The 122,606-nt window shown below is 51.6% G+C and overlaps 5 protein-coding genes and 1 non-coding gene across 32 annotated transcripts; 1 reads left to right on the forward strand and 5 right to left on the reverse strand.

Annotated features, from left to right (window-relative positions):
* Positions 1–947: 947 nt before the first annotated feature.
* MIR192 (microRNA mir-192) lies at positions 948–1,056 on the reverse strand. The gene has a single exon (NR_035698.1). It is a non-coding gene; the product is annotated as a microRNA mir-192 (primary transcript).
* Positions 1,057–4,354: 3,298 nt separating this feature from the next.
* On the reverse strand, positions 4,355–26,989 carry ATG2A (autophagy related 2A). 10 transcript variants are annotated; one of them, XM_054662444.2, is made up of 41 exons: positions 26,697–26,989; positions 24,098–24,260; positions 23,841–23,993; positions 23,581–23,683; positions 23,026–23,161; positions 22,798–22,896; positions 22,087–22,183; positions 21,845–22,009; positions 21,602–21,742; positions 20,798–21,035; positions 20,567–20,714; positions 20,376–20,468; positions 19,800–19,955; positions 19,442–19,685; positions 19,034–19,130; positions 18,754–18,913; positions 17,520–17,662; positions 17,297–17,436; positions 17,027–17,187; positions 16,437–16,587; positions 16,106–16,305; positions 15,885–15,965; positions 15,514–15,620; positions 15,335–15,427; positions 13,356–13,426; positions 13,054–13,130; positions 12,285–12,449; positions 12,029–12,155; positions 11,731–11,945; positions 10,654–10,862; positions 10,264–10,399; positions 8,415–8,621; positions 8,040–8,141; positions 7,865–7,949; positions 7,618–7,753; positions 7,450–7,522; positions 7,191–7,273; positions 6,531–6,652; positions 6,245–6,399; positions 5,099–5,251; positions 4,355–5,018 (listed from the first exon to the last, which is right to left on the reverse strand). In XM_054662444.2, the coding sequence occupies exons 1-41, from the start codon at positions 26,865–26,867 to the stop codon at positions 4,782–4,784; spliced, it is 5,793 nt and encodes a 1,930-aa protein (XP_054518419.2). In that variant the 5' UTR covers positions 26,868–26,989; the 3' UTR covers positions 4,355–4,781. The 10 variants fall into 10 exon arrangements, with proteins under 10 accessions (XP_054518419.2, XP_054518418.2, XP_508535.4 ...); XM_054662443.2 differs by having other exon boundaries at positions 12,279–12,449; positions 26,697–26,978; XM_508535.7 differs by having other exon boundaries at positions 17,027–17,211; positions 26,697–26,978.
* A 215-nt stretch (positions 26,990–27,204) lies between these two features.
* Positions 27,205–44,057, forward strand: PPP2R5B (protein phosphatase 2 regulatory subunit B'beta). Of its 4 annotated transcripts, XM_063783028.1 has the most exons (18): positions 27,205–27,372; positions 27,999–28,080; positions 30,083–30,281; positions 32,754–32,867; positions 33,954–34,793; positions 35,236–35,700; positions 36,479–36,675; positions 37,569–37,670; positions 37,833–37,925; positions 38,056–38,186; positions 39,902–39,961; positions 40,061–40,169; positions 41,019–41,072; positions 41,146–41,196; positions 41,336–41,455; positions 42,351–42,478; positions 42,731–42,832; positions 43,279–44,057. In XM_063783028.1, exons 6-18 carry the CDS (start codon positions 35,502–35,504, stop codon positions 43,424–43,426), a joined length of 1,494 nt encoding a protein of 497 aa, XP_063639098.1. In that variant the 5' UTR covers positions 27,205–27,372; positions 27,999–28,080; positions 30,083–30,281; positions 32,754–32,867; positions 33,954–34,793; positions 35,236–35,501; the 3' UTR covers positions 43,427–44,057. The 4 variants fall into 4 exon arrangements, with proteins under 4 accessions (XP_063639098.1, XP_063639099.1, XP_016776678.1 ...); XM_063783029.1 differs by lacking the exon at positions 30,083–30,281 and having other exon boundaries at positions 27,279–27,372; positions 33,951–34,793; XM_016921189.4 differs by lacking the exons at positions 27,205–27,372; positions 27,999–28,080; positions 30,083–30,281; positions 32,754–32,867 and having other exon boundaries at positions 33,858–34,793.
* On the reverse strand, positions 38,129–47,679 carry GPHA2 (glycoprotein hormone subunit alpha 2). Of its 3 annotated transcripts, XM_001167465.5 has the most exons (6): positions 47,091–47,679; positions 46,816–46,991; positions 45,419–45,809; positions 44,944–45,046; positions 44,573–44,757; positions 44,053–44,456 (listed from the first exon to the last, which is right to left on the reverse strand). In XM_001167465.5, the coding sequence occupies exons 3-6, from the start codon at positions 45,515–45,517 to the stop codon at positions 44,355–44,357; spliced, it is 489 nt and encodes a 162-aa protein (XP_001167465.2). In that variant the 5' UTR covers positions 45,518–45,809; positions 46,816–46,991; positions 47,091–47,679; the 3' UTR covers positions 44,053–44,354. The 3 variants fall into 3 exon arrangements, with proteins under 3 accessions (XP_063639108.1, XP_001167465.2, XP_016776686.1); XM_016921197.2 differs by lacking the exon at positions 45,419–45,809 and having other exon boundaries at positions 47,091–47,253; XM_063783038.1 differs by lacking the exons at positions 44,053–44,456; positions 46,816–46,991; positions 47,091–47,679 and adding an exon at positions 38,129–38,216 and having other exon boundaries at positions 45,419–45,648.
* A 133-nt stretch (positions 47,680–47,812) lies between these two features.
* On the reverse strand, positions 47,813–81,742 carry MAJIN (membrane anchored junction protein). Of its 12 annotated transcripts, none has more exons than XM_016921191.3 (12): positions 81,478–81,701; positions 69,667–69,713; positions 68,883–69,000; positions 64,301–64,346; positions 59,903–59,978; positions 59,286–59,411; positions 57,345–57,376; positions 56,931–57,022; positions 55,647–55,710; positions 50,159–50,231; positions 49,247–49,352; positions 47,813–48,157 (listed from the first exon to the last, which is right to left on the reverse strand). In XM_016921191.3, exons 3-12 carry the CDS (start codon positions 68,981–68,983, stop codon positions 48,109–48,111), a joined length of 765 nt encoding a protein of 254 aa, XP_016776680.1. In that variant the 5' UTR covers positions 68,984–69,000; positions 69,667–69,713; positions 81,478–81,701; the 3' UTR covers positions 47,813–48,108. The 12 variants fall into 12 exon arrangements, with proteins under 12 accessions (XP_016776680.1, XP_016776681.1, XP_063639101.1 ...); XM_016921192.3 differs by having other exon boundaries at positions 81,611–81,699; XM_063783031.1 differs by having other exon boundaries at positions 81,577–81,690.
* Positions 81,743–97,485: 15,743 nt separating this feature from the next.
* Positions 97,486–106,641, reverse strand: BATF2 (basic leucine zipper ATF-like transcription factor 2). Of its 2 annotated transcripts, XM_508537.7 has the most exons (3): positions 106,478–106,641; positions 103,988–104,089; positions 97,486–99,353 (listed from the first exon to the last, which is right to left on the reverse strand). In XM_508537.7, the coding sequence occupies exons 1-3, from the start codon at positions 106,514–106,516 to the stop codon at positions 98,670–98,672; spliced, it is 825 nt and encodes a 274-aa protein (XP_508537.2). In that variant the 5' UTR covers positions 106,517–106,641; the 3' UTR covers positions 97,486–98,669. The 2 variants fall into 2 exon arrangements, with proteins under 2 accessions (XP_508537.2, XP_009421720.1); XM_009423445.3 differs by lacking the exons at positions 103,988–104,089; positions 106,478–106,641 and adding an exon at positions 99,615–99,818.
* Between the last annotated feature and the right edge of the window lie 15,965 nt (positions 106,642–122,606).

The raw sequence follows: 122,606 nt of genomic DNA on the forward strand, positions 1-122,606 counted from the left end.
TTTGGGAGGCTGAGGCAGGAGAATCGCTTGAACCCAGGAGGCAGAGGTTGCAGTGAGCTGAGATTATGCCAGGAGGGGAGGCTTCCTCCTGGGAGGAAGCCTGTTGCATTCCAGCCTGGGCAACAGAGTAAGACTCTGTCTCAAAACAAACAAACAAACACCACAAAGAAATAGGTGGAAATGAGGCTGTTGTGGGAGGCGGGACAGGGGTGGGGTCAGCTGTCCTGTCCTGGGTTGGCTGCTCTTCCTCTACCAGCAGCCAGGGTCCTGGGCCCTCTTAGGAATCCTAGGGGCTGGAGAAGCTGCTCCACCAACCACAGGGCTGATGAGACTGGCAAAGGAGGGGAGAGTAGGAAGCAGATGGGGAGGCTGGCTCAGGGCCCCATCCTGGGTGGGGGGGCTCCAGCACAAACACTGGGCCTAGAGCACTCAGCCCCCCTTGGCCACACTGCATGTCGGTGGGTGCTTCCTCAGGGTGCAAGACAGAGGCTCAGGATTGGTTCAGCAAACATTTATTGGGCACGCGCCTGGGCTGGGAACTGAGCTCACAGATGGGGAGAGGAGCGAGACATAAGCAGAAACCAGCACCAGGGCTCCGAGAGGGCAGTGCTCTGCGGCAGCACTGTGTGGGGGTGCCCAGGTGGGGACTTAGAAGCTTCAAGAAGGCCTTCTGGAGGCAGCAAATGCTTGGACAGAGCTTGAAAGGGTTAGGAAGAGTGAGCCTGGCAAATAAGCTAGGAAGAGTATTGCAGCCCAAAGGAACAGCATGGGCAAAGCATAGAGGTGCCACAGGGCAGGCAGGGCAGGGGCAGGACTGAAGCTGTTCAGGCTCATCACAGGGAATGAGACAGAGGGAGGTGGGACCATGAGTGCTGCACTGGGGTCGCAGGATCTCTGCTGACTGCTGGACACCCCCGGCCCTCCCCTATCCCTGCAGGTCCTGGTGGCTGGCATTGAGGCGAACATACCTGTGACCTATGGAATTGGCAGCCAGAGGGGAGACGAGAGCACTGGCTGTCAATTCATAGGTCAGAGCCCTGTGCACTCGGTCTCGGCAGCCCACCGACAGCCCTCCACTACCCGCCACCATCTGGCCTGGGAGCGTCGCCACGGTAGTCCTGGCTGGTCTGCTGGCCAGCACCTGCCTCTCCTTCTTCGTGGGTACAGGCCCTCGCCCCAGATAACAGCAGCCCCACTGGAACCAGTGGGCACTTCCACATGGAGTTGCTGTTACAGGGGGCGGGAACCAATTGGAGACCGGGGCCCTGCCTGGCGTCCGCCTTCGGCAGGGCTCTGGAGAGTGTCCCATGCCCGCTCACCTGGGCTCCCCAGTCTTCGTGGCCCCAGGTCCATGCATGGTCTTTTCACCAAGGCTTCTTATCATCCGGGGCCCACACCTGGCGCCCCGTGTGCTGCCAGCACTCCTTCCTGGGCAAAGTCCAGGCTCAACCCCAAATCGGCCTCATAAAGCCGGGAGCGGCTCCGATTTACAACTCCTGGGCAGCCTTTGCCCGCTCTGATGACCCCACGCCCTCTGTCCCCAAGTTATTTTGTTTCCTTGTTTCTTTCCCAACCAGAGCTGGGCCTCAGTTTCAGGTTTGGCCACTGTCACCTCTGCCCTTTGCCCACCCTCCCTGCTGCAGCCATGGGGCAGAGGGACAGCAAGGGACAGCTGGCACTTGTCAGTCCCCAGGGACCTCCCAGTGCCTGATTTCATAAGGATGGCCTCGTATGGGAAGCTGAAGATGAGACTAAGAAGAAGTGTGGGGGGCTGTGTGGGGGAGGGCACAGAAAGAGGGATAGTGAGGCAGAGGGGCTGAGAGAGGAAGTGAAGAGTAAGGCCGAGGATGGCGGTGCACACCTGGCATCCCAGCACTTTGGGAGACCAAGGTGGGAGGATCTCTTGAGCCCAGGAGTGCAAGACCAGCCTGGGCAACACAGTGAGACCCCATCTCTACAAAAAATAAAAAATTAGCCTGGTGTGGTGATGCATGCCTGTGGTCCCAGCTACTCAAGAAGCTGAGGCGGGGGATCACTTGAGCCTGGGAGGTCGAGGCTCCAGTGAGCTGGGATTGTGCCACTGCACTCCAGCCTCAGTGACAAAGAAAGACCCTGTCTCAAATAAAAATAAGAGGAACAGGTAGAGAACTAGAAAGGAACAGAGAAAACAAACAGGGACAGTGGATGACGAGGTGTAGGAAGGGGGACGACAGGGAACTGGAAAAGATGTAGATACACAAACCTGCCGCAGAACATGAGGAACAGGCTGTGAGCAGTGGCTCGCCTGGAAGGACGCTTAGGACCTCAGTGGCCTGGAAGACAGCAGGGGCCTCGGAGCTGGGTGACCTTCAGCAAGTAGCATAACCTCTCTGAACCACTGTCCATATGTCAATCAGGACTTACGAGGCCACCCTGCACGCTGGGCTGGCCTGGTGGGAAGCATCCGCCCTGGGACCCTTGGGTCTCTCTCCGCTGTGGGGAGAGGAAGCAGCTGCTGGCCAGGGTCCCTGAATGAGCCCAGGGCTCTGTGAGGCAGAGCTTCCTCTTGCAAAGCGTGTTCTCGTCCCTCCCAGACAGGTTCCGGTGACAGGTGCCAGTCCTGCAGAGACCCAGCAGGCATTTTGGGAGACTCCAAAGCTTCTGGAGAGAAAGGGGAGCTTTTAGAGACTTGGGCCCTGCCCCCTTTGCCAGTGGTGGATACAGGCCTAGAGAGACAGAGGGGGCCGCCCAAGGTCACAGAGCAGGGCCCCAGGGCCTGTGCTGCCCCAACAACCTTCCCGAAGTGGCGTCCCCCCTTCTCAGGATGCAGTCAGGGTGGGATGGGGGATCCCTGGGCTGGAATCCTTCTGCCTGGGGGGACAGACCTGCGAAGGAAGACACCGTAGCTGGTGGCTGGCCCTCCACTCAGCCTGGTGGCCCTTCCCACAGAGGCCTGGGCAAGACCAGCCTCCTGCAGCGTGGTGTCCAAGTGCCCTGGCCTGGCAGAGGCAGCGCCCGATCAGGAATCCTGGCTCCACAGCTCTGAGCGCTGATGCTAAGGCCCCCTTATCCCACAGTGGAAACCAAGGCACAGAGAGGAAGGGGCTCATCCCGGCCACCCCATGGCTGTCCAGGTCCCTTTCTTCCTCAGGATTGGCCACCCTTCAGAGAGGTGCCTGGGTTCAGGAGCCTCCTAGGACAGGGAGGGCGGCAGGGGTCCTACCACTCAGGAAGCCTTACCTGAGTGCCGGGCTGGCCTTCGGGGCACAAGGAGGAAGTGGGGACACCCTGGGCCCAGGGCCTTTTGAGCCGTTGACCCAGCCCCTGGTGGTGGTTAATGATTATCCCACCACCGTCAATACTGATCACAAGTGCGGTTCGAAGGGCAGGAAGCCCTGGACTGTGCCCGGGCAGGGTGGGGCGGGTCCAGGAAGCATCAGGCTGGGCCCCATCTGCCTCTCCGGGTGGCATCAGCACCGAGTCTCCACAGCCCTGTCTCCTCCAGGGCCTCGCCCTCCTGATCTCTTACCAGCTTGCTGCCCCAGGTGTCCGTGGGCAGCCAGGACCCCAGGGTCCCTCGGGACAAAGCTTCTGCTCTGTTCCCAGTACCCAGATCTCCCCCACTCAGAAGGGGCCACAGAGCAGGGCTGGGGGACCTTTGCTAACCCCAGAGGCCTGCGGAACCTAGCAAGGTGAGGGTCCCCTGATTCCCAACCCGAGCCTCGGTTTCCCCATGGACCCACCCACCTCTGTGCAGCGCCACTGGGAAGCAGGGCAGGGAGGAGCACGATGGGAGTAGCTCACAAGAAACAAGATGTGTGGGGGGCAATGGGCGCTCCCTGGTCCTGTGTAAAGCTTTGTGCAGTGAGGGTTGGGATTCCGGCTGCAGCGCTGCTCCAGCACCCCTCCCCCCTCCAAGTGCTGGAGCTGGGACCCCAGAGCACAGTGGAAACCAAGGGGCCAAGGCCTGGGCCACCCCAAAAGCCCCCACTAGGGATGGTGAGAGCAACATCTAGAATGCCTCAGGCTCAGCCTTCCCCGAGTGGCCTCAAGTGACAACCAGGCAGGGTCAGCTGGGCTCCAAGGACCATCCCTCCCTCCCCTGGCAGCCCCACATAGCTCCTGCCACATCAGGAGTGGGGCTGGAGTGGCAGCCTCCTGGGAGGGGAAAGGCAGAGCCCAGAGCCAGGGGAAGGCGTGCAGGGCTGGGTGCCTCTGGGTCCGCCTGTGCCCTGATCTGCTGGGCAAGGCCAGGAGGCGTGGCGACCCCTGGTGGTGACATGGGAGGTGCTGGGTGCAGAGGTGGGATCTGGGGCGGAGCCAAGGTCAAGGCTGAGGCCAGGGTTCACAGGGACAGAGGATCTGAGAGGGGGGCTGGCGGTGGGCAGTTTATTCCACTTCATGCAGACACTGACCCACGCGCTCACGGAGCTTAAAAATAATACATCGAACCACACGGATATCATCCCCTCCTCCCCCCAGACACAGAAAGACACTTGGCTGAGTGGGATGGGGTCCGAGGGTCCAAAAGCCTCTGTCCTGGGAGAAGGCAGCAGTGTGGGCCCAGGTGGGGGGAGGGGCAGTGTCCTTTCTCCCCGGAGGAAAAGTGCAGAGCCAGGGCTAAGGCCCCAAGGCAGGGAGGCCCCCCTCTCACAGCAGATTGGCAACGGGCAGGCCGGGAAGGCGTCCTTCACAGTGGCCATCCCCTGAAGGGCCAGGCCGGGCCGGGCCCGTGGGCTGCAGCTCTTGGGAGGCTCAGGAGCACGGTGGGCAGCACCCTCTGGGTGCCGGGCACCCCAGGCTCAGTCTTGGGCACTGTCTGAGCGCCACTTGAGGGCGTGGTCCTTGTGGGCGTCGGGGACAATCTGGTTGCGCATGCCCCCGAGCAGGCTGGACGTGGCCTCCGTGGCCAGGATGAGCGGCTTCACCACAGTCGGGGGCAGCTGGCGGATCACGCCCCCAACGGCGCCCGTCAGCCCCTTCTGCTCATGGCCCCGCGATGCCACGTCACAGATGGTCTGAGCTGTATCCAAGATGCCCTGTGGAAGCCAGAGGTCAGGGCGGGGTCTGTGTGAGGAGATGGGCATGGGGGACTGGGGCAGGGCGGGGGCCTGGTCACCTCTCGCACTGTGTCGTAGGCCTTGGCCACACCCTCCCGCAGGTCGGCAGGCTGCTGGCCCCTGCGCAGCCTCCGCGCAGAGCGCTTGTCCTGCAGGGAGCGGGAGACGGGGGCTGCCGGGGACAGGATGTCATACACGGTCTCAGCTGTGGCCTGGGGGACATGGGAGCACTGGATGAGGACAGCTGGCTGGGGCACACGTCAGCCCCAGGCCCCCAGGACAGTCTGAGACCCCACCAGCCCTCAGCCTCCCTGCCTGTTACTGTGCTGGCCTAGGGGGTCCTGCTCAGCCTCACTCCCCACTTCCTCCCACTCTTCCTCCCCTTCCTAGGCACCTGCCACTCTGCTGAGGGAACCTAGGAAAGTCTTCTCAACCCAAACCTCTCTTCCTGCTGACCACCACATTCAGCAGGTTCCACATGGCTGCCGCAGCTGCACGCCTGAGACTGACCGCTCCTTGTCTGGCCCCCCAGACGCCCCTGCCAGACGGTCAGGGGCCCATCCTTCCTTCTGTCTGCCAGATCCTCTGCCCAGCATCTCACCTGGCATCACTCTTTCCCACCTGACTGAACACTCCCGGGGGCTCCCTGGTGCCCATGCATCCCTCCCACCTCCCCTGGAGCCCTGCCCTCTGTCCTGTTGGGGTCTGAGCTTGCAGGTTCCAGAATGCACCATGCACCTGCACTCACCCCTTAGCCGCCTAGGACCATCGATCCCCTACAGAATTCATCTGACAACTGCCTATGAGACTGGTTCCCCAGCTTCCCTGGGGTCCTTCTGGCCTAGCGAAGTGTATGGCCTGAATGAACCAGGGCAGCCTCTGCGCCTCAGATTCTTAGTCTGCAAACACAGCCATCCTCCACCCCCCTTTACAAGACATGCCATGAGCAGGAGACACAGTGGGCTCTGAAGGCCTGGGGGGCACTCCCGCTCCTGCATGGGAGCCCCTGTGGGCCTCGGGAGACCTGGCTTGGAGGTCCCAGGCAAGTCACTTAGCCTCTCCGTGGCTGTTTCTCTATAAAGTAGGGCTGTCATACCCAGACTGCCCACTCTCAGAGGAGCTTTGAGGACAGAACCAGGGAGCTGTGGTGCAGAGGGCTCCAGCTGCTCTGTCCTGCACAGCCCAGATACAGGGCACCCACTCACCTGGATAGCCTGTACCAACCGGTTGCTGAGTTCCAGGGCGGCAGAGGCTGTGGATGAGCCAAAGGAGGCAGCCCCTCGCTGCAGCCCCCGCATGAGGCGGCCATCCTTCCTGTACTGCTCAATGGGCAGCCACAGCAGGTCCCGGAACCCTTGGACTAGGGGGAAGGAGCGCTCAGAGACACCCGAGGCTGCCCTGCCCCCACCTCCTCCTCTTATTCCCAATGGCAGCTTCTAGGTCGCCCAAGGGTAAAAGCAGTTTCGAGGGCTTCCAAACCTAGACACTCACAGAGCTGGACAACCGAGTGCATGGGGCCCACGCCTCCCAGCAGGCCGGGCAGCTGGTTCTTGCGGATGTCCTGCAGCCACTCGTTGAGGGCATAGCCCAGCACCTTGTCCACACCCAGGAGCCTGGCAGGGCAGGGAGGTGAGGAGGCAGAAGGTGAGGCAGAGCCACACATGGAGGGATTGTGGGGCCAGGAGGACTCAGTACCCCTGTGGCAAGTACTGTGGGCACTCTGCCCTCCCTGTGGTCCCACCCAGTCATGTGCAGAGGGACTGTGTCCTTTTTTTTTTTTTTAGATGGAGTCTTGCTCCGTTGCCCAGGCTGGAGTGCAGTGGTGCGATCTTGGCTCACTGCAACCGCCTCCCGGGTTCAAGCAGTTCTCCTGCCTCAGCCTCCTGAGTAGCTGGGATTACAGGTGTATGCCACCACGCCTGGCTAATTTTTGTATTTTTAGTAGAGACGGGGTTTCACCATGTTGGTCAGGCTGGTCTCGAATGCCTGAATGTGTGAGCCATCATGCCCAGCCAACTGCGTCCTTTTTACAGAGGAGAAACTGAGGCCCTGAGAAGGGTGATGACTTGGCCAAGGCCACACAACCAGTCAGGACCAGAACAGAGGGAAGATCAGGGACCCTGGAGAGAGGCTGGGGTGCTGGGGACTCACCCGTGCCTGCAACAGAGCCGCTTTAGCTTCAGCTCGGAGCAGTTGAGTTGGGCCAGGCCGATGAGGAGGCCAGCGAAAGTGCCCTGGGAGAGGGAGGGGGTCCAGGTTTACCCGATGGGACTCAGGGAGCTAGCCAGCCCATGGGAGCCACTGGAGAGCGCCCTGGCTGCTAACAGTGCCTGGATGCAAGACCTGGCCCCCAGAGGGACTCAGCCACAGCTGACCCCACATGGCCACCCCATCCGACCGCCCCACTTACCACCTGGTCCATCGTGACGTGCTTGCCATGGTAATCCAGCCAGATGGGGACCTCAGACGTGAAGCGGAACTCTCTGGGTAGGGGAGCAGGAAGAGGGGGTTCTTTGCTCACTGGCCTGGCCCCCAGCAATCTGGCCCAGGGCCCCCCACCCGCAGTCCAGCAGCCTACCTGAAGTAGATGGGCTGCTGGTCAGGAGGGGAGGGGCTGTGTCCACCGCCTGGGGCCTCCTGCGAACCAGTGGTCTCTACGCCCTCGGCCTGCCCTTCCAGGGGGCTGCTGGGCTGGGCTCGAGTCTCGGGGCGAGCTAGGGGAGGGGAGGTCACAGACTGGGGATGGGGCCAGGGATGACTGGGAACCTGGGCTGTCCTGGGAGGCAGAAGGCCCAGACGCTCCCCTCCCTGGCCCAGCCTCTCACCCTCAGCGGAGGTCTCCCCTGGGACCACGGGGTTGATGCCGGCCACCAGACTAGTGAAGAAGTCCTTGAGGAAGAAGAGGGCATCCTGCAAGGGAGAGGTCCGGATGTGGATCAGACTCAGAGGCCTGGAGACAGTGGGGTCACCCTAGGCTCTGCCCTCACGTAGACCACTCACCTGGTCCACATTGAGCCGCAGGGGCATCAGCGAGACGCGGAGACAGCACTCAGGCCCACCCAGGTTGGTAGTGGGGGCCACATGCAGCGCTTTGATGGTGAGCTGGGAGCAGAGGGTGAGTTCTGGACACCTGCTGGGCCTCTGGGGCAGCAGCTCACCCAGCTGTTCCCTGACAGCTCACCCAGCCACCCTGCCTCTGAACACGCTGTTCCCTTCGATAACACAGCCCCTAGCTCTGCCCTTCTCCCAGGCTCACAAACAACCTGGGTGTTTGTGTGGGAATGCGTGTATGTGTGTGAATCCATGCATGCGTGAAGATGTGTCCCCGACGGTCTGGTGCCCTGCCCCAGGATGGATGGTGCAGGTCGCTCATACCATGTTAGAGTGGGCACGTCGCGGCATCCGCTCACTCGTGTGTAGGTACAGGAACTTGTTGATCTGGGAGGAGGCGAGCCGGTCTCGGACCTCCAGCTCCTGCACGATGAACACCTGACGGGACAGCGGTCGCTCCTCCAGCTCCTGGCTGGGGGCCGCAGGGCCTGTGGCTGGCTCCGCTGGGTACACCTCATGCTGGAAGCTTACCTGTGGGGTGGACAGAGGCCTGGCCAGGTAAGCAGGGCCCCAAGAGGGAGGGAAGGGCTGGCCCCAGACCCCTTCTCTATTCTTTTTTTGAGACAGTCTCACTCTGTCGCCCAGGTTGGAGTGCAGTGGCGTGATCTCGGCTCACTGCAACCTCTGCCTCTCGGGTTCAAGCGATTCTCCTGCCTCAGCTTCCCCAGTAGCTGGGATTGCAGGCATGTGCCACCACACCCAGCTAATTTTAGTAGAGACAGGGTTTCACAATGTTGGCCAGGCTGGTCTCGAACTCCTGGCCTCAAGTGATCTGCCTGCCTCGTCCTCCCAAAGTGCTGGGACTACAGGCGTGAGCCACCATGCCCGGCCCCAACCCCTTCTCTATTCTATGCCCAGCAGGGACCTGCCTCTCCCTCCAGACCTGACCCTGCTCTTGCTTCCCATGCCAGCTGCACTGGTCTCTGCCCCTCAAGGAGTCCAGGCCTGTTTTGCCTTCAGGACTTTGCTCTTGTAGCCCCTCTCCGTGGAGAGCCTTCCTTCCCCCTCTTCCTGCACACCCGCTGGCTGGCCATCAGGTCTCAGAGAGGCCCCTGGCCCCCTGCTCTGACACCCATCTCCCGCAGGTTCTTGCAGCACAGCCCACCAATCCGAGCAGCCTGAGGCCCCTCTGCCCTTTGCCTCTAGCGGCTCCTTGGGAAGCCCAGCACTGGCCTGGCTCACTCTCAGCAAGTGGGACCCCCCTGCCCCGGGCAATTTCCCAGGCCCAAACCTTGAACCCTCTGTACCACTCTCTGTATCTCACACACCCCATCCGCAGCTGAACCTGTGGCCAGCCCCCATCTAGGCTCTCCTGAACCTGCTCACTAGCCCTCCCTGATTGCTGCAGAGCCCCACCCCACAGAGGCCTCTCCTCAAAAGCCCTGAGGGGTTCGTCTCTTGTAAGACTCAAAAGGAACATTCTGGATCGCTGGTTATGCACAGGCTCTGCTGTTCCTGGAAATGCCAGGATGCTTCCAGCTTCCAGCTTTTTTTTTTTTTTGAAACAGAGTCTTACTCTGTTGCCCAGGCTGGAATGCAATAGGGCGATCTCAACTCACTGCAACCTCTGCCTCTTGGGCTCAAACAACTCTCCTGCCTCAGCCTCCTGAGTAGCTGGGACTATAGGCACACACCACTGCAAATGGTTAAATTTTTTTTTTTTTTGGTAGAAATGGGGTTTCGCCATGTTGCCCAGGCTGGTCTCAAACTCCTGAGCTCAGGTGATCTGCTCTCTTCGGCCTTCCAAAGTGCTGGGATTACAGGCATAAGCCACCATGCCTGGCCCCAATTTGCGGCTTTCACACTGTCCTCTCTGCCTGAAAACTCTTCCTGGCTCACATCCCCACTTGTTCAGGTCTTTGTTCAAATGGTGCCTTCAGAAGAGGACTTTCCAGACCCTCCCCAGCACACCTGTCTCCTCCACCCCTGCAGACTCTCCCCTGAGCGCTCTTCACCATCGGACACACTCGATACATCTTGGTCCCTGCCTGGCTTCCTCCACTACAAAGGCAGGGGTTTTCCTCTGCGTTAGTCATTGCTACACGTGACATCGAGAACAAGGCCCGTTGTTCTATGACACACACGTGTAGTAGGCACTCGCCACCCCACTCACCTTGCTCAGCTGGATCTCCATGAGGACATGGTGCTGCCGCCCGCTGCCCCCCTGCGTGCGCCATGAGTTCTGGGGCCGGTTGGGGCCAGAGCAGCGGGAAGGGGAGCTCCTGGGACCTGAGAGGCCAGTTCTTGCCCTGGGAAGAGGGACAGGGGCCAAGCTGACTCAGAGGAACCCCATTCCCTCCCCGTCCTCAGCGGGCCTTTTAGCCTGGGACAAGAGACCCCCGCTAGCCCCAGTCCTGGAAAGCAGGCGGGATAAGGAAGGATGAGGAAACTGAGGCCCACCTGGGGTGGATGGGGCTCAAGGTCTCCAGCTGCTGAAAGTCAGACCTGGACCAGCCTGAGCCCCAACCTTCACCAGCTGCCACCTGCACCCGCTCGTCCTCACCTGTGGCCGGGGTGGGGGCCAAAGTCTCGGCCCCCATAGAGGTGCCAGACGAGGGAGACCTCACGTAGCACCACCCGAGTGCTGGGCACTGGGAAATGGGCAGGTGCCCGCAGCAAGTCCGTGCTGCCGATCGGCCGTGAGAAGTAACCGTCCCGCACAACGATGGGGCCGGGATGCAGCTGTGTCACCACAGGCTCCCCATCTCGAGGCTGCAGGGAGGCCAGGTAGACGTGTGACACAGATGTTCGATCCAGCCCAGCTGCCCCCAGCCCCAGCTCCCTGGCCTCACTTCTTTTTCCTTTTTTTTTTTTTTATAGACAGGGTCGGGTCATGTTCGGTCACCCAGGCTGGAGTGCAGTGGCACAATCACAGTTCACTGCAACCTCTGCCTCCTAGGCTCAAGCGATCCTCCATTCTCAGCCTCCTGAGTAGCAGGGACTGCAGACATGTGCCACCATATCAGGCTAATTTTATTTTTTTTTTGTAGAGACGGGGTCTCACTATGTTGCTCAGGCTAATCTCTCATTGCTGGACTCAAGCAATTCTCCCACCTTGACCTCCCAAATTGCTGGGATTACAGGCGTGACCTACCATGCTTGGCCTCCTCCCTGTTTTTGATGAAAGATGACACTCCTGGGTTGCTATCACCCGAGTCTATGCCTGAGTGGTCTGTCCAACAGGAGCCTGGGAAGCCCAGGCTCCTGCCAGCCCTGCCTCCTAAGACCTGGGTGAGTTCAGACATTCCCACCGGCCCTTGCAGCCACATGGTTCTCCATCCCTCTTGCTAACTGCCCTCTCCTCTTCCTCCATCCCTTGAATTTCCCAGTCCCTCTGCCCAGAACACCAGGTCTCCTCTTCCTCTGGAAATCCCCCTACTCCATCAAAGCCCAGCATCAGGGCTGCCTCCCTAGGGTGGCACAGACCTAGCACCACCCCCCAGGTGATGGCAACCACCTCCTGCCTGCTTCTCTCACCACGGGAGCTCCAGATGGCCAGGCAACCACCCCTGAGTGTTCCGTCCCCACCCCAAACACACCTGCCTGGACGGCAAACTGGTCCACCCCTCCCACCACGCACCGGGATGCCCAGGCCGGGAGCATCAAGGATGCAGAACTCATCACTGTCCAGGGTGTCTCCATCGCCCTCCTCTTCCCTTTCATCTTCCTTCTCCTCTGAGCATGACCCTAAGCTGCCAGCAGGGCCCCCGACAGGTGGTGAAGGGGGTGGGGCCCCACTCCGTTCACCTGGGAATAGGTAGACGGAGATGGGCGACGCCTGAGGGAGGTGGCCACCTATAGGAGAGAGGCCAGTTTGGAGAGGCGCCCACAGTGGGTGCCTGACTGTGTCTGCTGTCCCCACAGCACCCCCACTTCACCTGAAGGCTGGGCCAGCTCCCGTAGGCTGCGCTCGGTGTCCAGGAGGGCGTCGGCCAGGTCACGCTGGTTGATGAGGGCCGTCTCCACTCGGGGACACGAGGGCAGAGAGGCAGGACTCTCCGAGAGCTGGGCCAGGCAGGGGAGGAGCAATGAGTGAGACAGGACAGGGCTCCCCCAACCCCAGGCCCGAGGGCCATGGCAGGGGAGGGGCCTGGCCGAGCTCTGGTAGCCTGTGTGGCCAGGCCTCACCTGTACCTTCTGGCCGGCGATCTCCGTGGGGCTGGGGGGCCGGGGTGGGGGGTGCAGATCGCCTGTGCTCATTACGTACTGGAGCAGGTTGACTAGCAGGGCACAGGAGTCGGCACAGCTGTGCACGTGTACCACGTTGTTGGAGCAGCGCAGCTCGAATAGTGGCTGGCTCTGCGGGGGTGGGGGGGAGCAGCTATGTGAACACAGGGGCCACTGCCTGCTGGCCCCACCCGCTCGCTGGGAGGGCACCGCAGTTCTGACCCTGCCACAGGCAGAACAGGGATGGTCTCTCCTGGAGTGGATGACCTGCCCAGTAACTCCACTGAACAGATGAGCAAACTGTTCACCCAGAGGGTGAAAGGGGCTTGGCCCAGGGCCATCCAAGGAAGCAGGAGTGTGCCCACCCACCCTACCCCACTCCCCGTGAAGGGCTCTGCATGCCTAGCGAGGCAGGGCAGGTTATCTCCATCTTACAGGAGATGAATCCGGGGACCTACAAAGGTGGCTGATTCCCAGGGCCTCGCTGGTGCCCTGGCTGCCGTGTCCTCTGGTGGCAGGGCTGAAACCCATTCATTCATTCAGCCAGCATCAAGGGACCCCCCCCACCAGGGCTGTACTATGGCCCTTTGCAGGAGGGGCGCTAACTGCAGCCCAGGAAGGGCAGGTATAAACTGTGTCCGGAGCCCGGGCACGTGAGGGAGCAGCAGCCCCTGAAGACTCCCTTGGCCCCTGCACCTGCTGTGGCTCCAGGAGCCAGAGTGACAGCCTCACTCACCAGTTTGCCCTCGGTGCTCCCTTTCCAGGTTTTAATCACAAGTTCCAAGAGGTCAACATCCAAAACACAGACATAATCTGCAGCAGAGGCGAGAGAAAGGTCCTGTGGCCCCCTTCCACCCGGCCCCGGCCCCAGCACCTGGGGGAAGGATCCGGTTGATCCAGGTGTAGTCCCTGCTGTGCGGGCTACGTGTGGGAGCTAAGGACCCGGCCAGCAGCTGCGGGGAGACACCTGGCTGCTCTGGGTGTGGCCGGGGCGGTGGTCCCTCAGAGGGGAGGGAGCCCAGTCCCGGCCCTGCCCACCTCGCCGCAGGTCCAGGGTCTCCACCTCACACTTGTCGGACAGGTACAAGGCGGAGTCATCGAGGATGAACCTGGGGGGGAACAGGGCTGAGAAGGGCCCGGGCACCGCTGCAGGTGGCAGCTCCACGGGAGCCGAGCAGAGGGGTCCCAAGCCCACAGGAGGTGGTATGGACAGGCCCCTCCAGCCTCAGCGTTCCTGCCTGCACAATGGGGAGAAGGCCCAGACAGCAGGCAGTGGGAGGCGGGCAGCACTTGCAGCTCTCAAAGTGCCTGCAGTTCCGACACCTCGATGGGGCCTCATGACAGTCCTGGGAAGGGGTGTCCATTTTTCTCCCTGCTGCATTTGTGGTTCTTCTAAAATAAGTCCTTATTTTTGGCTGGTGCGGTGGCTCACGCCTGTAATCCCAGCACTTGGAGAGGCTGAGGCAGGCGGATCACCTGATATCAGGAGTTTGAGACCAGCGTGGCCAACGTGGTGAAACCCCGTGTCTACTAAAAATACAAATATTAGCCGAGCATGGTGGCGGGTGCCTGTAATCCCAGCTACTTGGAAGGCTGAGGCAGGAGAATCTCTTGAACTAGGGAGGCAGGGGTTGCAGCGAGCCTAGATCACACCACTGCACTCTAGCCTGGGCGACAGAGTGAGACTCCATCTCAAAAAGAAATAATAATAAGGGCTGGGCATGGTGGCTCATGCCTATAATCCCAGCACTTTTGGAGGCCAAGGCAGGCGGATCACGAGGTCAGGAGTTCGAGACCAGCCTAACCAACAAGGTGAAACCCTGTCTCTACTAAAAATACAAAACTTAGCTGGGTGTGGTGGTGGGTGCCTGTTGTCCCAGCTACTTGGGAGGCTGAGGCAGGAGAATCGCTTGAACCCAGGAGGCAGAGGTTGCAGTCAGCTGAGATTGCACCACTGCACTCCAGCCTGCCGACAGAGCGAGACTCTGTCTCAAAATAAATAAATAAATAAATAAGTCTTTATTTTAAGGGTAACATAATGAAAACTCCTTTAAGATATTTTAGAATAAAGAAAATAAAAATCATTCATCATTCCTAATCCCTAATTCTGAGAAAACCACCACACACATCTCCTTCCAAACTTTCTCTGCAGCTGCACGCCGAGACATATATAAACACCCCTTCATAAACTGATTTTAAAACATACACAGTCCTGTATCCAATGTTATTTGAGTAAACACTGTACTGTGGCATCTTTCTATATTTTTTATTTTATCTATCTATCTATCTATCTATCTATCTATCTATCTATCTATCTATGTATTTATTTGAGACGGAGTCTCGCTCTGTCACCCAGGCTGGAGTGCAGTGGCGCAATCTTCGCTCACCGTAACCTCCGCCTCCCAGATTCAAGTGATTCTCCTGCCTCAGCCTCCCAAGTAGCTGGGACTACAGGCGCCTGCCACCACCCCCGGCTCATTTTTGTATTTTTAGTAGAGACGGGGTTTCACCATATTGGCCAGGCTGGTCTCGAACTCCTGACCTTGTGATCCGCCTGCCTCAGCCTCCCAAAGTGCTGGGATTACAGGTGTGAGCCACCGCACCCTCCATCTTCTTATATTTTGAAGGGATTCTTCAGCTTCACCTTAATCCCTGCATGGTTTTCTACCTACTAGGTGGGCCATGCTTATTTGCTCAGGTTGTGAGGGTTGTGATTTAACTGATACGTTTTGGCTGTTTTAACTTATACTCCGTAAGCATTAAATCCCACCTCTCTTATTTGCATATCCTAGGACAACCCTCAGACATGAGATTACAGGTCAGAGAGCACAAATGCTTACAAGGGTCTCATCAGGAGGCTCCAACTGCCCTCTAGAAAGGCGGAAACAATCCACATTCCTGAGAATGAGACTATCACCCGGGTGTACATTAAGACCGGGAGCACCAGAGGACACACAGCGGCAGGCAGCTTCGGCCCGGCGAGGGTGGGATGGCCCGGTGCGGGGCGGCCTGCATACCTGAGCAGGAAGGTGGAGGTGTCCATGATGATGTTGCTGGAGAGAGTGAAGGTCTCTGCGGTGATGAGGACACGCACTGGGAGGTAGAGTGGCCTGGGGGTGATACTCGGGCTGGGGCCGGCTCCTTACACCTGAGAGCCCATCCCCGTCCCCAGCCCCTGGCCCACCCAGCCTGGTACCTATAGTCCACAGAGCAGGAGAACAGGTGTGTGTGCAGGATGGTGATGACCGTCGGGGGCAGGTAGCCCAGCACAGGGTCATCCAGCACGTCTAGGAACTCCAACAACTTCAGAGGCCAGGGCAGGAGGAAGCAGTGAGGATCAGGTGGTGTCCTCCCTCCTCTAACCCCTCCCTGTCCTGGCCCCTGCCTGGCACCTCACCTTCTGCCCGCTAGCTGTCTGCCACACCCCTTGCCCAGGAGCTCCGGACAAGGTCAGCTGTGGCCCAGTCCATGTTCCTCCCACCGGCCTCCTCCCACCTAGAGACCTGCTTGCCCAAAACAGAAGTCCAGAGTCACTGGGCCATGTGGCTTCCCACCACCCACGCTCACCTGGGAATGCCAGCTCTGCTCGGGCAGGGCCATGTAGTGGCGCAAGGTGGCTTTGTGCAACCGCAGTGTCACCAGGAACTCCTGAGGGTGGGGGCGCAGTCAGGGCAGTGGGGAGGCCAGCCCCACCGTGCACTGGGGCCTCACCGCGCACTGGGGTCCCACCGCACACCGGGGCTGCAGCCCAGGCTAGCAGGAGGGGTAGATGGTAGGCAAGCCCATACCTTCACATTCTTGTGGGGGTCCAGGTGGATGCGCACAGCAGTGGACAACATGTGGGGTCCCCGGCCCTGGCCCTTGCGGCCCGAGGCTCCCCGCTCGGTCACCCCTTCCTCCGATGGGTAGATGGTTGGGGCCAGCTGAGCCGGGGGAGCGAAACTGGGAAGGTCCAGGTGACTGGGCAGCGGGTAGTCATCCACGGCCGCTGGGGAGGGGTCTCATGAGCCCCCTGCCAAGCCAACTGGCTACCCACTCCACCCAGGGCCCACATCCGTCCTGAAAGCCCTCCACCCCCAACCCTGGACCCCAGTGGTGACCTGCCCCCAGGCCTCACACCTCGGTGGTAGAGTGTTGCCTTTTCAGCTTCCAGACAGAAGTAGCCAAGTCCTGGCTGGCCACAGTACTGGGAGACGCTGAAGAGGGTACCGTGCTCCATGTCCAGCACCAGCTCCCCGTGCACAGCCTCCAGCCGCTTCCCACCCTCATCCTGCAGAAGGAGCACACGGCCTGGCTTCCCCAGCTGCACTCAGCAACCCTCAAGCCCTCTGGGGGTTGGCGGCTCCTGGAGCCCTGGCCTAAGGGGGTCAGCTCCAGTTTCCACCATGGACGCTGCTGGAGGCCCTGGATGGCACTTGCCTCTTCTGCCAGGAGAAAAATAATCTCTGCCGGGTCTGCCCGCTCAGAGTGGGAACGGTGGGTGCTCCATGCCCATCCCGACCCCTAGCATGGTGCTTTACATACAGCAGGGGGTCAGAAGGAGCTGATGGGCTGTGATAGGGTGGGCAGGCTGGCGTGGGTGGGCTGGCGCTGCCCACTCAGGCCTCCTGCTCTCCACATTCTTGACCTGGAGCTGCTCGCGCTGGTCTTGCTCTGCCGCCAATGGGAGCTCTGAAGTTTGGGGCCCGCCTGCCCGGGGCTGCACTTACCTTGGTCTCACAGAGGGCTGTGATCCGCCCCTTCAGCACTGTCACCAGTGTAGAGAAGGTGCTCTGCAAGTGAAGACTTGGGGCCTCAGGGGCAGCGGCCTGTGGGCCACCTGATGCCCCCACTGAGAAGAAGTGGGCATCCTCGTCATCCGAGTCCGAGTCTGGGGTGAGATCAAAGCAGTTGGCTGGGAAGGAGACCGCGAAGGGCTAGCCTGGCCCTTCCCAGACCTGGGGGTCCTCCCTCTAGCCCAGCGTTAGCACCTCTCATACCCAGCTTGAAGGCTGACTTGCACATCTTAAAGCTGTCGTGCCAGAAGCCTGAGGGGCCGGGGAAGCCCGAGGGCTGGGCGGCGGGGTCGGGGGTGGGAAGCAGATCTGCAGGCTCCCACATGAGCAGGTCGTTGTTGATCCTGAGATAGGCGGGTGGACAGCAGGTAAGGGAGGCCAGGCCCACCCAGTGTCCAGTCCCGCCCTGCTGGCCCCGCGTCTCCACCTGTTGTAGATGCTCTCGTAGACCTCCTTGCTGGGCAGAAAGATGTGGACACTGGGCAGGATCACTTCCAGGCTGCAGCGGGACAGTGCCAGGGTCCGGCTCTGGAACGTCCTCATCTCCTCAGGGTCTCCAGGGATCACCATCTGGACAGGGTGAGGTGGAAAGAGCAGGAGAGTCATCTTAGAGACGCTGGCTGGGGCCTGTCTCTGGTCTCAGTCCTGCCCTCCTGTCGTTCATCATTCATTCATAGGAGCCCTTCTCTACTGGGGATGCATGATAGCCGTACAGATACAGTGCTGATGGCACACCTGTGCTGTTCTAAGGGCTTCAGGTATGTTAACTTCTTTCATACTCACAACAGGCCTGTGACACAGGTCATGGTTAGGCTGGGCGCGGTGGCTCACGCCTGTAATCCTAGCACTTTGGGAGAGTGAGGAGGGCAGATCACTTGAGGTCAGGAGTTCGAGACCAGCCTGGCCAACACGGTGAAACCCTGTCTCTACTAAAAATACAAAATTAGGCCAGGTGCGGTGGCTCATGCCTATAATCCCAGCACTTTGGGAGGCTGAGGTGGGTGATCATTTGAGGTCAGGAGTTAGAGGCCAGTCTGGCCAACATGATGAAACCCCGTCTCTACTAAAAATATAAAAATTAGCCGGGCGTGGTGGCACGCGCCTGTAATCCCGGCTACTCAGGAGGCTGAGGCAGGAGAATCGCTTGAGCCTGGGAGGCGGAGGTTGCGGTGAGCCGAGATCATGCCACTGCACTCCAGCCTCGGCGACACAGCAAAACTCTATCTCAAAAAAAAAAGAAAAAAAAGAGAGAAAGACAGGTCATGGTGCCCATTTTCCAGGGGAAGAAACTCATCTATAGGTAACTCTTCAAGGTCAGATAACTCCCCAGGGTGATGACACAGTCACCAAGTGGCAGAGCCTGGCCCTTAACTGCCTCTCTAAGTGTACAGTGCTGATCCACCGGTCAGGTGGGGCAGGACCTGATCTTTCCAATCGAGGACCCATGCTCCCCAGGGGCCTGCCCTCACCAGTGCCGTTTCAGAAAGACTCTCTGACTGGAAAGAATGGAAGAGCCGAAATCCTCACTGGTGTTGGGTCAGCTCATGCCCACCCCAGGTGGTCGTGCTGCCCTGGCCCACAGCCACACAGGTGGCTCCTACGGCAGGAACCCGGGCGGTGGGCGGGAGGGGGTCCTGGGAAGAGGTGGGGCCAAGTCTCACCTCCTCTGTCTCATACATGGTCCTCTTAGAGGAGAAGGGCGAGGGCTCAGGTTCCCGCAGCTCACAGGGACTCTCCACTGACAGCTCCAGCTCCTCTCCCTTCTCCGGGGCCACCTCCCACTGTGTGCTGCTGGACTGGGGGTTCACAGTCACCACTACCCTGCCAGGGCACAGGCCTGTTACTGGCCTGCAGGGCCCCCGGCACCCAGTTCCAAGCTGGCCCCCTGCCACCCCCAGCAGAACCCTCCTCTCCTGGGCCCAGTCCAGAGCCCCTACTTACTGGGGCAGGAAGTACTTGCGCCCAGTGCTCTTGGGGTCCAGGGCTTTGGAGACACGCAGGCAAGGGACAGGTGGCTTCCCTCCATCTTCATAGATACCTGGAGGGGGATGGGGAATTAGGGGGTTCATCACTGCTGCCTTTTCCTATTTCTTCCCCAATGCCCAGGTCGGCTCAGAGCTGTGCCCCCGACTCCACACACCTTGGTGGGCAGAGAAAGCCAGAGACAAAGGGTCCACCCTACTTGTCGGCGAGGAGGCCGGGGACAGGCAGTGCTGGGACCCCAAGAGCTGGTAAAGGCCTGGGCCAGGGACTGCTTGGGTTGTGACTGGGCCCCTTCCATAGCCCCAAGCCCATCTCTCCCAGAAGCCAGGCCTCTTGCCCCAAGTTCTGTCACTCGGGGGCTCTCACCATGTAGGTCGGAGCAGGTGAGTTCCAGGTGGGTGGGGACTGGGGGACCAGGCCCACTGCTAAGCTCTGACCGGAACTGGGGCTCACTCAGCTCCAGCCGAAGCTGCTCAGCCCGCACGGCCTGGCCCGCCCAGGGGTCCCGCTCAGGCCGCAGGTCGGCAATGGGGAAGCGCAGCCGCAGCGTGGCCCGGGGTGCAGAGAGCCAAAATACCGTCTGCTGCTCCATCGCCGGCAGGGGCTCTGTCTGCAGGAGGATTGGGGGTCAGAGCCGCCGTCGGAGCCCCTCCCACTGTGACCAAGAGCCGAGGACCCAGGCCCTGCACCCACCCCCGGCCTGGCCCTGGCAGGGGCCTCTCACCAGCAGGCCAGCTGGAGGCTCAGCAGGTACGGTGGCCAGGCGCAGTAGGGCGGCCAGCCGGTCCAGGGCCCCCAGCTCCACGTCCGCCTGGAAGTTGGCCAGGTCCAGGGCCAGTTCTGAGTGGCAATGGCAGGCAACTGAGCGCCGGGGTCGGCTCTGAGGGCGAGGGCGTTCAGGTCAGTGAGGGCTGAGTGGTACTCAGGGGGTGGGACAGGAAGGCCCTCTCTGGTAGTGGGAGAAGAGCTGGGGCAGGGGCCACGAGAGCACTAAGGAGGCCTGTCCCACCTTTGCCCGACGCGCACAATGTGCTTGTTTACTTATAAAAGCCACCCGACATGCGCCACTCTTAGCAACAGAGGCCAGCCAGGGGGCCATATTGAGATAGGGCAAGGGCATGACCAGGCTCAGAGACTGGCATAGGAAGGGCCAGGCAGGTATTTGAGGGCCCCAGCATGGTGAGATGTGGAGCACAGGGGAAGAGGGACAGGGCTGGGCAGCAGAGGAGGCCCTGGCAGAGGCCAGGGTGGGGTCAACACGCCATGGGGACAGCCTGGTGGCCTGGAGCGGGTGGGTTACCTTAGGCACACGGCGCAGGATCTGTGTGTGGCGCAGATGGGCGCAGGGCCGAGCTGAGGCCTGGGAGCCCAGCGTACCAGGAAAGGTCAGGATCTGGGATGGGACCCGGGAGGCACACAGGGTCAGGCCTGGCCCCACAGCCACCCAAACCTCCAGACCCCGCCTCGTACACATTCTGCCTCTGCCCTCACCTCCGTGTACTCAGGCTCGGAGGTGCCCCGGGGCCACAGACACTCCAGCACCTCCAGCTGCCCGAAGTGCACTTCCATGCTGGTTGTCCGCCGGCCCCGACTGCCCGTCCGCAGCTCCCAGGACAGCTGCACGGCTGTGCCCGTTAGCCTGCGGGGAAGAGGACAGGCGTCAGAAGGTGCACTTAGGGGGCTCTGATGGTCTCTCCTCAGGCCCTGGCCTCGGGCTTATACCGAACATGGCTACAGGGACAGGCCCTCTGGAAGCGTGGTCGAAGGTGATGGAAGTCTCGGGAACCGAAGGGCCCATCCTTGGTGGCATCAAACTCGGTGAAAAAGTGCGTGGCGAGGTCAGGTGGTCCGGAAGATGGGGCAGACGTCTGAAGCAAGGTCAGGGTCACACCCCCCAAGGTCATCTTCAGCAGCGAGTCAGGGCGCATGGTGTCCAGGAGGGGGTTGGGGGCCATCTTGCCTAAGGGTACAGAGGCTTCAGCAGGGGCTCCCAACAGATTCCGGGTACCCCAGGTGGAGCAATAGTTCGCCACCAGGCTGGGGGTTGGGAGGCCAGGTCTGCCCCACCATGTGGCTCTGGGAGAAGGCTTGGTCAGGCAGGGGTGACACTGGTGCCTCCAGTAGGCCAGGCCCTCTGCCCAGGCTCAACTGAACCCTCCTCAGGGTGCTGGAAGGACAGGATGTGATAAAGCACCCAGCCTAGCACCCACAGACAATAAGCTCTCAATAAACATGAACTCAGATATACAGCCTGGCAAAGGCTGATCTCACCCTTCTCTTCCTATGGAAGAGGAAGCTGAGTCTCAGAGAGTTTAAGTGCTTGACTAAGATCAATGACTGAAAAACCTAGGCTCTGTCCACTCTATCACCAGCTCCCACCTTGTTTGGTCCCCAGGGAACCAAGTCACAGATGGTAGATATCCAGGCATCGCTGGGGATTTCCTGTGTGCCTCTGACATCCCACAGCACTAAGGCCTCTTCCAGTCCTTCCTGTCCCTGGAGTACCCCCAGGGTGCTCCAACTCACCAGCTGGGTGGGCCTGGGCAGAGAGCCGGCGGGAGGCCATGTCGCTGTGCACAGAGGAGGCCAGGTCTACATCGGAGAGGGAGAGCTCAGAGAGGGCTGAGGCCACACTGCTTGTGAGGCCAGCCATGGAGAAGAAGAGGTCTGTGGGTGAAGTGAGGAGTGTCAGGGACAGCCGACCCCAGCCCCTAGGCTCCTGCACCCACACTAGCTGCCCCTCCAACCATGGTCTGACCCCACACCCACCAGTGTTATCCAGGTTGAGAAGGGGGTTGGTAAGGGGGTCTGGACTGAGGGGCTCAGCCACTGCCCCTGCCTGCAGCTGCTGGTTCAGGTCCTGCTCAATCAGCCACAGGTCTTCAGCACCTAGCGGGCGGCTCTTGTTCAGCTTGTCAGCCAGGCCCTCGTGGTCTGCAGGGGAGGAGACTTCAGTCTGGGCTGGCTGGCCCTCCCAGCCACCCCACCCCCATGCCACCCAGGGGCCTCACCTGTAAGGCTCACGGCGCTGAGCAGTTCTTGAAGTTGCTGGAGCTGCCTTGGGGTCAGGAGCAGGTGCAGGGAGCCCAGCTGTCCCGCCACCTCCAACTGGGGGCCAAGGAGGCAGCCATGGAGCCTAGGCCCACCACCCAGCTCCTCTAAGAGCTACCACCCGCCTGCCCTCGCCCTGGGAAAGCAGGATGCTGGCTACCAAACTAAACTCTGTTACCAACTAGCTCTATGAACCAGGCCACAACTTGACCTCTCAGCCTCAGTTTCTTTTTTTCTTCTTTTTGAGATGGAGTTTCGCTCTTGTTGCCCAGGCTGCAGTGCAGTGGTGCAATCTTGGCTCACTGCAACCTCTGCCTCCTGGGTTCAAGCGATTCTCCCGCCTCAGCCTCCCAAGAAGCTGGGATTACAGGCATGTGCCACCACGCCTGGCTAATTTTGTATTTTTAGTAGAGACGGGGTTTCACCATGTTGGCCAGGCTGGTCTCGAACTCCTGACCTCAGATGATCCACCCACCTTGGCCTCCCAAAGTGCTGGGATTACAGGTGTGAACCCTGTGCCTGGCCTACAGCCTCAGTTTCTTTAGCTGCCAAGAAGGAAGTAAATCCCCCACTTGACATCCCCACTGTGGGCTGTAGATAATCAGCCTTGCTGAGGAGGAGGAGTCTTGAGATGGGGTACTCACCCCCTCCCCAGGGGCCTGGGGACCCACCTTGGGGCCAGGGAAGGCCTCATTTTGCTTCAACTTCACCATCAGCTCCATGTACCCTGAGCAGCTGCCGATCTGCAAGGGGGGCTCTGGAGGCTCTTCCTGGGAGGCGGGAGGATACAAGAGGGGAAGGTTGAGAAAATGGAGTCAGAGATGGTCAGAAAGGATGGGAGGGGCTCAGTGGGCTCAAGGGAGAGGAGACAGGGGCTGTGGGAATCAGAGCCTGCTCACCTGTGCCGGGAGCTCCTCGTAGTGCAGGCGGACCCCTGCCAGCTGCAGCAGCTTGTGCAGGAAGGCAGGCGGCTGATGCACGTCCACCGGCGGCGCCTGGCTTGGGTCCCGCACTGCCTCGTCACAGTACTCCAGTCTGGAGAGTGTAGGGTCAGCCCGTGCCCTGGCCACCCCAGGCCTGGAGCCCCTCTCTCCACACAGTGCTCTGTTCTAGGGGCACGGGGTCAGGGAGCCTAGCCTGCAGAGCTGCCCCATCACACCTAGGCCGTCCTGAATCACCATGTCCAGCCCGGAGGCTCAGGCCAGCCCTTGCTCCTCAGACCCTCAGCATCTAACTTGGTTCTTGGGGCCTCGGCCACTCTGGGCCTGTATCACCTGGCCTCTGGACACCAGTCCGGGCTCACGATGCAGCCCACCTCCCCAACCCTACCACCACCGAGGCCCATCCAGATCCACCCTGCCTCTTCCCAGGAACCTAGGCTGCGGGTGGGGACCATCCAGCAGCCCCCACTCCCCATCTTCACACCAGTCCACCCCAGATCGGCCTGCCCTTACCTCTGCACACGGACCTCGACGGCCACACCACGTTCCCCATCACCCGGAGAGTGCTCCACCCTCACGACAGTGTCCAGGAAGGTCACTTTGATCCTCCGAAGCACTGAGGAGTTGGGGAGGGGTCTCAGGTCAGGTGGAGCAGCAAAGGGGAGGCAGAATTTCCCATCTGGGCACCAGGGTGGCCGTGCCGTTGTCTGGAGCCCCTGTTCTGTGTGCCACTGAAGGGCAGGAGACAGGGCGGCCGGGAGGGGCCTGCTCACCAGTCTCAATGGTCTGGGCAAACATCTCCAGCCCCTCCAGGGGCTGTGGAGGCTCAGAGGGCTCCGGTAGCCCGTCCCGCAGACACTCCTGGGCCAGCTGCAGGCTTGTGGTCATGCATGAGGCCCAGCTCTGTGAGTCGGCAGCCCCTGGCGCTGTAGGGAGAAACAGGGTCTCAAGGCAGGCAGGCCCAGTCAGGTCCTGGACGCCCCGGCCCACTCTCCCCACTTGCCCGCCCCCAGCCTCGCCCTGCCCTCACCTGGACCCCGGCGGGGCTGCAAGGTGAGCTGGAGGCCGGACACGCGCACTGTGCAGTGGTCGGTGAGCAGAGCAGCCCAGGGCACGGCCACCTCGATGGAGCCCACGAAGCCTTCCACCAGCTCCAGCGGTGACTCCATCGACTCCAGCACCTCGTTCACAGACTGGGAGCAAGCAAGAGACAAAACCAGCTCAGGGAAACCCCAAATCCCACAGGCTGGCACAGCCTTATCTGGCTATAGTGCCTTGGAGAGCACCCTTGGCTTGCCCTGTCCCTCCACGTGTTATCTACAAGGTCCCACCTATGCTCATGCTGTCCCCTACTACAGGCCAGCCCCCCTACCCCGTCACCCAAAGGTGCCTAATCCTTCAAGCCAGAGCAGATGTTTCCCCTCACTACTTAATTCAAGATAATATTTACCGAGCACTTTCTACATGCTGACACTGAGACTAGATGGGTAAATAAAATGTCTTCATTCCCCAGCCAAGCTAGGCTCCAGCCAGGGGCTCAGAGCAACTAGGATGAAACTCAGAGGTGAGCAGGTGCTTGGGGGTGGTGAGGGGGCTGGTGGGGGGGCCGTGGGGAAGACGCCTAACCCAGCCTGGGCCGTCAGAGGAGGGGCAAGCTGAAGAATAAAGGGAGGGGGGATAGGCGCTGGTAGAAGGTGGTGTGTTGCAGGCACAGGACAACATGGGCACATGTATGGCAGAGTCCGGAATACCCATGTTCACCCTGGATAAGCAGAGTTCAAAGGGACAGTGTCCAAGAGAGGGGCTGACCTAATGCCAGATGGGACCCCCCCTCCACCAACCCCAAACACCTAGTGTAGCTGTGCCTCTCTGTGAGGCACAAGGCTGAGCCCCTGGCTAAAATGTCCACGCTGGAGTTGTACCCCTGCCAACCTGGAAGCTCCTGGAGGGCTGTACCCCACCTGCCTCCCCCGTGACCCCAGGTGCCACCCAGAAAGGGCCTCAGTAAACTGGTTGGATCCAAGAATAAAAAAGCACATGGCAGAGCAGATGGGAGTCCAAATTCCTCACCCAGAGACCCACAGCTCGGGAAACTGAGGCCTAGAGACAGGACTAATCTAGTCACCCAGTATACAACAGGGACTGAGACTGGGATGCGGGCCTCTCTCTCTTCATGCCACTTCAGAGGCCCCAGATACTCAGTTTCTTTGGGGGCCTTCAAGGCGGGGCCTGCAGGCTGAGCTGGGAGGGAGGAGAGGCTGGTTATCAAGAAAGCGTCTGCATTCCACCAGGGCCCTAGAGAAGCCAATTCAGTCCCCAACAAGAGGGCAGGGAACAGGAGTAGGGGCGTTTTCTGGAGCTGAAAGTAAAAAGGGGAAGCCTAGGGCTGGGTATGGTGGTTCATGCCTATAATCTCAGCACTTTGGGAGGCTGAGGTGGGAGGATCCCTTCAGGGGTTCAAGACTAGCCTGGGCAACATAGCGAAATCCTGTCTCTATAAAAATAAAAAAGGGGCAGCCTAGAGACGGCCTTAGAGGCTGAGGCTAAGGTTAGAGGTCAGAGAGGGCTTCCTACACCAGAATTCACAGACAGCAGGCCACTGGGGGGTGCCCCCAGTTCAGGGCCCACGGTTATCCTACCCCACATTTGCTCACCAGGGCCTGGCCTACCCCCAAAGCCTAGCTCTTCTGCCCAGATTAGCAGCCCCCTGAGTCCAGCCACAAAACTGAGAAGTCCCTGCCTCCATGCCCACCCCTGCTGTTCTGGACCTGGTGGATCGACCAGGACGCGCCTCTAATTGGTGGCTCCTTCAAAGCTCCCCAGGTCAGCTGAGCTGTGAGTCAGGGCTCCTCACCGTTCCCAGCCTCAAGCCTCTGACCTTACACCTCTTGGCCTCCCTAGCATCTCCCTTGGCCTCCTCCCGGCTTGAAGCCAGATCTCCCCACCTTTCCTCCAGGGCCTCCCTCCAGGCAGGGACACTGAGCCGGGGGGGTCGGTGGGAGATGTGGGTGGGGGCCATCCAGTCCCTCCCTAGACACCCACTTGGCCCATCCCACTCTCCCAAAAGCAGGAAGTAGGCAGCGACCCAGGCACACGAGGTGTTGATCAACACTGGTACTGACGCGGTTGTTGACATACACATCCGGTGGTTTGTTGATCCCACCTACGGGCTCAGGAGTCAGGGCACATGATCCACAGGTGTCCTCGCCAGGGCTCCGGACCCCTACCAGCTTCCCCCACCAGCTGCGCAGGCCCAGGTCTGTCACTGCCCTGGCCCAGCTCAGTTCCTACGCTCCCTCCCCAGCCCCTCCTCAGCCCGAGAGCCACCCTCCTTAACTCAGCCCCCAAACTCGACGAGTTTGTCTTGCATTCTCCAGACAGGTGATCTTGCCCTCTCCAGCCTCAGTTTCTCCTCCCGTGGAGACAGAAACCCCTTCCCGCTCAGTTTCTGGCTCTGGTAAGGAACTGAAGAGGCCAGCCGGGGTGCCTCTGACGCCTGGAGAGGGCAAGATTCCCCTGGCCTCTCTACGCCCGGTGCCTGATCCCCCAGCCCGATCCTGCCGCAGGGAGCCTCAGGTCGCTGCGCTCCCACCCTCCGCACCTTCCTGGACTCGGGCCTGGCTCCTCACCCAGATTTCCAGGTGGATGTCTCGCAGGGCAACGCTGCCCTTGTACAGATCGAGGCTGAGCTGGTCCAGGCTGAGGTGCTCTTGGAAGAAGTGACCTAAGTAGTGGTGCAGCAAGTAGCGGCAGACCCGCTCTTTCACACAGTTTGACCATGGCCACAGCCATCGTGACATCTCGGAGACCGCCGGGCCTGGGCCGCCTCCGCTTGCCGCCCGCCGGCGATCCCCGTCCGGCTCCGCTGTTCACTAGAGCCCCCGGCTCGCCCCGCCGCTTCTCTAGGCGCCAGGCCGCGCCCCCGGACGCCCAGCCACGCCCCCTACGCTCACTGTCATTGGCTATTGCAAAGGGCGAGGCCTACTGATTGGCTGCGCGGGGCGGAGCCTTCGGGCGCGAAAAAGGGACTGGGCTCTCTGCATGATATAGGGCTCTCAATCATGATTTACGCTTGCGTAAAGTACTGTGTGGGAGGACCTTTAACCTCCCCTCTACAGGCTCTGGGAAGGCTGTTGCTCCAGGTGCCGGCCCCTCAAAGGAATGCGCATGTGCTGATTCGTCCAACCACTTTAAGTGGTTGGGGAGGATTTAAAGGGACAGTGTCCCATCAAACTTCGTAGAAGCCTTCCCCAGAGGAGTAAACTCAGTGCGCGATCTTAAGCGCGCATCTGTGGAAAGAATTAAGTGAGTAAACATTCGCATTTTGCAAAATCCTTTACCATCCTTTATCTCATTGAGCCCTCTTAATAATCGCTCAAGGTAGGGATTATTGCCACCGCTTTACAGGTAAGAAAACAGATTAAGATACGAGAAAGACCCTGCCTCAAAAACAAACAAAAATAAATAAGGGCTCTGAATCCATCACCAAGGAAGGTCTTTTTTCCCCTCCTCACCCCGGAATGCTCAGAGGGAGATTAACTGACCCTCCCTTCTCTCTGCCGTCGGTCAGGCCTTAGGCACCTCTCTGAAATAATAATAGCTTTTCATATCTCTAGTCCTAAAATCAAAGAATGGATTCTGCCTCCTTTAAGCAGGGGGGCATTGTTTTTGTACAGCCTTTGAGCTAAGTATGGTTTTTATGTCTTTTAAATGGTTAGGGGAAAAATCAAAAGAAGAATGAACTTTTCATGGCATGTGAAAATCATATGAAATTCACATTCCAGTGTTTATACATAACGTTTTAGTGTCACACAGTCTTGCTCATTTGCTTAAGTTCTGCCCAGGGCTGCTTTCTTGCTACAAGAGCAGAATTCAGTACTTGAGACAGAGGCCTGCAAAGCCTAAAATATTTATTTTCTGGCCCTTCACAGAAAAAGTTTGCCAACCGCTGCTCTGTAGGGGGCGGCCACACAAAACCTCTTACATCATGGGCGACTTCAGGAACAGCCATAGGTAATTATGTTTCTTTTCTTTTCTTTTTGAGACAGACTCTCTCTGTCACCCAGGCTGGAGTGCAGTGGCACAATCTTGGCTCACTGCAACCTCTGCCTCCTGGGTTCAAATGATTCTGCTGCCTTGGCCTCCCGGAGTAGCTGGGATTACAGGCATGCACCACCGCACCCAGCTAATTACCGTGTTGGGCAGGCTGGTCTCGAACTCCTGACCTTAGGTGATCAGCCTGCCTTGGCCTCCCAAAGTGTTGGGATTACAGGCATGAGCCACCGCGCCCGGCCTATGTTTCTATTTTATTTATTTTTTTTGAGACAGAGTCTTGCTCTGTTGCCCAGGCTGGAGTGCAGTGGTGCAGTCTCCTCTCACGCAACCTCTGGCTCCTGGGTTCAAGGAATTCCTGAGTAGCTGGGATTACGGGTGTGAGCTACCCCACCTAGCCTGTGTTTCTATTTTAATCTTACTTGGGAGCTGGACTCTTACATTCTAATGCCAAAACTCAGCCTGAAGCAAGGGCAACCGCCCTGGCCCACAGGGCAGGGTCCTGTATTCCAGTCCCACCCATGGGTGGTTTCTTCTCCTCTTGTGACCCTCAGTTTTATCCTGTGTAACTGGGGTTGGGTTAGTAAGTGGAGATAGTTCATTACCTGGAAGGAACAGGCTCCATTCAGGGAGGCAGGCTGATAGGACAGCCATTCAGAAAGTGCTTATGGACCAGGCGCGGTGGCTCACGCCTGTAATCCCAGCACTTTGGGAGGCCAAGGCGGGTGGATCATGAGGTCAGGAAATCGAGACCACCCTGGCTAACACAGTGAAACCCCATCTCTACTAAAAAATATTTAAAAAATTAGCCGAGTGTGATGGCGGGCGCCTGTAGTCCCAGCTACTCGGGAGGCTGAGGCAGGAGAATGGTGTGAACCTGGGAGGCGGAGCTTGTGGTGAGCCAAGTTTGTGCCACTGCACTCCAGCCTGGCTGACAGAGCGAGATTCTGTCTCAAAAAAAAAAAAAAAAAAAAAAAAAAAAAAGAAACTGCTTGTGGAAGGAATCGAGAGCTCTGCCTTCTTCCATGGCAGGCTGGGGGCAGTACTGTGCTCACCAACTGATTATTACATTAATAATAATAGACCGGGTTGGGTTGCTCACTCCTGTAATCCCAGCACTTTGGGAGGCTGAGGCAGAAGGATCGCTTGAGCCCAGGAGTTTGAGACCAGCCTGGGCAACATAGCTGAATCCCTGTGTCTACAAAGAAAAAAAAAAAAGTTTCAAAAAATTAGCCGGGCGTGGTGGTGTGTGCCTTTGGTCATTTGAGCCCAGGAGTTTGAAGTTGCAGTGAAGCTATGAATGCACCACTGCACTCCGGCCTGGGTGACAGACGGAGATCTTGTCTAAAAAAAAAATTAATAGTAAATATAATTGCCACCATGAATTAAGCCTGTGTGATGTCCTAGGCCTTGGGCTTGTTACTTTACGTGCACGATCTCATCTGCTCTGCTGTTCACCATATGCTCATGAGGGAGGTTCTATTAATATCCCCATTCTTAAGGGAGAGGAGACCAAGGCTACTTGCCTAAATGCTGTGGAGCGAATGAATGAAAAAGCATTAAGATTCAGAAATCATAAAAAGAAAAAAGAGGCTTGGAACAGTGGCTTACATGTGTAATCCCAGCATTTTTGGGAGGCTGAGGTGGCCAGAGTCACTTGATCCCGGGGGGCAGAGGTTGCCGTGAGCTGAGATTGCACCACTGCACTCCAGCCTGGGTGACACAGCAAGACTCCATCTCAAAAACAAAAAAAGGAAAGAAAAAAGAAAAAACACCACTTCTCCTCCTTCCAAAGGTGGTGGGGATAGAAGGGGATATTCTCTTGGTCCAAGAAAAGTTGTCCTTTCTAGGCCCCTGGCGCCACTCTGGGAGTTTGCTCTCCTCCAGTGAGGGAGACCCCAGGGTCAGACTGCACTCACATCTGTCTGTTGTAACTGAACTGGTGGGCACATCCGTCTCTTAGGGGTTGGTGCCTGCGGGTCCATTCCTGAGCCCCAGTTCCCAGTGCCATGTGTGTGCCACAGCAGAAGATTAGACAGGACTGAGAGGACGCAAAGATACTTCCCCAGACAAGCTCCGTAGAAAACCAACTCCAGAGACAGTCATTCTCCAACCTAGCCTCGGAGTAGGAGCTAAAGGAGTGAGCAAAAAATCCTCGCACGGTAAAGGGGACGATATTCTCTTGGGAGGAAATGGGGTGTTGGGAACCCCATGGGGCATTCTGCAACGAAGTCCCAAGCCCCACTTTAGGTCCAGCAGTTATTTATTTTTTTTTTTTTGAGACGGAGTCTCGCTCTGTCTCCCAGCCTGGAGTGCAGTGGCGCGATCTCAGCTTGCTGCAGCTTCTGCCTCCTGGGTTCAAGTGATTCTCCTGCCGCAGCTTCCTGAGTAGCTGGAATTACAGGCGTGCACCACCACGCCTGGCTAATTTTTCTATTTTTAGTAGAGATGGGGTTTCACCGTGTTGGTCAGGTTGGTCTCGAAGTTTTGACCTCATGATCTGCCCGCCTCGGCCTCCCAAAGTGCTGGGATTACAGGTGTGAGCCACTGCGCCCAGCCTTTGGTCCAGCAGTTCTATATATATATATATATATATATATGTAATTTTTTTTTTTGAGCCAGTACCTCATTCTTGCTCAGGCTGGAGTACAGGGGCATGATCACATTTCACTGCAACCTCTGCCTCCCGGGCTCAAGCAATCCTCCCACCTCAGCCTCCCCGAGTAGCTGGGACTATAGGCTCATGCCACCATGCCCAGCTAATTTTTCTATTTTTTGTAGAGATGGAGTTTCACCATGTGGCCCAGGCTGGTCTTGAACTCTTGGGCTCAAGCAATCCACCTGCCTCTGCCTCCCAAAGTGCTGAGATTACAGGCATGAGCCCCTGCACCTGGCCTAGGTCCAGCAGTTCTAACAAATACACTGGCCCTGGGCACTGCATTTAGGGGCTTCTTCTACTGGACAACTGGATTCCAGTCAACTCAAGAGGTCAGGGGAAGTTTGGGGTCAGGATTCCTCCCCATAGAGAGAAAATGGGGAGGGCCAGGCTTTGCCCCGGCCGGGGGGCATCCTTCCCACCTTAGATTAGGTGAAAACTCATCAGGCAAACTGTGTGCTTCAGACCTCAGGGGCCCTGAAGGAGTATCTCCCTTCCCCCAGGGATGGCCCACCCTCTGGGGTGAGAAAGGGATCACAGAGGTGGTCCGGGGGCTGTGGCTTTTGACTCTGTCCTGGGTGGAGAGCTTGGGTTTTATCAGAGGGAAGGGCTTTCATGGAGGAAGAGAGGCCATCCCTCAAGGATGGATGGAGCTGGAGGGAGGAGATCCCAGGCAGCTGGCAGGGAACTGGGTGTCCAGGCCAGAGGAGCTCCTCCAGGTAGCTCAGGGGCAGCCAGGAGAACAGGGGGATCTGGAACACACCTGAAAAAGCAAACTTCATCTATAAATACATGGAACTTCATCTATAAATACAATACTGTTGGATTGTACAACTGAAATTGGTGACTTTTTTTTGTTTTGAACATACATCTGTCGTTGCATATAACACAACGTAAAGCATTTCGTTTAAATTGTGGTAAAAGCCACACATGGTGGCTCACACCTGTGGTCCCAGCACTTTGGGAGGCCAAGGCGAGAGGATCACTTGAGTTAGAGACCAGTCTGGGCAACATAGCAAAACCCTGTCTCTACAAAGAATACAAAAAATTAGCCAGGAGTGGTGGCATGCGCCTGAGGTCCCAGTTACTCGGGACTGAGGCTGAGGTGGGAGGATTGCTTGAGCCCGGGAGGCAGAGGTTGCAGTGAGCCAGGATCGCGCCACTGCAAAAATAAAAATAAAAATAAAAAATAAAGCCGGGTGCAATGGCTCACTTCTGTAATCCCAGCATTTAGGAGGCTGAGGCGAATGGATCGCTTGAGCTCAGGAGTTTGAGACCAGCCTGCGCAACATGGCGAAACCCTGTCTCTACCAAAAAAACAAAAATTAGCCTGGCATGATGGCGTGCATCTGTGGTTCCAGCTACTTGGGAGGCTGAGGCAGGAGGATTGCTTGGGCCTGGGAGGTGGAGGTTGCAGCAGTGAGCTGAGATGGTGCCACTGCACTCAAGCCTGGGTGACAGAGTGAGACTCTGTCTCAAAAAACAAACAAAAAAAAATGTTCAACCTTGCATCCTCCAAGTGACACTGTGCCTATTTTGAGACCCAGTTCAAATGCCACCACTTCAGAAGTCTTTTTTTTCAGCCGGGCACAGTGGCTCACGCCTGTAATCCCAGCACTTTGGGAGGCCGAGGTGGGCGGATCACGAGGTCAGGAGATCGAGACCATCCTGGCTAACACGGTGAAACCCCGTCTCTACTAAAAATACAAAAAAACTAGCTGGGCTTGGTGGTGGGCGCCTGAAGTCCCAGCTATTCAGGAGGCTGAGGCAGGAGAATGGTGTGAACCCAGGAGGCGGAGCTTGCAGTGAGCCAAGTTTGTGCCACTGCACTCCAGCCTGGGCAACAGAGCGAGACTCCATCTCAAAAAAAAAAAAAAAGTTTTTTTTTTCTTCCAAGAGTCTTATCCCTCTCCTCTACTCTTCAGTGCCCCATTTCTGAAATGGAACATCGCTGTTTTTTGTTTTGTTTTTGAGACAGGGTCTCTGTCACCCAGGCTGGAATGCGACAGCACAATCACAGCTTACTGCAGCCTCTAACTCCTAGGCTTATGTGATCTTCCCACCTCAGCCTCCCAAAGTATTGAGATTACAGGTATGAGCCATCACACCTGGCCTTAGCACTTCCTTTATATAAAACACCAGTCCTCTGTGGTCAGTCTAGCCTTGAGACCAGGGCACTGGTACCCAGGGGGCTTGTGGAGGTGGGCTGTAGCCAGCTGGGAGGTGGAAGCCTGGCTCCTGGCCCCAACTTTTGATGACACGCTGTGTGACACTGGGCAAGGCGCTTCTCCTCTCTTGGTCTCGGGGTCCTTGCCTGGCTGCAGAGGCTCTGTGGGCCTGCCCTCCCTCAGCTTGTTCAGGGATGCAGAAGAGCCTGGGAGGTGGGCAAGGAGGGAGATCATGGATTCCCACTGGACAGACAGGGACACCAAGGGCCGGATGGGCAAGGCCTGCCGGAGGTTCCTGAGCAAGCAGAGCACTTGCTGGGTCTCCAGGGCCGGAGTCCTGGACCCCAGCCTGGTGAACTGCGGCCCTCGGTGCAGGCCTCTGCCTTCTGTTGCTTTGGTAGGCGGGCACCTCTTGCGCACCCAGGCTTCCTCTGCAACCGGGAGGATGGCTGGGTGGTTCCGCTGGAGCACTGAGTGGTCACCAAGACCCAAAGCAAGATGGGGCAGACTCTGAAAAGGCCCCTAGTCCCCTCCCCGACCTCATTATCTGGTCTCATCACCCTTTCCTACTGCTCACCATGGACCAGCTGCTCATCCAGGCAACATTTCAGGGTGGAGATTTCACAGCAGTGTAGTGGGATGGAGTTCAGGGCTATAAAGAGTGTTGGGGTCCAGGATCCTAGGACGGGGGCCCAGGACTGCAGGCTGGGAACTTTTGGTTAGCATGCCAAACTCCTGGACTCCCACCTGTGCCTTGCATACCAGCAGCAGGATTTTGAGCAAGAGACACTGACCCACCCAGCACATCTTAGGGTCCAGGGGGGCTGAAAGGTCCATCCGGGAAGGCCAGGCTGCCTGGGATGAGGTGGCAGCTCAAGGAGAAAACCTCCTCCTCTCGGGCTTTGCCACTCCAGGACTGGCCCTTTAAACCGGAGACCATGATGTCACCATAGACAGCAAGGGACGGGAGGGGGACTGCAGGCCTGAGGATGGACTGCATCTCCCAGCAGGCTTGGGTGCACCACACCCCTCCCAGCAAGCACTGACTCATCGCAGACTTTTAACTAGTCCAGTGCTGGTTTCCAAGGGGTTTCTGAAGTGTCTGGTGGTTCTGGGGTAAGGGTGAGGTTCCTGGGGGGATGGCCTAGGGCATAGAAGGCCCAGGCCAAATCTGTGGGCCCGGCATAGCTTGCTGCGACTCCTTCCTGTCAGTGTCCTGGCATCACCCTACTTTCCTGGTGCAAACTCCTAAGCCCTCCTCTTTCCCTATGCAGCCTCCCTTCTAGAATCCAGGCTTCCCGCCCCCGGCTAGAGCCCATCCCACTCTGCTCTCTGGCTTCAAAAGCTTCGGCCTTCACCCCCGAGTCTGCCCTCAAGGGTGTCCCCTTTGGTCTGGCAGCTCACTTTAAACGGCGCGGGGACTACATCTCCCAGCGGCCCCGGGCCTTCCTGACGCAGCCCCCCCTTTCAGCCCGCGGGGAGGTGCGGGCCGGGTGGGGGGAGGTGACTTGATGTCATCCTGAGCAGCTGGGCGGCGGGTGCCGGTGCGCACGGAGCCGAGCCGGGGCTCCCGTTGCGCTGCACCGCGTTGGGTCGGAGTCCCAGGACTTCAGCGGAGATCCGCGCGCTGCGACGGCCGGTGCAGAGCCCGCCGAGCGCCCAGTCCCGGCCCGGGGCTGAGTTGGGGGCATGCTCTAGCCGCCCCCCCGGAGCCCGGGAGAGAACCCAGGAGCGCCGCCGCCCAGCCCCAGCGCCCCGAGCAGAACCGCTGCGAAGGGGCCCTGAACGGCCGTCGCCCTCCCTACGGGCAGCCCCCGGGGGTTGGCGACCGAAGTCTGGGTTTTCGAGAAGTGAGTGTCCCCCACCCCATGAGGTTTGGGGGGCCAGGAAGGAGGAGCTGAGGTGGGGGAGGGTGCCAGGTTCTAGGAGCGGGGTGGCATCGGGACAGCACCTCCAGTCTTGGGGTTGTCCCAAGTGGCCGGGTTTAGTGGAGCAGCGATGCGTTCCATTCTGAAAGGGGCAGGGATGACGATCGGGGCTCCATTCTGAGTCGGGGCTGGCTTGGGGGATAGGCCCTATTCTGGGAGGGGTTGTTTTGGAGGCTTTCTGTCTGAGAGAAGGGAGGGACATGTCCAGGATGGGAGGGGGCTGCACCCCTATTTTAGGGTCTGGGCAAGGATAGGAGGGAAAAGACCTGGGCACTCCACGCAGCCTCCCGGCTCTCCTGAGGAACTGATGGGCTTTCTCTGTCTCTTTCTTGCTGATCTTTCTGCCTGACTTCGTTTTCAAAAGAGCCAGGGTGGGAACCCTAACTGGACTCTTCGGGACCCCCAGGAAGGATCTGAGGCCTGAGCCATCCTCCTTTCTACCCTGTCTGCCCCCCAGGACTGGGCAGTTGCAGGAGGCCCTGGGGGGGGGGCCCAGGACTGTGGTTGTGCCCCCCCCCCCAACGGCCGGACAGGATGGGACCAAGTTAGTCTGTCCAGTCTCACCCAGCACCTCCCAGGCCCAGAGAGAACCCCCGGGGCTCTGAAAGCTTGCCCTGCCGCCTGACCGCCATGGAGACGAAGCTGCCCCCTGCAAGCACCCCCACTAGCCCCTCCTCCCCCGGGCTGTCGCCTGTGCCCCCACCCGACAAGGTGGACGGCTTCTCCCGCCGTTCCCTCCGCAGAGCCCGGCCCCGCCGCTCCCACAGCTCCTCTCAGTTCCGCTATCAGAGCAACCAGCAGGAGCTCACACCGCTGCCCCTGCTCAAAGGTGAGCTGGCTGCTGGCCACTGGGGGAACCGAACCCCCGAGGGGACCAGCAGGGCCATGGGGAGGGGTGGGAGGCAGCGGGCAGCTGCCAAGAGAGGGAGTTTGGATACCCCTCCAGGCTAGGTTCTCCGCCATCAGAACTGACCCCAGCCCTCCAGCCCTCTCTGCTGACGCATGGCCTGACTGGCCTGTCATCCTTGGAGGTGGGACATCCGAAGGTGGTGCCACCCTAGGGGCAGACCAAGGCCAAGGGTGGGGCCCATAGCCTGGGTTCCAGGGGGCCACTATCAGCCCAGCCAGCTGCCAGATCCCTGGAGCAGGCGCTTGGCAGGTTTCCCTGGGATCACCACATAGGTCCCTTCCCCAGCCTTGGGCCATAGGGCCAGACTGGCCAAGCCTGAGGACACCGTAGAGATCCTTGGCCCTGAACCCCTCCCCATTTCTGGCCCTTAGAACAGGGTGCCACCTGAGAGGGAGGCAGCAGCTGTTTGGGGCACCTGTGGAAAGCTGCTGCATCCAGGATTTGTGATCTTGCTTTAAAACTCAGGCCATCATACTCTCTGAGCCTGGATTAGGAGGAAGAAAAGCAACCCTCAACCCCCAGGAATGGAGGAAGGGACAGTAGTTGTTTGCTGTCTGCAAGGAGCAGGAGATGGCACAAGAGCATGGGGCCTGGGGGCAGCAGAGGCAGCCGTGGAGATTAGGAGGGTCTGCCCCCCCCACAGCTGGGGCAGCTGGGGGAGCTGGGGCCCAGGCCCAGGATGCCCTCTCCTCCCCAGATGTGCCGGCTTCCGAGCTGCACGAGCTGCTGAGCCGGAAGCTGGCCCAGTGTGGGGTGATGTTTGACTTCTTGGACTGTGTGGCCGACCTCAAGGGGAAGGAGGTGAAGCGGGCAGCCCTCAACGAGCTGGTGGAGTGTGTGGGGAGCACCCGGGGTGTCCTCATCGAGCCCGTCTACCCAGACATCATCCGCATGGTGAGCACCTGCCACCCAGGCTCCGAGGGCCGGCCGAGAGGGCGTGTGAGCCCCGTTTCCTGTCCACAGGACCCCTGCGTGGAGAATAACCCTGTACTCATCGGCTTGGCCTCAGTCCACGTCTTCCTTCCCCCCGACCTGCTGCTGCCCGACACCCACTGAATGCCTCCGGGCCTGCCCCACGTCCACACCTTTGCTTATGCTTGCCTGAGACCTGGAGTGCCCTGCCCCACACCCCATACCATCCATGGCCTGGCTCAGGTGCTGCCTCTACCAAGAAGCCGCTGTCAATAACCAAGCTGGAAATCTCCCTTTTCCTGCCCGTAGACCTCACAGCTTCTAGCCTTGTTCTCCCCACTGGATTGCACCTGCCTAGAAGGCAGGGATGTGTCCCATTCACCCCTGGGTTCCCAGCCCCTGGCCCAGGGCTTGCACAAACTAGGCGTTCAGGTGATGATTGCCCAAGGAATGAACTGCTTGCTGGGGCAGATGCTGAAATCAACCCATTAGAACTTTGAATGAGGGCCAGGAGCAGCAGCTCACATCTGTAATCCCAGCACTTTGGGCCAAGGCGAGAGGATCACTTGAGGCAAGGGGTTCAAGACCAGCCTGACAGTGAGACCGCATCACTACAAAAATTTAAAAATTTGCCAGGCATAGTGGTGTGCTACTGTAGTCCAGCTACTCAGAAGGCTGAGGTGGGAGGATCGCTTGAGCCTGCCTGGGAGGTTGAGGTTGCAGTGAGTCGAGATTGTACCACTGCGCTCCAGCTTGGGCAACAGAGCAAGACCCTGTCTTGGGAAAGAAAAAAAAAAAAAAAGCTTTGAATGAGAGACTCCCTGGCTTCTGTCTTCAAGGGCTTTTCCTTAATGAACCCCAACTCTGCCACTCAGATCTCAGTGAATATCTTCCGGACTCTGCCGCCCAGTGAGAACCCTGAATTTGACCCTGAAGAGGATGAGCCCAATCTTGAGCCTTCGTGGCCACACCTGCAGGTCTGAAGGGTTGGGGAAGACAGAGATCCAAGTTTCAGAAGAGATCCAAGGCATGGGGAGAGGGCCTCCTTAGCCCCTAGACAGTTGGATGAGGGCCATAGGGTGGAATGAGTGGGTGAGGCTGTTACTGAACTCACCTTTTTGTCTGTCCCCCTCCCCCAGCTGGTATATGAGTTTTTCCTGCGTTTCTTGGAGAGCCCAGACTTCCAGCCCTCCGTGGCCAAGAGATATGTGGATCAAAAGTTTGTCCTGATGGTGAAGTGGGGAGCCCAGGCTGGGTGGTACCACAAGGCAGGGGCAGGTTCTCTGAGGGGCCAGGGATAGGATGGAAGCAACCTGGGGTGGACCTTTCCCCTGACCCTGACCCTGACTCTGGTTCCCACAGCTCCTGGAGCTATTTGATAGCGAGGATCCCCGGGAGCGTGAGTACCTCAAGACCATCCTGCACCGGGTCTATGGCAAGTTCCTGGGTCTCCGGGCCTACATCCGCAAACAGTGCAACCACATCTTCCTCCGGTGAGTGGCTGCTGCCTGCCCAGCAGAGACCTGGGGAGGGTGAGAGGGCTGTTAGAAGACTGCGGCAAAGGCCATGTGCGGTGGCTCACACCTGTAATCCCAGCACTTTGGGAGGCCGAGGTGGGTGGATCACCTAAGGTGAGGAGTTTGAGACCAACCTGGCCAACATGGTGAAACCCCGTCTCTAATAAAAATACAAACATTAGCCAGGCATGGTGGTGGGCACCTGTAATCCCAGCTACTTGGGACGCTGAGACAAGAATTACTTGAACCCAGGAGGTGGAGTTTACAGTGAGCCGAGATCATGCCACTGCACTCCAGCCTGGGCAACAGGGGGAGACTGTGTCTCAAAAAAAAAAAAAAAGAAAACAAAACAAAAAAAAGAAGACTGCAGCAAAGGCTCCTGGGCTGCAGGGGCCCTTGTAGAACTTCTGTTTTCCAAGCCCTTTCTCAGTAACGTATTACATATTGATTATACAAAGCCTGTGAAGTTGACAGAGAATGGGTATTTATTTCCATTTTACAGATGAGAAAGTAGAGGCCAAGAGAGATGAAATGGTTTGCAGGGACTGGGTCAGTCCAGGGGCCTAGGAGCTAGATCATTTGACCCTTATCATGCCAGGCCATAAGGACCCAGAGAGAGATTCTTTCTGCAAACATGCAGTGAGCACCAGCACCCACTGGGCATCAAGGCTCACGTGGCCTTGTAGTTGAGACCATGGCTCTGAAGCTATATGGCCTACATTTGAGTTTGGTTCCAACGTTTGGGTGAACTTTGGCAAATTACTTAAACTCTCTCCTAGTTTGCTCGTCTTTAAAATGGGAATGCTGGCTGGGTGCAGTGGCTCATGCCTGTAATCCCAGCACTTTGGGAGTTGGAGGTGGGCAGATCACTTGAGATCAGGAGTTCAAGATCAGCCTGGCCAACGTGGTGAAACTCCGTCTCTACTAAAAATATAAAAATTAGCTGAGTGTGGTGGTAAACACCTGCAATCCCAGCTACTCAGGAGGCTGAGGCAGGAGAATCGCTTGAGCCTGGGAGGTGGAGGTTGCAGTGAGCCAAGATTGCGCCACTGCACTCCTGCCTGGGCGACAGAGCGAGATTCCATCTCAAAGATAAGATAAAAATGGGGATGCTGCTTGTACTAACTCAGGGACCATTATCGAGGTGACATGGGGCCTTGCCTGCAAAGCACTCAGCATAGCTCCTGGACTGAGGCCGGGACTCTGAAACATTAGTTGTTATTAGCTACAAAATGGGTGAGCCATGATCCCTGTCCTCCTGTTCCTTGGAGTTCATTAGATTCCCTGCCTATTAACATTGGGGTTGTTTTATTTAACCGCTGAGTCTTGATTTCTTCATCCATGTGATGGATTTCATAAGCCCCATCTCCCTGGATAATTCTGAGACTTACATGGTACGGAGTAGATGTGCTAAGTGTTTGTCATTCTCTTGGTTGACTGGCAAGAGAGCCTTGAGCTTGGGACTCAGTGGCAGAGGTGGCTGGGCTGAGAAGGGCATTTCAGTGTGGGGGGGGGGGGGGCGGGGATTTCAATGGGGCCTGGTTTGGGATGTTGGGAAGGGAGCGCAGCCTCTGGGTTGGGGGAGAGTTGGATGAGCATGCCGTGCAGGTGAGGGTGGGCAGGCAGGATGCCTAAGGGGGCACTGGGCCTACCCTGCTTGCTTTGAGCCCACCTGCGTTCTTCTCTTGCAGGTTCATCTATGAATTTGAGCACTTCAATGGTGTGGCTGAGCTGCTGGAGATCCTAGGAAGGTGATTCTCCCTGGGCCTCAGCTGGAGCTCAGGATTCTGGAAGGAGGGACTGGGGCCAGGTCACCTGAGCCCTCTTCCTCTCTTCTGCCTCCTCCTCAGCATCATCAATGGCTTTGCGCTGCCCCTGAAGACGGAGCACAAGCAGTTCCTGGTTCGCGTCCTGATCCCCCTGCACTCTGTCAAGTCGCTGTCTGTCTTCCATGCCCAGGTGAGGCCCAGGCCTGGCCCTGCTGCAGCAGGAGCTCCAGACAGTCAGGGCAGCCAGTGGGTCCTGGAGGTCAGATCCTCCAGGGATCCTATCTCACCTTCTTTGTCTTTATAATTCTGTTCCACCTACCTTAGAAAATTCCCACTGGCGCTTTAAGGCTAACCTCAGATATCAGCTCTGTGAAGCCAGGCTTTTCTTCTCTACCCTCCCTTAGCAGAATTACATTCTTCTCCGTCTATATTCCCAAATATTTGGATACACAAATCTATTATGGGAGATTTTGATACACAATTTTTTTTTTTTGAGACAAAACCGTACTCTGTTGCCTCGGCTGGAGAGCAGTGGTATGAACATGGCTCACTGAAGCCTCTACCTGCTGGGCTCAAGCAGTCCTCCCTTCTCAGCCTCCCGAGTAGCTGGGACCACAGATGTATGTGCCACATGCCTGGCTAATTAAAAAAAAAATTTTTTTTTTGTAGAGACAGTGTCTTGCTATGTTACCTAGGCTGGTCTCAAACTCCCAGGCTCAAGTGATTCTGCCGCCTCGGCCTCCCAAAGTGCTTGGATTACAGGCGTGAGCCACCACACTAGCCATATTATGGAACCTTTTGCAAAATTTATAAAGATGAGTTTGTTGACTGTCCCCACTCCCCGCGAGATCAGAGTTGTATTCCCAGCACACTGAGTGTGATGCCTGGTACATCCTAGGCAGGTGATAAATGCTTGGTGAATAAGAAAGTAACAGGCCGTGGGTGAGCAGTATTTGGCATTCTGTCCTGGGAAGCAAGTCCTTGGCGCCTGGTGCCTTCCTGACCCGTCTTCCTTCCCTCCACCTGTCACCCCCTGCAGCTGGCATACTGTGTGGTGCAGTTCCTGGAGAAGGATGCCACTCTGACAGAGCACGTGAGTACCTCTGGGGGCTAAGGCAGCCTCTCACCTCTGCAGGCGTGACTCCTTTCTGTCTCATCTCCCACAGGTGATCCGGGGGCTGCTCAAATACTGGCCAAAAACCTGCACCCAGAAGGAGGTATGAAGAAGGGCTTTGATGCCCGCCAGAGGGAGGCTGGGAGGGCTCGGCCTCTAGAAGGCAGTCAGGTGTGTGTATGTGTAGGGGGAGATGTGAGCTGCTGCCCCTCTGTCCCTACTCCCCTCCCCAACCCACCCAGGTGATGTTTCTGGGGGAGATGGAAGAGATTCTTGATGTCATCGAGCCCTCCCAGTTTGTGAAGATCCAGGAGCCCCTTTTTAAGCAGGTGGCTCGCTGTGTTTCCAGCCCCCATTTCCAGGTATGAGGCAGGACAGGCGGGGATGGGAGCAGGGCTGGCCTGGAAAGGTTGGGTAGCTGACCTAATAAAGCTCCCTTTCCCTCAGTTTCTCCTCCAATCCCGGGTCTGGTAATGGGGAGATGCTGGACTTAGGGTCAGGAGACCTAGGGTGAAGCCTCGGACCTGCCTTCCACTGGCTGAGGGGCCTTGAGCAAATCACTGCACCACTCTGATTCTGATTAAGCTTCCGCAGCTGTAAAATGGGCCAACAACCTTTTCACAGGGTGGGGATAAGGATGGAAGAGATTGTGAGTGTAAACATGTTTGGTAAACTGAAGTGTGATCCAGAATGTGATGGAGGACTGTTATCACTTTTCCCCTTTTGCTAGTGGCCTTAGATTTCATTAGACTCGCTTTGGGATGCAGCCAGGCTTCCCCGCACCAACCCAGCTAACTAACTCATGTTCTGCTGCAAGCATGTGCAGACTTCCTCCCGTTCTTATGGGCCATAACCCAGTGGAAGTCAAGTCTTCCTCACAGTGATTCTGGCACTTCGGTTCATTAAACACCTAAAAGTCTAGTATCTCATTTGATTCTTATAACATCCTGTTGAGATAGGTATTATTAGCCCATTTTACAGATGAGAAAACTGAGGCTGGGAGGTTAAATGCCTCTCCCAAGGTCACATGGCATAGTAGAGTCTGTAGTGGTTAGGATTCACCCCGCAGCATTGGATTCCGTATCTAGAACTCTTTTCCCTTCAACACTGTTGCTTCCTCCAGGGCTCAGATAAGCCCTGAAGGTGGGGTGTGTGAAGGTCAGGGGGCCTGGGTGTTGAGGTAGTGATGGACACCAGACCTTGCACACAGAGAGAAGCCACTGCCAGTTAATCACTCTGCCATCTTGTCTGCCCCAGGTTGCAGAGCGGGCTCTGTATTTCTGGAACAATGAGTATATCCTAAGCCTCATTGAGGACAACTGCCACACTGTGCTGCCTGCTGTGTTTGGGACCCTCTACCAAGTCTCCAAGGAGCACTGGAACCAGTGAGTGCCAGGCCATGACCTAACTCACAGAAACGGGGACCAGGGCCAGCCAGTCCAGACCCGACCCCAGGGTTACTCCTAGCTGGAGAGTATCAGAGAAAGCATCAAAAGATGGCCCAGGGGTGGTGAAAAGGACAGGAAAGTGGGCAGTGCTTGTGTTCAGGTGGAATGCTGTATGTGAAGGGCAGGGAAAGGGAGAGGTGGGCAAACCAAAGCTGTTTCATCTCCTCATCCCTCCTTGACACTGCCAAGAACCATCGTATCACTGATCTACAATGTGCTCAAGACCTTCATGGAGATGAATGGGAAGCTGTTTGATGAGCTCACAGCCTCCTACAAGCTGGAAAAGCAGCAGTGAGTGTTGGGGGCTGGGCGTGGGGGAAGGGAGAAGAGCAGGGAGGAATCAGACCCCCATGGCTGGAGGGAACCCGAGGACTACCCCAAACTCTGATCAGATGCTGCAAGACTGTCCATGCTCCTGCCATCCTATGCCTGACTGTCTGCCCCTGTATCCTCCCGTCATTCTTCGAGTAGCTCAGACTTGTTCTGACTCCCTGTAGCTTCCTACAGAAGCCAGAACCACTCAGGCCCCACCCGTCATCTTCTCCGTGACTGCAGGCTGGGATCTGTCTGTCCTCTGCTCTCTTCCCTCAGTAGAGGGTTTTTATGGAGTCACAGAACAAAAATGGTTCCATGCCTTCCCTTTGCCGGTGGGGTGGTAGTGAGGGAGTCTGGACTGTGAGGGAGTCTGGACTGTGGGGGGCCCCAGGAAAGGGAGCTGCCTCACCCTCTCTCCCCAGGGAGCAGCAGAAGGCCCAGGAGCGTCAGGAGTTATGGCAAGGTCTGGAGGAGCTGCGGCTACGCCGGCTACAGGGGACCCAGGGGACCAAGGAGGCCCCCCTCCAGCGGCTTACACCCCAGGTGGCCACCAGTGGGGGTCAGAGCTAGACAGCACCTCAGAAGGGGAAAAGCTAAACCCAGAGCTGTCAGTCCCTCTATCCCTTCTCCTGTCCAGGGGCCCAGAGAGAAACACACCTACCCCTGGCCTTGCCAGAGTGGCTTCTGAGGACTCCCTGCCCAGCCCAGCTTTCACTGGGGGGAGACGAGGAGAGGCAATGGTGGTCTTGGCAACAGAATGCTCAGCCCCTCGTGGCAGGACTTGACAAGGGCAAGCTTGACCAGGAAGCTGCCATCAGGGATCTTCCCCTGCCCCGCAAAGCTAGGCTCCAGCTGCAGGCGGGCTCCCACCCTCTGCTCCTGGCCTTGGGCAAGGGCACTCAGCGCCTCGCCTGCCCCTGCCTTGGCCAATGCGAGGTCCTTCCTTATCCCCACCATGGGGTCCATGGTCTATTTATTCTCGCCCAGCTCACCCTCTACACAGACACTGTCCTGGGTGCACACTCCTCCCTTCCCTCGCTGTGTACTTCCTTGTCCCCTTTTTATTTATTGGGCAGGGGGAGGGGGAGGGCACAGGCAAGAAGAGATTCACAGTGTCCTGGGGTAAGGGGGGGTTCACAGTAATCATGGTCTACTCCTCTTTCCCTGGCTGGGGGTAGACTTAATAAAGAGAGAAATTCAAGAACTGCTTGCTTTATTTAGGGGTAAGGGCAAAGAGGGAAGTAAAATGATGAAAGATTGGTTTAGAAGAGCCAGGCAGAGGCAGGGAAGAAGCAGAAACTCCCCTCTTCTCAGGTGACAGTCACAAAATCTTACAAAGGATCAAAGCTGGAACAACCCTCCCCTTATTTAAAAAAATTCCATAGCAAGTAACCATCAGGGCTGGAGCTCCTTCCAGTTTTTGAATCTTGAACACAGGTTTCCCCCACCAGAATGTCAAGCCCTGTGACCCAGGGGAGGAAGGAGGGGAGAGGATGGGCTAGTAGCGAGAGAGGCGACACATGTCACACTGGCAGGCCCTGGCCGTGAAGATCTCGAGCTCCTCCCTCCGGCTCCCCACACACTGCAGCTGTACTTTGACCTGCGGGAGAGGGGAGTCCGTGCTGCAGTCCCCTTTCTCAGGGCTGTCTAAGATCTCCATCTCCCTGGTCTTCCCGCGACCCCAGCGTCCATCCACCGGGCCCGGGCCCTCCTCACCTTCTTCAGGCCACTGATGGTGCAGCACTGAGAGACGGAGGTGATGTTGTGTCGGTAACCACTGGCCACCAGCACAGAGTACCGAGAAGGGAAGGCGCTGGACTCACAGTGGCCCACACAGGCCTGTGCCACGTGGGAGCCCTGGCAGGTGCCTTGGCGGTCACTTCGCACTGTCACATTGAAGGCTAGAAGGAGATAGGCAAGCAGTAGATGGCGCCTCTGCCAAGGTTTGCCTCGCCCCAGCTCCCGTTGCCTGTGCCTCAGTGTGGGGCCCTTTAGGGTGCTGCCTGCCCCACCGTCCACTCTGTCAGCTCTTTGCTCCCACCCAGAACCTCCACTCCTCCTAGCCCTCCGGTCCCAGAGGTACTCACGGTGCAAGTGGCAGCCTGGGATGACTGCCTCCTGGCCCCAGGCTTCAGTGACTGCCAGGACCAGCAGATAGAGGACCAGGGTTTGAGGGGACGCCATAGGCATCTGAAACACAGTGGGGAGATGTCTCTACGTGGGTGTGCAGGTGGGATGGCGAGTTCTTTAAATACTGCATTCCAGGTGAGTGAGCCAGGGCTGGCTGGTCTGACAGGTGAGGTGTGCCTGAATGGTGCTGCCTTTTCCCTGTATCTGCCTTTGTTGTGTGTGTGTGTGTGTATGGGTGTGAGTGTGAGCAGCTGTCTCTGGAAAGGACCTGTGTGTCAGCCCTCTGTGCAGTGATTCTCCCTTCCCTGGAATTTTCTTCGCCATCTGGAGCGCAAACATCTTCCTCCCTCCATCTGCCTCATCTTGGCCTGCAGGGCCCTCATCCACATTCCCAGACCCTCCCCAGAGCTCCTCCTGCCTCAGCGAGCTCACCACTTCCGAGGCCCAGGAACAGAGCGGCTTGCAGTTTTCCTGTGCCTCCTGCTGGTCTCCAGCTTGGTGCTGGCTCTCCAGGCTTTTATTTGCCAGCATTTTGGAGCCACGCCCTCTTGGAGATCGGCTTTCAAACCAGCCTCCCCTGCCTGAAGCCTCAGAGCGATCCCACCTGGGGGATCTTGCTCTTTGAGGTGCGGTCCTCGGAGAGCAGCTCCTGCTGCTTTCTGCTTCTTTCTGTCCAAAAAGCTACCCACAGTCCAGGCCTCGATAAGTCAGATGTGGAGAGAAGCCTAGGAGCTGGTGGAGTGTGCAGCGTGTGTGCAGCTGACGACACGGGTCAAGACTCTTGGCTGAGTTGTGGACACCTGGGTTCTCTTTGCTCTGTGACCTTGGACAGAACATTTCCCTGTTCAGGGCCTGATCACCCCTAACTTTATTATTATTTATTACTATTATTTTGAGAGGGTCTGGCTCTGTCACCTAGGCTGGAGTGTGGTGGTGTTATCTCGGCTTACTGCAACCTCCACCTCCCAGCCTCCCAGACTCAAGCCATCCTCCCCCTTAGCCTCCTGAGTAGCTGGGACCACAGGCACACCACTATGACCAGCTAACTTTTGTATTTTTTTGTAGAGACAGGATTTTGCCATGTTGCCCATGGTGGTCTTGAACTGCTAAGCTCAAGTGACCCGCCTGCCTAGGCCTCCCAAAGTGCTAGAATTACAGGCATGAGACACTGTGCCTGGCCACACCCCTAATTTTAAAACCACTAAACTCAGTCCTGCTTGCCTTTTTCTAACTGCAAAGGAAAGGGATTGGGGAAGGAGATTCTTAGGGACAAGGGAAATTATACCAGTGGAGGTCTCCTGAGATGTGCTTGGTGGCAGGGCCGGGGGTTTGGGGGTTGCTGTCTGTTTCAGAGCTGCATGGCCACGGTATCAGTGGATGATTCGCATCCTGTGCTACAGAGTAATGTTCTGAGCTGGAGTGCTCCCCTAGCCCTGGAATAACAGGGACCTGACTCCTGAAAGGGCCTGAAGTTATCAACCCCAGCAAAGCTGATCTATTTGTCCAACTCTGGTTTTATAGATGAGGCAACTAAGGCTCAAAGAAAGAAAGTTACTAAAAGTCACCCAGCTAGTTAATGTTAGGGCTGATTTCAAATTCAAATCTGCTGTCCATCCATGGTGCTAAACTACACTTGAGCAAAAATGTGGCAAGCTGGAGAAAGACCCCCAGGCAGCAGTGGCCAGAGGGGTTGGGGCAAGGTGGAGAGCCAAAGGAAGCCTGTGGTGATTCTGGGCAGCCCCCCTTCGGGGTCATTGCCTCACTGATCTGCTCAGAAAGAGCAGGGCCAGTCACAGACTGCTAGAGCTAGAAGGCACTTTATAACTCACCAAATCCTACCCCCTCATTTTCTGGATGAGAAAATAAGAGCTCAGCGGAAAACAACTTCCCAAAGCTTCACTGTAAGCTAGTCAGAGTCAGGGCGGGCACTCACAGCTCCAGATTTGGAGCTATGCTTCTTAGCAGCTTTGTAAAACAGGCCATGTTTGGGACAGTCGAGTAAAGGCTGTAAACACAATTTGAGAGGAAGTGATGTTACTAATGTCACTAATCCTTAAATTCCCACACCCTATGGTTTCCCCATCAGCCCCCATCCCCTCAAGACCTGGGTCCTCGTTTGCCAGGTCCTCCGCAGCAGTCCACCTCTTCTCTTCTCCCCACCAAGGGTGCAGGCAGCATAGCAACAGGACGCAGTGGGAACTCAGCAGTTCAGCCCCTACTCTCCCACTCTTGAGGGGCACCCTCTGGCATGTGACAGATGATGGCTTCTGTTTAAAGCATTTGGGTGACAAGGCTCATTACCTTATGAGGTAGCCCATTCTAATATTGGACATCTCTAACAGGTAAAAAGTGACTCCTTTGTTGTGAGCTAAAATGAGTTTCCCTACATTTCCATAGATCATTTTGGTTCTCCACGGCCACACGAGGCTAAAGTGTCTATTACAGATCAGTCCTTTAGTTGAAGGCAGCTCAGGTGGCCAGGCCTTCTCCAGGGGTGCCAACCTGGATTGACTTCCAGTTAATCTGATAAACGAATCTGCATTACTGTCAAACAGTTAAAGGGATAGAGAGGTGGGAAACATTTTGTCTATGGAGAGGCAACCATTTGGGGCCAAACTGGAACTGGGGAAGAGGTCTCTTGGGTGAGCAGGGCTCAGGACAGTGAGTCTTGAAAGACCCCATTCCCTAACCTCTGGCACAAACTCACCTACCCAAAGTGATCCTGTGAATAGTAACCAGGTAGACCTAGGGAAGTTTCATGCATTTTCTCTGTATCTTGAGGGAAGCATTTGTTCTCTTTTACTCTATTCCACTAAATTCAATCAATAACTCTTCATAAATAATTTATTGTCATTAGGATCCTAAGTGCCGAAGACAAAAGGCCTAAACCGGCCCTCAGGACATGAACATTTTAGAAAGTTCCATTCTTAATGTTTTAAATTGGGGGAAAAAAATCTATTATAAAGGGGCAAAGGACACGATAAAACCACAGAGGACTCAGCATGGGGACCTCATTCCCCACGACTGAAGTGTCATAAGAAAAGGATAGAGTTGGAAGAAGAATGGCTCGGGAGGAGTCACTACAAGAGATGATCCTCTTTCCAGCGCTGCATTTGGAAGGCTCAAGAGTGGCTGCTCTTCCTGAAGAAATATCGAAACGGGAAGAGAGAGCTGCAAGAATGAGAACAGAGTAGGCTGAGACTCTATGAGGTCTCCTTCCCTTCTCCCCATTTCCCATTAGTGCTTCACTAGCTAGGGCATTTTTGCTCTGGGGAACCATTGAATGGAAATTCAAGACTGAATAGCATTTGAAAAGGTACCCAAATTAGATTATACTCAGGAGGGGGAAATAAAGAAACAGAATTGCAATGGGATGGCAGAGAGAGAGAGAGACAGAGAGAGACATTTGCTAACTGTCCTTTGCAAACACAACCTAGATTCAGAGGGGAGAATGGAAATGTTTGGTAACCAAATCATCTGAATGGCTCAAGTAAACTAAGAATAGACTTTCTTCAAGTTAATGTTTTTGTTTGGTTGGTTTTTTTGAGACAGAGTCTTGCTCTGTTGCCCAGGCTGGAGTGCAATGGCACGATCTCAGCTCACTGCAACCTCTGCCTCCCAGGTTAAAGTGATTCTCCTGCCTCAGCACCCCCAGTAGCTGGGATTACAGAACGTGCCACCACATCCGGCTAATTTTATTTTATTTTATTTTTTTAATCTCGGCTCACTGCAACCTCTACCTCTCAGGTTCAAGAGATTCTCCTGCCTCAGCCTCACCTCCACCTCCCAGGTTCAAGCGATTCTCCTGCCTCAGCCTCCCTCCCAAGTAGCTGGTATTAGAGGCATGTGCCACCATGCCCGGCTAATTTTGTATTTTTAGTAGAGATGGGGCTTCACCATGTTGGCCAGGCTGGTCTTGAACTCCTGACCTCAAGTGATCCACCCGCCTTGGCCTCCCAAAGTGCTGGGATCATAGGCATGAGCCACCCGGCCTGGCCCAAGTTAATGTTTATGGAGCTTGGCTTTATCCTGGACACATCAGGGTGGAGGTGGGTTGCGTAAAAATAAGTAAAACACAGTCTTTATTAAATGCACAATTAGGGCTTTTGTTCTTAATCTCATTTCCATCATCTATCCTAGACATAAGTGAGAAGCCTCTGTAAGTAATCTGCTTTCTTTTCTATTCTAATTTCCCTGAAAGACTCAATGAGCCGCTCTGAGCTGGATCTCGAGTCTGATGCCGGACACAAGCTGTCTTACCTTAGAAACCCAAAGAAGCCGGTGGCTGCTCGCTCCTTAGGTGGAGGTGAGTTGTGCTGCAGGGGTGGGACAATTCGCCCTGGCAGGCTGTGCCCCCACTCAGAATCTGTAAGGAAAACAATCAGGCAGGAGCAAGATGTTTGTCCATAGGCCGTTTTCATGTGAGTAGAAGGCCAAACACCCAGTATGAGCCAGAGGCAGTCTCACGCCAAGAGTCCTTTAAAGCCAGATGAATTGTTTGTTCTGACCTTCCCAATTTCATCTCAGCTCAGTAAGATGCTATTCCGACCTCAGAGTATTTTCAGTCAAGCTCCTGGGATATTTACACAGCTCAAGTTCCAGCCATGCACTCCGGCTGGTATGTCTTCACATAAAATGACAAGTTGTTGAAGGACTCACTGGCCTACATCCCTGTTTCTGTGATAACTGCAGTCCACACTGAATCCTCATGCTGGGTAAAAGATCAGCAAGTAGGGAGGGCAATAGCTCGACATGCATTCCCAGCCCTTGCAAAGCATCCATTTGCAACTTCAATATTAACTCTAATGCCTCAAAGGGAAGAGATCATTCTCCAACAGTACAGAAAAGGGAAACACAACCCTCTCAACATTTCTATAAAGTTTATCACCTCACTCGGAAATGTTTTGAAATAGTGAGAGCATAACTTCACTATCAGAAGCAGAGGAAGGGCATGCCCTACCTCCCTTCACTCCTTCTGGGAGCTGGGGGGCTTCTATTACTCTAGGACAGGCCCCCAGACCAGAGGATGGCTAACAAGCACCTCCACAGGAGCAAGGCACATTACCCACTGAGGGTACCCAGACTCAGCTCTGTGCTGCTCTACATATCAGAGAACTACAAGGGAAAGGGTGATTATTAAAGGAGAATAAATGGAAATTTCCCAGGACCTACCTTGTTTCTGGACATCAGTGATATCAGAGGCCAGAGTCTCCTGCAATCCTTGTTGGGTTTTTCTTTCCCTATTCTGTTAAAAAGAAGACCAAGAAAAGCCTTAAACTTTCCTCCTACACTGCATGGCAATCTGAATGCTATTTGCTGGTGAACTGATTTCACATCAGCACTGGGGCCTGGCTTCTGACTGCCTAGACAGGTTCTATATTTCTTTCCATTTCTTTCCATAGGACTGTCCTTTTTTCTTTTCTTTCTTTTTTTTTTTTTTTTTTTTTGAGACTGAATCTCGCTCTGTCACCCAGGCTGGAGTGCAGTGGCGCCATCTCAGCTCACTGCAAGCTCTGCCTCTCCGGTTCACGCCATTCTCCTCCCTCAGCCTCCTGAGTAGCTGGGACTACAGGCGCCCGCCACCATACCCAGCTAATTTTTTGTATTTTTAGTAGAGACAGGGTTTCACCGTGTTAGCCAGGATGGTCTCGATCTCCTGACCTCATGATCTGCCTGCCTCGGCCTCCCAAAATGCTGGAATTATAGGCGTGAGCCACCGTGCCCAGCCAGGACTGTCCTTTTTTCATTTCAACATCCAAACTACTGTCCCTCTAAAACCATAAGATTTAAGAGCCAAGAATAAATCAAGCTGGGTTTAACTTATCATCCCATGTTACTGAGTACCTACTATTACCAAGGACAGAACATTGAGGTTTCAGAAATCAGGAGGACCTTAAATTTACCTTGGAGAAATGTATAATCTATGGAGCAAAATGGACATAAACTAAGTCAAGACAGTGTGATGGCTGGGCATGGTGACTCATGCCTGTAATCCCAGCAATTTGGGAGGCCAAGGCAGATGGATCATCCGAGGTCAGCAGTTCGAGACCAGCCTGGCCAACATGGTCAAACCCTGTCTCTACTAAAAATACAAAAAATCAGCCGGGCGTGGTGGCGGGCACCTGTAATCTCAGCTACTCAGGAGGCTGAGGCAGGAGAATCGCTTGAACCCAGGAGGCAGAGTGAGCCAAGGTCGCGCCATTGCATTCCAGCCTGGGGCGAGAGAATGAGACTCCATCTCGAAAAAAAGAAAAAGAAAAACAAAGAGTGTGATAAGACCACCCAACGAATCCATATAGAGTGCTGTGGTTGCTGAAAGGACGTTAATGGAGCAGGTGGTGTTAGTCAAGGAAGGCTTCACAGGGGAAGTGATATTTGAATGGAGCCTTGATGGATGAGTGGGATGTTGTCATAACGGGGGTGAGGAGATGGTCAGTCACAGCAGGGCATTCCAGACAGGGACATGATGTATGAGGGCACAGTGCCATTAAAGAATAAATAGGATCAGCATGGCTAGAGCCAGGCATGGTAGAAACATGACTGTGGCATTAGCAACACAATATAACACAATCTTATTATTTCTCCATGTGCTGCTGCTTTATAGAAATTTCTTTGTACTCTGAAGAGGACATTTTACAACCTGATTCCAGGCCCACAACATTTTCCAGTAAACACCCTGATAATCAGAAATATGGTTATTATATTTTCTTTGGGAATCTCTGCCACTGGCTACTACTCTCTTCACCCAGTCAGAACCTAGGGGCTTTACCCAGCAGTGTTGGAGCTCCTCAAGCTGTTTTGCTGGTGAAGAGTTCTTTTTTTTTCTTTTGGGTGTGCAGTTCTGTCAATTTTTTTCCCGTTTTTTAAAATTTATTTTTTATTTCAATAGTTTTTTGGGGAGTGAGTGGTGTCTGGTTACATGAATAAGTTTTTTTAATAGTGATTTCTGAGATTTTGGTGCACCCATCATCCAAGTAGTGTACACTATACCCAATGTGTAGTCTTTTATCCCTCACCCCCTTCCCACCCTTTCCCCCAAGTCCCCAAAGTCCATTGTATCATTCTTAAGCCTTTGCGTCCTCATAGCTTAGCTCCCATGGCGAAGAGTTCTACAGCAAGGGGCTGCAGACTATAAAGGTAGGTTCTGGGAGGCAGAGGCATGGCAAGTCTCTAGAAAAGCTAGGACTAGCCCCCATCCTAAGAATAAACTTCGGGTTAGAATGGCAGATATCTCTGAACTAAGCCTCTTCACAAACCGCTCAAATCCCAGACCACATGGGCAGCCACCGAAGTCATATTCCTATAAAAGCAACAGGAAACTCTGGGGAGGAAGAAGACCATTCTTACCTTTTCTATAGAGAGTGGAGATGGAATTTAGAGGGCCAAGCTCTGGTTTCTGGTTTGAGGGAATGATTCTTACAAATTTAATGAAACTATGGTTTGGGGCTTTAATTCTGCTGCATACATTAGCCCTAATGAAAGCATCTATTAAGGGTGGGAGGAGGAACAGGAGGGCAAAGGCCCTGGGACAGAGGTACAGCCTACCGCTGAACCAGGGAAGAGTCTCCTCACAAGACAGTGTAGCCTTTTTGTGATCTCCCAAAATCTTGAGAGATGTCTTCTCAAGAAAAAGTCATAAGAGAGAGAAAACATTATAGCTGGAATTCAGACTGAAGGTATCATCTGGGACCTCCATCAGAACATAACACTCTGAAAACCTGATGCAAGACTGTCCTCCGTATGTTCAGGACCAGATCTGTTTACAAGTGCAGTTCAAACAGATATAGCAAAACAACAACAACAACAAAATGCGACGTGCAGTTACTCTGTTTCATTTCTGGGCCATTCATCTGCTCCCTCCCATTTTTTATCCTTCCAAAGTCTGGATCTCTAGATCTGGGACCTGAAGTAACAAAGGCAAGGGGGTTTTCTCTTCCTTCCCATTGTCCCTAAACACTTCTTATGAAACAGAGGTACGTGTTATATTCTTCTAAGCTTTCGCCACACAGGCTCCCAATGTGTTCAGACATGCACATGCACAGTGACTGTGATCCTACACCCTAACTCCCTGCAAAGGGGGCAGAACATATTAAGCAATGGACCATAGGAGCAAATTCAATTTTTCCAGCTCAAGTGACTTACACTGAGAGTCACTGTGATCACCTTAATTTAGGAGAAATCATCTTCCTGGGAACAGGGTCCATGATGGTGAATGTCTTTAGGCCTTGAGTCAAAATCAATAAACATGTTCCTTTTACTAGAGTTTTTTCTAAAGCCAGAATCAGGTTGAAAAGGTAATTATGTTGAGTAAGAAGCTGTGGGTACTGTTCTTGAGGGAGATGATGTGTCAAACTAAGAATAGGAAGATACAAAGGGTAGAAAGCGAGGAAAATGTTCCTTTAATAGTAATTATCTTGGTTGTATAAAGTGTCTTTGTTCTCCAGAGCTTCAAGTACTCCTCATGTACTTTCTCATTTCTTTTTCTTACCCCCTAAAGGATGGGAGGCATAGAAGGGGTTGACTATCTGCCCAAAATCACTCAGTGGGCCAGCTGGCCACAGCACAACTGGGGCCCTGGACTCTGCCCCTGCACACAGAGGCAGAGGTATAAATCCCCAAGGATACACTCCTTCCCCAACTAAATTACAAGCTCCTAGAAAAAAGAAATCAGGGTTTACATGTGTTTGTGTGTGCCCCAGCACCCAACACAATGCCTTGTGAGCAGGAGACAGAACAATCCTTTAGAAATGAAAATAACTTCAGTTTTCTACTTAAAAATGTTTTAGAGAATTCCTGTGATCTTGAAGGTAGTCTCAAGGCTTTTCATGATACAGTCCATTCGGACTTCTCCAGTAACATTTCTCAGCACTGGACTTTAAGCTACTCTGGGAATCCTTCCCTCCTGGCCACTTTATGCTCCCTTTGTATCCTGTGCTTCCTTCTACCCCTGCACATGGCACATCTATCAGTAATTGTCTGCCTAGCTGTACACTGTTGGTGTATCCCTGGTACTTGGCACATAGTAGACACTCAATGAAAATTTGTTGAATGCATTCTGGGCAACATGGCAAAACCCCATCTCTACAAAAAATACAAAAATTAGCCAGGTGTGATGACACACGCCAGTAGTCCTAGCTACTCCAGAGGCTGAAATGAGAGGATCACTTGAGCTTGAGAGGTGGAGGTTGCAGTGAGCTGAGATTGCACCACTGCACTCCAGCCTGGGCAACAGAATGTGACCCTGTCTCAAAAATGAAAAAAAAATTTGTTGAATGAATGCACAAGTAAATGTTTACTCGATAACTGCTCATGTTATGAGTCCTGGGAAGGTGAAGAAAGTGAGTTGTTTGTGTTTGGATACTTAGGGTCACAGCAACTTTGGAGACATAGAGAAAAAAAGGAAGGATCTTTAAGGCATGGATACCAGCTAACAGCTATTTAAAGAGGGGAGGAAAAGAAAAAGGTCACTATTTTAGAGAATATATAGAAAAGAAGTCCTGAAATGGAGGAGGGGTATCAGATATATGAATATCTAAATGGGAAACATACCCCATAAATGAAATCTAATTCCATCAGGGGCCAGCCCTTCACTGCTCTAGAAGTTTTCTCTTACCAGTTATCAGTGCTGATACATGCCTAGCTCATTTGTTAAAACTAGATGTTCCGGCCGGGCTCGGTGGCTCACGCCTGTAATCCCAGCACTTTGGGAGGCCGAGGTGGGTGGATCACGAGGTCAGGAGATGGAGACCATCCTGGCTAACATGGTGAAACCCCGTCTCTACTAAAAAATACAAAAAATTAGCCAGGCGTGGTGGCACACGCCTGTAGTCCCAGCTACTCGGGAGGCTGAGGCAGAAGAATGGCGTGAACCCAGGAGGCAGAGCTTGCAGTGAGCCGAGATTGCACCACTGCACTCCAGCCTGGGCGACAGAGCGAGACTCTGTCTCAAAACAAACAAACAAACAAAAAAACAAAAACTAGATGTTCCTAGACTCAGACCCCAGTGTAGATGAAGGCAAAAAGTTTCCTAAAGGGAAAATTCTATACTGGATCCCACCTCAATTCTATACAGACATATTTTCTTATTTCAACTGCAGAGTACAGGTAGCTTTTTAAGCTGAGAAGAGAGGATTTCTTTTTTTTAAGATGGAGTCTCACTCTGTTGCCCAGGCTGGAGTGCAGTGGCACGAACTCAGCTCACTGCAACCTCCGCCTCCTGGGTTCAAGTGATTCTCCTGCCTCAGCCTCCCGAGTAGCTGGGATTACAGGTGCCCACCACCACACTTGGCTAATTTTTTGTATTTTTAGTAGAGACTGGGTCTCAACAGGTTGGCCAGCCTAGTCTTGAACTCCTGACTTCAGGTGATCCACCCGCCTCAGCCTCCCAAAATGCTGGGATTACAGGCATGAGCCACCGTACCAGGCAAAGAGAGGACTTTTTAACAAAAAAATTCATCGATGCGTGTATTATGCAGCCACTTTGGGATGCATTGTGGCAAGGGCATAATAGTTGAATGTTATTCTGCAGACAGTGAAACCCAAGAATGAGTTCAGTCAATTCAATCTGCACGAAAAACCAAGATGTGCTAGTAACCGGAATCCTGACTTGTAACAGAACAGGAATAGCTAATAGCCTCGAAGGCTCCATTTTAGTACTTACTCTCCTGGTTTCCACAGGGGGCTTCTTTTTGCTGGGGCCTTGGCTGGAAGTCCCTATCTTGGCCCTGAGGTGGGGAGAAAATATGCAGGAAATGTTACTGGCAGAGGCAATATCACTACATTCAAGCAACTGTGGCCCAAATGAATATTTCAGCAGGTTGGCTATTTTTATACTACTCCTGGCTGGCAGAATAAATTGGGTGGCCAAATTTTCTTTGGGTGCTGCTTTACTTCACAGCAGAATCCCAGTTTGAGACACTTAGGGATCTGGGGTTTGAGAAAGTGAAAATGTGATTGACAGCAGGTATCAGATTTTGAAATACTTGACTGTGCATCAAAACCCAGAGAAAGGGAAGATCTGAGACCTCATTTGCATGGAAAATTCAGTCGAATGGAACAAAGCAAAGCTTCATACCTCCAAGTACCCTCACATTCCACCTGGCTTGGAAAGGAGCTCCCTACCTCTTCACCTACATGTGCATCTGGAGAGCATGGGGTCAGCTTCCTAGTGGTCTACCTTATTTCTCCTGTATGTCTAGGGGTCCACAGAGTCCCAGGAAAAGGGTAGCTGTTCTCTGTGGGCCTAGGGTGGAAGCATCTTGGGCTAGGGAACAAACCACACCTTGGATTATTCCAGCAGCATTCTTATTAGCTTTCTAGGGTGCTAATAAGAATGACTGAATTGTCTTACTGACTCATTTTGTTCCTGATAGAGAATTGAAAGAAGAACATAAGTAGCCTCCACAATAAAAATATGTTAGGGATGTACTCAACATTCCCCCTAATATCACAGCACCCCACCCAATGATTGATACATACCCTCTTGCAAACATTTATATTTTAGTCTGGACTGCCTCTTAAGGTTCCAAAAGCTAACTTCTCACTGGGTAAAATAGAATTATATTTTATTTGTTCTTACTCCTTCAAGAGTTTCCCTATGTTTTTGTAAATATTCTGAGACTTCATAAGTCCTGTGCCTTCTGGTGATATTAACATAGTAAGTATTATTGAATGTGCTGAATTCAATTGTTTAGATCGGACTGTATTTCTTCTTAGCCTTCATCTTGAAAAGAAAAATCGTACTTTGCTGAAAAAGGGACTGTGTTCAAATTATATTGTAAATATTAACTTGCTCCCTTTCCTTAGTCCACCCACTGTAATAGGCAGATACTGATGAAGTCCTGCAAAAGAAAGTGACTCGCCCAAGGACAGGATCAACCAACAGTAATAGCTGGCAAAGCCTAACTAGGACGCAAGAGCGAGCCTCTCTCCCCACACCACTGACCTGTCCAGCCCTGGCCTGCTGGGGGAGCTGGGCTCGTCCATGTGTTTTCGTTTCCTCATCACAGCTCCTACTGCTTTCTTCTCAACTGGGACCTTCAGGAGGAAGCAGATGCCTGTGACTACTCCTTTCCAGAGTTGCTCACAGTTCATGAAGGCACAGTGAAGAAAACTCCCCATCCTTAAACTGCCAAAGGCAACTTTTAACACCAGCTTTGCAAGTAAGAATAGACATTCTGTTACAGACATGGTCTCAGAAATCTAGCCAAGGGGGAAAATATGGTCTTATGTTTACAATTCTGACTGGACCTGGGCAGCAACTGACGGCAAAGTAAGGGGAAGAGGCAAGAGCAGGACTTTTTGGAAAAAAGGTGGTGATAAAGGCAATTTTCATTTTGTACAGAGAAGGCAAACTTACCAACCCAAGAGGACTGTCACTTATTGGTTTCCCTACAATAGGAAATTTGAGTGTCATAATAGATTTAAGACTTTTTTTTTTTTTTTTTTTTTGGAGATTAAGTCTCTCTCTGTCACCCAGACTGGAGTGCAGTGGTGCGATCTCGGCTCACTGCAACCTCCGCCTCTTGAGTTCAAGCGATTCTCCTCCCTCAGCCTCCCGAGTAGCTGGGACTACAGGCACATGCCACCACACCTGGCTAATTTTTGTATTTTTAGTAGAGAGAGGGGTTTCACCACGTTGGCCAGGTTGGTCTCAAACTCCTGACCTCAGGTGATCCACCTGCCTTGGCCTCCCAAAGTGAGCCACCAGGCCTAGCCACGATGCTGTTTTACCTGGATTTCTGGCTACTATTTATTTCTTGGAACTGACCCCAGACAAAGACTCCTCATGTGCCCTTCTCCCTTCTACCTGGTACTATTTTCCCTAAAAATAGTGTCTTCAAACTCTCTTCCTCCCCTGTTTCAGAATGATTGTAATCTACAAGCTACAAAGGGTTTGAAAAGGGAGGGGACGATCCTTACTAAAAAAGAAAAAAAGTAGAACTTCAGCTACCTGTGACAAATGAAAAGGGGAGATATTTTGAGGCAAGGCCTTTGCACCCCTTTTCTTTTCTTTCTTTTTTGAGACAGAGCTAGCTCTGTTGCCCAGGCAGAAGTGCAGTGGTGTGATCTTGGCTCACCAGAACCTCTGCCTCCCAGGTTCAAGCAATTCTCCTCCCTCAGCCTCCAGAGTAGCTGGGACTACAGGCATGCACCACCACCATATCGGGCTACATCATATATATATATATATATATATATATATATTTTTTTTTTTTTTTTTTTTTTTTTCAGATGGCATCTTGCTCTGCCGCCCAGGCTGGAGTGCAGTGGCGTGATCTCAGCTCACTGCAGTCTCTGCCTCCCGGGTTCAAGCGATTCTTCTGCTTCAGCTTCCTGAGTAGCTGGGATTAGAGGCGCACACCACCACGCCTGGCTAAATTTATTTTTAGTAGAAATGGGGTTTCACCACGTTGGTCAGGCTGGTCTTGAACTCCTGGCCTCAAGTGATCCTCCTGCCTCGGCCTCCCAAAGTACTGGGATTACAGGCATAAGCCACCATGCCCAGCCTGCACCCCTTTTCAAATCAAAAGGGTAGGTGTTTACTTGTCCCTCAATCAACAAAAACACCCATGGCCTTCAGAGAATAAAAATTTGGGCTAGGCACAGTGGCTCATGCCTGTAATCCCAGTGTTTTGGGAGGCCGAGGTGGGAGGATCGCTTGAGCCCAGGAGTTTGAGACCCAACGGTGCAATATAGTCAGACCCCTGTCTCTACTAAAAAAAAAAAAAAAAAATTAGCCGGGGATGGTCGCACACACCTATAGTCCTAGCTACTTGGGAAGCTGAGGCAGGAGGATCACTTGAGCCCAGGAGTTAGAGGTTACAGTGAACTATGATCACACCACTGTACTCCAGCCTGGGTGACAGAGTGAGACCCTGTCTAAATAAAAATAAAATTGGGAGATACCTTTAAGATAGCTCTAAAGTGAAAATCATAGAATTCTCTCTAATGGAAGGGTTTATATAATAGTTATCTTTCATTCAGTGATTAAGTCAGGCTTTGTACTTTTCATCTACTACTATTTATTTAATCCTTTTAACAACTCAATGATATAGGTAGTAATATTATTCTTCACCATTTCACAAGGGAGGCACAGAAAGATTAATTTATCTAACTTCACAGCCATTAAGTGGCAGGACCACCAGTATTTGAACCGGTCAGTCTGGCCTGGAGCACATGATCCTGACCTGTGCACCATATGGCTGGAGCCCAATCTGGTAGCCCCTTTCGCGATACCTAGCTGGCACGGCTAAACAATTTTCTTCTCTGCCATCCACATTCACATCATTCCACTTACCAGGTGACAGGTTTTCATGGAACCATTTCATCTCCACATATAGAGTAAAAACAAATGGGTAGGGGATCAAGATAATTTCCCCATGTTTGAATTTCAGGTGGGAAACTCTCTCCCATTTGCTTTTATCTGGAAAATGGTGCTAAGGAGTAAGGAAAGATGCCAGTATGCATTCCTAAGTACTATTTTAGGGATGAGACTCTCTCTCCTTCCCCTGACCTACCCTCCAAACTGCCTATGGTTTTGCTACGTCCATTTGAGTCTAAAATGTGAGCTGTAGCTCATTTCCAGCCAGAAAAGAAAGGATAGGCTGGGCGCGGTGGCTCATGGCTGTAATCCCAGCACTTTGGGAGGCTGAGGCGAGTGGATCACCTGAGGTCAGGAGTTCAAGACCAGCCTGGCCAACATGGTGAAATAGCGCCTCTACTAAAAATACCAAAATTAGCCGGGTGTGGTGGCATGTGCCTGTAATCCCAGCTACTGGAGAGGCTGAGGCAAGAGAATCGCTTGAACCTGGGAGGCTGAGGTTGCAGTGAGCCAAGATCATGCCATTGCACTCCAGCCTGGGTGACAGAGCAAGACTCCATCTCAAAAAAAAAAAAAAAAAAAAAAAAGGATACAGGGAAATACAATGAAGTGTTCTGTAGCAAAGGGCTGAAGATTGTCCAAGTTTCCCAAGACCACGCGGACAGAATCCTGAAAAACATATTTGAAATGACTTTAACACTGTTGAGTCTCAGTCAGTCTTTGTTTATATTTGTCACTGCTACTCACATACCCTATACACTATCAAAACTGAACTATTTGCTGTTCCTTTAACACATGTTCTGATTCTCCATTTCTTTTTCTTTCTTTCTTTCTTTTTTTGAGAGAGTCGTGCTTTGTGGCCCAGGCTGAAGGGCAGTTGCATGATCTCTGCTCACTGCAATCTCTGCCTCCTGGGCTCAAGTGATCTTCCCACCTCAGCCTCCCCAGTAACTGGGACTACAGGCGTGCACCACCACACCCATCTAATTTTTTAATTTTTTGTAGAGATGTGGTTTCACCATGTTGCCCAGGATGGTCTTGAACTCCTGGGCTCAAGTGCTCTGCCCTCCTCGGTCTCCCGAAGTGCTGGGATTACAGGCATGAGCCACTGCACCCAGCCCGCTTCTCCATTTCTATGCTTTTGCATAGAAAGGGAATTTCTCTTCCTGAAATGCCCTTTCCACCCATCAGCACTTGTCCAAATCCGACCTATCCTTTCAGGCATAGTTCAAAAGGCATCTCCTCCAGAAATCTTTCCCTGATTTACCAAGTTATAATTGTTAGTATCAAACTTCACAGTAGTTAGCCTGGAGTCTTTACTACATTCCACATACAAATGTTTTATATTCCTTACTAGGAGATCTACTTGAAGTAGAATATACACCTGATTTATCTTAGTATCCCTTCTAGGGTGTCTACCATCATGAATAATGCATAACAAGTCCTCACTAAATGTACATTGAATGAATGAATAATACTGGTATTAACTGATATACAGTATTTTGCTGTTGTTTAAGTCAAACCTTTTTTTCACTCACTTTAAATTTTAATCAATTAGTCCCTAATTAAGCTATATGCTTATTAGTCTATACTAATTAATTTGGCATCATAAAGACTACTAAATTTCTATGGGGAAAAAAGTCTCAATTTCAATCCCAGCCTTGTCATTTCACCCTAAGCTTCAGTGTTCTCATGTTTGTGTTCAAAGAAGATAGAAACTGTGGCCAGCGCAGTGGCTCATGCCTGTCATCCCAGCACTCTGCGAGGCCAAGGCAGGTGGATTGCTTGAGCCCAGGAGTTCAAGACTGGCCTGGGCAACATGGCAATACTCCATCTCTACAAAAAATACAAAAATGAGTTGGGTATGGTGGCACACGCCAGTAGTCCCAGCTACTTGTGAGGCTGAGGTGGGAGGGTCACCTGAACCTGGGAGGTCGAGGCTGCAGTGAGCTATGATTGCATCACTGCCCTGTAGCCTAGGCAACAGAGCGAAACCTTGTCTCAAAAAAAAAAAAAAAAAGAAATTGTGTCTTGTTTATCTCTGTATTCTCCATAGTAGCACAGTGTCTAGCTTATAATTATACTGGCTAATATTTATTGAGTAATTACTATGGGAAGTGTTACTGTTTTTTGTTTTTTTGAGACAGAATCTCGTTGTGTCACCCAGGCTGGAGTGCAGTGGCACAATCTTGGCTCACTGCAACCACCACCTCCTGGGTTCAAGCAGTGCTGTGCCTCAACCTCCCAAGTAGCTAGGATTATAGGCACGCACCACCACGCCCAGCTAATTTTTTGTATTTTTAGTAGAGATGGGGTTTCGCCATGTTGTCCAGGCAGGTCTCAAATCCCTGAGCTCAGGCAATCTGCCCACCTTGGCCTCCCAAAGTGCTAGGATTACAGGCATGAGCGACCACGCCCGGCCTTTTTTTTTTTTTGAGATGAAGTTTTGTTCTTCTTGCCCAGGCTGGAGTCTGGAGTGCAATGGCTTGGTCTCCGCTCACTGCAACCTCTGCCTCCAGGGTTCAAGCGATTCTCCTGCCTCAGCCTCCCAAGTAGCTGGGATTACAGGTGCCTGCCACCACACCTGGCTAACTTTTGTATTTTTGGTAGAGATGGGGTTTCACTATGTTGGCCAGGCTGGTCACAAACTCCTGACCTCAGGTGATCCACCCGCCTTGACCTCCCAAAGTGCTGGGATTACAGGCGTGAGCCACAGAGCCCGGCTGTGTTTTTATACATATTAATTAATTTAACTCTCACAAAAACCCTGTGAGGCAATTCTGTTATTCCCATTTTACAGACGGGGAAACAGACAAAGAGAGGTGAAAAAATGTAGTCTAGGTTACATAACTAGAAATAGCAGGGCCAAGATCTGAACCAAGGCAGCAGGGTTCCAGAGCTCCTAGTCTTAACCCCTAGGCTAGCCTGCTTCTCAGTAAATGTTTTCTTTTTTTTTTTTTGAGATGGAGTCTCACTCTGTTGCCCAGGCTGGAGTGCAGTGGTGCGATCTCGGCTCACTGCAACCTCCGCCTCCCAGGTTCAAGCAATTCTCCTGCCTCAGCCTCCTGAGTAGCTTGGACTACAGGTACGTGCCACCACACCCAGCTAATTTTTGTATTTTTAGTAGAGATGGGGTTCCCCCATGTTGGCCAGTCTGGTCTTAAACTCCTGACCTCAGGTGATCCACCTGCCTCGGCCTCCCAAAGTGCTGGGATTAAAGGTGTGAGCCACAGCGCCCAGCCTCAGTAAGTGTTTTCTAAATGAAGAAAAGAGAATGATAACATCTGACCCCAAACTAGTGAGCATAAGAGAAAGATGCATATGCATATCAAATGCACCTTGGAAATATGACATATGTTGAATGTAAATACTCTCGAGCTACTAATTATTGAGCTACTGTGTGGCAGGCATTGCAGACATCTATTTCTAATCCTCAGTCTTGAAACAGGCCTTCTTTATTAACCTCATTTGACAGGTAAGGAAACAGACTCAGGGAGGGTAGGTACTTTGCCCGAAGTCAAACTGTGAATGGCAGAACACTTCTCATAGTAATTACTCAATAAATATTAGCTATTATAATTAGAAGCTGGACACTATCCTAGTATGGAGACTTCAAATCCAGGTTTGACTGGCTCTAAAGTCTGTGTTCCCTCCTCTCTGTTATGCTTCCGTGAGCTTTTCACTGCTCAGGTTAACTGAAGCAAAGTGAAATAAAGCCTGCTCTGCTCATAATTAAAATAGGTAGAATGGCCAGGTGCAGTGGCTCACACCTGTAATCCCAACACTTTGGGAGGCCGAGGCTGGTGGATCACGAGGTCAAGAGATCGAGACCATCCTGGCCAACATGATGAAACCCCGTCTCTACTAAAAATACAAAAATTAGCTGGGCGTGGTGGTGCACACCGGTAGTCCCAGCTACTTGGGAGGCTGAGGCAGGAGAATCGCTGGAACTTGGGAGATGGAGGTTGCAGTGAGCCGAAATCGTGCCACTGCACTCCAGCCTGGTGACAGAGTGAAACTCCATCTCAAAAAACAAACAAACAAAAAACCAGGTAGAACATTTTCTTGGTCCTATGTTAAAATAACTTATTCATAATGATATCCTTGAGGGTCCTGCAAGATCCTAATGTATCTTTTAACACTTAGCCAAAGAGGTACCTTCTTAAGGGTATGACTCAGTTTTGGTTTCACAGAGTTTTGTGTTTAAGTTTATTTAATTGCTTTGAAATGTGGAGGCATATGTCTTAAGAAATCACAATAGTCACAAATCACCGAATTGTGAAGTCAGAAGAGGAAAAGCTAGTTTAGACCTCTCATTTTCCAAATGAGGCAATTAAGATCCAAGTTGATATATGATTTGCCAACGGTCACACAGCTAAGTGGTGGCTATGCCAGGACTGGAATCCAGGGCCAACCCCCAGAACTCTAACTCCTTGTCCATTGCTTCCACCAATTTGTAAAGTTGATCACCTGCTCAGTCTTCTTCTGTAGGAAAACCTAAAGCTAGAGGAACCGGGTAGAAAGGAATGAAAATGAAGTCGGAGTAAGGCAATTGCAAATGTTGCCAATTTAAATGAAGACACAGCAACCTTGTCTGTGTATTTACAGTCGAGTTTCCTGAATGTCAAGTACCAGGCAGTGGTTGGGATGGTGAGGTTTCCCAGAACCCTGGAAGGAGGCAGTCCTCCGGAATCTTTCTCTATGCCAGCTGCAACAAAAGAGAGCTGCCCAAGGCTGGAAACTGGTGAAAACAAAAAGCTCTCAGCCTCAAAGGTGCTGACATTTCAACTAGGAAAACTGAGAAAGAATACAGGCTTTAAATTCCCATGGAAAAACATAAAGTTCCTTTGCAAAGGAGATGTAGCAGGAGGAAGCCAAGTTATCAAGTGGAGGTTGTGACTCAGTTTGTAGGAAATAATTAAAACCTGAATGTGGATGCATCCTTAGCTTAAAGAGTAACTTTTCCAGAAGTCGTATGCTTCTTTCCCTACCTCCAGCTCCTGGGTGATGACTTCCTTATTTTCTATCTCTTCTCCTCTAGAAGGTAAACAGACAAGAGACAAGTAAGACATGAAGGAAAGCTCTGGAGAGAGTAGACTCTACTAGGGCAAAAATAACACTTCCACTGAGCTAAAGAAACATGACATAAGTAAAACTGTGTATGCTGACCCAGTGCTCATGGGGAAGAAGTGATCACCTAGGTGGCGTGGTCTGAACATTGGTATAAAATGACTTCTCAACCTGCCAAGACCTGAAATTCCCACTGTGAAAGTTAATCATTGGTTAGAACAGTTGTACTTTAAGTGTGCTTTGGGGACCCTTTCAATGGGTCTTCAAGGGTAAAACTATTTTCATAATAATACTAAGGTATTATTTGCCTTTCTCACTGTGTTAATATTTGTAACCATGATTGCAAAAGCAATGGTGGGCAAAATTGCCAATGCCTTAAAACAAATCTAGCCAGTTGCACTAGGCTGTACTATCAGTCAAAGAAATCTTTACTGCTGCATAGGAAAAAAAAAAAAATCCAGTTTCACTGAATATCCTTGAGGAAGCAGAAAAAAAAAAAAGCAATCATTTTATAAAATCTCAATCTTTAACTACATGTCTCTTTAAATATTATGTGATAAAACACGAAGTATGCATAAAGCGCTTCTGCTGCATACCAAAATATGATAGTTATTTTAGGGAAACTCACTTGTGTGACTGTTTAAGCTGCAAACTGAACTGTCTGCTTTTCTTCATGGAATATTTTACTTGAATGATCAGCTAACAGACAGACTATGGTTGTTATTCATACTTGGAAGTTTGACAGACACTTTCTTAAAAATGAATAAAATAGGCATGTCAACTCAAGGAAAAGAACTGACAATACTTGTTGTCAACAATAAATTTTGGGCTTTCAAGTGAAAATTTAAATTTTGGAAAATTTCCGTCCACCATTTTGAGTTTGACAGTTTCCAAACAGGTCAACACTTTTAAGACTGTGGTGATATTAACAAATATTTTTCGATACTGTATAATGAAATGTATCAATATTTGGAGGATGTGCATAATTCAGTGAACCAAAATATTCCAAATGACCAGTGAAACACATCATGTTACAAAATCATCCTAGGTCAGGCCAGGCGCAGTGGCTCACGCCTGTTAATCCCGGCGCTTTGGGAGGCCAAGGCAGGTGGATCACCTGAGGTCAGGAGTTCGAGACCAGCCTGGCCAACGTGGTGAAACCCTGTCTCTACTAAAAATACAAAAAAGGCCCGGTGCGGTGGCTTACGCCTGTAATCCCAGCACTTTGGGAGGCCGAGGTGGGTGGATTACCCGAGGTCGGGAGTTTGAAACCAGCCTGATCAACATGGAGAAACCCCATCTCTACTAAAAATAAAAAATTAGCTGGGCATGGTGGTGCATGTCTGTAATCCTAGCTACTTGGGAGGCTGAGGCAGGAGAATTGCTTGAACCAGGAGGCAGAGGTTTTGGTGAGCTGAGATTGCACCATTGCACTCCAGCCCGGGCAACAAGAATGAAACTCCATCTCAAATAAATAAATAGATAAATAAAAATAAAAATACAAAAAATTAGCTGGACGTGGTGGCGGGCGCCTGTAATTCCAGTTACTTGGGAGGTTGCGGTAGGAGAATCACTTCAACCCGGGAGGTGGAGGTTGCAGTGAGCCAAGATCGCACCATTGCACTCCAGCCTGGGTGACAAGAGTGAAACGCGGTCTCAAAACAAAACAAAAACAAAAATCATCCTAGGTCAAACATTCATTCAAAGAACAACAAAGACCAGTGGATTTTAATGTAACAGAGTTCAAAAAGTTCATGACATAATTTCAGATTCCACATTGCAACTAATCTTAAAAATAACTACCATTAAAAAAAAAAACAAACCCAAACTACGATTTGTCCAGTTTTGTCACAGGGTCAAAGAATATCCACAATGATCTGAGAGGGCTACTAATATAGTCCTACCTTTCCAAACTACAAATACATATAAGCTGGGTTTTTTTTTTTTTTTTTTTTTGAGATGTTGTTTCGCTCTTGTTGCCCAGGCTGGAGTGCAATAGCGCAATCTCGGCTCACTGCAACCTCCGCCTCCCGGGTTCAAGCGATTCTCCTGCCTCAGCCTCCCAAGTAGCTGGGATTACATGCACCCGCCACCACGCCTCGCTAATTTTTGTATTTTTAGTAGAGATGGGGTTTCACCATGTTGGCCAGACTGGTCTCAAACTCCTCACCTCAGAAGATCCGCCTGCCTCGGCCTCCCAAAGTGCTGGGATTACAGGCGTGAGCCACCACCGTGCCTGGCCTGATTTTTTTTTTTCTCTCTTTTTGAAGTTGAGACAAGGTCTCACTCTGTTCCCCAGGCTGGAGTACAGTGGTGCAGTCATGGCTAGCTGCAGCCTCAACTCCCTGGGCCAACCGATTCCTCCTGCCTTAGCCTTCCAAGCAGCTGGGATCACAGGTGCAAACCACCATGTCCAGCTAATTTCTTTTATTTTTTGTAGAGATGGGGTCTCACTTTGTTGCCCAGGCTGATCTCAAACTCCTACGCTCAAGCAATCCTCCCACTTGAGCCTCCCAAAGTGCTGGGATTACAAGAGTGAGCCACTGCACCTAGCCAAAAGTTCCCTTCTATTTCTAGTTTGTTGTTTTGTTTTGCTTTTTTGAGACAGTCTCACTCTGTTGCACAGGCTGGAGTGCAGCGGCGCGATCTGCTCACTGCAGCCTCTGCCTCCCAGGTTGAACTGATTCTCCTGTCTCAGCCTCCCGAGTAGCTGGGACTACAGGTCTGCACCACCATGCTCAGCTAATTTTTGTATTTTTAGTAGAGACAGGGTTTCACCATGTTGACCAGGCTGCTCTTGAACTCCTGACTTCAGGTGATCTGCCTGACTTGGCCTCCCAAAGTGCTGGTATTACAGATGTGAGCCACTGAACCCAGCTGTTTTTTTTTTTTAATTGTTTTTATCATGAAAAGGTGAGATGCTGGGTTTGATCAAATGCAGTGCAGTGGCAAGATCTCGGCTTACTGCAACCTCCACCTCCCGGGTTCAAGCGATTCTCCTGCCTCAGCCTCCTGAATAGCTGGGATTACAGGCGTGAGCCATCTTGCCTGGCTCACTAAATATAACTTTAATAATACTGTATTTGTTGCATATATTATTCTTAAATTAATAAACACACTGCTTTAAATTTTTGCTGTGATTTTTTTTTTTTTTAAGACAGAGTTTCACACTGTTGCTTGGGCTGGAGTGCAGTGGGACCATCCCGGCTCACTGCAACCTCCGTCTCCCAAGTTCAAGCAATTTTCCTGCCTCAGCCTCCTGGTTAGCTGGGATCACAGGCGCCTGCCACTATGCTCAGCTATTTTTTTTTATTTTTGGTAGAGACAGGGTTTCACCATGTTGGCCAGGCTGGTCTCGAACTCCTGACCTCATGATTCACCCACCCCCCCCCCCCCCCCCGGCCTCGGCCTCCCAAAGTGCTGGGATTACAGGCGTGAGCCACTGTGCCTGGCCAAATTTTTGCTTTAATTTTTATGACAAATATTGACAGATTAATCAAAAGCTCTTTGGGGTCCTTAATAATTTTAAAGAGTGCAAGGTGGGTGCTGGTGGCTCATGCCTGGAATTCCAACACTTTGGAAAGCTAAAGAGGGAGGATCCCTTGGGCCCAGGAGTTTGAGACCAGCCTGAGCAACATAGTGAGACTTCATTTCTACAAAAAAAATTTTAAAATTAGCCTGGTGTGGTGGCACTATGCCTGTAGTCCTAGCTTCTCTGGAAGCTGAGGTGGGAGGATCCCTTGAGCCCAGCAGGTCAAGGCTGCAGTGACCACACCACTACATGTGAAACCCTGTCTTGGGAGAAAAAAAAAAAAAAGAAAGAAAAATTGCAAGGGAGTCGAGATGAAAATATATATATATATTTTGAGACAGAGTCTCACTCTGTGGCCCAGGCTGGAGTACAGTGGCACAATCTCAGCTCACTGCAACCTCCATCTCCCAGGTTCAAGCAATTCTCCTGCCTCAGCCTCCTACCACCATGCCTGGCTAATTTTTGTATTTTTAGTAGAGATAAGGTTTCATCATGTTGGCCAGGCTGGTCTTGAACTCCTGACCTCAAGTGATCCATCCACCTTGGCCTCCCAAAGTGCTGGGATTATAGGTGTGAGCCACTATGCCCAGCCCTGAGATGTAAAATTTTGAGAAACACTGCTTCAAAGATATGTTGTCCTAGGCTGGGTGTGGTGCCTCACACCTATAATCCCAACACTTGGGGAGGCAGAGGTGAGAGGACTGCTTGAGGACAGGGGTTTGAGACTAGCCTGGACAACATAGCGAGATCTGCTTCTCTTCAAAAAAAAAAAAAAAAAAAAGTTGTCCCTCATTTAGAAACTCATATGAATAATATATATACTGAATATAAAATTCCTGGGAAAGACAGTCCTGCAAGATGCTACTTTACCAGTTTCCTGAACTGGGTGAAGGTAAAGAAGAGGTGACCTGTGGGAATGCACTAGCACTAACTGGTGTTTGTATAGGCTACCCTCCTACCTTTGAAATTACCTGATACTCTTCCCATATCTGATTTTGAATTTATACACATTGGGTCCTGCATGAAGAAACCTCGTCTCTGGAAACGGGTAGGTAAAGGGTTTTAAACTCATTGCTCCCAAACGATAGCCTAAATAAAATAGAAAGAGAATTACTAAAAAGCTAACGATTGTTCCTTATTTACAGGAAAGGGAACCTGCCCAATCTGTAACATCTCTTCATGAGTAAAATGTCCAACACTAAGCACTACTGCCTACGTACCAGGATCATCACTTGGAACATTCTCCTACCTGCATGGGGAGAATACAGTGTGTCGGGATAATCTTTATGCTTGCAGTCAAAAGCCCAGAATTCAAGTTTGATCATTTATGACCTTATGCAAATCATTTCCCTTCAAGAAGACTAATGATACTAGTATCCGCCCTGATGACTCAGAGTCTTTGTTAGAATTAAATGTTTCTCCCAAGTATCTCTTGAATCTGTTCTTCTCTCCCATCCCCACTTCCACTGGAATCTCAGTGGATACAGAGAGGGCTCAAGTTAAATAATGACACAATCCAAAGGATACACCAATTACAAGCCAATTAGGAGGACGTTTGCTATCAATTTTAGATGAAATTAAGGTATTACTACAACTTCCTGCCACAACCAATGTAGCAAATAAGGATGTACACTCATGTTTTTGAGTGGCACCAAGGAATGGCTTATTTTCCAGATCTATCAATTACTCTTCCTTTCCCCCACTTGTGAGGCTTCCCTGTGTTCCAAGAGTGCCTACTATACCCCTAGCACTTACTGTTTTATTTCTCCTGTTCTAGAATCTCTGTCCACTTAAGGTTGTCTCTGTGGGGAGTTAAGGGGAGAGATGGAAAAAATAAAAATAAATAATTAGAGGAGATCCAGAGTTCCTAAGGATCAAAACTAGTTATATACATCAGTACAAGTATAAAAATTACATGGTATTGGTTTCAGAGGCAGCTGAGATGCAGTCGACAGAATGGGCCCAAAATAAAGAGAATCTGAGTTTGAATCTCAGTCCAATGTCCCTAATTTCTGAGCCTTAGTTTTCTTACTTACACAATAACAACTCTCAATAACAACTTTTGCCATGCCCTATTCTAAGTTTAATCTCACTTAATCCTCACAACAAGCCTATAAGTCTAAATTTGATAGGTGAGGAAACTGAGGCACTGAGGAATGAATTAAACTGCCCATAGCTATGAATGTTGGAATCTGAATTTAAACTAAGGCAATACAGATCCAGAATTGATATTCTTTAACCACTCTGCCAGTCTGCTTCCTGGGGTTGTAAGGAGGAAAAAACAAGATAATAAACATAAAATCACTTTTTAAGCAGTAAAATATCATATACACATAAAGGACTATTTTCATTATGCTTTTCTCCATATTATTCTGATGCCATTTCTACTCAGCAGGGAAAAATTTTCTATGGTAGAAACTCTTCCATGGTAGAGTCACAAGTTCTATGTGCCCGAAGAATGGAATTTCCCACAATTTCCAAAGTTCAAGTCTGGGGCTGCCAGTAAAGAGATACCCCAGTGTCTGATCTTGGCTGCCTGAGATTAGAATGACATGAGTGGAGCCAGAGCCCATGAGACTATTTAGACTAGAATTGCAGTCAAAAATGAAAAGAAATAGTTGTGCCAACTGCAAAGTCCCCGGAGGGGAAATACTGATCATATCCTGAGAAAAAACTGATGCCCCATACCAAAGGCATGGCAGGAACCCAGGCTAGTTTTGATGTTTTAGTGCCAGATGACTCTTCTCAGTAGGCGGTGAGCCCACCTGGTTAGACTTACATTGCTGCCACAGAAATTTAACTCTTAATTCTTCCAAGGATTCTTTTTTTGTTTTTGTGGTTTTTTTTTTTTTTTTTTTTGAGACAGGGTCTCACTCTGTCACCCAGGCTGGAGTGCAGTGGCATGATCTCGGCTCACTGCAACTTCTGCCTCCCAGGTTCAAGTGATCCTCCTGCCTCAGCCTCCCGAGTAGCAGGGACTACAAGCATACACCACCACGCCCAGCTAATTTTTGTATTTTTAGTGGAGACGGGCTTCACCATGTTGGCCAGACTGGTCTTGAAGTCCTGACCTCAGGTGATCTGCCTGCTTCGCCCTCCCAAAGTGCTGGGATTACAGGCATGACCCACTGCGCCCGGCAATTTTTTTTTTTTTTTTTTTTTTTTTTTGAGACGGAGTCTTGCTCTGTCTCCCAGGCTGGAGGGCAGTGGCGTAGTCTCGGCTCACTGCAAGCTCCGCCTCCCAGGTTCACGCCATTCTCCTGCCTCAGCCTCCAGAGTAGCTGGGACTACAGGCGCCCGCCACCACACCCGGCTAATTTTTTTGTATTTTTAATAGAGACGGGGTTTCACCGTGTTAGCCAGGATGGTCTCGATCTCCTGGCCTTGTGATCCGCCCGCCTCGGCCTCCCAAAGTGCTGGGATTACAGGCGTGAGCCACTGCGCCTGGCTCTTTTTCTTTTCTTTTCTTTTTTTTTTTTTTAAGAGACAGGGTCTTGCTCTGCCATCCAGGCTGGAGTACAGTGGTATACTCATAGCTCACTGCAGCGCCAAACTCCTAGGCTCAAGGGATCCTCCCACCTTAGCCTCCAGAGTAGCTAGGACTACAGATGCATACCACCATGCCCAGCTAATTTTTAAAATTTTTGGAGACAGGGTCTCACTATGTTGCCCAGGCTAGTCTTGAACTCCTGGCCTCAAGTGATCCTCCTGCCTCGGCCTCCCAAAGTGCTGCATTACAGGCATGAACCACTGCCATCTGGCCAGGGGATTCTACTAGGATGCAATAACTTGCCTCCCGCCCCACCCCTAACAGAGGGATGGGGCATCAGAGCAAAGGAAATGAAGGACATTTGCTGGAAATGACAGTCCGAAGAGGAAATTTCATGTGCTGTACCACAGCTGGCTGTCTGAAAGAAGAAAAAACAGCCCTCTTCTAGCTAGGGCCTGTTCCTGTTAATTGCTGGCTGCCCGATTCAGAAACAAACACCATACACTAATTACCTCATTTGAAAATAAAGATTAGACAGTGTATCCCAAACAACCACATAGGAGTAATGGTTCAAATATTTCACAGGGTTATTTTCCAACATTGAGTACTGTGGCCATGGTGATATTACGTCCCAGTAACTATTATTAAGTTGATGAGATCTTGCTTATGAAGGGTCAGACTCTCCACGCATTTTTAGGTGACCACAAATCATGGCTTTAAAACAAAGGAAGAAAACTTACAGGCAGTATGGGATAGTGCAAAAGACATAAGATATGGAATTGGAGGACCAAGGCTTGAGTCCTGCTTCTGCCTCTATTAGTCATTAGTCCCTGAGCAAGTCACTTAACTTCTTCATTTCCTAGTTTCTATGTCTACAAATGGGGATTCCAACGACCCCTGGAATGTGGGGATTAAATGAGATAACGCTGTAAGTAGCTACTTTGTAAATTCCAGAGTATTATATAAACGTTAGCACTTACGATAGATTTGAAGAGTTTCTCCCTAATGCTTCACTAGAAAAGCAAATTCAAGGCCAGGCATGGTAGCTCACGCCTGTAATCTCAGCACTTTAGGAGGCTCAGGTGGGCAGATCACCCGAGGTCAGGAGTTTGAGACCAGTCTGGCCAATGTGGCGAAACCCCGCCTCTACTAAAAATACAAAAATTGGCCGGGCGTGGTGGGGGACACCTGCAGTCCCAGCTACTCAGGAGGCTAAAACATGAAAATTGCTTGAACCCAGGTTGCGGAGGTTGCAAGTGAGCCAAGATTGTGCCACTGCACTCCAGCATGGGGGACAGAGTGAGAGTCCATCTCAAAAAAACAAACAAAAAAAAGCAAATTCAAGAGAGCACTACTTTCCAGGAAATCAATTCTTGAGACAGCACATACGTGCAAAACTGATTAGCTTTAATCTCAATGCAAAATCTGACAAATTCCAACCAAGAACTTTTCCTTGAAAATACCCAAGAATTAGATGTAAATGACACATAGGGACTGATGTTTGAAGGAAAATTATTTTTCAAGGTTTTGGTAATTTGCTTCACATAAACATCTGGGTCAGTGCATAGAACCTGAAGCAGGGCCAAATGCTATATGAGGATAATAATATTGACTACTGAGGCAGAAGGAGCTTATGATTTAGCACTCTGCTACTAAATATGTCTGGTGACAGCTGATAAAGTCTTTCACAGTGTTGAGAAATAAAAGAGCTTCCATAAGCACTTATTCAAAATACATTGACTGGGCCGGGCGCAGTGGCTCACGCCTGTAATCTCAGCACTTTGGGAGGCTGCAGCAGGTGGATCACCTGAGGTCGGGAGTTTGAGACCAGGCTGGCCAACATGGTGAAACCCCGTCTTTACAAAAAATACAAAAATTAGCTGGACATGGTGGTGGGCACCTGTAATCCCAGCTACTTGGGAGACTGAGGCAAGAGAATTGCTTGAACCCGGGGAGGTGGAGGCTGCGATGAACCAAGATTGCGCCACTGCACTCCAGTCTGGGCAACAGAGCAAGACCCCATCTCAAGACCATTAATGAGTGTGGGTAACAAAATATAATATGAAAATCTGATGCTATGAATCCAACACCTGTGTTTTAGAAATGAGATTGAGGACAGATGACTAGCTGCTCCTTCCACATTGTTTTTGAGACGGAGTCTCACTCTGTTGCCCAAGCTGGAGTGCAGTAGCACGATCTCAGCTCACTGCAACCTTTGCCTCCCAGGTTCAAGTGATTCTCCTGTCTCAGCCTCCCACGTAGCTGGGATTACAGGCATGCACCATCACACCTAAATTTTGTATTTTTTTTTAGTAGAGACAGGGTTTCACCATGTTGGCCAGCCTGGTCTTGAACTCCGGACCTCAGGTGATCTCCCTGCCTCAGCCTCCCAAAGTGCTGGGATTACAGGTGTGAGCCACCGCACCCAGCCTCCTTTCACTTTCAAAAGTCCTTGGCTGGTCTCAGAGGTCTGTCCACCTTTGCTGAAGTAGATTCAGCCTGTATGTCCAACTAGAGACTCATGAACGCCTATAGCTGGAAATGCCTTCCATTTTGGTGGGGGATGATAGGGAAGTGACTTCTCCAAAGAAGGAAATGACTTCCACAAAGTTACATAATCCAAGATTAGCCCCTCAAGATTGTTGACTTCTTTGGCACACACGTTTTTCATTACAACATATCACTCGGTCAGTCATTTTACCAAACTGTAACCCTGGTCACGCTCACCATTCTGCGTGACAAAGGCAATTCATTCTGGATACAAAAACATCAAAGCAAAATTTAATTTTTTTTTTTTTTTTGAGACAGAGTCTCGCTCTGTCACCCATGCTGCAGTATGATGTCGGCTCACCGTAACCTCTGCCTCCGAGGTTCAAGCAATTCTCATGCCTCGGTGTCTCGAGTAGCTTGTACTACAGGCACCCACCACCACACCTGGCTAATTTTTGTATTTTCTGTAGATATGGAGTTTCGCTATGTTGCCAGGCTGGTCTCAAACTCCTGAGCTCAAGAGATCCACCCACTTTGCCCTCCCAAAGTGCTGGCATTACAGGTGTGAGCCACTGCACCCGGCCTAATGTAAGCTTTTTGATTAAAGCTTCTTAGAATTATAATTTTGGACATAAAGGGTTACATCCACATTTGCTTGTCATAAAGCTCTATTATTCTCAGTTTTCTCACCTTGCATGGTGATTAGGATGATTAGTGAAATAATGCATGTATAATTGTTTTTTCTAGTACTTAGTACACAGATTACTGGATAAAGTCTTTTTTATAAGTGTTAAAATATGGAACAGGAAGAGACTAATGACATAAGACTACCCAGAATACTTCCATGTTTATTGACATCATTCTGTTTTCTCATAGGTTTCTTCCTGCCCTTTCTGGTAAGACACAACCTTTAAAATGCCACTTGTGCAGGAATGGATTTGCCCTTAGAACTGTGTCAAACTTAATTTTGTTTTGTTTGGTGGGAGTAGGAGGAATAACTAAACCTTGTTTGGGGGTAGGGGGGATAACTAAACCTAACAGAGAATTAGGAAGCTGTTCTGAAGTGAGATCAAAAGGCCTCAGTGGGTAACTCAATAAACCAGAAAGGAGTCTAAATTAACCTCTTAAGTTAACTTAGTTTCTCTTTGTTACTCTTTGCACTTAAGTTACTCTTAAGTTACTCTTTGCACAAAAATGCATCTTCCCCTTTCACCTTAACCATCCTAAGAGCTAATGAAAAACGACCTTTGGCCAATAGGTCCAGGATGTGCTCCTTATTCTGGAAATGCAATAGCGTCTCACCTCACCACCCTGTCCAGCATTTGTGGCTTGTTACATGAAAATTAACCTGTCCCTTAGAATTCACATCATGCGGCTGGGCACAGTGGCTCATGCCTATAATCCCAGCACTTTGGGAGGCCGAGGCGGGCTGATCACGAGGTCAAGAGATCGATACTATCCTGGCTAACACGGTGAAACCCCATCTCTACTAAAAATACAAAAAATTAGCCAGGCGTGGTGGCAGGCGCCTGTAGTCCCAGCTACTCAGGAGGCTGAGGCAGGAGAATGGCGTGAACCCGGGAGGCAGAGCTTGCAGTGAGCCGAGACTACGCCACTGCACTCCAGCCTGGGCAACAGAGCGAGACTCGGTCTCAAAAAAAAAAAAAAAAAAAGAATTCACATCATGCTGAATTCACTGCAGCACTCTAAAATATCCTACCAACCACAGGAACCCAAAAAGCACTTGGATGTAAAACTACAAGCAAGGAAGGACATTTTATTTTTTTTATTACACCATTGGGTGAGCTGCCCAGAAGCAGTACATGTAAGGAAGAAGATTAAAAATGAAAAAAAAAAAAAAAAAAGCAGCAGCAGCAGTAGTTTCAGAAGGGCAAATGATGGAGAGAATATCCTTAGCTGGAAAGAAAGAAAGCAATTTTAACAATTGATACAGCCAGGCACAGTGGCTCACCCCTGTAATCTTAGCACTCTGGGAGTCCAAGGCAGGAGGATCACCTGAGATCAGGAGTTCAAGACCAGCCTGGCCAACATGGTGAAACTCTGTCTCTACTAAAAATACAAAAATTAGCCAGGCATTGTGGTGGAAGCCTGTAGTCCCAGATACTCGGGAGGCTGAGGTAGGAGAACTGCTTGAACCCACGAGGCGGAGGTTGCAGTGAGCCAAGATTCTGCCACTGCAATCCGGCCTGGGCAACACAGAGTGAGACTCCATCTCAAAAAAAGAAAAGAAAAGAAAAAAGAAAAGGACTTTTTATATAAAGAGGGCAAATTTTACTAACCTTAATCCAATTCTGGTGAGATATTAAGGAGATAAGAATTGTACTCGTGGCCAGGCGTGCAGTAGCTCACGCCTTGTAATCCCAGCACTCTGGGAGGCCGAGGCAGGCGGATCACTTGAGGTCAGGAGTTCGAGACCAGCCTGACCAACATGGTGAAACCCAGTCCCTACTAAAAATACAAAAACTAGCTGGGCATGGTGGCGGGTGCCTGTAATTCCAGCTACTCAGGGGGCTGAGGCAGGAGAATCACTTGAACCCGGGAGATGGAGGTTATAGTGAGCTGAGAACACACCATTGCACTCCAGCCTGAGCGACAGAATGACTGTCTCAAAAAAAAAAAAAAAAAAAAGAAAGAAAGAAAAAGAAATGTACTTGCTAGGTTTATAGAAAGATATACTTGGCCAGGTGTTGTGGCTCATGCCTGTAATCCCACTTTCAGAGGCTGAGGCAGGACTACTTGAGCCCAGGAGTTCGAGACCAGCCCGGGCAACACAGTGAGCCCTCGTCTGTATCATATAAAAAAAAAGAAAAAGGCCAGGTGCTGTGGCTCATACCTGTAATCCCAGCACTTTGGGAGGCTGAGTCGGGCAGATCACTTGAGGTCAGGAGTTCGAGATGAACCTGGCCAACGTGGTGAAAGCCCGCCTCTACTAGAATATAAAAATTAACCGGGCGTGGTGGTGGCGCCTGTAATCCCAGCTACTCTGGAGGCTGAGGCAGGAGAATCACTTGAACTCAGGAAGCAGAGGGTGCAATGAGCCGAGATCATACCATTGCACTCCAGCCTAGGCAACAAGAGCGAAACTCTGTCTCAAAAAAGAAAAAGAAAAAAGAAAAAGAAAAGAAAAGGAAAAAGAAACAAAGTGCTGGTTTCCCCGTAACATGTCAGGGAAGCCCACTCTAAGTAAGTGACTAATTTCTAAAGGAAGAATATGAGCTAGTGAGGCACAAATGGAGAATGGATGGCGGGTCTGGGGTGGGTAGAGGAAATAGCAGGTACAAGAGTACTCAGTTGAGAAAAAGCATGGCACTTTCAAAAGAGAGAAGTACAGTAACCCAAACACAGTGGGCAAGAAAGACAATGCTACAAGGTGAGACTATACTGATAAGTGAGTCAGTCAGCACATATCTGAGACCCTACAGTGTATCAGGCACTGTTCTGGGCACTAATATGGTAAGTAACAAGAGAGACATGATCCCTCGTCTTTAAGGGCTTACATTTCAGGAGGTGTGGAGAGCAACATTCAACATATAAATATATAAACAAATATAAATTGAGGTACTCTAAATAGCATCAAGAAAATAATATGTGGTTTTATTTAGGATGACTAGAAGGCTGCTTTAGCTAGTATGGCCAGTGATGGCCTTTCAGAATAAATCACAACTGACTTGAGGCCTTCATGGAAAGGAGCAACGATCATGGGGAAAAGCATTCCAAGCAGAAAAATCAGCAAGCGCAGATGTCTGTGATGAGTTTAATGGACAGAAAGGTCAGTGTGGCTAGAACATTGAGAATGAAGAGAGAGAGGAGGGAGATGAAGCTGGAGTGTTAGGCAGGGACCAGATCGTGTAAGGCTTGTAGGCCACTGTAAAAAGGCCAGATTTTATGCCAAGGATTTTATAAAGGGGAGATAAATGATTTGTTATATGCTTTATAAATATCTAAATATCTATTTTAATTTTATTTTAGAGACAGGATTTCTCTCTGGCGCCCAGGCTGGAGTATAGCGACACAATCACAGCTCAGTGCAGCCTCAACCTCCCAGGCTCAAGCAATCCTCCCACCTCAGCCTCCCAAGTAGCTGGGACTACAGGTGCCCACCACTATACCCAGCTAATTTTTGCAGAGATGGGGTTTCACTATGTTGCCCATGCTGGTCTCGAACTCCTGAGCTCAAGTGATCTGCCCACCTCGGCTTCCCTAAATGCTGGGATTACAAGCATGAGCCACCAGGCCAGGCATGGTGGCTCACGCCTGTAATCCCAGCACTTTGGGAGGCTGAGGCGGGCGGATCATGAGGTCAGGAGATCGAGACCATCCTGTGAATGGTGAAACCCCATCTCTACTAAAAATAAAAAAAAATTAGCTGGGCGTGGTGGCGGGCGCCTGTAGTCCCAGCTACTCAGGAGGCTGAGGTGGGAGAATGGCACGAACCCAGGAGGTGGAGCTCGCAGTGAGCCGAGATCGCACCACTACACTCCAGCCTGGGCCACAGAGCGAGACTCTGTCTCAAAAAAAAAAAAACAAGCATGAGCCACCAAGCTTGGTCCAAAATATCTAAATATCTGGTGACTGAAAGGAAGATGAACTGTAAGGGGACAGGAGGAGAAGTAGGGAGACCAGTTAAGAAGCTTCTGTAGTCGTCCAGGAGAAAGATGCTGCTGATTTGGACTTGGGATTTTAGAAATTAATAAATAGATTTGAGATATACTTTAGACTAACTAACGGACTAGATGTGGGAATCAAGGATGGCTCTCAGATTTTCTGTCTTTGCAATTAGGTAGACAATGGTACATACTCTACTGAGATGGGGAATAATTCTAGGGAAAGAGATTTGGGGTGGGAGGGAGCAGTGAAAATTAGTAGTTATGTTTTAAGTCTAAGAGGCCTATGAGACATCCAAGTGGATATACCGAGGAGGCAGTCTCCTAGTGTGTAAGGGACAGAAATCAGAACGGAAATATACATTTGAGTCACCAGTGTTTAGATGGTATGTGAAACTACTGGAATAGATGATGAGATCATCCAGGAAGAAATTATAGAGAAGGGATGAGGGCCTTCCTTGTAAGCCAGGTTACGGATTGTGGAATCTGTTGTCAGAGCAATCAGAAGGCACTGAAGGGTATAATAAAAAAAAAAAAACGACATGACCAGATGGCTGTGACTTAAAAAAAAAAAAAAATCCCTCCTGGCTGCAATGTGGGAAACAACCCGGAACAAGAACAGATGAAAGGAGACCAGCTAGGAGCCTCCTACGGCTCAAGGCAGAAGCTGACAGTAGCCTGGTCTACAGTGATAAAAGTGAAGATGACGAAAGGTGGACTGATTTGGAAGATGGTACTCAGGAAGCTGAGGCAGGCAAGACTCTGCCTTTTTTTTTTTTTTTTGAGATGGAGTCTTGCTCTGTTGCCCAGGCTGGAGTGCAGCGGTGCGATCTTGGCTCACTGCAACCTCCGCCTCCCGGGTTCGAGCGATTCTCCTCCCTCAGTAATGACCTGGTGACTTGATAAGGTGAGGGAGAGCGATGACTCCTGGTTGCTTGAGCAACTAACTGAAGAGGTAAAAGCACCATTTTCTGAAAACAGGAGCCTTGGAAAGTAAATTTTTGAAGGCAAGGTGTTGAGTCTGTAACCTGGAGATGCTGAAGTTTGAGATGCCAATGAGATAGCCAAAGAGAGAGTCTAGATAAGACTGCTGGAAACTGGCTTCCTACCTGCAGATACATACATGAAGGAACTAGAGTTCAAAAAAGTGAAGGATGGGCCAGGCGCAGTGACACTTGCCTGTAATCCCAGCACTCTGGGAGGCCAAAGTGGGTGGATCACCTGAGGTCAGGAGTTCGAGACCAGCTTGGCCAACATGGTGAAACCCCATCTCTACTAAAAATACAAAAATTAGCCAGGTGCGGTGGCAGACACCTGTAATCCCAGCTACTTGACAGGCTGAGGCAGGAGCATCGCTTGAACCCAGGAGGCAGAGGTTGCAGTGAGCCCAAATCTCACCATTGCACTCCAACCTGGGGGACAAGAGCAAGACTCCGTCTTTTTTTTTTTTTTTTTTTTTGAGACGGAGTCTTGTTCTGTTGCCCAGGCTGGAGTGCAATGGTGCGATCTTGGCTCACTGCAACCTCCACCTCCTGGGTTCAAGTGATTCTCCTGCCTCAGCCTCCCGAGTAGCTGGGACTACAGGGGCCTGCCACCACACCCGGCTGATCTTTGTATTTTTAGTAGAGACGAGGTTTCACCATGTTGGCCAGGATAATCTCCATCTCCTGACCTCGTGATCCACCTGCCTCAGCCTCCCAAAGTGCTGGGATTACAGGCATGAGCCACCGTGCCTGGCCCACACTGTCATAAAAAAAAAAAAAAAAAGAAGAAGAAGAAAGAAAAAGAAAAGGATGTTCGGCAAAGTATACCTGCTGGCATCTTTCTGCCCACTTGCCCAGATGCCAAGATTCAATCAAGGCTCTGGGGAGTGGCACAAAGATCTCAGTGCCATGACTCATATTTACTTGCAAGGTGCAATCAGGCATTTGAAAGCCAGAAACTCATTCAAATCAAGACATGATGTGACAGGAAATGTTTCAGTGGAAAAAATCTTGTTTTCATGGCAACAGCTAGGCTGGGGTTGGAGGGTCGGTATAGACCAGAGGAGCACTTTAGTTCCTGGGGAAAGTCTGTGGTAAGAAGGTGGGGTGTGGCCGGGCAAAGCGGCTCACACCTGTAATCCCAGCACTTTGGGATGCCGAGGCAGGTGGATATCCTGAGATCAGGAGTTCGAGATCAGTCTGGCCAACATGGTGAAACCGTCTCTACTAAAAACACCAAAATTAGCCGGGTATGGTGGCGGGCACCTGCAATCCCAGCACTCTGGGAGGCAGAGGCGGGTGGATCACTTGAGGTCAGGAGTTCAAGACCAGCCTGGCCAACATGGTGAAACCCCATCTCTACCAAAAATACAAAAATTAGCCAGGAGTGGCGGCGCATGCCTGTAATCTCAGCTACTCAGGAGGCTGAGGCAGGAGAATCGCTTGAACCCAGGAGGCGGAGGTTGCAGTGAGTCAATATCGCCCCACTGAACTCCAGCCTGGGCGACAGAGCGAGACCCCGTCTCAAAAAAAAAAAAAAAAAAAAGGAGGGAGGAAGTTGCGGGGGGGCGGGGAAGGAGGAGAAGGAGGAGGAGGGTGAGGCGCTGGGTGTGGAGTGGGGAAAGGGCAGTCTCTGGAGTCGGCGGACGACAGCAGGGTCCCCGTACTGTGTGCCGGTCACTCGCCCGAGGGAGGGGACACAGGCCTGGAGCCCCCCGGTCTACCTCGCACGCTCCCGGCCTGCGACCCGCGCTCCGGTCCCGCGGCCTCCCCGTGGGAGCCCTGCAGTGGCACGGCCTGCACCCTGGGCGAGCTTGCTGTGTGTCCCGAGAGCCCGGCGCTGAGAAAGGGACCTCAGGGGGCAGGGGGGACTGCACTTCGGCGGCGGAGGGTGGAGCCCGGCCCGGAAACTTCCCTCAGAAATAAACAGAAACGCAAAGACAACTTCCCGAGGGCCCGGGCCGTCGTGTGCCGTTACCTCAGCCCCAGGTGGTTCCCAGGCTCGGCCAAGCTATGTCTCACACACTGACTAGGGGTCCTTCGGCCTCAGAAAAGTGGCCCCGGACGGAATACCCACTAAGAAGTGCTCTCTGAAAAAGGCGGGCGCCAACCTCGAACGAAGTCGTTTTGAGGGACTGGCTCGTCAGCTCCTAAGCGACTTCGGGGCTCGTGCCGTGCACCCACCAGGCCTTCTGCGCACGCGCAAGTGCGCTTCCCACCGCCCCTTCGGGCGCAGCTCCAAGGCCTGGCCGCGGTCTGCGCGTGCGCATTTCATTGTCGACACCGAGAGGACGCGCGCGGCCCCACCCACCGGACGCCTTGGCGCCTTCAGGTCCCTCCTGGATTTACCAGCCCATTGTTTATTTCGCGCCTGCTTTAGCGTGGTGTGGTCGGGAACTAGCGACTGCAGAGTCCTTACTGTGTGCTAGGCGTTATGCAGGGTACCTTCCTTTATTCCTCGGCGATATGCTCTGCAGCAGGCATTAATGCCCCAAATTTAGGATCTCTTGAGCTCAGGAGGCCGAGGCTGCAGTGAGCCGAGATCGCGCCACTGCACTCCAGCCGGGGCGACCAAGCGAGACCTGTTACACACACACACACACACACGCACTCGCACTCCCACTTTTTTTCCTTAAATCTTATTTTTAAAAATAGAGACAGGGCCGGGCGCGGTGTCTCATGCCTGTAATTCCAGCACTTTGGGAGGCCAAGGTGGGTGGATAACCTGAGGTCAGGAGTTTGAGACCAACCTGGCCAATGTGGTGAAACCCCATCTCTATTTTGTAAAAATACAAGCTTAGCCGGGCGCGGTGGCTCACTCCTGTAACCCCAGCACTTTGGGAGGCCGAGGCGGGCAGATCACGAGGTCAGGAGATCCAGACCATCCTGGCTAACACGGTGAAACCCCGTCTCTACTAAAAATAACAAAAAATACAAAAAACTAGCCGTGGTGGCGGGCGCCTGTAGTCCCAGCTACTTGGGAGGCTGAGGCAGGAGAATGGCGTGAACTCGGTAGGCGGAGCTTGCAGTGAGCCGAGTTTGCGAGATTGCGCCACTGGACTCTAGCCTGGGCGACAGAGCAAGACTCCGTCTCAAACAAAACAAAGCAAAAACAAGGTTAGCCAGGCACGGTGGGGCACACCTGTAATCCCTGCAACTCGGGAGGCTGAAGCACAAGAATCTCTTGAACCCGGGAGGCAGAGGTTGCAGTGAGCTGAGATCACACCATTGCACTCCAGCCTGGGCAACAAGAGCAAAACTCAGTCTCAAAAAAGAAAAAAAAATCGGGGGGAGTGGGGGGCTGGGCGCAGTGGCTCACATCTGTAATCCCAGCACTTTGAGAGGCCAAGGCAGGCAAATCACGAGGTCAGGAGTTCAAGACCAGCCTGGGCAACATGGTGAAACTACGTCTCTACTAAAAATACGAAAATTAGAGTTGGGCATGGTGGCCACGTGCCTGTAATCCCAGCTACTCTGGAGGCTGAGGCAGGAGAATTGCTTGAACCTGGGAGGCAGAGGTTGCAGTGAGCTGAGATCACTCCAGTGCACTCCAGCCTGGGCTACAGAGCGAGGCTCCATCTCAAAAAAAAAAAAAAGAAAGAAAGAAACTGCGAAGCAGTTTTCCAGAGTGGCTGTACCATTCTGCACTCCTGTCAGCAGAGTGTGAGAATTGCTCTGCATCCTTGCCAGCACTTGATATTTTCAGTTAAAATTTTTTTTGCCATCCTAATAGATGTGTAGTGGTATCTAGTTATAGATTTAATTTGCATTTCCCTAACGACTAATAACGTTGAGCACCTTTTTATGGGCCCTTGGGATTCTTGAGAATTAATAAACCTATACCCTAACTCAGAAACAATTTACAGTGCTAAAGAGACTCGTATGGATTCAGACTTAGCCTGCCATACTGGAACATTTCAACAGCAACGCTCGCAGATGACAACAGAATTGAAAGCACATATACCAGATCTGTCAAGCCAGCCAGCACATGGCAAAAGCCTGGCAACAAAAAATAGCATGCTGTGTGTGTGTCTGTCTCCAAGAAGTTCAGTGTTACTTAACTATAAGAAACAGGTGGCCGTGTGCGGTGGCTCACACCTGTAATCCCAGCACTTTGGGAGGCGGAGGCGGGCAGATCACCTGAGGTCAGGAGTTTGAGACCAGCCTGGCCAACATGGTGAGACCCTGTCTCTACTAAAACAAACAAAAAACACACCACAAAATCAGCCAGGCAAGGTGGCATGCACCTTAATCCCAGCTACTTGGAGGCTGAGGCAGGAGAATCACTTGAAATCAGGGGGTGGAGGTTGCAGTGAGCTGAGACTGCACCATTGCACTCCAGCCCGGGCAAAAAATGTGAAACTTCATCTCAAAAAAAAAAAAGAAAGAAAGAAAGAAAAGAAAAAGAAACAGGTGTGGAGTGGCAGGAGATATGGTTGAGGGGGGACACAGGGGCTAGACTACGAAGAAGCTTGTGCTGAGGTACTTGAATTTATCCCTACAGCAATGAGATGCTCTTAAAAGTTGGATTTTGGTCTCAGAAATATGTTCCTGAGGCCAGGCGTGATGGTTCACACCTGTAATCCCAACACGTTGGGAGACAGGAGGATCTCTTGAGGCCAGGAGTTCAAGACTAGCCTGGGCAACATAGTAAGACTCCATCTCCACAAAAAAATAAAAAAAATAGCCAGACACAGAAGTGCATGCCTGTATTCCCAGTTACTCAGGAGGCTGAGGGGGAGGATTGCTTGAGCCCAGGGGTTCAAGGCTGCAGTGAGCTGTGATCATGCCACTGCAGTCTGGCCTGGGGGGACAGATCGAGCCCCCCCGCAAAAAAAAAGTTCCTGGAACCTGGCTTCTTCATTTTCATTTTCATTTTCTGCCTGCTTATTCTTACTTATCCTTCAAGGCCCAGCCCAAATGCCACCTCCTCTGAGAAGCCCTCTGTAATCCCCCTAGCCAGAAGATCAGGTCCCTTTTTTTTTTTTTTTTTTTTTTTTTTTGCCTTTCCTTGTATTGACTGGCCAGTCTGCTTGGAGGGTGGGAACTGCAATTTACACCACTTTGGGCTTTTTTTTTTTTTGAGACGGAGTCTCCCTCTGTCGCCCAGGCTGGAGTGCAGCGGTGCGATCACGGCTCACTGCAAGCTCTGCCTCCCAGGTTCACGCCATTCTCCTGCCTCAGCCTCCTGAGTAGCTGGGACTACAGGCATCCACCACGACGCCTGGCTAATTTTTTGTATTTTTAGTAGAGACGGGGTTTCACCATGTTAGCCAGGATGGTCTCGATCTCCTGACCTCGTGATCTGCCCGCCTTGGCCTCCCGAAGTGGTGGGATTACAGGTGTGAGGCACCGTGCCCGGCCACTTTGGGCTTCTTATGTGGCTTGACAAGGGATCTAGCACATAGAAGGTGCTAACCCATGTTTGATGAATGTTGATGAATTTTCAAATGAAGGAAGTTTACTGGGCAATCCAGCTCTGGAGTCCTGTCAGATTACACCAGTATTAGTTCTCAAACTTGGGCATGCATCAGAACTACCTAGAGGGCTTGTAGATTGCTGGACCGAGCCCCCAAGTTTCTGATTTAGTAGATCTGGGGGTCTGAGAATTTGCCTTTTGAACAAGTAAGTTCCCAGGTGCTGCTGCTGCTGCTGCTGGTGGAAGAGACCATACTCAGATAAACTTTGGATGAAACATTCTTTACATGTGGCTGTGGGTATAGTTCAAGTGCTTCTGAGAATCAAGCTCTGGCGGGGACACTCTCAAGGGACCATGATTCCTGTGCTTTATCACAACCATCTGACCACCTGACCCTTCAAGGGATGTCCTTGGTCTTGACTACTGTCCCACTCCTTTGACTTGGAGGCAGGATTACTTTACCCTCTCCTGGTCCCTTTATTTATTTTAATTAATTTATTTATTTTTGAGACAGTGTCGTTCCAGTGTCGCCCAGTCTGGAGTGCAATGGCACGATCTCGGCTCACTGCACCCTCTGCCTCCTGGGTTCAAGCAACTCTCCTGCCTCAGCCTCCCAAGTAGCTGGGATTACAGGCACCCACCACCAGGCCTATCTAATTTTTTTTTGTATTTTTAGTAGAGATGGGGTTTTGCCATGTTGGCCAGGCTGGTCTTTAACTCCTGACCTTTGGTGATCCACCCACCTCGGCCTCCCAAAGTGCTGGGATTACAAGCGTGAGCCACTGTGCCTGGGCTATTTATTTATTTATTTGAGATGGAGTCTCGCTGTTGCCCAGGCTGGAGTGCAGTGGTACAATCTCGACTCACTGCAACCTCTGCCTCCTGGGTTCAAGCAGTTCTCCTGCCTCAGCCTCCCAAGTAGCTGGGATTACAAGTGTGCACCACCACACCCGGCTAATTTTTGTATTTTTAGTAGAGACGGGTGTTCACCATGTTGGCCAGGCTGGTCTGGAACTCCTGATCTCAGGTGATCCGCCTGCCTCGGCCTCCCAAAGTGCTGGGATTACAGGTGTGAGCTACCATGCCCAGCCCTCTCCTGGTCCCTTTCTCCCAGGGACTCCCAGAAAGGCTTCTCAGAGGGGCCCTGGTCACATTGTCACATTCTGTAACTGGCTTTCCTCCCCCTAAGCAGTTCAGTCTGAGAGCCCCAGAGAACAAAACAAATCCTGTCCTAGGAAGAAGCCTAGCACCTACTGAGGAAGAATTGAGTGCTGGGAATAGGGCCCCCATTAACAGCCAGCCCCTGAAGCTCTTAGGGAAATGCTCTGCAGACCCATGATCTCCCTGAGAGGGTCAGAACCAGGTCTTGTTCCTTAGAGAGCTGCTGCTGCTTCTTGGGCCTGTGCAGCTTCCCAGCCTCCAAGGCTGAGGGAAGGAGCCACTTAATCAACAGCTCCATTTCCTGCAGCACCTGGGGCTCCCCAACCCCTACCACCTCCCTTTGGGCTTCCCAGGTCAATTACCTGCCAGGCAATGGGCCTCAGCTCAGAAAATCTGACCAGCCAGAGACTGGTCTGACGGGGCCATGGGGAATTGAAATGACTTGACTCAGAGAGGCAACCCTGGGGGTAGGGACAGGGGGATCTGCCCCCACCCTTAGGGTAGTGTAATTCAGTCTTCAGTTTACCACTCCCTCTCTGTGTGTTGGGTGTCTGACTCACAGTAAGGCTGTGAAACCCATTGACCATCCAGGTATGAGCCTTGTGGAGATTGAGGAGGTGATGGGGTGGGATAGGTTTGCTCAAAGAGGCCTCCAAATCCTTCCAGGCTCAGCCCAGACCTTGAAGGCCTTTTTGCAGTTTTAGTAACACGAGCTGATTCCTGCGGTTGGTGGCTGTCACAGGACAGAAGCAGAGGACCCCAGGAAGGAGGTGAAACTTCCAAGAAGGAGGTGAACCACTAACCCGGGAGTCCCCTCCCCAACCACAGAGATCCCTCAGCAGAGCTCTCTTTGGCTATGTTTTGTGTTTGAATCTAACTCAAAAGACCGAGCTGTTAGAGGCTCAAGTGTTCCCAAGAATCATCCATGAAAACTGTTGTAGACACTGGGTCCAGGCCCACCCCAGGGAGTCAGACTCAGGAGTCTTGGCATGATTGAGAGATCTGTCCTAGGTTATTTTTACCCTGACTGGAATCTCTTCCCTGTCCGCCCCCTCACCAGATAAACAGAAGCCAAGACACAAGGAGGAAAGCTTGCAAGGGCCTGGGTACGCTGTCGGATGTAGTGGAGGCAGGACTGGCCTCTCTGGAGAGACTTCAGCATTCTCTGCTTTGAAAAACGGGGCTGTAAACCTTTTAAAATGGCATGCATTTCTGCAGGAACACACAGACACTTACAGTCCCCAAGGAATAGTCTCTCTCCTGCAGGATGGGAATGCCCGCAGAAGGCACTGAACCACTAATCCAAGAGGAAAGGTCTCAGATTCCTTCTTGCCTCAGGTCCCCCATATCAGACCTGAGGTTTTTCCTTCAACCCTCCCTGAGCACAGGCTCTGATCTGTCCATGGTTCTGATTTTTAATGGCTTTCACGTGGGGGCAAATCATGAGTTTTTTCATTCATTTGGAGTAGCTAACATTTACTGAACACTTACTATATGCCAGGGACTGTGAGCTACTCCTTACACGCAACCCCCTTTTTCCAAAGTAACCAGACATAATAGAAAAAAACCACAGGTCAGGCTGGGCGCGGTGGCTCACGCCTATAATCCCAGCACTTTGGGAGGCCGAGGCGGGCGGATCACGAGGTCAGGAGATCGAGACCGTCCTGGCTAACACGGTGAAACCCCGTCTCTACTAAAAATACAAAAAATTAGCCGGGCGTGGTGGCGGGCGCCAGTAGTCCCAGCTACTCGGGAGGCTGAGGCAGGAGAATGTCGTGAACCTGGGAGGCGGAGCTTGCAGTGAGCCGAGATCCCACCGCTATGCTCCAGCCTGGGCGACAGAGCCAGACCCTGTCTCAAAAAACAAAACAAAACAAAACAAAACAAAAACCCACCACAGATCATAAATGTGTAGCTCAGTGAATTTTCTTTTTCTTTTTTGAGACAGAGTCTCGCTCTGTCGCCCAGGCTGGTCTTGAACTCTTGGGCTTAAGCCATCCTCTCACCTGGCTTCCCAAAGTGTTGGGATTACAAGTGTGAGCCACCATGCCTGGCTGAACATATACTTTTCTATTATACCTATCGTATTAGTTCGTTTTCACACTGCTGACAAAGACATACCTGAAACTGGGAAGAAAAAGAGGTTTAATTGGACTTACAGTTCCACATGGCTGGGGAGGCCTCAGCATGGCGGGAGGCAAAAGACACTTCTTACATGACAGCAGCAAGAGAAAAATGAGGAAGACGCAAAAGAAGAAACCCCTGATAAACGCATCAGATCTCGTGAGACTTACTCACTGTCACGAGAATAGCACGGGAAAGATAGACCCCCATGATTGAATTACCTTTCCCTGGGTCCCTCCCACAACACGCGAGAATTCTGGGAGATACAATTCAAGTTGAGATTTGGGTGGGGACACAACCAAACCATATCACCTATCTACATTATACATTCATATATTTGTGTATATACACACACACATATATGTTGGGTGGACTGTAGGTGGGTACCTTTTTAAATCTCCATTTTCCAGATGAGAAAGCTCAGTCTTGAAGTTGAATGAGGAAATAATAGAGCTGAGATTTGAACCTAATCCTGTCTGGCCCTGGAGCCTAAGCTGTTTCACCACTAACCACTATGCTCCACTGCCTCCGAAAGCATAGGCTTTTTTTTTTTTTTTTTTTTTTTTTTGAGACAGAGTCTCGCTGTCGCCCAGGCTGGAGTGCAGTGGCACGATCTTGGCTCACTGCAGGCTCCATCCCCTGGGGTTCACGCCATTCTCCTGCCTCAGCCTCCTGAGTAGCTGGGACTACAGGCGCCTGCCACCACGCCCGGCTAATTTTTTTTGTATTTTTAGTAGAAACGGGGTTTCACCGTGTTAGCCAGGATGGTCTCGATCTCCTGACCTCGTGATCTGCCCACCTCGGCCTCCCAAAGTGCTGGGATTACAGGCGTGAGCCACCGCACCCGGCCAGCATAGGCTTTTTAAAACTACTCATTGGCCGGACACAGTGGCTCATGGCTGTAACCACAGAACTTTGGGAGGCCGAGATGGGAGAATCGTTTGAGGCCAGGAGCTCGAGACCAGCCTGGTCAACATAGCAAGACCTCATCTCTAACAAAAATTTTAAAAAGTAAAAAATTAAAAAATAAAAGTATTCATTATGTGTCTGCCAGGTGTGGTGACTCACGCCTGAAAATCTGGTACATTGGGAGGCCGAGAAGGGAGAATCACTTGAGCCTGGGAGGTCAAGGCTGCAGTGAGTTGTGTTTGTGCCATTACACTCCAGCCTGGGCCTCCCTGTCTCAGTAATAATAATAATCATAATCATTATGTGCCACACTGGTTGCTATCATTGAGGGAGGGAAGAGGGTAGCAAGACACAGTCACACAAAAAGGAAGATGACAGAAAAGCACAGGAAGGGCATGGAGAGGAAAGCAGGTCACTTTTTTTTTTTTTTTTTGAGATGGATTTTTGCTCTTGTTGCCCAGGCTGGAGTAAAATGGCATGGTCTTGGCTCACCACAACCTCTGCCTCCTGGGTTCAAGCGATTCTCCTGCCTCAACCTCCCGAGTAGCTGGGATTACAGGCATGCATCACCATGCCCGGCTAATTTTGTATTTTTAGTAGAGACGGGGTTTCTCCATGTTGGTCAGGCTGGTCTTGAACTCCCAACCTCAGATGATCTGCCCGCTTTGGCCCCTCAAAGTGCTGGGATTACAGGTATGAGCCAACGCGCTGGGCCTGCAGGTCACTTTTATCTTGGAAGATTACAGGAGGCTTCCTGGAGAAAGGAGCATTTGAAAAGGAAGGATGGGGCCAGGCGCGGTGGTTCACGCCTGTAATCCCAGCACTTTGGGAGGCCAAGGCGTGTGGATCACTAGGTCAGGAAATCGAGACCATCCTGGCTAACACGGTGAAACCCCGTCTCTACTAAAAATAGAAAAAATTAGCCGGGCGAGGTGGCGGGCGCCTGTAGTCCCAGCTACTCGGGAGGCTGAGGCAGGAGAATGGCGTGAACTCAGGGGGACGGAGCCTGCAGTGAGCCGAGATCGCGCCACTGCACTCCAGCCTGGGCGACAGCGAGACTCCATCTCAGAAAAAAAAAAAAGGAAGGATGGGGGCAAATTCTGGGCATGAAAGAGTGATAAGGGAAAGACTATCAGGCTGAGAGCTCTGGGCGCACAAGAAAACACAGGCTGCAAAGGCCCTCAGAGGTCATCTTGCCCATCTCTCATTGTCCACCAACCTACTGATGGCTTCCAAATTTATTTATCCAGTCCTGACATTTCCCAGACTCCAGACTCTTATTTAAACCAGTTGGATGTCAAATAGGTATCCCAAATTTAACATGGCCAAAACAGGGCTCCTGATCCCCACCACCAAACCCCAAACTGCCCCTCTTCCAGCCTTTCTTGGTTTTTGGCACCACCAACCATCAATTGCTCAGGTCCCAAATCTCAGTCATCCTTCCTTCCTCCCTTTCACCACACTCAATCCATGAGCATATCCCATCAGCTGTATCTGTAAAGCACACCCTGAATCCGACCACTTCTTTTCTGTCAGTTTTTAAGTTTTGTGAATACACAGTAGGCATGCATGAGATGTTCTGAATACAAGCATGCAAGGCACAATAATCACATCATGGAGAATGAGGTATCCACCCCTTAAGCATTTATCCTTGGTGTTACAAACAATACAATTACACTCTTTTAATTATTTCCAAGTGACAATTACATGATTATTGACTATAGTCACCCTATTAGATGCCATCAAATAGTAGGTCTTATTCATTCTTTCTACTTTTTTTTTGTATCTGTTAATCATCCCCACCTCCCCCCACCCACCCCCAATCCTCTTCCTAGCCTTTGGTAATCATCCTTCTACTCTCTATCTCCATTAGTTCAATTATTTTGAATTTTAGATCCCACAAATAAGTGAAAACATGTGATTTTTGTCTTTCTGTGCCTGACTTATTTCACTTAACATAATGATCTTCAGTTCCATCCATGTTGCAAACGACAGAATCTCATTCTTTTTATAGCTGAATAGTACTCCATTGTGTATATGTACCACATTTTCCTTATCCATTCTTCTGTTGATGGACACAGGTTGGTTCCGCATCTTGGCTATTGTGAACAGTGCTGCAACATGGGAGTGCAGATATTTCTTCGATATACTCATTTCCTTTCTTTTGGATCTATACCCAGCAGTGGGAGTGCTGGATCATATGGTAGCTCTATTTTTAGTTTTTTGGGGAACCGCCAAACTGTTCTCCATAGTGGTTGTACTAATTTACATTCCCACCAACAGTGTTCAAGGGTTCCCTTTCTTCCACATCCTCGCCAGCATTTGTTATTGACTGTTTTTGGGTATAAGCCATTTGAACTGGAGTGCGATGATATCTCATTGTAGTTTTCATTAGCATTACTCTGATGATTAATGATGTTAGCACCTTTTCATATGTCTGCCATTTGTATATCTTCTTTTGAGAAATGCCTACTGGAATCTTTTGCCTCCCCCCACCTTTTTTTTTGATTTTTTTTTTTTTTTTTTTTTTTGAGTTGAAGTCTTGCTCTGTCACCCAGGCTGGAGTGCACTGGCATGATCCGAGCTCACTGCAACCTCCACCTCCTGGGTTCATGCAATTCTCGTGCCTCAGCCTCCCGAATAGCTGGGATTATAGGCACATGCCTCTCAAAGTGCTGGGATTACAGGCACCTGCCACCACACCTGGCTAATTTTTGTATTTTTAGTAGAGACAGGATTTCACCATGTTGGCCAGACTGGTCTCAAATTCCTGACTTCAAGTGATCTGCCTGCATCAGCGTCCCAAAGTTCTGAGATTACAGGCGTGAGCCACTGTGCCCAGAATTGTTGCCCATTTTAAAATCAGATTATTAGGTTTCTTTCAAGAAAATAGGAAGAAAAATTTTTCAAAAAAGATTATTAGATCTTTTCCTACAGAGTTGTTTGAGCTCCTTATATATTCTGGTTATTAATCCCTTGTCAGATGGGCTGACCTCTTCTTACCACCTCACTGCTTCCATTCACACCCCTGAACAATCTGATCTTTTTTAAATGTCGGGCTCCCTGATTCATGGAAAAAAGGCAACGCCCTTGCAGTGGTCTGTATGATCTGGCCCTTGGTTACCTCTCTGACCTTATCCCTGACCAACTGACCATCTCTGACCCTCCTTCATTCCCTCCCTCCAGCCACACCAGCCCCCTGGCTCAAATGTTTCAGGCTCACACCTGCCCCCAGGCCTCGGCACTGGCTGTTTCCTCTGCCTGGAACTCGTCTCCACCTGGCTAATTCACTGCCTTCTTCAAGACCTTGCTCAAATGTCCTCTGCCTTTTTTTTTTTTTTTTTTTTTTGAGACGGAGTCTCACTCTGTCACCCAGGGTGGAGTGCAGTGGCGTGATCTCTGCTCACTGCAACCTCCACCTTCTGGATTCCAGAGATGCTTGTGCCTCAGCCTCCCAAGTAGTGGGGACTTCAGGCATGTGCCACCATGCCCTGCTAATTTTCTTTTTTCTTTTCTTTCTTTCTTTTTTTTTTTTTTGAGATGGAGTCTTGCTCTGTTGCCCAGGCTGGAGTGCAATAGCATGATCTCAGCTCACCGCAACCTCTGCCTCCTGGGTTCAAGCAATTCTCCTGCTTCAGCCTCCCAAGTAGCTGGGATTACAGGCATGTTCCACCATGCCCAGCTAATTTTTTTTGTATTTTTAGTAGAGATGGGGTTTCATGTTGGCCAGTCTGGTCTGGAACTCCTGACCTCAGGTGATCAGCCCACCTTGGCCTCCCAAAGTGCTGGGATTACAGGTGTGAGCCTCTGTGCCCAGCTGCTAATTTTCTTTTTGTGTGTGTGTATTCTTAGTAGAGAAGGAGTTTGAGTTTTGCCATGTTGGCCAGGCTGGTCTTGAACTCCTGGCCTCTAGTGATCTGACCACCTCAGCCTCCCAAAGTGCTTGGATTTGAAGCCACTACACCTGGCTTCAAATACTGTCTTCCTATTGAACTGACGTTGACCACCCTATTTTATTTTATTTTATTTTATTTTATTTTTTTGAGACTGAGTCTCGCTCTATCACCCAGGCTGGAGTGCACTGGTGCGATCTCGGCTTACTGCAACCTCCACCTCCCAGGTTCAAGTGATTCTTGTGCCTCTGCCTCCTGAGTAGCTGGGATCACAGGTGCCTGCCACCACACATGGCTAATTTTTCTATTTTTAGTAGAGACGGTGTTTTGCCATGTTGGCCAGGCTAGTCTCGAACTCTTGACCTCAAGTGATCCTCCCACCTCAGCCTCCCAAAGTGCTGGGATTACAGGCATGAGCCACCACGCCTGGGCGACCACCCTATTTTAAATTGTACCTTCTCCACCCTGACCCTCTCAATTCCTCTTTTCTTGTCTTACCCCTCTTGACCCAGCTTCCCTATTAAATATAAGCATTTTTGTCTGTTTTGTTCTCTTCTTTATCCCAAATGCCTAGGATAGTGTTTGAAAAGAGGAGCTGAATATATTTTAAATGAATTTAAAAATCAGAGGCTGGGCACGGTGGCTCACGCCTGTAATCCCAGCACTTTGGAAGGCTGAGGTGGCTGGATCAATTGAGGTCAGGAGTTCGAGACCAGCCTGGCCAACATGGTGAAACCCTGTCCCTAACAAAAATATAAAAAATTAGCTGTGCGTGGTGGCAGGCATCTGTAATCCCAGCTACTCAGGAGGCTGAGGCAGGAGAATCTCTTGAACCTGGGAGGCAGAGATTGCAGTGAGCCGATATTGTGCACTGCACTCCAGCCTGAGCAACAGAGCAAGACTCCGTCTCAAAAAAAAAAAAAAAATCAGTGTACATCTCTGTTTAAAATTCTCCCACTCACGGCTGGGTGTGGTGGCTCACACCTGTAATCCCAGCACTTTGGGAGGCCGAGGCGGGCAGATCACGAGGTCAGGAGATCGAGACCATCCTGGCTAACACGGTGAAACCCTGTCTCTACTAAAAATACAAAAAATTAGCTGTGCGTGGTGGCAGGCGCCTGTAGTCCCAGCTACTTGGGAGGCTGAGGCAGGAGAATGGCGTGAACCCGGGAGGCAGAGCTTGCAGTGAGCTGAGATCGCGCCACTGTACTCCAGCCTGGGCAACAGAGCGAGACTCCATCTCAAAAAAAAAAAAAATTCTCCCACTCACACAGGAAGAATCTCACATCCTTCTCTTGGCTTACACAATTTTTCTGGCCTCTTCTCAGACTTCATCTTTCCTTTTCTCTTCCCTGATTCTCCTCCTCCTTTCTTTTCTCTTCTTCTTCTTCTTTTTTTTTTTTTGAGACAGGTCTTGCTCTGTCACCCAGTGTGCAGGGGCATGATCATGGCTCACTGTAGCCTTGACTTCCTGGGCTCAAGCAATTTTCCCATCTCAGCCTCTCGAATAGCTGGGACTACAGGTGCATGCCACCACGCCCGGCTAATTCTTTGAATTTTTAGTAGAGACAAGGTCTTGCTTTGTTGCCCAGGCTGGTCTCAAACTGATGGGCTCAAGCCACCTCGGCCTCCCAAAGTGCCGGGATTAGAGGTGTGCACCACTGCGCCCAGCTGGCCTACTCCTTTCTGTTCCTCCAACATGTTTAGTGCTTTTTCTTTTTTTTTTGAGGCGGAGTCTCGCTCTGTTGCCCAGGCTGGAGTGCAGTGGCGCCATCTCGGCTCACTGCAAGCTCCACCTCCCGGGTTCACACCATTCTCCTGCCTCAGCCTCCTGAGCAGCTGGGACTACAGGCGCCTGCCACCACGCCCGGCTAATTTTTTGTATTTTTAGTAGAGACAGGGTTTCACCATGTTAGCCAGGATGGTCTCGATCTCCTGACCTCGTGATCCGCCCACCTTGGCCTCCCAAAGTGCTGGGATTATAGGCGTGAGCCACCGTGCCCAGCCTACGTTTAGCGCTTTTTCCAGACCCGGAGTTTTTACACATGGTATTGCCTCTGCGTGGCATGTTCTTTCCCTAGATCTTTGCATGGCTGACTCTCTCTTGTCATTCTCATCTTGTCAGGTCTCATCCTGAATGACACCTCCTGAGAGACCCTTCCCTTGAATTCTCTCTCTCTCTCTTTTTTTTTTTTTTTTTTTGAGGCAGGATCTCACTCTGTCACCCAGACTGGAGTGCAGTGGCTCGATCATGGCTCACTGCAGCCTCCACCTCCCTGGCTCAAGCAATCCTCCCACCTCAGCCACCCAAGTAACTTTTTTTTCCGCCCAAGATGGAGTGTTGCTCCATCGCCCAGGCTGGAGTGCAGTGGTGCGATCTCGGCTCACTGCAACCTCTGCCTCCTGGGTTCAAGCAATTCTCCTGCCTCAGCCTCCCAAGTACCTGGGATTATAGGCACCCGCCACAATGCCCAGCTAATTTTTGTATTTTTATTAGAGACGGGGTTTCACCATGTTGGCCAGGCTGCTCTTGAACTCCTGACCTCATGATCGCCTGCCTTGGCCTTCCAAAGTGCTGGGATTACAGGCGTGAGCCACCGCGCCTGGCCAAGCATTCTTTATTCAGCTTTTCAGTAGTCCATCACATGAGTGTACCAGCATTAATTGAATCACTCCCATCTATTTGTTTGAGGGCGGGGTAGAGTTTTACCTTCTTGGGTCATATCTATTAGCATGTGCTGCCCCTGAAGTGTGGGCCTGCAATGAGAATCCAGGAAGGTTGAAGGCTGGGTTGCCTGCAGCTAAGGGTTCCTGATTGTTGAACCAAGTCTATATAGTTTCCTAGCTATGTGACCTTGGACTTATTACTTACTACCTCTGGACCTCAGTTTCCCTTTCTCTCTCTTTCTTACAGCTCTAGCTCAAAGACAGTTTCCTCTTCTGAACAGTGGGGTTGAGAAGCATACATCACAGAGTTACTAGAGGCATCATTGAGTTAATCCAAGTAAAACAGCACAGAGCCTACTATACTTTAGGGTATACAGATACAGCACGACCATGCTGTCCTCATCCTCCACTGAGTCCTCGTGCCCAGAGTATGTTGAATCCTGTCCCAGACTCCAGCCCACCTCTAACCAACAGCACCTTCGCTTCCCTCCCACCTGTTTGCTTTCCCTGAATCGCTGGTGACCATGGCTCTGCTGCCATCCACAGCCCTGTGACTTCCCTTTGCTATGTGAACCTGGCACAATGGTTACTTGTATGTGTCCTCTTGGCTGGGCCACAGTGCCCAGATATGTGGTCAAACATTATTCTGAATGTTTCTGTGAATGTGTTTTTGGACGAGATCAACATTGAAGTTGGTGGGCTTTGAATAAAGCAGGTTGCCCTCCATAATGTAGGTGGGCCTCATCTAATCGACTGAAGGCCTGAATAGAACAAAAAGACTAACCTTTTCCAAGCTAGAGTAAGTTCTGCAGCTGGTGGCCTTTGGACTTGAACTGCAACAGCAGCACTTTCCTGGGGCTCCAGCCTGACAATTCACCCTGAAGAATTTGGACTTGCCAACCTCCATAATCACATGAGCCAATTTCTTAAAATAAGTCTCTCTTGGCAGGGCGTGGTGGCTCACGCCTGTAATCCCAGCACTTTGGGAGGACAAGGCGGGCAGATCCCTTGAGGTCAGGAGTTCGAGACCAGCCTGGCCAACATGGTGGAACCCCATCTCTACTAAAAATACAAAAATTAGCTGAGGCTGGGTGTGGTGGCTCATGCCTGTAATCCCAGCACTTTGGGAGGCTGAGGCAGGCGGATCACAATGTCAGGAGATCGAGACCATCCTGGCTAACATGGTGAAACCCTGTCTCTACTAAAAATACACACACACAAAAAAAAATTAGCCGGGCATGGTGGCAGCCGCCTGTAGTCCAGGAGACTGAGTCAGGAGAATGGCGTGAACCCGGGAGGCGGAGCTTGCAGTGAGCCGAGATTGCGCCACTGCACTGCAGCCTGGGCGACAGAGCGAGACTCTGTCTCAAAAAAAGGAAAAAATTAGCTGGGTGTGGTGGTGGGCACCTGTAATCCCCACTACTTGGGAGGCTGAGGCAGGAGAATCACTTGAACCCGGGAGGCGAAGGTTGCAGTGAGCCGAGATTGCACCATTGCACTCCAGCCTGGGTGACAAGAGTGAAACTCCATCTCAAAAAAAAAACAACATTAAAAAAAAAATCTCTCTGTCTGTCTTCACACACACACACACACACACACACACACACACACTATTGGTTCTATTTCTCTAGAGAACACTGACTAATACACCTGCGCAAGTCCGTCTCATCTCTGAGCCTCAGTTTCCTCATCTGTAGTATTGGAGGGAGATTAATTAGCTGGTTCATGAGGGGTTGCCCATCTCTATTATTCTCTCTTTTTTCAAAGACTCTGTAGGTTACAAAGAGAGGTTTAAGTAACTAGGCAAAGCAGAAAAGATTGCAAAACACTTTATTTCCATGACATATGTGCCAAGACTTGTGTTCTGTATCCAGGAGTGTGTTAGATACTAACATAGTGTTTCATTTACATGTGTGTGAAACCTGGGTGAAGAGCCAGGGTTTCTCTCCCCCACCCGCCTCAGAGTGCTTGTCCTGGAATCAGAGTGTAAAACCCCCTCTTGAAGCAGACACCAAAACTGAACTTCCACCGGGTCCTGGGCCCTGCTCTTCCTGCTGTCAGCCTAGGCCAAAGAGCAATGAGGGAACTGCTTAGGAGGGGTCTGAGGGTGATGGGGGCCTGGGGGCCACACAGGGGTGGGTGCTGTCAGGTACAAGCCCATCCCTGCCTGCAAATAACGTTGCACAGAGTCCTTCCTCATTCTTTCCTCTTCCTTTTTGTTTATGAGATGAATGGCTCTTCTGCTGTGGCTTTAGGGGCAGTGGGGAGGCAGGGAGCTATTTGGGAACAGCCTGGAAAGCTGACCCTGCAGAATCTCCCAGAAGCCTTGGTGTGGCTATGGGTACCCAGGCTGTAGAAATCCCAGATGGTCCTCTTCCAGGCCTCTCCCCAACTCCAGCTCACAGTTTCAGCTTCTTGGCACTGAAAACACTACTAGGGGAAGCAAGAGTCCACTTCAGGGCTTCTGCTTGGCCTCTACCCACCAGGGCTTGGACTCTGGACCTGCCCCAGCTAGGTTGGGGTTTCTGGGACTGCATGGCTCTGGCCCTGGAATCACGAAGCAGCGGGGAGAGCCCTTCTCTGCTCTGAGCATGCAAACCTTCTCACACCAGCCCACGGTTTCCAGGATTTCAGCCCCTAGGATGCCTGGGCCAGGACAGGAGAAGGAGGAGCAGAGGGTGGTGTTTCGAGCTCCAAGAAAGTCTTCGTGACCTTGGACTTGTCACTTGGCTTCCCTGAGCCTCAGTTTCCTTGTCTGAAAAAGTGGAGTGATAATCTCGATTTCTCAGGTCAACTGTGAGGTTGAAATAAGATATTGGTGGTGACAGGGCCTGTCACAGTGGGAGGCATCAGTGGTGGCTTCCTTTTCGACTGTGAAATCCTGGGCCAGCTGGTCAGCCACGCAGGGCAGCACCCAGTAGCGAGGGAGGAGAGGCCCGTGTGCTAAGGCTGCTTCCTGAGCCCAAAGAAGGGGCCAACCCAGCTCCGAAGACCAGGTTAGAAGTGGACTTGAGCAGAGGAGAGCAGAGGAAAGGCCAGGAGAGGGTGAGGGCTGGGATCCACAACCAGCCCTTGCCAAGTGGCTGCTGAGAGAGCAGGTTTGTGCTCCCTGCTCTGCAGACGTGCAAGCCCCAGGGCAGAGGAAGGGTTGTTGGGAGAGGACCCCAGCTTCCCTCTGGTGGGATGCTCCAGCTCGAGGGGCTGTGGAGGGGCAGTTTGGGCCGTGAGGCTGGGCTGGAGGGCACTGAGCTTAGAGGAAGACCCCTGCAGGCTGGAACCAGTGTGCGAGGCAAACAGGAGAGGGCTGGGGGACAGCTGGACAGGAGGTTCAGCAACCACAGCGGGGCCAAGGGACAGTGAGGGCAGGGGGGACTGGAGGAGGCTGAGAGAATCATGAGGCTGTGGACCTGGAGAGAGCGGCTGAGCTGGGGAACAGGAACCCGGGGTCTGGAACATCTCCAGCTGCTCCCGGCAGCCATGTTGTCCCTGTGGGCCAGGTCCCAGGAGCCCCTCAGCCTGGTCCCAGCAGCCCAGGAGCCCTGGAGCTGAGCAGGAGGCACAATCCATGGGGCACAGGCGCTCATGCACGTGCAGGGTCCGGCTCCACCACGCCAGCTCGGCCTGCAGGGCCTGGATCTCCTTCCGCAGGGCGAGGTTGTCTTTTTCCAGAGACTCGTGCTGCTGCAGACAAGCAGATGGGCGGGGAGGGGAACCTCAGCCAGTGTCAGGGGCCCCGCATGAGCCTTAGCCCCTTCCAGGGTCCTCAACTTCAGGAGAAAGATGCCACCACCATTGGAATAGCCAAGTGGGGTCTCTTGGCCACTCTCTGGCCAGCCCTTCATAACCACCTACCAAGTCTCCCCTGTCCCACCCTCTGAAGGGGGCTCAGATCCGCGCGCTCTCATCCCACCACTAGTGCCCTGAGCCGGTGCCATTTCTCACCTGGGATATCCACGGGCCTCCAACCCGTGTGTCCCCCAAACCACCTATTCTCTTGCCCACAGGAGCCATTCAGCAACCATGTCATTAATTGCAGGTTAAAGCCCTTTAGAGGCGCCCACCAAATTCCCTGTGGTAGAATTCCAGGCCTGTGTAGTGGCCGCAGCTCAGACCTCCGGTCTCCTCTCTCTCGCCTTCTTTCTTGCTCCCCTCCCTTCCTGACCCTCACATGAACTCTGCTTCCCGGCCACATTTCCTGTTTCCTCTGCCTGGACACCCTTCCGCCGCCCTTCTCTGTGCAAATCCCAACAGGGCCTTCCCGTGGCAACCTTGATGTCATTCTGTCCTAGATTGCTTATTGCCACTGCCCTTTTGAGGGCCCAGAACTCGCCCCTACGAGCACTGTGGGAGGATTCAGGGGATTGTTTTACAGGTTGACAGCATGAGTGTGTTCGATTCTGCATCCCTGAATCAGCATTTATTAAGTTCTGTTCTGCTGAACGCCGGTTCTGAGAACCCCTGAGACACAATCAATGTGCAGTTCTAAATAACCATTTATGATGACAGTAATGGTAAAAATGCAGAAAGAATTTTATATCCACATCTCACAGGGCTGAATAAATTGAACGACTTCCTTCAGTCCCCCCACCCCCTTTTCTGGACACTTTGAAAGAAGAAGTTGCAAAGATGTTTTGCATAAAAATGTGGTTTTGGCCCTGGACTCAAAGTTCTTTTTTTTGAGATGGAGTCTGGCTCTGTCGCCCAGGCTGGAGTGCAGTGGCTCGATCTCGGCTCACTGCAAGCTCAAGCTCCCAGGTTCACACCATTCTCCTGCCTCAGCCTCCTGAGTAGCTGGGACCACAGGCGCCCGCCACCACGCCTGGCTAATATTTTGTATTTTTAGTAGAGACGGGGTTTCACCATGTTAGCCAGGATGGTCTCGATCTTCTGACCTCGTGATCTGCCTGCCTCGGCCTCCCAAAGTTCTGGGATTACAGGCGTGAGCCACCGCGCCCGGCCCTGGACTCAGCCTGAAAGCCACCAGCCCCATTCCCACGCTGGTTTCTACATGTGGAATGATGAATTTTTTTTTTTTTTTTTTTGAGACAGAGTTTTGCTCTGTCGCCCAGGCTGGAGTGCAATGGCATAATCTCGGCTCACTGCAACCTCCGCCTCCCAGGTTCAAACGATTCTCCTGCCTCAGCCTCCCGAGTAGCTGGGACTACAGGTGTGCACAACCATGCCCAGCTAATTTTTGTATTTTTACTAGAGATGGGGTTTCACCATGTTGGTCAGGCTGGTCTCGAACTCCTGACCTCGTGATCCGCCAGCCTTGGCCTCCCAAAGTGCTGGGATTGTAGGCGTGAGCCAATGTGCCTGGCCGGAATGATGGACATTTCTAAAATGTATCATTAAGCCACCCTTCACCTAAATTCTCCAAAGGCTTCAACTCACCTCCAGGAACGGAGTCACTCACTCATTCATTTATTCATTCGTTTGCCACCTTCAGGAGGCTCAAGGAGTAACAATTTCAATTTCGTCCCTTCCCTCTTCTCTGCTTTAGTTTTCCCAACAGGATTTAACACCATCTGACATCCTGACCACTCTAGGGACTTTTTGTTTGTGGGTCTGGCTTCCCCAGGAGAATATGAGCCCTGTGGGTGGGGCTGGGGTGGGCGTTTGTCTACTGTGTCTACAGCTCTATATCCAGTGCTTAGAAATGTGCCTGGCACACGGGAGACGCTCAATAGGCATTTCCAGAAGGAAGGAATAAACGGATGCGTGGGTCTCCTAGGCACCATTCTGAGCACCAGTCCTCACTCTCACCTGGTCTACAGGGTGCTGCTCCCCACGCCTGTGCCAGCACTGTGTCATTTGTCCGCAATGCGTTTTCTTACCTTCATCCTCTGGGAAAACGCCCATTTGTCCTTAAGCTCAGGCTTCATCGCCTTTTTTTGTTGTTGTTGTTGTTGTTTTTGAGACAGAGTCTCTCTCTGTCTCCCAGGCTGAAGTGCAGTGGCACGACCTCAGCTCACTGCAACCTCCACCTCCCAGGTTCAAGCAATTCTCCTGCCTCAGCTACTGGGATTGGCTAATTAGCTACCACATCCCTGTAATCCCAGCTACTGGGGCTGCCTAATTAGCTACAATGCTTGGCTAATTTTTGTATTTTTAGTAGAGATGGGGTTTTACCACGTTGGCCAGGCTGGTCTCGAACTCCTGGCCAACAAGTAATCCACCCACCTCAGCCTCCCAAAGTGCTGGGATTATAGGCGTGAGCCACCGCGCCTGGCTCATCTCCTCTTTAGACCACTCAATGCCACTACCTATGTGCTATGGACTCTATTGTGTTCCCTACAAAATTTATGTGTTGAAGCCATAACCCCCGATGTGATTGCATTTAGAGATAAGGCTCTTAGAAGGTAATTTAGATTAAATGAGGTCCTAGGATACAGGATCGGGTTCTAATCTGATAGGATTGGTGGCCTTATAAGAAGAGGGAGGGAGGCTGGGAGCGGTGGCTGAAGCCTGTAATCCTAGCACTTTGGGAGGCCGAGGTAGGTGGATCAATTGAGTCCAGGAGTTCAAGACCAGCCTGGGCTACATGGAGAAACTCTGTCTCTACAAAAAATACAAAAGTTAGCCAAGTGTGATGGTGCATGCCTGTAGTCTCAGCTACTCGGGAGACTGAGGTGGAGAGGATCGCTTGAGCCTGGGAAGCTGAGGTTGCAGTGAGCCAGGATCGTGGACTGCACTCTAGCCTGGACAACAGAGTAAGACCCTCTCAAAAAAAAAAAGGAAGAGGCCAGGCATGGTGGCTCACGCCTGTAATCCCAGCACTTTGGGACATGGAGGTGGGAGGATTGCTTGAGCCCAGGAGTTCAAGACCAGCCTGGGCAACATAGCAAGACCCCCATCTCTATTAAAAAATAAAGAATATGAAGAAATAAAAAAGAAAGAATAAATAAATAATAAATGAATAAAAAATTAAAACAAAAAGGAGGGGGCCAGGTGCAGTGGTTCACGCCTGTAATCCCAGCACTTTGGGAGGCTGAGGCGGGCAGATCACTTAAAGCCAGGAGTTTGAGACCAGCCTGGCCAACATGGTGAAACTCCGTCTCTGCTAAAAATACAAAAATTAGGTGGGCGTAGTGGCGCATGCCTGTAATCCTAGCTACTCAGGAGGCTGAGGCAGGAGGATCACTTGAACCCAGGAGGCAGAGGTTGTAGTGAGCCAAGTGGCGCCACTGCACTCCAGTCTGGGCAACAGAGCGAGACTCTGTCTCAAAAATGACAACAACAACAAAAATCCCAAAAAGGAGAGGAAGGGAAAGAGATCACTCTGTCCTCTCACGTGCACTGAGAGGCCATGAGCACACAGCGAGAAGGCAGCCACTTACAAGTCAGGAAGAGCACCCTCATCTGGAACTGAATTGGCTGGCACCTTGATCTTGGACTTCCCAGCCTCCAAAACTGTGAGAAATAAATGTCTATTGTTTAAGCCACTGTTTATGGTATTTTCAGATGAGCATGAAGCTCAGTAAAGGAAGCAACTTGCAACTGGGACTGGAAACCCTGCCCATTTTAACCCTGAACCAGAGTTCTCACAGTATGGTCTTGGTCACCTCCTGAATTCTGACCCCCAGGTGATTAATCACAAATCACCGTGCAGGTCCCTGGGCCCACCTGGCCTCATAAGGTGGGACCTGGCAGAGGAAGAATAATCCACTTTTTTTTTTCTATAGACAGGGTCTCAATCTGTTGCCCAGGTTGGATGCAGTGGTGCAATCATGGCTCGCTGCAGCCTTGAACTTCTGGGCTCAAGCGATCCTCCTGCCTCAGTTTCCTGAGTAGCTGGGACTACAGGTGTGCACCATCACGCCCAGCTAACTATTTTTTAATTTTTGTAGAGACAGAGTCTCACTATATTGCCCAGGCTGGTCTTGAACTCCTGGGCTCAAACAATCCTCCAGCCTCAGCCTCCCAAAGTGCTAGGATTACAGGTGTGAGCCACTGTGCCCAGCCTGGAATCTGCATTTTAACCAGTGTCTCAGCTGGCCATTGTGTTGGGGTCTCCCTATTTGCCTCCACTTCCTGTCTTCCTTCCCCTAGACTGTGGACACCTTAGGACACGGCTGGGCTGAGGATGACCCTTTGTGTCCCTGGAGCCTGGTGTGTACCTGGCACATGGTTTGTACTCAACACCCAGAACTTTCCAAATGTCAGCCACAGGACCCTTTTCTCATCCCAAACTCAGGTGACCTAGAAAAATACAGGAGTTTGGGGGAGGTCTGCTCAAAGGTGGGATGGAGAAGAGGTGGCTGGGCCAGTAAGTGGAGCCAGAGACAAGGAAAGGGGTTAGGGGTTGTCCACACCTGGTGCAGGGCGTCTGCCTTGTCTGTGTGCTTCTGCCGGCTTCGCTGGGCGGCTGCCCGGTTCTTCTGCTTCTTCAGCTGCCTTTGTTGCTCCTTGGGGTCCTGTGGGGCATGAGGCAGAGGACTCAGGGGGCCCAGCCAGGCCTTGTGCCCTCCGTCCTGGCCCGCCATTTGTAAAGCCAAGTCTTTCCCCTTGAGTCAAGTTCCCAAGGGTCTTTTATCTCCCAGAAGCTCCCTTGGCACCCACACCCCCTATAGCAGGCACTGCACACCTTGTTGGAACGCCAGCCTCACCCCTGTGTCCTGCTCACCGCTCATGTGGAGGGTGGGAGGGCAAGCAGGGAAGATGGGAAGCCTGAGATTCAAACTCAGACAGAGCCAACTTCAAACCCCACATTCTTTTTTCCTTTTTTTTTTTTTTTTGAGACAGAGTCTCACTCTGTTGCCCAGGCTGGAGTAGTGCAGCGGCTCTATCTTGGCTCATTGCAAACTCTGACTCCGGGTTCAAGCAATTCTCCTGCCTCAGCCTCCCAAGTAGCTGGGACTACAGGCACCTGCCACCATTCCTGGCCAATTTTTGTATTTTTAGTAGAGATGGGGTTTCCTCATGTTGGCCAGGCTCATCTCAAACTGGTCTTGAACTCCTGACCTCAGGTGATTCACCAGCCTCAGCCTCCCAAAGTGCTGGGATTACAGGTGTGAGCCACCGCGCCCAAACGAGCCCCATATTCTTGAACCCAATCGCCCCATCCCTGCAATGGAAGCACCACAGCAGAGGGTTAAAGCCCATGCGGCAGGCAGCCCAGAGCCGGCGTGCCATAAAGCTCAGCTTCCATTCTTCTCATTGCCATGATTTCCACACCAAGGTGTGAACTTTCCTAACTGTGAGCTCCATGAGGGCAGATGTGGTTCTCTGTGCTCATGCCCAGCTCAAGCCCAAAGCAGATATTCACTTACTCAACAAACATGTATAAGCACCTACTATGTTCCAGGCAGTAAGCTAGAGGGACACGATAGCAAACAAAATACACACAAATCCCTGCCCTGAAATTGCTCACATTGTAGTGGGGTGGTAGCGAAGGATGAATGAATGAAGGGTTTATTCCGGTGGAAGAGTGGACTCAAAGGTTGTGACCACCTTGTACCCTGGGATCAATGAAACTTAGATAAAATATTTTACCCAAATATCCAGAGCTCTGCAAAGTCAGAGCAAGAGGGACTGTTGGAGAGCTCACAGCCCAGCCCCCGCCCCCAGTCTCTCTGGGGTATGTGTTTTGAGGGTAAGGACCTCAGGCAAGGCCCTGGCCGCCCTGGCTGCAGATTCTGAATGCTCCTAGGCTCCTGCCACAGCTCCATCCTGGCCATATGCTCCCTTGGGCCATGTCCACAGCGGGCTCACTGTAGACACTGGGGCACCAAGAAACTAAAGGCTGAGACAGGACCCACGGTGAGTGAAGGGGGCTCCTGTGAGATAAGCAGAGCCTCCAAGGGAAACCATGGCCCAGGGAATTTATTTATTATTTTACTTTACTTTATTTTATTTTATTTTATTTTATTTTATTTTATTTTATTTTATTTTATTTTATTTTATTTTGAGACAGAGTCTCTGTCGCCCAGGCTGGAGTGCAGTGGCGTGATCTTGGCTTACTGCGACGTCCGCCTCCCAGGTTCAAGTGATTCTCCTGCCTCAGCCTCCTGAGAAGCTGGGATTACAGGCATGCGCCTCCACCACGCCCAGCTAATTTTTCTATTTTTAATAGAGACGGGGTTTCACCATGTTGGCCAGGATGGTCTCAATCTCCTGACCTCAGGTGATCTGCCCGCCTCAGCCTCCCAAAGTGCTGGGATTACAGGTGTGAGCCACTGAGCCCGGCCTATTTTATTTTATAGAGACAGAGTCTCTCTCTGTCGCCCAGGCTGGAGTGCAGTGACATGAGCTCAGCTTACTGCAACCTCCATCTCCCGGGTTCAAGCAACTTTCCTGCCTCAGCCTCTCGAGTAGCTGAGACTACAGACGTGCCCTGCCACACCTGGCTAATTTTTGTATTTTTAGTAGAGATGGGGTTTCGCCATGTTGGCCAGGCTGATCTTGAACTCCTAACCTCATGTTATCTGCCGGCCTCAGACTCCCAAGGGGCTGGGATTACAGGCATGAGCCAGCCTGGGTTATTTGGAGAAGGAAGGAAAGGCTGCTGTGAGTGTAGTGAGGGGGGACCAGGTACGTTAGGAGAGAGCAAGTACACAGAGGCCAAGTTCTAAACCGAAGGCTGGATCTGCAATGTGAGAGCTGGAAACAACTCATTCCAATCCAATCCCGACTTCGGGGGAGGAAAGTGAGACCCAGAGAGGGGCATGCAGAGCCCTCTGTCACACTGCTCAGAGTATAGAGCTGGGACTAGGAGCTCCCGACTGCAGCCCTCACTGCCTGGGCACTGAGGACGGGATCCCAGCTCCCCTTCTCATCCCCGATCCCCAATCCCCTGTACTCACTGTCTGGGTCAGCAGCCCATTGCCCCCACAGAGGTGCATGGCTTAGGCGGGGGAGCAGAGTGGTCCCTCAGCAGCTGTGACTTCCCAGTGCCCTCTGGAGGCCTAAGGAAGTGGCAGCTCTTTAAATCCCCAGTGGCCACTCCGCCCCCAGAGGGCCAAGTTTCAGTTTCTCCTAAAGCCACCAGCTGCTCAGAATCCCTGGCTCAGGCTTGCTCACGTGGCTAGAATTTCCTAACATGAACTGGCCTTCCGGTTGGGCCCCTTCTCTGGAAAGAGGATGGTGGAGGGTGGAGAGGAGGGTAGACCAAAGGCCAGGTATGAGGAGGGTGTTCCAGGGGAGGGAGGACAGGCGGCCAGGGACTGAGATGAGAGAAGAAGCCAGTGGGGACCGATGCTCATGTGGGGTAGAGAGAGCCCTTGAGCTCTGGAATTGGGGGAACTCTGGATCACAGCACACATTGGAGCTGTCCAACTTTCAGAAAGTGACTCTCCTTCTCTGAGCCCTAGTTTTCTCATCTGTAAGGGTATGGGCTGGAGGATGGTACAACTACCCACTCCCAGGCTCATTGCAGGAACTAAGCCAGGTAATACAACCACCCCCAAACCTTCTGAGACCACTATGGAAGCATGTCTGCAAAATTAAGCAACGGCTGTTGGATAGAACAGATGGATACATTACTGTTTTCATACAACAGACCACGAAGCAGTGGAAAGATTGATGTCCAGTGGTTAGGAGCCCAGCTTCCAAGCTATGTGACTTGGGTTTGTAATTTCATCTGTGTTTGTTTCCAAATCTGTAAAGTGGGGATAAAAACAATTTTGTTAGGCCAGATGCAGTGGTTCATGCCTGTAATCCAAGTACTCTGGGAGGCCAAGGCAGGAGGATTACTTGAGCTCAGGAGTTTGAGACCAGCCTGGGCAACATAGCAAGACCTTATCTATATTAAAAATAAAAAAAATAACTGGGCATGGTGGCACACACCTGTATTCCCAGTTACTCAGGAGGCTGAGATGAGAGGATCACTTGAGCCCAGGAGTTCAAGGCTGCAGTGAGCTATAATCGTGCCACTGCACTCCAGCCTGGGCAATAGAGCAAGACCTTGTTTCAAAAAAAATTAATTAATTAAAAATTAAAAAATAAAGACCTAGCAAACTCTGAAGCCCCGGGCATACCTGCATGCTTGTTGTAACTCTAAGAGGGACACTTGGATGGGGCATCTGTTTGGGGGCCAGAGGGGCCAGTAATTCCTGTCCAAGAACAGCATGCATGCAGTATGTAGAGTCCTATGGTCTGGTGACTAGAGCATCTTGGAGTTGTACCTGAGACCTGAGGGCTCATGGCTGATGATGTGGTATCACAAGAATGGCAAATACAGATATGATCTTCTGATAGGTGATGGTGGCTGGAATGTTGTTTTAAAGAGTTCATGGACACCTCTGAGCTTAGTAAAAAAAGAGTACTGCAGTTGATTAGCAATGTCTGCCACACCATGATCGATTAGTGATGCCTGTTATGGGCAGAGGTGTGGAGAGTGCAGTCCCCTGCTATCCCTAGAACCAGGCATAAAACAAGTCTGGGTTTCAGAGACAAAAGACTTGACTCTCCGTCCTGGCACTCCACTCACCCAGTTTATCACCTGGAGCCTCAGTGTCTTCAAAGATATGCTGGTGATCACAAAGAAATGATACCTATTTGACAGTTGTTTTGAAGATGGGAAAGAATGAGATGAGAAGAAAGCTCTTGGGATATTGTAAAGTACTATGTGGCAAAGATTCCCCCTCCTGAAATTTGTGGTGTCATATTCTGGATTCTAAGATTATTAATGCAGGCTCCTAATTTAAAATGCCTGGGTGGGTGAGATTGGGCATAAGAGCTGGGCCTTGCCCTCCTAGCTTCTGAGGGGCCTGGGAGCAGAGGCGGAAGTGGGATGCCCCACGCAGTGAGGCCATCCCTGTTTCTCTGAATTATTGTTTCCTGGAAACCAGGAAGGCTGGGGCATCTTGCCTGAGGCAGGCACCTGAAGGGCTCATTAAGCCAGCCCATGAGCTCCCCTGGGAGGATCTGCAGGCACCTTGTGCATGATGTGACTACGAAGAAACACCCGTGTGTGCTTGTGTGTGTGTGTGTGTGGAGGGGCTAGGCCTGAGTGTCCCACTCCAGATCCCAGCCCCTGCCCCAGACCCCCAGTCTTTCTTCTCCAGACCCTGGCTTCTGGCAGAGGTGAGACAGCAGGTGTAGCTCTTCCCAGAACACCACAGCCCTGGGAGAAGACCAAAGAAGGCAGCGTTTATGGCTCCCTGAGGAGGCAGCTGGGAGAGGGAGTGGCAGGGAGGGAGGGAGGTAGGGTGGGTAATGTTTAACTAGGAATGGCTGTGGGAGACTTCTCCCAGGCTGGTGGGACCATCCAATATGACCTCGCCTTAGACGGTGTCTCAGTCAGCTCAGGCTGCTATAATGCAATACCAGAAACTGGGTGGCTTAATGACAGCCTTTTATTTCTCGCAGTTCTGAGGGCTGAGAAATCCAAGAGCAAGGTGCTGGTAGGTTTGGCTCCTGGCAAGGCCTCTTCCTGGCTGGAAGATGGTGGCACTCTTGCCGTATTCTCACATGGTCTCTCTGCCTTCTTATAAAGACACTCATCCCATTGTAGGGTCCCACCCTCACAACCTTATCTAAGCCTAATTACCTCCTGAAGGCCCCACCTCCAAATACCATCTTACCAAGGGTTGGCACTTCAGTGTGTGAGTTTGGGGGGGGAACACAAACTTTCAGTTCATAAAAGAGGGTGAGGAAACTAATGCCCAGAGGGGCAAGGTCACTCCACGGGAGGGGCAGAGCTGCAGGGAGAACACAACCTCTCTCTTCTAGGCCTCAGTCCTGCTCCACACTCTGCTTGGAAAGGCCTGGTCCATTAGTCCAGAGCCAGCAGCCCCAGTGGGTGGAGGGTTGGAGGCCTCCCAAATACCACAGCTACCAATGAGCTCCTACATGGCAGGACTGGTTCTTTGAAGGATCCCCAGTGCTTCAAACACTGCCTTCACGTAATAGATGCTCAATTAATGAATTAATTAATTAAAGTCCAGCAGGCAGCTTGCCACCCAGGAACCCCAAAACTTTCCTGAGGAAAGAAACTTTTCACTCATTCCCATAGGACCTGCCCTGGGTTCCTGGTGGGCTCCCCCCAACCAACTTCATCATTTCACCAATGAATAAACTGAATTATAGGGAAGAGAAAGTCACACCACTGTTTTGGGAGAAGCCAGAATGCCCTGAAGCCCTGTCCCTTTTTTTTTTTTTTTTTGAGACGGAGTCCCACTCTGTCACCCAGGCTAGAGTACAGTGGCACAATCTTGGCTCACTGCAACCTCTGTCTCCAGGGTTCCAGTGATTCACCTGCCTCAGCCTCCCAAGTAGCTGGAATTACAGGTGTGTGCCACCACATCCACCTAATTTTTTGTATTTTTAGTAGAGATGGGGTTTCACCATGTTGGCCAGGCTGATCTCGAACTCCTGACCTCAAGTGATCTGCCAGCCTCAGCCTCCCAAAGTGCTGGGATTACAGGCGTGAGCCATTGCACGCGGCCTGTTTTTTGTTTTTTGTTTTGAGACGGAGTCTTGCTCTGTCTCCCAGGCTGAAGTGCGGTGGTGCGATCTCGGCTCACTGCAACCTCTGCCTCCCAGGTTCAAGTGATTCTCCTGCCTCAGCCTCCCAAGTAGCTGGGATTACAGGTGCGTGCCACCATGCCCAGCTAATTTTTGCATTTTTAGTAGAGACGGGGTTTCACCACGTTGGCCTGGCTGGTCTCGACCTTAGGTGATCCGCCAGCCTCGGCCTCCCAAAGTGCTGGGATTATAGGCGTGAGCCACCGTGCCTGGCCAATGGGGATAATAATAGAAGGATTTAAGTAATTTATGTAAAGGGCTTAGAACAGTGCACAGCCCACAGTTAAGTCACATAAACATCTGTTAAACTTAACAAAGGCACTCAATACATATCTGATTAATTTTTATTCACGTAACAACAGGCTTGTGTTTCCCTCCCTCCCTCCCTCCTTTCTCTCTCTCTCTCTCTCTCTTTCTTTCTTTCTTTCTTTTGATGGAGTCTTGCTCTGTCCCCAGGCTAAAGTGCAGTGGTGGGATCTCAGCTCACTGCAATCTCTGCCTCCTGGGTTCAAGCGATTCTCCTGGCTCAGCCTCCTAAGTAGCTGGGACTATAGGCAGGCACCACCACGCCCAGCAAAATTTTTGTATTTTTAGCAGAGACGGGGTTTCGCCACGTTGGCCAGGCTAGTCTCCAACTCCTGGCCTCAAGTGATCCACCTGCCTCGGCCTCCCAAAGTGTGGGGATTACAGGCGTAAGCCACCGCACCCAGCCTTTTTTTTTTTTTTTTTTGAGACAGGATTTTGCTCTTGTCACCCAGGCTGGAGTACAGTGGCGCGATCTTGCCTCACTGCAAACTCCGCCTCCTGGGTTCAAGCAATTATCCTGCCTCAGCCTCCTGAGTAGCTGGGATTACAGATGTGCAACACCACGCCCAGCTAATTTTTGTATTTTTAGTAGAGACAGGGTTTCACCATGTTGGCCAGGCTGGTCTTGAACTCCTGACCTCATGATCCTCCTGCCTCAGCCTCCCAAAATGCTGGGATTACATGCATCAGCCACTGCACCCAGCCGTAAGTGAAGTATTCTCCATGCAGCTGCTCATGAAACCTTCACCAGGAGGCAGCGGATATCTGTGTTAGAGGAGTCTCTCTCCCTTATTAGATGATCTAAGTTAAGTTACTACCAAGTCTAGAGTGCACCAGCTTCAGACACGAGGCCCAAACGATGTCATCAGGAGTCAAACTCTTACTCTATTTGCTGTCCTCCAGGCTGGCTACATTCTCAGGCAGAGCCCGCTCATGGGAGTAGGATGGCCACCAGAAACACCAGCTTCACAGCAACCCAGGGCAGGCACATCCCCAGCCCCTCCCACTTTCCCAGTAGCTCCAACAAAAGTCCCAGGCCTGGCCTTCCTTGGTCTGGCTTGGGTCATGTGCCTATTCCTGACATCAATCACTGTGACCAGGTGAGATTGGCAAGGCCAGGGCCTCAAGCCCATCCTGGAGCCCAGGGTTGGGGTGAGCCCCATCTAAACCATAAGGACTAGGGGTGAAGAAGGGGCAGTTCCCCAGGGCATCGGGTTACTGTTGGCAAAAGAAGGGTGAGTAGATGCCAGCTGATCCCACAACCTCAGCTCAGCTTCCGACATGAGGAAGCTGCCACTCAGCAGCACGTCCCGGGCTCTGGTCACCTCCCCAGGTAGATGGACTCCAATTCCCCCGTGTCTCTGATACTAAGCCCGGCACTCTTCCTGTCCATTATTTCACACTGCTCAAGATGCGGAGGAAGGTCCCAGCAGTCAAGGACCCGTGGACAGGAAAGCAAGGGCTTGCCAAAGGATGATTCCAGACGTACTGAATGCTGGGCAGGGACAGGGGAAGCCACATCATGGAGACTCCCCAGGGCGTGGGGAGAGAAGAACAGACTTTTGCTTTCAGCACATTGTGCATACCACATTTCAGCGCTCATTAAAGATGGAGTCTGGGCGGGGCACGGTGGCTCACACCTGTAATCCCAGGACTTCGGGAGGCTGAGGTTGGCAAATTAAGAGTTCGAGACCAGCCTGGCCTACCTGGTGAAACCCTGTCTCTACTAAAAATACAAAAATTAGCCAGGCATGGTGGCACACACCTGTATTCCCAGCTACTCAGGAGGTTGAGGCAGGAGATTCGCTTGAACCTGGGAGGCGGAAGTTGCAGTGAGCCGAGATTGTGCCATTGCACTCCAGCCTGGACAACAGAGAGAGACTCTGTGTCAAAAAATAAAAATGAAAAAAGTTGGAGTCTGCAAATAGCTGGGCCTCCCAGGAACTAAGTGACTTCCCCTGGGCTCTATGGGGCTCTTCACTGCCCGGTCCTCGGTGCACCTTCCCACGCTCACTCCCCTCCCCAACCCCCAGTCCTGCTGGCCCTTTGCCACCTCCAATGCCTTGAGCTTCTGAGTCTCTGCCATTCCTTTAATGTACTTACACATCTTTCTGGGAAGCGGTCTGGAACTTCTGGAAATGGGAAGGCAGTCTAAATTATAAACAGCTGAGCTCTGAAGAGTCTGAGAGCATCCCAGGGCTTTGTTTGTTTGCAAATGGCAGTTGCAACCATAGCTCCTAGATTTTCCCAGGCGGTTCAAGCCCCAGAAAGACCAGGGTTCAAATCCTTGCTCTGTCTTGCTACTGTGTGAGCTTGGACAAGGCCCTTGGTTTCTCTGGGTTCTCATTGTCCTTGTCTGTAAAATGGTGATAATTCCCTCACTTCGCCAGGGCTGCCATCATGACTGAAACAAAGTATGGAAAGTGGTCACCAGTGACCTCAGAAAGGATAAGTCCCTCGCTCTTGTCCTAGTTACCCCTAAAGACGGGAGGGCCTCATGTGGAGGCTGGTGCCGGGAACTGGCCAGCCGAGCTCACGGAGCAAGGGACTGGAGGGCTGGCTGGGGTGCAGTGGGGTGGGAAATGAAGCCCAACCCAGACTAGCTAGCGACTCAACATGCAACAGACAAGGCAGTGCTGCCCTTGGCAGAACCAGCACCAAGGATAGCACCAAGGATAGCACCAAGAGTGCAGGAGAGCTTTTGCCATGCAAGTCAGCAGTCAGTCACAGCCAGAGGACTCCAGAGATTCTCCAGTTTCTTTGTTTTGCAACTGGGGAAACTGAGGCCTGGCAAGAAGAGGGGAACTGGCCAAGTACAAGGAGGCGGCAGAAACAGGCAGACCCAGGTTCTGCTGCAGCCTCCACGTGCTCTTCTCATCTTATTCCTCGCTGATCCAGAAAACATCTTGGGGCCTGGAGTGGAATAACGGGGGCACAGGACACCCTTAGACGGCAGGGAGCATTTGTACCTGTTGCTGGTCTGCAGGAGCAGGACTGATTCCCAGAGGCCCCAGACCAGGGTCCCAGGAGCTGGAAAGGGGGCCCCATCCAGAAGGAAGTCTGGGGATGGGGTCCTCTGGAGAACTGAGTTCACCTGCAGCTCACGTTCACCAAGCTTCGAGGTCTCAGACAGCCTTGTGCCCTCTCTGGACCTGTTTCCTCATGTGTAAAATGAAGGAACTTAACCAGGTGCCGTGGCTCACACCTATAATCCCAGCATTTTGGGAAGCCAAGGCAGGAGGATTACTTGAGCCCAGGAGTTCGAGACCAACCTGGGCAACACAGCAAGACCCCATCTCTACCAAACAAACAAACAAACAAACCCAAAAACGAAAACAAAAATTAGCTGGGCATGGTGGCATGAGCCTGTAGTACCAGCTACTCAGGAGGCTGAGGTGGGAGGATCACTTGAGCCTGGGAGGCAGAGGTTGCAGTGAACTGAGATCACATCACTGCACTCCAGCCTGGGCAACAGAGTGAGACCCTGTCTCAAAATAAATAAAATAAAATGAAGGAACTTGACAATGACTTCTCAGGGTCCTTCTTGCTGTGCTGGAGGCCGGGGCCTGCCTGTGCCTTTTGGGAGGCCTTTTTCTAAACAAGGGACTAGCAATGAACCGAGGCTGGTGCTGCAGACAGAGACCTGGGTACCTCCCCCAGCATTGCCATCTGCCGGAATTCCACTACAGGGCTCAGTCTTCCCTTCCCACCACCTGTCGGGAGGCAGTACCTATGAGATGCCCTTTTTTTTTTGAGACAGAGTCTCGCTCTGTTGCCCTGGCTGGAGTGCAGTGACACAATCTCAGCTCACTGTAACCTCTGTCTCCCGAGTTCAAGCAATTCTTCTGCCTCAGCCTCCCGAGTAGCTAGGATTACAGGTGACCAGCACCATGCCCTGCACCACACCCAGCTAGTTTTTGTATTTTTAGTAGAGATGGGGTTTCGCCATGTTGGTCAGGGTGGTCTCAAACTCCTGACCTCAGGTAATCCACCTGCCTCAGCTTCCCAAAGTGCTGGGATTACAGGCATGAGCCACCGTGCCCAGCCAAGATGCCTTTTTTGATTTGGGCCTGGTGTGGGAGTTGGCATCTGTGAGGATCTCAGAGAGTGGGAGCTGGGTCTGCCTCAGTTTGGGGGGCTGAGAAACCTGATGGTAAGAACAAGGCTGGTGAAGCCCTGCTGCTTCCTGTCCGTGTGAGCAGCTAGAAAGCAATTCACAAACCTCTATCCCTATTTCTATCACGCAGCAACTATTTCCTGAGCATGTCTTATGTGGCAGGCCCTGCTCTAGGTGCTGGGAGACATCTGTTTTTTAAAAAAAGATCCAAATCCTGCCCTTGTGAAATTTCCATCCTAGGGAGAAGCAGGGAGATGATAATTACCTTAAGTGAATTATCTAGTCTGGTGGGAGTCCACAGGTACCACGGGGAAATGAGAGCTAGGTAAGGGCCATGGGGAGTGTGGGGTAGGGGATTTCACATGTAAATAGCGGGGTCAGACTGAGCCTCGTTGAGATATTTGAACAAAAAAAAAATTGTTTCTGACATTGGACTTTTGAGCAAAGAATTAAAGACGAGAGAGCCGTGACAGTGAGGTACTGGCTGGGGTCGGGGGCAGAGTGGTGTAGTGGACTCCTGGGACTGGCAGGGTCCAGGGAGCAAGAGATTGGGGTGGAGGCCATGGGCCATTCACGCAGGGGCTCATAGGCCAGTGAGAACCTTGGGCTTTTACTCTGAAAGATACAGAGAGCACCAGAGAGCTCTGAGCAGAGGAGAACATGATCTGACGCATAGGTTAAAAGGGTCCCTGGTCGGGCTTGGTGGCTCACACCTGTAATCCCAGCACTTTGGGAGGCCGAGGCAGAAGGATCACTTGAGGTCAGCAGTTCGAGACCAGCCTGGCCAACATGATGAAAACCCACCTCTGTAAAAAATACAAAAATTAGCCGGACATAGTGGCGCATGCTTGGAAGGCTGAGGTGGGAGGATCACTTGAACCCAGGAGGTAGTGGCTGCAGTGAGCCGAGATTGCACCACTGAGCAAGACTCTGTCTCAAAATAAATAAATAGGCTGGGCATGGTAGCTCACACCTGTAATCCCAGCACTTTGGGAGGCAGATGTGGGCAGATCACCAGAGGTCAGGAGTTCGAGACCAGCCTGGCCAACATGGCGAAACCCTGTCTCTACTAAAAACACAAAAATTAGCTGGGTATGGTGGTGGATGCCTGTAATCCCAGCTACTCAGGAGGCTGAGGCAGAAGAATCGCTTGAACCCAGAAGGCAGAGGTTGCAGTGAGTCGAGATCACGCCACTGCACTCCAGCCTAGGTGACAGAGTGAGATTCCATCTCAAAATAATAATAATAATGATAACAAATAAAAATAAAAAATAAAAAGGTTGGCCGGGCGCAGTGGCTCATGCCTGTAATCCCAGCACTTTGGGAGGCCAAGGTAGGTGGATCACCTGAGGTCAGGAATTCGAGACCAGCCTGGCCAACATGATGAAACCCCATCTCTACTAAAAATACAAAAATTAGCCAGACATGGTGGCTCATGCCTGTAGTCCCAGCTACTCTGGAAGCTGCGGCACAAGAATCATTTGAACCCAGGAGGCGGAGGTTGCAGTGAGCCAAGATCACGTCACTGCACTCCAGCCTGGGTGACAGAGTAAGACTCTGTCTCAATAAATAAATAATTAATTAATTAAATAAAAAAGGGTCCCTGTGCCTTGGAGCAGGGGAGCAGGGAAGCCGGTCAGGAGGCTGCTGCAGCGATCCAGGTGAGTGTGGTGGGCGGGGTCTGTCATGCGGAGAGAAGAGTGGTACCTGCCTCTTAGGTTCCGGAGTGAGGGCACAGCAGGACACGGGCAACCAGGGGCAGCAGCTGCGCTCCTGCGTTCATTCACCAGGCCTGGCCCCATGGAGGCAAGAAGCATCTAGCACAGCTTTGCTCCTGAGGGGCCACAGGCAACAGGTGAGGTGTACGAGCACATGGCTGTTGGAAGATCTCAGATTTTCAAGTCCTTTCTACCTCCTAAGGTTCTGGAAAAGCTTGCAGATGTCATGTGCCTTTGTGTGGTGAATAACACCTCCTTTTGTCATCTGGAGTTGGAGAGGATGCCTCTGCTGCCTCCCACACAGACAGCTGGGCTAAGACCTGTAATGCAGATGCTTGAACACTCTGACTTGTCTTATGAGGCATGCAGCAGTGGCATGCAGGATGTACACACCCACTGAATCATCACTGACCAGCACTGAGGACCTGGCTGCCTTTGGATATGTAAAACCTACATAGGCTGAGTACAGCAGCTCACACCTGTAATCCCAGCACTTTGGGAGGCCGAGCTGGGTGGATCACTTGAACCCAGGAGTTCAAGACCAGCCTGGCCAACATGGTGAAACCCTATCTCTTCTAAAAATACAAAAATTAGCCAGGCATGGTGGTGCATGCCTGTAATCCCAGCTACTCGGGAGGCTGAGGCAGGAGAATCGCTTGAACCTGGTAGGTGGAGGTTGCGGTGAGCCAAGATTGCGCCACTGCACTCCAGCCTGGGTGACAGAGTGAGACTGTCTAGAAAAAAAAAAAAAAAAACCTACAGGAAGATTAGCAGTGGGAGGGCAGAACTATGGTCTGTATGCAGTTGCCATCTCTGTGCTTCCAGTTCTTTGCTTATTAATTAGTAGGACAAAACCTACACTTGGGTAAGCTGCCAGCACGTGCTTGCTGGTGCCTCTGTCACAGGCATGTGGTCCAAAAAATAAGACTGGCATCCTAGATTGTCTTATCAGAGAGGGAAAACAGGTTTTCTGTCTTCTCATTAAAACTGTAACTTTATTATAAACAATCTAATACAAACAATGTAGGTTAAAAGAATTAAATAGGCCGGACATGGTGGCTCACGCCTGTAATCCCAACGCTTTGGGAGGCCAAGGTGGGGAGATCACTTAAACCTAGGATTTTGAGGTTAGCCTGGGCAACAAGGTGACCCCAACCCTGCACTCCAGCACGGGCCTGGGGCCCTGGCCTTGCCAATCTCACCTGGTCACAGTGATTGATGTCAGGAATAGGCACATGACCCAAGCCAGACCAAGGAAGGACAGGCCTGGGAGTTTTGTTGGAGTTACTGGGAAAGTGACAGGGTCTGGGGATGTGCCCCCCTGGGGTGATACTAAGCTGGTGTTTCTGGTGGCCGTCCTACTCCCATGAGCGGGTTCTGCCTGAGAATGTAGCCAGCCCGGAGGACAGCAGATAGAGGAAGAGTCTGACTCCCAATGACATCGTTTGGGCCTCATGTCTGAAGCTGGTGCACTCTAGACTTGGTAGTAATTTAACTTAGATCATCTATAAGGGAAAGAGACTCCTCTAACACAGATATCTGCCGCCTCCCGGTGAAGGTTTCATGAGAAGCTGCATGAAGAATACTTCACTTGCTGCAACACTGCAGAAAAATAAGGCAAGTCCACAGAGGGCAACAAATGACAGTGAAGGGTTAAACAGGGAAAACTAAGAATCCAGAGAACCCAATTTCCCATCTCTTCGTGAGACTCCTTTATAAGTGTAAGAAATCTGGAGCAATTTACACCAGATATAAGTGCTGCTTCTCACACATGAACACAATCATAACTTGCTCCTTCTTTTTTTTAATTTTCTTTTGAGACAGTCTCATTCTGTCTCATACAGGCTGGAGTGCAGTGGCGCAATCTCGGCTCACTGCAACCTCCGCTGCCGCCCACCACCCCCAGGGTTCAAGTGATTCTCGTGCCTCAGCCTCCCAAGTAGCTGGGACTACAGGTGCGCGTGACCACACCTGGCCAATTTTTTGTATTTTTAGTAGAGACGAGGTTTTGCCATGTTGGCCAGGCTGGTCTCAAACTCTTGGCCTCAAGTGATCCACCCAGCTCGGCCTCCCAAAGCACTGGGATTACAGGCGTGAGCCACCGTGCCCAGCCTCATCATTATTTAAGAAAAAAAAAATTAAAAATAAAAAAAATAGCTGGGCATGGTGGCATGTGCCTGTGGTCCCAGCAACTTGGGATGGTGAGGTGGGAGGATCATGTGAGCCTGGGAGGACGAGGCTGCACTGAGCTGTGATCATGCCACTGCACTTCAGCCTGGATGACAGAACGAGACCCTGTCTCAAACACACACACACACACACACACACACACACACACACAGAAACTGTGTCTAGAGCAAACTTAAAAATAAATATTTAGATATATAAATAAATAAATAAATAAATAAATAAATAATTAAATAAAATACTTGGGTATACTCCTTGCTAATGCTTAATGGCCAGCAGTTCTAATTTAAGCAGAGTCTTCTCCCCCGGCCTTTTTTCCTTCTGGTTCCAGAATATAGAATTTTGTTACTTTTCTTATTATTATAAAGGTAATCCATGAAATATAATGGCTGATTAAAATGATTTACTTTTTAAAATTAAAACTATAATGCCAAATTTTCAGGCCCGGCACAGTGGGTCACGCCTGTAATCCCAGTACTTTGGGAGGTCAAGATGGGAGGATTGCTTGGGGCCCAGAGTTTGAGATCAGTCTGGGCAACACAGCAAAACCCAGTCTCTACAAAAAATACAAAAATTAGCTGCGTGTGGTGGCACAGAACTTTAGTCCCAGCTACTCAGATGGCTGAGATGGGAGGATCACCTGAGCCCAGGGAAATCAAGGCTGCAGTGAGCCGTGATTGTGCCACTTCACTTCAGCCTGGGTGATAGAGTGAGACCCTGTCTCAAAAATAATAATAATAATAATAATGTGAGACCCTGTCTTAAAAATAATAATAATGCCAAATTTTTCTTTCTAGACGTTGGGTAAACATGCCTTGTTAAAAGGCTGTAGATCTCTATCCTCAAGTTACAAGCCACTTATTCGGCCCTAAGAAGTTTCCCCTTCAAAAGCAGGTTTCACAGATGTCACGATTTGGGTATTTTAATTTCACGATTCTTGTGAAAAAAAAAAAATATATATATATATATTCATATTCATAGTTATATATAACTACAGCTCTATACATCTTCTTTCCTAGTTTTCTTCCAAAGGTATTTCCCAAAGATTTTATTTAAGAGTGCTCTTCTGCTCCTCTGCTTGAAAGTAAAAAAAAAAGAAAGAAAAAAAGCCAGGTGCATTGGCTCATGCCTGTAATCTCAGCACTTTGGGAGGCCGAGGTGGATGACTTGAGGTCAGGAGTTTGAGACCAGCCTGACAAACATGATGAAACCCCGTCTCTACTAAAAATACACAATTAGCCAGGTGTGGTGGTGCACACCTGTAATCCCAGTTACTTGGGAGGCTGAGGCAGGAGAATCGCTTGAACCTGGGAGATGGAGGTTGCAGTGAGCCGAGATTTTGCCATTGCACTCCAACCTGGGCAACAAGAGCAAAACTTCGTCTCAAAAAAAAAAAAAGAAAAAAAAAAGAGCTCTCCTCCTTTCCATGAGGCAAATGAAAACACAGCTCGTAATGAGGCCCCTTACTTGTCTTTAAACGCCTCTCCACCCAATTTCTAGCTACAGTCAGTTCTTCAAAAGTTAAACACAGGCCAAGTGGGGTGGCTCATGCCTGTAATCCCAGCACTTTGGAAGTCTGAGGTGAGAGGATCACCTAAGCACAGGAGTTCAAGACCAGCCCGGGTAACACAGCGAGACCCTCGTCTCTACAAAAAAATTTAAAAAATTAGCCGGGCTTGATGGCATGCACCTGTAGTCCCAGCTACTCAGGAGACTGACGTGGGAGGACTGCTTGAGGCTGCAGTGAGCCATGATTGTGCCACTGCACTCCAGCCTGGGTGACAGAGTGAGACCCAGTCTCTAAAATATGTTTATAAAGTTAAACATAGTTGGCCGGGCGCGGTGGCTCACACCTGTAATCCCAGCACTTTGGGAGTCCAAGGCTGGCGGATCACGAGGTCAGGAGATCGAGACCATCCTGGCTAACGCGGTGAAACCCCGTCTCTACTAAAAATACAAAAACTTAGCCAGGCGTAGTGGCGGGCATCTTTAGTCCCAGCTACTCGGGAGGCTGAGGCAGGAGAATGGTGTGAACCCGGGAGGCGGAGCTTGTAGTGAGCTGAGATCGTGCCACTGCACCCCAGCCTGGGCGACAGAGCAAGACTCTGTCTCAAAAAAAAAAAAAAAAAAGCTAAACATAGTTACTTCCTGAACTCCCCCTTTTTCACAGAGCTTGGATGTTGTTTATTTTTATTTTTTAAATTTCTATTCACTGAAATTCTACTATGTGGCCCCTGGGAACAACAGCATGGACAGGCAAGACTTTAAGCCAGACATTTGAACAAGTTCTTTCAATGCTACTGGTAGGAAATAAAACAATCCGAGGCTGGGTGCGGTGGCTCACACCTGTAATCCCAGCCCTTTGGGAGGCTGAGGAAGGCAAATCTCTTGAGGCCAGGAGTTTGTGACCAGCTGGCCAACATGGTGAAACCCTGTCTTTACTGAAAATATAAAAATTAGCCGCGCATGGTGGCTCATGCCTGTAATCCCAGCTACTCAGGAGGCTGAGGCAGGAGAATAGCTTGAACCTGGGAGGCAGAGGTTGCAGTGAGCCAGGATTGTGCCACTGCACTCCATCCTGGGTGACAGAGCCAGACTCTGTCTCAAAGAAAAAAAGAAAATATAGACACACCCAAGGTAATAATTTTATGTTCTCCCAAACTTCATTGCCCTGATTTTCAAACTTTTGTGACTGTGATTCACAGTGAGAAGTACACATATCTGTATAAATATCTAAAACAAATGTTTCACCAAACGCTACTTAGCTTTACTACGTGGGTAAAGGTAGTAATGTTTTCAGTTCTGTTCATTCTATTTCATTTTTGTTAATGCTACTAGGTTGAACCATTTGAAATACATCTGTGTATCAAAACTGTCAAATATGGGCAATTTCATACAGTTCAACCTATTTGTGACACTAATTTTACAATCCACTTCCTTAATGGAATGCATCTCATAGATTAAAAAACATTGCTAAGTGGGCATATTTCCAGTTTATGTTATTTTTAAAACTAAAAGAGGACTGAATTTTTGTTTTTGTTTTTCATTTAATATGGCGCGGACATCTTTCCACACTGGTATCTTACAGCTCCACCTCACTGTTTTCTGTTTCTTTGAGACAGGGTCTAACTCTGTCATGAAAGCTAGAGTGCAGTGGCATGATCACGGCTCACTACAGCCTTATCCTCCCTGGTTCCCACCTTGGCCTCCTAGGTAGCTGGAACTACAGATGTGCACCACTACACCTAATTTTTTTTTTTTTTTTGAAACAGACTATTTCGCCCAGGCTGGAGTGCAGTGGCACAATTTCAGCTCACTGCAACCTTCGCCCCCTGGGTTGAAGTGAGCATGTCTGGCTAATTTTTGTATTTTTTATAGAGATGGGAGTCTCCCTAAGTTGGCCAGGCTGGTCTTGAACTCCTGGGCTCAAGCAATCCACTCACCTCTGCCTTCCAAAGTGCTGGGATTAGACATGAGCCACTGCGCCTGGCCCACTTCACTGTTTTAAGGGCTTCATGAATTCACATGCACCTACCCCGGCTCAGGTAACCTGCCCTCACTGGAGGCACTTAGGTTTTTTCCAATTTCTTGCTGTTCCAAACCATGCCACAGTGAACTTCGTTGTTCCTGTGCAGTGCCAGAATGTCTGTGGTGCTGGCTCCTAGAAGCAGGATGGCAGGCTCCTACCTCTAGACATTTCTTTCTTTTTTTTTTTTTTTTTTGAGACGGAGTCTCACTCTGTCGCCCAGTCTGGAGTGCAGTGGCACAATCTCGGCTCACTGCAACCTCCGTCTCCTGGGTTCAAGCATTCTCTGCCTCAGCCTCCCGAATAGCTGGGATTACAGGTGCCGCCACCACGCCCAGCTAATTTTTTGTATTCTTAGTAGAGACGGGGTTTCACCATGTTGGCCAGGCTGGTCTTGAACTCCTGACCTCGTGATCCACCTGCCTCGGCCTCCCAAAGTGCTGGGTTTACAGGCGTGAGCCATGGCGCCCGGCCAGCATTTCCCATTTTGATCTTAGCTGCATTTCGAAGCCTCTGGGTAGGCGATATGCTCACTTTCTTCCTTTGTGTGTGTGTGATGGAGGGTAAATGGTGCTGACCGAAGGGTCCCACTCAGGCAGCCTATCTGTTCA

This window comes from Pan troglodytes, chromosome 9, assembly GCF_028858775.2.
Source record: "Pan troglodytes isolate AG18354 chromosome 9, NHGRI_mPanTro3-v2.0_pri, whole genome shotgun sequence".
NCBI classification, from domain to species: Eukaryota; Metazoa; Chordata; class Mammalia; order Primates; family Hominidae; genus Pan; species Pan troglodytes.

Excerpts from the sequence above, each read along its gene's own strand:
- ATG2A (XM_016921184.3), bottom strand. The coding sequence starts at position 26,867 with ATGTCACGATGGCTGTGGCCATGGTCAAACTGTGTGAAAGAGCGGGTC. Across the intron at positions 17,212-17,296 it reads CAAGTCAGCCTTCAAGCTGG|CCAACTGCTTTGATCTCACC; the intron begins GTATGAGAGGTG and ends TCTCCTTCCCAG. Across the intron at positions 8,142-8,414 it reads GACGTGCCCACTCTAACATG|CTCACCATCAAAGCGCTGCA; the intron begins GTATGAGCGACC and ends CTCTGCTCCCAG.
- PPP2R5B (XM_063783028.1), top strand. The coding sequence starts at position 35,502 with ATGGAGACGAAGCTGCCCCCTGCAAGCACCCCCACTAGCCCCTCCTCC. Across the intron at positions 35,701-36,478 it reads ACCGCTGCCCCTGCTCAAAG|ATGTGCCGGCTTCCGAGCTG; the intron begins GTGAGCTGGCTG and ends TCTCCTCCCCAG. Across the intron at positions 36,676-37,568 it reads ACCCAGACATCATCCGCATG|ATCTCAGTGAATATCTTCCG; the intron begins GTGAGCACCTGC and ends TCTGCCACTCAG.
- BATF2 (XM_508537.7), bottom strand. The coding sequence starts at position 106,516 with ATGCACCTCTGTGGGGGCAATGGGCTGCTGACCCAGACA. Across the intron at positions 104,090-106,477 it reads ATGGGCTGCTGACCCAGACA|GACCCCAAGGAGCAACAAAG; the intron begins GTGAGTACAGGG and ends CATGCCCCACAG. Across the intron at positions 99,354-103,987 it reads AGGCAGACGCCCTGCACCAG|CAGCACGAGTCTCTGGAAAA; the intron begins GTGTGGACAACC and ends GCTTGTCTGCAG.
- MAJIN (XM_016921195.4), bottom strand. The coding sequence starts at position 68,983 with ATGAGTTTAAAACCCTTTACCTACCCGTTTCCAGAGACGAGGTTTCTT. Across the intron at positions 57,023-57,344 it reads GTGACAGTCCTCTTGGGTTG|GTCCCAGTTGAGAAGAAAGC; the intron begins GTAAGTTTGCCT and ends TTCCTCCTGAAG. Across the intron at positions 48,158-49,246 it reads GGCTTCTTTGGGTTTCTAAG|CTCTCTCTTCCCGTTTCGAT; the intron begins GTAAGACAGCTT and ends TCATTCTTGCAG.
- GPHA2 (XM_001167465.5), bottom strand. The coding sequence starts at position 45,517 with ATGCTGGCAAATAAAAGCCTGGAGAGCCAGCACCAAGCTGGAGACCAG. Across the intron at positions 44,758-44,943 it reads CCCAGGCTGCCACTTGCACC|CCTTCAATGTGACAGTGCGA; the intron begins GTGAGTACCTCT and ends ATCTCCTTCTAG. Across the intron at positions 44,457-44,572 it reads CCATCAGTGGCCTGAAGAAG|GTCAAAGTACAGCTGCAGTG; the intron begins GTGAGGAGGGCC and ends CCTCTCCCGCAG.